Below are 123,937 nucleotides of genomic sequence, written 5' to 3'. Positions count from 1 at the left end.
GAGGAGAGGAGAGGAGAGGAGAGGAGAGGAGAGGAGAGGAGAGGAGAGGAGAGGTGAAGGGAGGGGAGGTGAAGGGAGGAGAGGGGAGGGAAGAGGAACAGAATAGTTCTATTAGAAGGAAGCTACAAAGATCAACTGCTGGAGCCCAACTGCTGACCACTTCAGAGATAACCAGAAGTTGAAGCACATTCACGAGTTCATTGTCCAAATGTCTCTTGAACACTGTACGCATGGGAAATCAACCAGCCCTCTAGGAAGCCTATTCCAGTGTCTGATCACACTCATGGTACAGAAATGTTTCCCAGGGCCCAGCCTGATCCTCCCCTGGTGTAGCCATGTGCTACTCCCATCTTGCCATTGGTGCCCAGGAGCAGAGCCTGGCATTTCTCTCTGCTTCCCCTCCTCAGGAATCTGTAGAAGCAGTAGTTTCCCTTGTTTGCACTGTTGTTACTATTGTTCATACATATGAAATAAAGACGGTGTAAGTCAATTGAAACAACTGTAGGAGCTACCTGCCCACCTGGAAGAAACAGAGACTTACCTAGATTGGGTTTGTGAAGTCCCAAGCATTTCAGAAGTGAATGTGTGCAACAGGTGGAGCAATGAGGTCTCCATACTTCTGTTGCTTCTGAGCAGGAGCACCATACCTGCATGGCCATGCCTGAGAAATGTGTTGGTACCTACTGGGCTCATTCTTGGGGAACACAAGGCTGGGCCAGGAGCTGGGAGAGCAGCAGTACACCATGGTGAGGAGGATACGTTCCTGGAGCTGTGCTTGTTTTGACATGTAGGTCTGTTTCTGATGTTTCAATGAGGAGAACAGTGAGGTGATGTGGCAAGAAGAGGTGCTGTATATGGTGCTGTGTATGCTACGTGTCCTTTTAGAGTGCTTTAGATGAGGAGATGAAAGGCTGGTATAATCAAAATATGTAAATTAATAATATATGAGCAAGAAGAAAGATCACATTAGAGAGTGTGCAGAATGAAAACAAATAGCCAGCTCAGGCTCAGTACAAGCACAAAACAACAGCAGAAGATGGTATTGGATAGGAAAAACAAATATTGAAAGCTTTCATGCAGGTACTGGGGGCTGGGATTTAATGGATACAGACAGTGATGGGAGAATGTTACTTCAGTGACAGAGCTGGGCACACCATGGCGAGCACTCACTGAAGGCAACAAATGGAAGAGATAAGCCAAGACAAGACATGGAGTAGCCTAGAGGGCACAGATAAACTGGAATTCGACAAGGAGAGGAAGGAGGACTTGGGAGTAGCTGAGGAGAGAAGCACAATAAATAATGCACGGCTCTCCTTGTCTTTTTTAGCTTCCACATCACGTAAACATGCCTTTGTATGTATGCTAATAATTTGATTGACAGGCTTAGCTGCCAGGGAAAATTTCTAAGAAAAACCGTTTTTAAGAACTTGTGTCTGCACTTTTGCTTTTTAGTTAAAAACGGTTCACAGATATTTTTATTCTGGTTAAATCTGATTTAGTAATTCATAGGAGAATTCTTGGGCTGAATTTTCAGCTGCATGAAAAGATGCACTTTCTCAACAGGACCACTATAAAATCACTCTCTGACCTGTCGTCTACTGCAGCGTTCATGTAGTAAAATTAGGCAGAGCTGAGAAATGTTTAGGTACAGCTCCAAGTTTGTGTGTATGGATTTTCACGCTCGTAAGACAGTCTGCTCTTTTACAAGCGTTAGTGCCAAGAAGGAAACATGAGACTCCCACCCTCTGCAGAGGATGTTACTATTTCGCACCAAGAAGACTCCAGGGCCCACTCCACACATGCACAAAACCCAAGGCTGGAGGTATTTGCATGCTTAGTGTTCCTCACGTCTCAGGGCTAAGTGACACCGTTCCCTCACTTTCCCCTTCATGCACACACGCACAGAGAAAAGCTTGGCCACTACCCAGTGCTTTTTGCCTTTATGACAGGTCCGCTACCTACCCCCACACGGAGCCATGCTGTCTTTCCAATCTCTTAAGAAGTGCTTAGGGCAAATAGAGAAAGAAAAACCCTTGGTCTTTAAGCTGAAGTGATTGCTCTTCCCTGTTCTTAAACAACTGTGAGACCTCAGGGCTATGCGTTGTAGTCAGCAGGAATAGCATGCACTGAGAGAACTTAGTGAAGTGAGGTGCTCTTCGTACCTCTTCAGTGCTCCCTCCTGTCCTGGTGCCCCTTCAGAAAGCAGCACAGCAGTAAGTGCCACAGCCTGACTAGGAGTCCAGGTTTTGAGTCTGCCCTGAGAGCTGTTCCTGTGGGTCTGAGTTTTGGGTCTGCTCCGAAGCCCTTCCTGACAGCAGGTCCTTGCTGGTGCATCAATACGTATGGTAGTAAGAAGTCAGGAGATGTGGGTCATTTAGTGAAGAGTCAAAAGGTGTTTCACAAAGCAGATTTCTCATGTTTCCTAGGATGCTCCTGCATCCCAAAGAAGTGGAGGTGAGCAACAATTTCATAAACCAAGACTTCCTGCTACGAGGTTAGCCACAGCATTCCACTCACATCTACTCAGTTTTCAGGTTCCATTTCTCTCCTCTGCCTGTGCAGAGATAGGGTCTAGTGACCAGTGTACCAGAAATCCAAATGAGCACAGTTCTACTTCCAAACAAAAAGCAGGCTGAACGCCTCCTGTAGCGCCTCCCACAAGCCCCCACACAAGGTCCCCCAACACCACGAGGATCACAAAACAGGGGTTTTTAGAGCTACGTAAATAATTAAGTGTCCAATTAAGAATCGTCTGTGACGGGGCAGGAACGGCTGCAATCCCAGCAGTGTGATAGTGCTCCCTGAGGCCAGTGCATGCAGTGCTCACTGCTGGTTTTGGCTGAGCCCTCGCAGCAGAGCTGTCTCTGTGGGTAGCAGCCCCCTGGATGGATGCACTGCTCCAAGTTGGGAGGAGAGCCCTCACGTGGTGTTTACACACAAGGCCACACGGTACTGGGTTTAGCAGAGGGCTGACTGCTTTCAGGACTCTTGCCCAGACACATCTGATATGAGTTAAATCAAAAGTGGAAGGCACTAAATAAAACCAGGAACAGGATACAGCCTTTCACACCAAAAAGCTTTTCAAACTTTGCGTGTATGGAATCACTCCACTCAGTACTAAGAGACAGCTGTCTGCAAGGAACGTGGCATCCAGCAAGCAGCTTAAGCCAATATAGAACATTGCTCAAGCCATAGCAATCTACCCATTTTTGTTTGCTGGCTATTTACAGTCAGAGCTGTCTGACTGACAGAGATCATCAGCCAGAATAATTCCCTGCTGCAATTCATACTGTGAAATCATTTGCAGCATCACACCGACCTGAAAAACTGCCATTATTTCATATTATTTCAACTGTACTTAACTTGAGAAAACACTGAAAGGACCCACAAACACTGACATTTCACTGCTTCATTGCAAGGATGCTCATCCTCTTCTACACGAGGAGGCTGCACTGTATTTTGACTTCCTTTGTTGCACTTTTCTTTAGCCTTTTCTAAAGACTATTTATTTATTATTTATAAATTATTATATATTATTTATTTTGTTATGCAGTTCAGTCTCTTGGAGAAGTGCTGCTTGTTTTCATGGACAGCTCTAGAAAGCAGATCACTGCAGGATTCAGTTATGTGGTACCTGTATAGATGTCCTGTAAGGTCAGTATTTCTTATTGAGAACACTATCACAGATGATGGCATTGCATTCTGAATGGAAAAGCAGTAATAACAGTACTAACTGGAGAAGATTCTCCTGTTTTCTCACCCTTCCTTTTACTGCCGTTACTTACAAACTAGCCAGTTCTTTGTATAGCACCTGAGCACTAAAATCTTCTCTGATTTTACTGTTAGCAAACCTAAACATCCTGCACTAGAAAGTAATTTTAACCACAACATCTGAATTAATGAGTCTTCTTTCGTTAATGTGCTTTGGAAGAATCTCAGTCTGCAGTTGGTGGCAACTGAGAATAAATCTTAGTTCTAGCCTCAGAAATTCAATACTGCAGCAGTAATCAGTATCTTCACAGGTCAGCTAAGGAGAGAAAATGTGTATTTGGGAATGAAATAGCTCACACACTTCACACTTCAGCGTTTCTCTTCCCTTGCACAGTTAACTGCCTGAATCTCTAACTCTGCAGTTCTCAAAGTTTTTTCACTGTTTTCATGCAGAGAAAAGGAAAAACAAGATGGAAAGATGCCCTGTGTTTGACAGAAGCAAACAAACAGTTGTTGCAGACTTCCATGATACAGCAAAGGGAACCAAAATCTACAAAATGAATTTTTATTAAATGAAAGAAAATCTGTTTTGTGGGTCAAATATGAAATAGAATATACAAAAACTTTACATCAGATCTCTTTTCAAAGAAATTAAATCCTATCTAGACTGAAGTAGCACTCGTTCTTCCCAAGAACAACACAAATGGATGAATATGCTTCTTACGGCAGGACAGGATCACACAGTTTGCTGTGCTAAATTTCTGCTTACAGAGAAGAAAAGTTAAAAATCTAAACGGTGTCCCTAAAGAATCCAACTACTCCACAAAGCAACTTAAAAACATGACCTCTGATCATCATCTCAGAAGCAAATGACAAGTGAGTCAAGTGCAGAGTTCACAAAGCTTGCATATGATGTTCTCTGTTTCTATACAAATATAGACTGTTTTTTTTTTTTTTTAATTTTAAATTTTAAAAATCCTTTTATATTTGATAGCATTTGTTTGTGGAAAAGGATGATCAGTTCATCAGGTTCCTGCTGTACCACTCAAGCAATTCCATTTAGTTTACCTCATCCTGCTTTTTAGGATCGTTACCAATAAACCCCAGACTGCAGCGTTTTGAAAAGTTGCTGTATGCTGAAACACAGACCTTTGTATCACCGTCCTGCATACGGAGGTTCTGCAGAGCTCATAACATGTCTTTGGCATAGCACACCAAGTCCCATTTAATACTTTTTTTTTGCTTAAAAAAGTATATTTTCCTTTAGTAAAACACCTTAAAAACATCTATTTCTGATTTTGTAAAATAATGTGTCACCTCTTGTGTTGCTTTGCAAAATATACACACACGTTTTGGAAAAACATTGAGCACTGACATAAGGGACTCATCTGAAGTCTGATCTGCTTATGAGAAGTAAAATAATAAGAAATTCCATCTTCTGCATGAATGTCACATGAAGTCATTCAGTTCAGCTTCAAGTGCTGCTGCCATTTCGTCTGCTTCAGAACTGCTTCCTTCCTCATCTTCATTGCTGGATTCTTTACTGGATTCACTGGCAGCATCGTCTTCATCCAGTTTGCGCTTGTGGCCCCTGGAAGACACAGAGACAAAGCCCACGAATCAAGAACCAAGGCATCTGACTGCTTGTAACACAGACCACCGTTCTTGGTCAAAAAGAAAAGAACTAGGCCTAAGGACTCACGTTTTTTCAGCTCCAGACAAAAAAGAAAAGCACTTACTTTCACGTGGACAAACTACTGCCCCCACCGTTAATAACTGTTGTTGTTTCGTTCCAGCTGTGGGTGCAAAGTGCTGTTAATTTCATTTCTCCCATTCCTCTGAACAAGGAATGAAAACAAAGTTTAAAACAGTAAAAAAAAAACCAAAAAACAATTAATTTAACTTCTTCTCACATAACAAAAGAAAATGAAAGTCTGCCATGAGAATGAGAAACTAGCAGAATTCACTGTATTTTACCATATGATTATGAAATATCTAAGTACCTCCTAAGTTTGTGAAGATTAACTTAACTGCTCAACCACTCTCTCTGCACAGCTGCTCAACTTGCATGCTTCATTCTTCCTTGCTATGTCTCTCTGAAGCAGCACTGCAGGTCTGAACACCTTTCTGCATGTCTCCAGAGAATGAGCCACACTGCACAGGGAGGCTGTGGATTCTCCTTCTCTGGAGATGTTCAAGACCTGCCTGGATGCCGACCTGTGCGACCTGCTGTAGGGAACCTGCTTTGGCAGGGGTTGGACTCGATGATCTCTGGAGGTCCCTTCCAGCCCCTACAATTCTGTGATGCTGTGAAGCTGATGTGCACCATGCTCTGCCAGAAGAATCACATTCCTGGTTGTGAAAGATCTCCAAGGAAAATCTAACACCTCAACTGGGACAAAGCCATAAGCAGAAGAATTTGGATCTGTGGAACCCTAAAATCTCTTCTTCTCTTTGCCAAAACAGAATTTTATATCAGACATATACTTCTGGCAAAAATAAAGTTGAGATCTTGTACAGAATTCAAAATGAGCTGTAGAAATACCTCCAAAAATTACTCCTTGATCATTTGATCAAATTTCAGACAAATTTGCTCAAAGTGGGTCTCTCTTAAATATCCCTTCCAACATTAGGTAAGGTTTCATTAGGAGGAGAATGCATCCACTTGCTAGAATGAAAAATCAACAAAGTATCTTCAGCAAAAAAAGAGTAATGATTTAGCAAGGGCCGCTTTGTTTCTAAGAGTACAGACAAGAGTACATACAAGAGTATACAAGAGTATAGCAAGAAAGATCTTTGATAATTCTGACTTGAAATACGTATACCTAAAATAGACTGATAAAAAGATTAAAAGTCAAACTCATGAGCTTCCAAGCAAAACTGAAATACAAAGCAACTTCTACGCACACACAGACGTTCTTCTTGTCATTCTTCCAGAGCCATTAGCTCTCAGACCAGACTACTTGCTACCTGTAGGCCGGCTCAGTGACACCTGACCTTCCTCGTTTCACCTGATGGATCAGGGTGTGATGTCAGCAGCGGGTCTGAATCAAAATGCAGGAGAACAGCACTGTGTTCTCTGCCTTTCCATTGGGTTCCACTGGGCCCAAAAGATATGTTGCTGCTGCTGCTTACTGCTTACTTCCTCACAGTGATGTTAGATTTATTTTTCCTCCCGTACAGGGAAGGAAACAGGAACAAGTTTGCAGATGACACAAAACTTGAGGGGCAGCTGAGATACCAGAGTCACGATACCAGCCAGGGGGACTCAGGCTGAAGAACCGGGCTGACAGGAAGCTCCTGGAGTTACAAGAAAAGGTGCAGAACCCTACACGTGGGGAGGGACAGCCCAGGCATCAGACGTGCTGGGAGAGGGGCAGCTGGAAAGCAGCTTGGCAGGAAAGCACCTGGAGGGGCTGGTGGCACTGGCACAGAGCACTGCCCTCCTTACAGACTCTCAGAAGCTGTCTGGACATGATGCTGGGCAGCTTGCTGTAGGTGGTCCTGCTTGGAGCATGGAGTTGGACCAGATGACTTCCAGAGAGCCCTTCCGACTTCATTCAGTCTGTAATTCTGTGCTTTTGTGAGTGATAACCCTGCGAGGTGAGGCTGAAGCCCTGGTTTTCAATCTGGTGTCTGAATTCTTAAGGAAAAATGGGTTGAGGTGAAAGCACTTCCTGTGTATTTTGCTGTCTAAACTAAAACGTGCCAAGGGAGTTATGGGGCACTGAGTGCAGCTTAATACACAGGGAAAAGCAGCCTCTCAGGCATTGTAGTTGTTTCTATGGATCCTACATTAGAACCCTGCATTAGTGCACAGCTCAGATTAAGAAGCAGCCAGAGTAAAGACGCTCAGTTGGAAGAAATCTTAGTGCATTTCCATTAAATGTTATGCAAACGTATGGGGTTTGTGTTTTACCTGTTACATCATGATGATTTCAGCCTTGAGAGATACCACACAGTTCAGTTTTAGTCATTAATTACACTACTAGCTGGAGAAAAGCTAACTGCTGAATAAAGAAAGCAGAGCCTTACTCTGCAAAATCAGAAAATATTACTGTTGAACACGTAGTGAATTAGAAATACATGCTTGGTGCTGAGAGAGCAGTAAGATAAATAAAAACCCAGGAGGAATCTATAGAACAACGTTTGCAGTAGAAAACAATCACATTTATAACATTTCAGCTATGGAAACTGATTGAACCGGCTGAAAAATAGAATTCACTCTGACAGCACATACTGCAAGTCTGCAGGTATCCAACCCAATACCAAAGGAGCTGCAGGAAAACATCCAGTAACTCACTGCTAGTTCATTGCTCCTAAAAGAGAGGAGCTGTTTACTGAATAACCAAGTCAGAAGCCAGCAGGAAATGCAGCAACACCCCTTCCACTTAAATGTACTCCAGAGCAAATACATTTCAGGGAGGACAATCAACAAAAGGCAGCGGCCTGAAGTGCTCAGGGTGACTTGGCAATTCAAGAACGGGGTGCCCATCTACAAAAAGTCCTTCCAGAAAACCTTAAGGGAAAGTCCTGACCTGTTCCCCCCTCTCACCCAGCTGTATTGAGCAGCGCCTTCTGAAATACAAAAAAAACAAATGCCATCTGTTTTGTCACTTCTTGTTCTTTTGAAACAGAACAGCAGCTCTATTCTGCCCTAGACTTCCCCACTTAACAGAAAAAAATGTTAAAAAAACCAAAGAACACACAGGTACATGTTAATCCTCTGCTATAAAAAAGGAACAGTCTGAATGCTGCTTTTATTAAGATACAAAAACCTTTTGCTGTTTGTGTACTGTAAACTGCATCCTTGTGCATCCTAAGGATTTATATGCATGTACAGTGAAAACACATGCAGAGCTAACTTGGATAGAAATGTGCAAGGAGGACATCAATGGAACAATGCTGCGTTTTTTACTTGGGACTTCAGAAGACTGGTAGCAGATTAATCATTACTGTCTTAAGAGAAAAGCAGTATTTTCCCATATTTGTTAACAGAACAAACAATTTCAAACACGCATTCAAATTTTATGCCCACTCCTTGGCATTTCTAGTTTCTGTGACATGCTGCATAACAATTCTGAGTGGAAAAGTGATGCACATAAAGAATCCCTTCTCCATGTTTAGGGAGAACGATCCAGCAGCACGTTACAGGCTTCCATCAGCCTCATTTGCATTTTTAAAAGAAATTTTGATTGCCTGATATTAAACAGCAAGCAGAAGAACTGAGTGTCATTAACTTCATCGACAGACAAACTGTCCGTAAGACTTACAGCTGTAAATACCTGACAGCTCTGTGACTAATTTGTACCATTTACATTTCCAATGCATTACACATTTATCTGTTCTAACAGCCAGTCCTAAGAACCCCATCAGCTCTGTCATCCTAGCCTACAGCTTTCCTTCTCACAGCCAAGTTCGTCTCAAAGTCTTTGAAGCCATAATTCTAAAGCCTCTTCACTTTTTAAACCATATCAAAAGAAGCCTTTTTTTTTTTTTCATCTGAGACTTTTTATCTTTTTCATATCTGGGATGGGGAAATCATTTTAAAAAAAGAAAAAGAACTGCATTGTAGAAAAGCATTTAAATGAATTATCAACATACTGAAGTAAAATTTGGATGTAATTTGTGATGATATTAAAACAAGAAGCAGATGCAGTTGTACATACATAGAAGTTACCTACAGAAAAAATCTACAGAATGCTGGTGAGAAATTTACTTGGTGATATTGCAAATGCAGAGACAGGAACAGAAGACAAAACTAAGTTGTAATAGGGCATGGTACGTGTGTGTGAAAAATCCACCAGGAAAAAGTCTTCAAAATAAACACTTGTTCACTCCATCTATGAAAATGATCACTAAAATATGATTCCAAAATACAACTACAGGTCAAACAAAAATTCCTCTTTCATCATTTAATTATCAAATTTAGTTGTCTGAAAGAGCCATTGAGAACAAAGCAGTGAAAAGTAGTCCAGTGTCAGTTGCTTCTTCCCCTCCATGTCTGTTGTTTGTAATTTGTAGCTGAAAAAGAATAATAATGCTGGACTTTTTTCTTTATTAATGAAAAGCAGATTTTATCAGGCCTGTTTTGCATCTCAGTGGCATCCTTTTAAGAAATACAATGCAATATAAAAATAGAAACATCTAACAAGCAACACGAATGGAAGGGTAATGAAACCCTCATTTTCAATAAAACCAAAGAGAATCTTTTTTCTGTACCTTGTTTCAAACAACTGTAAAAGAGGTCATACCATAGAACCACAGAATGACTTGGGTTGGAAGGGACCAACCACAAATCCACGCTAGTATTTAAATAAGTCATCACTTGCACTCTTAAACTCCAAATGCCCACATCTTCCACTCCTACTTTGCTAAGCAGTGAACTTCTCAATCACTGACATGCAATTACAGCCCAGGCAGTATTGCTGTAAGACTATGCTGCCCAGGCATGCTTCTGAAATCCAGCATGAAAGGTCTGTGCTGGTTTCTGCACACACACGGTCCAGTGTTCTGCAAATTCCTGTAACACCAAGAAGGTGATGCCAAGTCCTGGAAAGAGACGGGAGTCTGACTGCCGCTCTGACTTCCACTCGGAGAAATGTACTGAGGTACCATGAACTGGAACTCATCTCAGCAAAACTGCTCTTTAACCAATTTTGAGGATGCCAGTCCAGTGCCTGGCTAACAAGATGAGAGGATGTGAGAGCTGAGAACATGTTAATTGAAAATCAATGCTGTGGGCATTAATATATTACATAGGGCAGGCGAGATGATTACGCTTTCATTCAGATGTTCCAAGCTGTGCTTGAAATAGCTTTTTCTTGACATGAGACACATCGTGTTTTATGCATGGTTGTAGTAGTAAGCAATTGCCTACAGCAGACCTATAAAACATAAGGCTCAGGTACAACCTGAGGCAATTTATCTCGTGCACCTGTGCAAGCATACTGAACTGTCCTGGCACAGCAGGCTGCCAAGCACATGGCTGAGCACAGCGAGCAGCGTCAGCTCCATTTTCACAGACTGGAGCCTATGTCTGTACCTCACCCTAATGCTATCACAGCAAAGACAACGCTTAGCAACACAGGAAAAACATTTCATGAACTCTTCCAGCATTCTCTGCAGCACTACATGATGAACCAGCAACCTGACACAGAGAAAAAAGCACAGGAGACGTTTATTGCATAGCACCGGGATGCAAGGAGGAATCGTGGAGTCGGATCTCACCCAACACCACTCTGTCAGTGCTGCTCACAAAGATGTCAGAGGAAGCCCACCAATTCCAACCAACAGCTGGATGACTTTGAACTTACCAACAGTGCACTGTGATCCAATTCACTGCTGTTGTAGCAATCCCAGAGGTAAAAAAAAAACTATTCTGAAAACTTCTAAAACTGTTTTAACAGCAGCTTTCCAGATCTGTGAAATACACGTGCTAATGTATGCCTGAAACGAAGTTTTTAAAGACAGAAAATCATAGAGAGTATAAAAGAATTTCAGGAATTATAATGATACATCAGTCGGAAGGCTTTGTAAATGTCACTAATATGGTCCATTGGCATGGCAGTGTTTTCCTGATGGTTGGGCCAATCTAGGAAAATCTCGTAACTCCCCCTCCACTGAAAATTGTTATTTCTTCACAATTTAATGTTTGTTCAGGTTATCTAACACACCGAACTAATAATAATAATTACACTGAATAAAGCAGAACTGGAAAGCTGGATCTACAGTTTTGCTCACCCTGTGAAATCACAGATGAGTAAACTATACCTATTCTCCATTATTTCATCAACTCCAAATTACTTGAAAATGATTCACGCAGTTGTTATAAGGAAATGATATAAAACTCACAACGTGGATTATTTCTTCCAAAGACAAACGAAAGCTTTCTATCACGTAACTGGCCCGTGTCATTACTTTGCAGAAGACAACAGAAAATTAAATACCCTGCTAAGTATGTGGAAAGCAGACTGCTACGTGACACTGCTGAGATGGAAAATGCTCGGATGCATTCTGGCGTGTAATCTCTCAATCTTATTCTAAAGTAACAGAAGCAGAATGATCTGCTCACTTTTCCTGAACAACCTCTTTCTAGACTGACTGCATTTGAAATGAAACCTCCCAACGTGGGAATCAGCCAATATTCAGGAAAAAAAAAGCACATCAGTCAAAATATGAGTACTTTAAAAAACTGAAGCAGACCTTTGTTATTTGATCCAAGTTCTCTCCCCAGCTTTATCTAGTTTGCAAACATTACTGTTTTGACAACAAATGTAATCAACTTGTGCTGCTAAACCAGTACTGGAAGTAGTCTGTATGCATGCACAAATATATAAAGCCCAGAGTCTTGTGCCACTCCAAGTTTCGTCACAGGAAACACTGAAGGAGGCAGGCAGTGAGGTCTCACAGCGTGATGAAGGATAGCCCTGCATGTTTATCTCTAATGATTAGAGATCTAAATGTGAGCGACTGCTTTTAAAAAAGGTAGCATAGAATAAAGCAAACAATTGGAAAAAAGTGTGAGATGTTTGAGCAAATGAGAATGTCCAGAAGCGTACACTGAAATACAAATTTTTATATGAAAAAGCACCTGATTCCTCTGGGGAAATAAAATGTCCTTCATTTTTTGTTTTCAAAGCAACACACTGAATATGAGGTGGAATACTTGCATCAAAGTAACAGAGAACACCTTAAGTTTAAAGATCAAATAATGCAAAGTCATGGTTAGAATTCTCCTTTCCTGTGATCTCACTTGGGTTTGTTCTGCCACCCAGACACTGAGGAGGAAACAAATTAGGTACCACTTGGCATCTTAATAACTGAACTCCTAACAGCTTATGACTCAGCAACTCGCAATAACCAGGGCCACTGCAAGTAGGATTTGGTGCCATTGGCTTAAATAATCATTTTGTGGATTTCATAAAAACTGAATAATGGTGTAGAGTTTTGTTAATTGAGGTTATATTGTAAATGTCAATTGAGGTTAATTAAACCTTAAGTTATATCTCAAGCTGCTGATTTTTTTTCCTGTACTTTGTAAAAAGTTCAATTATTACTGCTGTATCTCTATGGAGAGATAGGAACAACTTTGGGACGCAAAGATATTTTGAAGGAAGCATGGGAAATGCCTCTCTGTGAAAGAAATCTCTGCACAGAAGAAAAACGTGAAAAAGAGGAAGAAAACACTCTTCAAATGCACATGAAGTGATTGTTTACTCCTGTAAGAAGAATCACAACATTTTCCTTTGTACCTGACACGTTAAGTTCTATTTGAAAAACAGAGATGGACAAGCAGAAAATAAATGGCAGCTTACCTGCTTGACTGAACTGAATTTTTGTTGCTTGCAATTGCTAAATCTAAGTTTGTATTCCTTTTCTCACTGATTCAGCAGCTTTTTAAATTAGATATTCACAGATTACTTTAACATGTATGTTACTATGCATATGTTATGGGCGAAACTAGTTTACAGAGAATGCTAAGATGATTTTGTCAAAGTTTTTAACTCTAACTTTTACTTTCACTTTGTTTGTCATTGTTTTAAACAAATTACTGAGTTTAAATTGCAAATAGCTGAACATTGCATTATTTTAGAATGTTCATTCAATAAATAATGGCTGAAGGGCATCAACTAAAGATAACACAAAACACATTACCCACTCTGTATGGATAACAGAGCCATCTCAATGGGTGCACAGAAAAGACTTAAAATGTTGCTCTCGGTCCAAGGCAGGAACACGTGCATGCTCCCACCATGTAAGTATTCTGCTTCATGAAATGAAGATCCATTTCTACTAGCTTGCTCCTGACGAGAAAGGGAATCCTTCATCCTCCACATAACTGATGCTGGGCAGTCCCCGAATTTATTGTGTCTGCTGCCTGCCTAGCAGTGTGGTGAACCAGTTAATTTCTCCAACAGCAACAGAGCACAAGTTACCCACTCTTGCTATGTCAGAGTTAGCAGTTAGTTTTCAATGAGTAGGCCAGCTTAAGTACTTACTTATGTAGATGCTGCACCATGAGAGCTGTTACAAGTTGATGTTAGGGATGTGAGAGTGATGGTCCCTGGCAATGAGCTGCTAGACTTGTTCTTTGCTATCATCCTACTGGAATGCTTGTTCAACTAGTAGCTCTGTTTCTTTATCAGAAAAAATCTATCGCCCCCAAGGGCAAGGTATGCTACAGACGACTCAACACTTTCCTTCCCTCCATCTCTTCCTCACTCAAATTTACCTGCGCTGCCACATAATTTTTGCTTTATTTATTGACAGAAGTTTCACACAATAAATCTTTTCTCCCTGTAATAAAATTCATTTGGGAAGATTTTGTTTTGGACATAAAACAGCTGTGAAATACAAAGCTACAAAACATGGATCCTAGAAAATAATTTATCCCCATAAAAAGTTATATTTAAAGTTAACATATTACTTCAGACATTCCTTCAAGATGTTTTAGAAAAGCCAGTAAATTACAAGATGAAAGGCAGAAAGTCAATATACAGTGGAAAAAAATTTAAACATAAATTTGTTAAAAACTTGGGCTAGAAATTGTTGGCTTTCCATTGGAAAAAAAAAAAAAAAAGAGGGAAGCAGTGCCAAAGCTTGTTTTACAAATATAAATAAATTGAATTCAATTTGTAGAAGAGCTGCATCACTTTTCCATCATTTTTTAAAGACCTGTGTAAATGATATACACAGCCATCCATCAGTTAGATGAACAGCCATTGTCAGTTTGCTGATGGTACAAAGCTGGAATGAGTGGCTGGCATACCAGAAGGCTGAACTGCCATGCAGTGAGATTTAGGCAGGCAGAATTGGTACAGAGGAACTTTCTGAGGTTCAGCAAGGACAAATGCAGAGTCCTACACCTGTGGAGGAAGAACTGCATGCATCAGTACAGGACAGGGAATGATCTGCTGGCCTCTACTCTGTCCTGGTGAGATCAATTCCTGAAAAAAGACAGGGATCTTCCAGAGAGTCCAGTGGAGGACCAGAAAGAGGCACGGAGCATCTCCAGTACGAGGAGAAGCTGAGAGACCTGGGACTCTTGAGTCTGGAGAAAAGAAAGCTGAGAGGGGACCTCATCAGTGTTCATAAATATCTTAAGTGAGAGTCAGATGGACAGGGTCAGGTTCTTTTCAGTGACAGGACAAGGGGCGATGGGCAAAAACTGGAACACAGGAAGTTCCATACAAATGAGCTGCCCAGGAAGATCATGGAGTCTCTTTTTCTAGAGATATTCATATTTCCACTGGTTGCTTTCCTGTGCAACCTACAGAAGGAATGTGCTTTAGCAAGGAAGGTTGGGATGATGATCTCCAGAGGTCCCTTCCAGCCCCTAAGATTCTCTGTGATTCTGTGATATGCTACACCTTTTAGCCATTTTGTTATCCATCTTTAACTGTGCAGTAATAAGAAACTTTACATGTATTAAATCTGTATCTCTACACTACGGGGTCACTGACCATCAAAAATTCAATGTGGTTCAAAACACATATGCTAGCCTATCTGCCAAATCCAATCACACAGAGCATTCACTGTATCAGTTGTTTTTACACTAGCTGCCACATGACAAACTACCCAGTAAGCAGATCACAGCTCTGCAGACTAACAATACTTCATCCCATATATAGTCTACAACTTTCTTCTGTCAATATTTCTACAATTCTTATTATTAAGTATACTCAATATGTACCTTCTGTTGTGCAACTGCAATTTTTTATTGTGCTGTCCAGAAACTCAGATCCACTGTACTGTTCATCTGCAGCCTGCCCACGATTCTAGAGAAGATGTCAGCAGTAGAAAATGCTTCGTATTTATGTAGGTCACTCTGAAAGTAATGCCTCCTATCTACTTCCATGGAAGCTACAACAGATACAAAGAGCACAATAACACTATTTGTGAGAGCAATTTCTCAGCTATAAAACGCTGGTTTTCAACAGTCACCACCATTAGTGATGCATTTTTGCAGCCATAAACACGAGCCTGCATGCCATGCTTGTAAAATTCTGCACAGCAGAGGCGACCCACTGTCACTGTTGCCACAGTTGAAATGCAGCACCCACTGCCTCGCTATGCTCACATGCATTGTTTGGTCTCCATAAATGTTCAGTAAGCACACATGAATATCAATGGATGCCATTTCTTCCACATGGAAGAATTCAATAACATACTTTTGTTTCATCTGCATTTCCACGTCGGAAGCCATTTTGTCAGAATGCCACTCTGCTGCCATCGGTCACAAGACAAAAGCATGTAATGGAATATTGATGGGAAGCTTCAACCTCTACTGCCATACCACTAACAGATGCCTCTGACATCATGGGCCAACATAATAAAATAGGAGGCATTATTTTCAGAGCAGCCCTTGTATTATCAATCCAGAGCAAGAAGTTTCTGCTGAGCTTTGCCTTATGAATGCAGTGGTGCCAGCCACAGCTGCACAGGAATATGATTAGCAAGTTACATGGATATACAGATACACGCAAGAGAAATATGCGAAAAGTTATTTCTCTGCACCCCAAGCCCTACTAATTCTACTGAGAGAGCCTAGTACTTAAAGAACAAGTTAACAAAAGTTAGAACTGCAACAAATTGTCCTCTCTCTAGTGCTCCCCTAGAACAAGACAATAGCACTGGAACAGACTAGAGAAAGGTCTGACATGCTAACCAAACAGGGCTTGACTGGAGGGGAGACTGGATATTTGCCTCTATGTGACTACAGAAATAAAGTAGCTTTGCAGACCCTCTCTAAATGGTGAGCAGTATACAGCTGAACCGTCTGAAGCAAGGGCTCAGTACTTTGTGCAACTGCTCATCTCTTGTAGTCACTCTACCTGCCCAGCAATGGCAGAGGTAGAGGAGCCTGGCCACACAGTAAGGTTTTGCGAGCAGTTCTGGTTCCTTCAGCTCAGTTTTTCCTCTCTTGGTTAACACCTGGAGCCCTAAAAGTCTTCTTATCAGACTTTCAGATGTTATCATTTCAAGGCAAAGACACAGATGCCTGATGTGAACTACAGTATCAGTAGATACATCTGTCTTCCAATTTCTGTTGACTACATATGCAGGCTCTACAGCTTGTGTGCCTAACACAAACACAAACGTGTTTTCAGGAGATCTGGTTTATCTGATGGGTTATTTAAAACTGTCGTCTATTAAATTCTCTTTCTATACAGATATTCCCCAGGATAGCTAAAGGCACACTCAAGCCACACCAGCAAGTCTGAGAAGTGGCAAAATAAGTCTCTGAAAGGGAGATGTGAAATTCTGACTCTGAAAGCAAAGAGGAAATCCTTCTGTACAGTGTGGTGGCAATATGCACATGACACATGGCAAAAGATACTTTTTCCACTGGGACATCTTCTGTGAAATGGGTACTTACAACATCCATACTGTGCTTTTCACATGCTGAGCTGATAAAAATGCACAGGCACTTTCCCACGGTCAGCTTGACACAATGTACTTATCAAATACACTCACATTTTACACAAAATTTGATCTTTTCCAAATGGAAAAACCTACCAGGAGTTCAGATGATGGATGAAGAGCTCACAAGTGGAGTGACCTAACCATCTGTATTTGTTTTGTATCCCTTGCATTAAGAAGCAGCACTGCCCTTCCTCCATCAGTGTTCTCAGCACAGGCTTCAAGCAACCCTTTTAACTGTTGATATACAGTGCTGATTTGCAGCCATCACAGACTTGCAGAAGTCAAGATTTATGTGCATTAGTTGTGTGAAGTACACCTTTTTTTTTCTTCTTAATAGCAGTTTACAATGAAAGATTTAAAATCTTTCCTAATAGTTGTTAATGTACTTCTTGGTTTCCTTATTCTCAAGAGATATTTAAATATCCATATATTTTACTAAGGGAAAACTTCAATTGTTTAACAGCTTATGAACTGTACTGAAGATTCACTGATGGGAAAGACTCTGATTAAATTACTGCATGGCATATACTGGGCAATCCATCAGAGACTTCTGACTTTCTCACTGGTACATAAACTGAAGCAGCACGTTACCAGCTTTCCTCACCCTGAACTTCTACTTCTTTCTCCCTCACCATTCCTTTCAAGTCACAGTTGCAAAAGAGTACTAATATCTATAGATGGCTGAAATGGGGGTGGTGGTAATAAGAAGTGCTTAAATATTCACCAGTACTGGGGGAGCTGTTTCACTGATGAGAATGGGAACAGGGTATTAGGGCTGATTGCTCCTGTGGAGAAGCAGAAGCAACTCCAACTCCAAAACAATTCGATACCTAGAGCTTTTTACTTGAATTAAATCCTGCCAAAGAAAGGAATTGGAACCGCTCCCTGCTTGTAGCACAAGTGCTCTGAATTATAAGATAGAGTGAAATGGTTTTCCTACTGTTCCCCTCATGGGGAACACTAAGAACACAGGATGGGTTTTAAGGACTGGTCAGAAAAAACCACTTTGCTTCAGAAAAGGTGACATTTCTTGAGCATATAGCAGATCTTCACTGCCCTTGTCCTCCTGCCCAGCATGCCTCATCAGCTGCCTTTTTTCAAGTTTTTTTCAAGTTGTTCCAGCAAAGCTGAGTTGGAGCTGCAAATAATACAAGGTGGCAGAACAGTACACATCCTTAAAGCACATCCTTAAGCAGCTAAAGCTGGGAATTCTTCACTCATTTCTTAGTTACTTGCAGCCCTAATTTCTGCAAATATAATTTGTGCTTTTGGAACTTTTTTGATCCACATATGATATCAGAAGCACATCTCTCAGCTGGGCTACAGAGCCAGTGATCCCATGGGATACTCTAAACAAAGCAACAGACAAGAATCTGAAGAAGCAGCATTACGTATCAAGAACTCCCCCATCTGGGAGCTCAGACTGTGTCAGCATCCAGCTCCTGTTTCCCTGGGTTGGGGCTACGCTGGGATCTCATCAGCACAGGCCTGACTCCTCTTTCTTTCACCTCTTTTACAGGTTTTAAAGACTTACCCTGGGCTCTTCTGCCTCCCAGGTACCAACACTCCTTTCTTTCAACTCTGACCTCAGCAATGCTCATTTTACAGTCGACTTAACAGTGATATGCTACGAGGCAAACAAACATTTGCTCCTGATTCTGAGACAAACTCATCTTTACCCTGGAAGCACAAGAAAAACAGAGCTAGATAAAAAGTTCATTTAATTTTTTCCCCCTCTCATTAGTCTAGAACGCATCTTAAGCTCAATCTTGAGGTCCTGGGATCAATCCTCCCACTGCAGAAACACTGCTTTCAGTGCTTTGCACTTTCTTCTTCAGCTGGTCGCACAATCAGAAAGAATCCTCTGCTAAAAGGCCCATCTTTCTACTCTGTCCTTTCTCTCTGATTCTGTGAATCTCTCTCACTTTTCAGGCCTCATTGTTTCCAAAAGGACAGTAACAAATACTTGATTTCTGTAGTTGGCTTCTAAGAATCCCAGCTGTTGCAGCCTAGTGTTCTTGCAGATGTAAAATTATTTCTCCTCAGGTTCTAGATACTCCATCGTCCCAGGGTGAAAGCTATTAGTTAATGGCCCTTAGTGATGGAAGGCAATGACTGCAGAAAGATTTCTGCTTCAAATGCAGTGAAGCATTAAGGACAAATCAATTTAATTACTTCACACACAACTCCTAAGTTATACTGATGTACACCAAACCATTACAGATGGTAAGTCAGAAAAAGGAATGTTTAAGAATGAGATTCCTATATACACTTTAGTATTCATTAGGATGTTTGACAAGTAAAACAAGGTAAATGCTCTTATGCTTGATGGCCTACATTACAGTTCCAAACTTCTGCTGCTGCAGACTAGAGAAAAAGGGCTATGTTAGATTTCAGTGCATTTTGCAAACACCAGCACACTTCTTATAGAATGTATAAGTGAAGCCTATTTAGTGTTAAAGCAGTCAAGAAAATAAAGATCTTTTGTGACAACACTTCCCTAATTTTAGCAATATGTAGAAGACTTCTAATCATCTGTGCAGGCATTACAACAGAGAGTAAAAGAAGTCAAAGCACATGGTCATTTCAATCTGTATTTCAAAGCGTTTTGGAAATTCCCACCTGACGTAGCCCAACACACAAAGCAGTGATTTCAAATACCTGTATGAAAAGTACTGCTGTGTGGTTTACAAGTCCTTTAGCAATTCACAGTGATTTGAACTCTTTGCATTGAGGACAGAAATGTGAAGATACCGCAGAATCACGTCAAAATACCTCACGCAAGTTCAAATCACTACTCTTCAGCTTTTTTACTGAATAGTTTAAAAATGTTTAGAGAACTGTAATAACTTACATTGGTCCTAATGTAAGATTAAGTAGATTTGGAATTTAGGTCATCGTTAAGTGGGGAAAACCTTGCTTATTATATCACCAAATGCTAGAGAAACTTGGCAAAAGTAACATCATATCCATATGGAGAGAGAACTACTTTGAAAAAAAAAAATCCCAGAAAAATAAGAAAAGCTTTAAGAAAAATCCTACTGCTGTTTAAATTGGATAGGTTTGATTTGGAAAAAAAAACAAACCAACCAACCGAAAAAACCAACTATTTTAATATTATGTTACTTATTATGTTATTTACATTATAATGTCAATGAGGAACAATGTAAATTCAATTGCTTAGGAATACTATGTACAAATAGTAGTTGAGATGCTCTCTCCAAGAAGAACCACCCTGGGAGAAGCTACCAAAACTGAGTGACATACAGCCAGTCTCCTTAAACTTCAGCTATGGTACAGCCATATAAGATTTCTGGGGGGGAAAAAAAAGTACTAGTGATAATACTGAACTTTATAACATCATCACTGACCGCAGAATAATAATTAACAGCACATTCCCATGGTAACTACATTCTCCGGTCACAATTATTATTAGGCTACAAGCACCTGTGAAGGCCTAGGAAGCATTAATGCTGTGTGCTAAGCAGCACAGCCAGCTGTCACAGGTCAGGTGCTGTGCATGTAATGTGTAAATCACATCCACAAGTCACTTTTACACATGTAACTGCACCATTGTGCAGCTTCTGGAATTGCCCATCTACACTTTTCAAACGCTCTGCTTTTACACAACCAAAGCTGTAGGGCAGTTCCACAGTATAATCAAACTACTTGTTCTGTGCATTAATTCTGCACTAAGGTTTGCTTGGAAGAACCAGAGAACTTTCAGATCGTACAGCTGGTTTTCTAAGGGCCTTAAGGAGAATGAACATCTCTATTTTAGTGGTGAAAAAAACCTCTACGGAAACTCAGCAGCCTGACACTTCTTGCAAACATGCATAAGCTGTGCATTTAGGAAATAGAGAAGTAGGAGACCTGTTTCAGTCTCTTGATCTAAATGTGAAGCAGCACCTCGGTTAATTTTAGCTCGAGTTAATAGTCTAAATGTAATAGTATAAATGTGTGGAAAGTTTACACTCTTACTGTTCTGAAACTTTTTCTTACCCAGTTAATGATCTGATGCTTTCCAAAATGCATGTTCCTCTTTAATTAACAGATATTGTGCTGGGCTTTTGAAATAACTCATCAGTTAGCAGCTCAGAGTATTTCAGAATCTGTAAGCAGCACGTCCTTCTGTGATTTCCCAAGGCAGACTTTCTATCTCTTGAGCTACTTATCAGCAAAGTATGCTTGCAGTCTTGGAACAAAGACTTTTAGCTTAAACAGTTGAATAAGTACACGTTTGTTTCTCTACTGCCTGTGCCTCTCAGCATGTAACTAGGTGCATCTACATTTCTCAATAATCTTCCAGTATTATCTTTAATCTGAGAATCAGTAATTTCTACATGGAACTACTTCATGAAGGAAATAAATCAGGCTAAGAAAAGAAAAAAGAAAGAGACTTGTAGAATGTTAGCAAAAAATGCAGTTAGGAGATACACACACACATGTAAAATGTTTCTCCATTTTGACATGGTTAGTAACAAGTGCAATAACTGAAAACTAGAATTTCTGAAATTGCTGAGTTATTTCTTATTTGTAGCTTATATATAGCTTATATATATATTTATAGCTTATATATAAGCTTTACTCATATGCAATGACTTTTTTGTGACACAGAATTATCATTCAAATGCATTTTTGTTGAATGTTAAGATTCAAAAAAGTTGAGTGCCACGTCATAGAAGCATCACAGCACAGACAGTGACATTTCAGAGGGCTAATCATACATATACATGATTTGCATTGTTCTGATGCTATCTTACTTCCTAAGTAAGTATCTACATTTAAAGATTCGCCTGCTTTCCACACAATTAGTAGTATGCTTTGTGCAAAGGAGAAAAGAAATATATGAGTATGAGCAGCATTTACCTCTGGATAAGTTGTAGCTTGCCATCTCCTTTTAAAAGCATTGTATTTCTCCCTTGAAAACTGGTTGGAGAAACCTGATATAATTAAGAGGAATTAAAACTAGATGATGAAAAAGGGGCTTGGTGGACAGCAAGCTGAACATGAGTCACCACTGTACCCTTGCAGCAAAGACAGCTGCAAGGGTATCCTGGGCTGTGTTAAGCAAAATGTTTACCAGCAGATTGAGGGAAGTGATCCTTCCCCTTTGCTCAGCAATGGTAAAGGCACAGCAGTACTGTGTCCAGCTTTAGGGCCCCCGGTTCAACAGACATGCAGACATACTGGAGAGTCCAACAGTGGGCCACACAGCCAACAAAAGCACGGCAGTATCTCTCTACAGTATGCTGAAAGGTGGCGACAGCTGCATCTACAAGGCGTCTTGGGGATGATTTTATGTAGTATGTACATCTCTGAAAGGAGGGTGCAGCGAGGATGGAGCCAGGCTCTTCTCAGTGGTGACCAATAACAAGAGAAAAGGGAATCAAAACAAACTAGAACACAGGAGGCTTCATCTGAACACCACAAAGCACTTCTGTATGGTGTGAGCGACTGAGTACTGACACACAGGCTGCCCACAGAGGTGGCAGAGTCTCCCATACTTGGAGAAACCCTAAGCTATCTGGAGATGGTCATGGATAGCTTGCTGTAGGCAGCCCTGCTTGGGCAGGGGGTAACGGACTACAAGGGCTCTGGAGTAGTTTCAGAAGTCTGTCCTCAACTGGAATTTGGGAAGTCAAGCAGAAGCAGGGCTACCTGCAAAATTCTGGAAGTGAGAAAGTTTTTTCAGAGGCTCATGAAAGCTTCTGGAACAAAGTCCTACAGAAATTATGGAATACAAACTTCCACCAGGTTTCTTTCCAAGTGAAACATCCCCTTTGCTCGCCTGGGCTTCTTTAAGATCTCTCTAGTTTCATACCTACATTTCTGTATGTAGATACAACAGATTTTCAAACAGGAACATACAGTACTACATCACTGAAAATACCAAGCAGAACTACAACAACGCAGTGACAGAACTGAATAAATTGATCAATACATTTTCATCTTTCTGATTTTTTCAGTACTGCAGCATTTAAAAAATTACTCACGGATCTAAAACTGAAGATAATATGAATTGCCTTGCCCTTGGTCCTTGCTCTTGTCTTTCATGAAATCTTAAGCCACTGTGAGAGTCACCAGAGAGGCATACAGTCAGAAAAAAACCAACAAACCTCACTGTAAATGTCACAAGCAAGAAGTATTGTCTGTCTAAAACCCAAACCTAACTTTTTAGTAAAGATCCAAATTCTAGATCCCATCTGATTTGGGGCTAGAAATTGAATGCACCTTTGACAAAGTCAGATAGGTTTTTAAGATTACATAATACTAAAGCCTAATACGTATGAAATAATGAAGACAACATTTTACTCAAACAGTATCTCAGGATAAGTGAATGTTTATGCAGATTACAAATAGCTTGTCTAAAAGTGTAATTGAAAATAAAACCATGTTTTGTGCATCAAACTTCACATCAAAACTTCTGCTAGGCTGCTTGTTTTCCCAGGTAAACAAGGACTTACCTAAAAGTGAATTCTCTATAAAACATGGCAGCTTTTCTGAAAAGTTGGGGACTGGGTCACCTTTAAGTCTTTTTGAAGACTGCAAACGTGGTTCAGATAGACAGCAAATTTTCTAATGTCAATGTAATTTATTCTATGTAACTGGATGCTTTATGGCTAATAATTCTATCATTTTCTGAATACAGAGCATATTTTATTTATGCTACAACTATTATTTTATCTATGTGAAATCAAAATTAAGAAAAATAAACAGAAATAACATGCTTACATGCTTGAAAAACATTTCATTTAGAAAAATACTGTGTGCCTCTCCATCTAAATATTTTACAGTTTGTACTTTTCATTGCTTTAGGATCCCATAAAGAAAATATAGTAGGCAAGCTTCATTTCAGAACTGCAAAGCACTTAACTTCAGTCAGCTACAAGGTTAAAGAGGGTAATGCTATGGCATATTTTCAAGTACAAAGATTTGGGGTATATTTGATGTTGATGTTTTTCATACAACAAATTCTTACAAACAAAATATTGCAGGGGTAAAGCCAATTGTAATATCACAGAAAACAAAGCTATGAGGCCAGCTGTAACCCCTTCTAACCTCAACTTACTATTCAGATTCACTTCTTCAACTCTCTCTCACTATTTTCTTAACATCCAAATGCACACTGTTCCAACGTGATTAGCGAGCAGATGGAAACACAAGTGTAATGTAATGTGCAACATAACTAAATTTGTAGTAGATAGATTTTTAATAACAGCTTGAAAATTTAGGTCATTAAATTCATTAACAAGCTTGAAGATACGAATGTCTCATCTACTTAATTGAGTGCTCATGTAAAAAACTAACTGATGCATACATTTCACTATGCAGCTGATCTTACCATTCACCAGTGACACTCTTACAATTTAAGTAATTTCCCACATGAAATTTTAAAATAGAGCGGTGTACTGCAATGTGTCAACATTTAAATGACCAAAAAGAAATACAACGCCACGGTCTTTGATATAAGAGACTACCAGAAATGATAAAATTGGGTAAAACACTGAACACACAGCAAAGCTTAAGTGGAATATCTGCGTTGATTTACTTACAGTTGCCCTGTTGACACTGTATGTACTGAAGAAATTCATTCAGCATTGATGCAAACGAGCCTTATGACTGATTAAAGGCAGAAATAGCATTTTATTCTGGACTAGCTCTAATCTCATAGTGTGGCTTGAACATTCATTAGCAGCTTGAACAGAGCATGGAAGTTCTTGCAGCTGAATCCCAGCCTACATTCACGTAAAAGAACTGATTCATGTACTATATGGCCTCCCTGGGATGTGCACCAAACCATGGCAAGCACTGACAATCTCAAGAGTAGCTCCAAAGACACACTACTTCTGATCTGAGCTTAACAGCAACACAGACAGAACCTTTAAGTGCCAGAGCGCACTGCTGCCTGCTCCTCCTAAGGGCTGTGTGCCACATACACAGACATGGCTGCTTCCATTTTCACTTCTTTCAAACATTTACCATCACGTGTGCTAGTTTCCTCTGCAGGATGTTTCTGAAGAAATTTGAAAGAAATCATGTCTCTACACAACTCCAGTACTACTGGTTTACTCCATGACAGTTCTGTACACTGTCCTTGTTAACCCTTGTTGTGACTTACACCACTTTGGAAGAGGTTTGAGGTCATCCAAGCATAAAATGAAAGATGGCTAAGAGCTCCACAGAGAAAAGAACCTGCATTTCATTCAGTCCCTCACAAGAAGGTGGCTATTTTACGTAGGTTGCTTCTATTTATTTCCATGGAAACGACAACAAAGAGCACAGTAACATTACTTGATAGAGCAAATTCTCAGCTACAAAACATGATTTTTTCCGTGTAGTCATCACCATTAACTGTGCACTGCAACCAGCGAAGAACAAAAGCCTGCATGCAATGCTTGTAAAAATCTGCACCAGTGCAGGCAACTCACTATTTCCCAGTTGCTGTGACAGTGTCATTGCTGGGAAAGTGTTGCCCACACAGCAGACATTACTTTCAGAACAGTCCTCATAATTTTCTGAAGAAAACAATGTTTTTATATTATACTTGATTATAATACATGTTGGCAATGATCCTAGGACACTTGGAATATGGATTATTACACTGATGAAATCACAGCTGAACACGTGATGTGGTAGCATACAAAATGTCCAAATTCTGCACAGTAGAAGTGAAAGCAGATGAAGGAGCAGCAACAAAACTTTTCCTTTTTGGAGATGGATGACAGTTGGAGCATTTTAAACTATGAATTACTGATTTCTAGACTTGTCCAGGAGAGTTTTTCTATATGAGGTCATAAAATTTAATTACTTTAAATGAGGAATAGAATAGAAAAATTCTTTACCATAGCAGCAGAGAAAAAAATTAACCATAAAAGCTAAAACTGGAGGATGCACAGATCTGCTCTGAAGGTTCAAGATATTAATAGAAAGATAACTTCTCTCTAAAAACCAAACAGATTCAGATAGCTCGTATCTCAGAAATCCCCCTGTGGAACAGTTTGCTCAATTAGATAGCATGTAATAGCAAATAAAGAGGAAAAATATTTTTCACTGAGAACTTTGAGGTTTTTTTTTTTTTTAAAACTGGTGTTATCCACTCGGACTTACTGGAAAGAAATGCTTGGTTTCAACATCCTTTTACAAAACTACTGTCTTTTTTATGGCAAGTCACACACTGACTTCTATTTGTTGAGATTAATTATTTCAATTTTTTTATTTTTGTTTTAAAACACAAATTAATGCTCCTTCAGCAATCAGTTTAGTCAGGCATGCCTGACTTTTTATTGACAAAAAGCTTTAATTTCAAATAAAACAACACACGAAAAATATCACCACACATTTATGCACCTTACACCTTGTCTACTTCTCTGCTTTCAGCATCTTGTCATCCACCTGCAGGTTTATGAAGGTGTTGAAAACCCCTCCTCTGTACCTTTACTTATTACTGGCAAAAACCAATGCTCCAACCCCGCTACCCTCCCCTCCCCCCAAAAAATAGTATTACATACCTATTTCTCAAACCAGCATTTTCAGAAGATCTAGATAACCCCTTAGATGTGACATACCATAGGTATACTTCCTAGCTTTTTTTTGGTGAATGGAAAAAGGAAAACATTACTCCCATTTTAAAGAAAGGTAGGAAGGAAGACCCAGGAAACTCCAGGCTGGTGAGCTTCACCTCTGTGCTTGGGAAGATCATGGAACACATTCCTCCTGGATGTTATGTTAAGGCACATGTGACGGAAGGAGTTGATGTGAGAGAGCTAGCATGGCTTCACCAAGGGCAGGTTGTGCCTGACCAATCTAGTAGCCTTCTAAGATGGAGTGACAGCATCAGTGGACAAAGGAAAAACAACTGATGTTGTCTACCCTAGTTTCTGTAAAGCCTCTGATGTGGTCCCATACCACGTTCTTATTTCTAAATTGCAGAGGTATGGATTTAAAGAGTTGATAACTCACAGGAATTGGCTGGATGGTTGCAGCCAGAGGGTTACAGTCAATGGATCTGTGTCCAGGTGGAGATCAGTAATGAATGGTGTTCGCCAGGAATCTGTCTTGGGATCAGAGCTCTTCAATATGTTCACCAATGACACAGACAATGGGATTTAGTGCACTCTCAGCAAGCGTGCTGTTAATGCTGAGTGGTGCAGCTGATTAAACAGAAGGAATAATAGAGTTTTTTGAATTAGAAGGGGCCTTTAAAGGTCATCTAGAATCCAACTCTCCTGCAATGAACAGGGACATCTACAGCTAGATCAGGTTGCTCAGAGCCTGGTCCAGCCTGACCTTGAATGCCTCCAACACCTCTGTGGGCAACCTGTTCCAGTGCCTCACCATCCCTACTATAAAAAACACTTCTTCCTTATGTGCAATGTTAATCTCCCCTCTTTTAGCTGGAAATTGCTTCCCACTGTCCTATTACCAAAGACCCTGCTAAAGAGTGTGTCTTCTTTCTTATAGCCCCCCTACAGATACTGAAAGGCCGCTATCAGGATGCCATGGAGCTTCTCCAGGCTGAACAGCCCCAGCTCTTTCAACCTGTCCTTGCAGGGGAGGTGTGTTCCATTCTTTGGACCATTTCTGTGGCTCTCCTCTGGACATGTTCTAATAGCTCCACGTCCAGGTGAGGTTACACCAGTACAGACTAGAGGGGCAGGATCACCTCCCTCGACCTGCGGGCCACACTTTTTCTGATGCAGTCCAGGATATGATTCGTTCTCTGGACTGTGAGGGCACACTGCTGCCTCATGTCCAGCTTGCCATTCACCAGTACCCCCAAGTCCTTTTCTGCAGAACTGTACTCCATCCTTAGATCCCCCAGCTTGCACTAATAGGTAGGGTTGTCACAACCCAGATGCAAGACCTCGCACACGGATTTACTGAACCTCATGAGGTTTACCTGATCCCTCTGCACAAGCCTGTCTAGGTCTCTCTGAATGACATCCAATGTCTTGGGTATTTCAACCATACCACAAACTAGCTGAGAGTGCACTTGATCCCAGTGTCAGCATCACTCACGAAGATGTCTAAGAGCACAAAGAAGGGAAGGTCAGGCTTGAAAAGTGGGCCCTTGAGAACCTAATGAGATTCAACAAGGCCAAGTGCAGGATGTTGCTTTTGGATTGGGGCAATCCCACATATATGTACAAACTGAGAGAAGAACTCATTGCGAGCAGCCCTGTGGAGAAGGATTTGAGGGTTCTGGTGAATGAAAAACTTGGCATGAGCCAAGAACACGCCTTCAGCCTGGAAGACCAGATCCTGGGCTGCACCAAAAGAGGGGTGGCCAGCAGCGTGAGAGAGGTGATTGTCCTCCGCTCTGTCTTCACGAAGCCCCATCTGAAGTGCTGTGTCTACACCTGGGGCCCCCCGCACAAGAAAGGTACAGAGCTGTTGGAGCAGGACCAGAGGATGGCCACAAAGATGATCAGAGGGCTGGAACACCTCTCCTACAAAGAAGGGTTGTGGGAACTGGGCTTGTTCAGCCTGGAGAAAACAAGGCTCTGGGGAATTCTCAATGTGGCCCTTCCAGTACATGGAAGGAACTCATAAGCAAGACAGAGACTGACTTTCTACGTGTTTTGACAGTGATAGAACAAGAGAAAATGGTTTTCAATTAAAAGAGGGGAGAATTAGGTTAGATGTTAGGAAGAAGTTCTTTACTCAGAGGTTGGTGAGGCACTGGAACAGGCTGCCCAGGGAAGTTGTGAATGCCCCAACCTTGGAGGTGTCCAAAGCCAGGCTGGATGGGGTCCTGGACAGCTTGATCTAGTGGATGGTAACTCTGCCCATGGCAGGGGTGCTTGAAACTAAATCATCTTTGAAGTCTTCTCCAACCAAAGTGATTCTGTGACTTCTTGAAGAGAAAAACTCCTCTACTTTTACAAGGCACTCATTATAGCAGATTGGAAATCTACTTTAATATTGAAAAAAAAAGCAGGAAAAACTAATATTTGTCAAAAGAAGACTTCCAGAGAATACTGCCTTTCTGTTACCAAAAGTTTGTAGGAAGATTATGAACAACACAGCACAGCTAATTTGGTATAATCTTTTCTCATAAATCAGTTTTGAATCCTTTGTAAAGAGATTTATGAAGCATTACAAATCCTTTTGTGTGTCTAACAAAGAAAGGAGAAACGAATGAGGTAAGTATAAGACATAGTCCAGGCATGACTACCAAGCAGAATATTGTTACTATTTTACAAATATTGTTATTGCAAATATGAGTGTGTAAAAGAGCTACATGATTCAATCTCGAAGGACAAAGAGATTTTTTAATTATTTTTTCATAGGACTTACAATCAGTGTAGTAGCTTTGAAATAGCAGAGTATTAAAACCTTTAACAAAAGCCTTTAACAAGCCTTTTTAAAGCCTTTAACAAAGACTGTTTTCAAACTAATTTCTGTATGCATTTATTTTGGATAATTTGAAAATTTGAAAGCGTACCCAGTTTGGGCAAACTGCCTCAGCACATACATTTTAGAAAGAGAAATTAAAGGGAATATTAAGTAGCAAGATCATTCATCGTTTCCATGGTGTGTGTGTATGGGGGAATTCTATAAATTGGGCATGGAAATACGCACTTAACTCACTAAGCCACCTGAAATTTCAATCTGAAGACAGAATACGTCACTGACTTTCACCAAATTTGTGTTCTTCATACTCCTTAAAAAACAAAACACACACCAAAACAAACCTAGAAACCTAGAAACAAACGAGAAAAAGCAAAACAGTTTTTCTGCCCAGATAAGGAAAGAAGGTGCAGAACAAAACCATACTTTAAACAGAAGTGCACAGAGCTCTAAAAACAGCCAGAGGCTGATTACTGCCTGAGTAGGTGGCAGGGATAGCACAGGGATGCAGTGAGTCAGGGGGATCTTTATGCCATCAACTCCCGCCATTGAGCCCAACAAACCTATTCAGAGTGAAAATTTTAGATAACTCTGCTCAAGATCTTTTTTAGATGACAGATATTTCCTAGTAGAAGAATGGAGGAATATTAGGCTGGCAAAGAAATTCCTGTAATCTGCTCCCAGAGGATGCACTCCTTTGCCTTCCTTAACTAAATTACTTGCCCTTACTAAGGCTTTCCTAGAACACAACGTATATTTTCTGTTATGAGACTACAAGAGCAGTGAGTGGTCAAGATATAACTTGTCTTCCCAGCCAGGTGTAATAAAAAATCCTTACATTTCTTCTTGTTGCTACAGAAGCAATGAGTAGTTTTGCTCTGACAGTATAATCTAACACCATGGTGAAAAATACACCCAAGGGTTGTTTTGAGTTCACTTCTGTCCCAGCCTTCTCCTCTGAGAAATACCCAGATTCACGCACTGCCTGCAGCTGACACTCTTCAGGGTAAAATTCACACTAGGATCTCCCATTTTTCTCCAGTAATCAGAAGGGACAGATTAAAAAACCTTAAATCACAGAATCCTGGAATCACAGAATGGCCTGGGTTGCAAAGGAGCTCCATGCTCACCCAGTTCCAACCCCTGCTGTGTGCAGGTCACCAACCAGCAGCCCAGGCTGCCCAGAGCCACATCCAGCCTGGCCTTGAGTGCCTGCAGGGATGGGGCATCCACAGCCTCCTTGGGCAACCTGTGCCAGTGCCTCACCACCCTCTGATGAAAAACTTCCTCCTAATATCCAAACCAAACCTCCCCTGTCTCAGTTTAAACCATTCCCCTTGTCCTATCACTGTGCACCCTTGTAAATGGCCATCCTCCCTCCTGTTTCTACACTCCCTTCAAGTACTGGAAGGCCACATGAGGTCTCCCCACAACGAGTTTTGGCATAACAGCATTTTGTAAGAAAAGACAGAAGTGCTTTACCTCATTACTGAGGAGACAAAACTCCTCAATCATTCTTGTTACACTGCTGTGGTACTAAAGAATTAAGCATACACAGAAAGATCAGATGTAAGAAACCACTGACATGTAAAACCAAGGAAAAGCTTTAAATGAGTTAAATCCAGAGAACAATCCTTCAAACTGATCTGGATTAGCAAACTGCAACACTGCTTACAGTTGCAATTGAAACATGAACAATTCTATACGGTTGCTAGTAAGAACACAGAATAAGTTTTCCTAAGTATATTTGTGGTTAAATGGCATCCTTAAAAGAAAGAAAAAAGTACCTAGTTTGGAGAGAGTGAGTGGGGTAGAGAACAGAAGTATGCTGCTAGGAGGAAATTTTAAGACTAGAATTTGCAGCTCGATTCTTTCTTCCATTTAAAAAAGAATTCTGCACTCACAATCATAAAATGAATCCAGTATAACTGATTTTGACAGTGATCTTCTAGACATTTTTAATTACTTTCCAAAACTGTTGAAACCCTCCTGCTAAAAAAAGAAAATAATTTTCAAATAAATGAGTAAATACACACCAATAAAGCAACCCACCAGTATATACTGGAGTTTTATCATAAAGATCTCTAATTAAAATCACTTAAAGGTTTGGACAGTGTTTCACTCCAATCAATTCTACTTTCCACAGAATAGAAGGACTAAAAAACACACATCTTTGATTCACAGGCCATGGCCACCCATTACCTGAGATCTAGTACCCTAAAATGAAGGGTAACCAAATAATTCTTTTCAAATAATGATACCCCATCATCTGATCCACTTCCCCCTCCTTTTTTCTTAACAGAATGTTTTCCCCCTAGCTTAAGTGGGGAAACCATTCTTACTGAACTAGCCCAGAAGCAAAGAAGTGTGAGGTGTGGAGCAAATCTGAAGTGTTTCAGCTCGAGCAGTTTGTCTGTCAAAGACACAAGCCACTGGAGTGGAGTTATGTAAGAAAGAATCATTGGGCAATTCAGTGTCACTGATTCTAACTGAAAATGTATACCTGAAGACCACTTCTGAAAAGAAAAATGTCTTCAATCAAAGTCCGAAGTCTCCCTTCTGTCCACTTAGCTTTTTAAATCTTTTAAGGTAGGTCTGGAAGGACCAGAAATCTAACGTGCTAGTAGGTATGACTGTATCATGACCTCTAGTTGATGCAACTGCAAAAAGTTTGGACAGGTATTTCAGGTCTTTGTATCAAATGAAAAAAATACTGTAACAGGCTGAAGTTAAATAATTATGCAGCAATCCTCCACTATCTACCTCCTCACATTACTCGAATTCATCATAACAAGACACAATTGCATGCAGACCAGGAAATATTTTGACAGTTTTATAGCTGTAGTATTTTACTACAAGCCTAATTAAGGATAATTAAGATTATTATTCCGAGAACAGTAGTCAAAAATAGTGTGAATAGCTGGGGTGAGGACAGTGATACCGTGCTCACCCTAGAAAACACTTATTACCCACAGCATTGATTTTGTCATGTAGAAATTTTGAACAACGTAAGAGCTTTCAAGTAAAAATATTCCCAAATGGAAGCAATGTTTACAGTGCATATTCATTCAATACTGAACACTAAGTATAGAAACAAATCATGTTTTGCATGCCCAGAGAGGCCTCTTCCTTCTTAGTCTTCACAATCACTTCCAAACAGAAGTGACCTTAAAACTCTGCAGAACATCCTGCTTGTGTGAAAAGAATAAGATACACTGCCAGTGAGAGACTTGTTTTAGAAGCTGATCCTGGATTTCAGTCTGGAATGTTTCATTGCATTTTCTAGAAAAAAGACTACATGAAGCTGCAGTAACTTTTAATTGCCTGTATCCACTATATACAAAGAACGTTTACTTCATAACTGTTACAAATGCAAAGGCATTCATTCCTGTAAATGTCCTCTTCGCATACCTGAATGATGAGAACTACTGTTATATTAATTTGTGCCACAAGGAAGCACGCATTATCTTCCAGGTGGGCACACACACAGTGCAATACACACCTGTGTCGAAGAAGAAGGTGGTAGAAGTTTCAATTCTTGATAACTGAGAATATCCTTTTGAATTTCTACTCTTAACAGAAGCACTCCACTGACTCAAAACACACTAGTTCACATGTTGCATTACCAGCATCAGTTAAGTGTGAAGCCAGAAAAGTACCTGTGATAAGCCTGAGAAACTTTTGAGCAATGTTTTCATTACATAAACAGTATTAACTGTTTTCTCATTACCTGAAACATGCTTTCTTCTTCTAGTTTTTGAAGTCTTCAGAAAATCAGACTGATCATGCTAGCAACTACATACACAAACCTGGCTGTTCTGTGTAAAATGAAAAGCTTTCCCAACAACTTTAAACTTTAGAAATACAACTACCTATAAAATTGGAGCCTTAGCATATAGAAGCACATGCTTCCTCTACTTGCCCTACCTTACGAATAGGAATTTCTAGGAAAATACATCCAAAATGACAAGTGCTAACAATGTAAATTTTCCAAATGAATCAACACTCCTGACAATGAGGAGAGGAGGTGGTTGCTTATCAGGGATCTTCAATTCTGTACAGCTTAGGACTGCATTTGTTTTTGTTTTTTGTTTTGTTTTTTTCTTTCCCTACTCAGTGACTACACCTTGCTTTCAGTGGTGGGTTTGGTGAGGAATCTTCTTAAAATGGATTAATGATCAGTGTGCCTTGTAGCACAATGCCGTACGGAAACGGCATTTCTTTACCAAACCATAGCAAGGAACAGTAGCAATGAATATTTTGCTTGATTGTGGATGCATGATCTCACTGGCAGTATCAACAAATGGGCTATATTTGCTTCCTGAAGCTTTCCAGCTCCCTTAATTCCATGCAGAGAATTCAAGGCATTGAAATAAGCTTCAAAATTCAGACTAATTCACAAGCATCTAACTGAAATGTTGTTTCTGCAATGCAAAGACAGATGTAACAGGGTGGTGGGAACACATTTTTTAAGCTGAAGCATTTTCCTCCATAATCCCACAGCCATTGCCATGAAAGGCCAACAGCCAAAAAAAGTGTAGTCTTAAAAATTCACTGATTGACCCAACTCCAATATTTAATTGCACTTCTCAAAGTGGGAAATCTGAACGCAAAACTTACAAAAGGGCTTACCTATTAGGTGTGACCTAACTCAATTCTGCAAGAAAAAGCTGTTGTTCAGAACAACCACACACCAAAAAGATTCAGGTTAGATGTCTGAAGGAATATATATAAATGAGAGCAAAACAACATTGAATTTTTCTTTCAACAATATGTTCCTATTACCTACAGTGGGGAATAATTGCTTACTTTATGCTTAATTCTAGAGAGAGAGAATCCTAATGTTTTCTTGAATGTTCAAGAGTTGACAGATGACAGGAGTACTGATTTTCATTTTGCAGTTACTTGCCCCTTTAAATAAAAAGCTAGGGCAAAGAAGCAATTAAAGATCATTCTTAAAAGTTAATATTATCCTTTTGTGTATCTCAGCAGGCAGGTTCTTTATCAAACTGCCTGATGATTAAGTGAGCTACGCTGATGCAGCAAATGATACAGGAGGCAAGAAAAGATGAACTGAAGGCACAAATATTTAAAAATTCATATCTTTTCCATATCATAAAGATTAAACCAACACTATATGCATCATTCAGAGAAGGATTCTGGAAGACTATACAGTGTAGTAACACTAAGACTTCACTTAATTCAGTGAGTTACACAGATGATAAAAACACAAGACTCACATTCCTTGGCAAAATGTTTAAAATCCCACAATTCATCAACTACATTTGAGACGTGCTGTTGAAAATACCTTAATTCTCAACAAGATTTACACCATATACTAATAACAGTTAGTCCTATAAAGCATTTTGAATACAAATAGAGCATTAAAAGAAAATAAATCAGAGAAGTATGAATTACTAACATAAGGATTACTGTCTGAGAAGCACTGATATGTGGAAGCTTAAGACCAAAGACTGTAAAAGTAGAATGTCTCCAGAATGGGAGCTGAAAGAAAGTTATAGGAACAGCAGCAAATACACTGGCTCAATTAGCATGAGATGTGTCAAACAAGACTTTTTAGAAGAGTTTGCAGGAAATTTTTTTTGGCAGCAAGAAAGAAAGCAAGCAAGAAAGTGTCATTTCCATCTTCTAGCACAGTGGCTATTAAAAGAAACTGCTTTTATAGTTGGAAAAAGAAATCATATAAAAGAAGCAAAGACATTCTGAAGGAAGTGTAAAAAAACCCTTTCCTTTTAGAAATCTAGACTCTCTTGGAAATACTTCAGATGACTACCATGCTAGCTAGCAAGTAACTTAAAATACGTATGTCACTCCAGAAGTAACGCTTCCTATTTATTGTCATGGAAACTACAGCAGATACAAAAGAGTACAATCATGCTATTTGAGAGCAAATTTCTATTTGAGAGCTATTTGAGCAAATTCTAAGCTAGAGAACATTTTTTCAGCATGGTCACCATCATTAGCTGTGCAATTTTGCCATTCTTGAACAACGGTATGCATGCTGCATTGTACAATTCTGCACCAGCAGAGGTGACCCACAGTTGCTGCCAGCACTGCAGAAACACACCACCCACCAGCTCCCTGTGCTCACATCCATCGTTTGGTCTCCATAAATGTTCAGCAAGTACTGATGAATGCCAATTGGTGCCATTTTTTCTGCATGGAGGAATTCAGGGACATGCCTTTGCTTCTTACATGCCAGATGCCATGTTGTCAGACTGTCCCTCTGCTGCCACCTGCTGCATTGCCACAGATTGTAACAGAATACTTATAGAAAGGTTCAACCTGTGGTGCCACGCTGCTAACGCTCACCTCTGATCTCACGGGTCAAAATAGTAACATAGGAGATTACTTTCAAGACAGCCCTTGCACTTTTTTCCTGAATTGTAACATAAGCACAGAAACTCATAATCTATATGCAAAATAGAAGAAAGCATTTCAGAAAATAAACTACTCTCAAAGCATAAAAAGTACTTGATTCTTAGATACTTGATTCTTAGAAGCATGTTTTCACTATCAGTCAGGAATATCAGCTACTCTGGACTGATGCAAAAATTACCAGCAAGAAATTTTGCTAAAGGAAACATTTCACTGATGTATGCTTCTATAAAGGAAGCTTAATTTTTGCAAGAAAGCAATTTTGCTAATGAATCAGATATTATTTCTGGTTATTAGAGTTCTTCTGTTTAGTTATCATACTTCCCTCTTAAGAAAAAAAAAAAAAGCATGTTCCAAACGCACAAAGTAGTGAATCTTCTATTCCAAAACCGAGTCAGCAGAACAATTAGACTTCACAGATGTTTTACAGAAGCTGAAATTACTTGAAGGAAACACTGTGGAAACACAGGCCTTGGTACTGTGATTTGACAACAACCAGAAGTTTTAAAAAAGACACGGCACAAAGCTCCTGCTAATGAACTGAGAAATCACAGGACCAACCTAGGTTTGAAGAGACCTTCAGATTATCAAGGCCAAGCATTAACCTGATCTCCTGAGTCTCATCACTGAACCACAGCTCTTGTACCACCTCAGTGAGTGTATTACAAAAGGTCTGATGCACGCTGAGTCTAAATAAAATCAGCTGCTTCATTGAAGCTTTTCATTAACTATTTCCAAAATTTAGTAGCACTAGTAGGAAGGCAAGCACATGGCAACAATTGTATTTGCTGTTCAGGGCATCACTTCCCATTGCAGATTTCCAGAATCTAGAAACTAAACCAGGCAAAAATCTCGCCATACACATTTCACTTGGCAAGTTTTCTTGACAAGACTGTTTCACACTCCTGTCCATTCTACCAAATATATTCTTCTGACATTGCTTGCTGAAGTCAGGCATCTGTCTGCTTCAACAAACAGTGGATCAAAGCTCTAAAAGCAGTTCCTCTATTACAGAATACCTTCTACAAGCAACAGCTCAGAATAACACAAACTACATAAAGATCAAGAAGATTTAAGAATAAAAACTCATTTAACTCACTTTGATTTTCTAAATAAAAGTAACTTGAAGATGTGTTTTATTGCTATGCAGTTCATAATTGCAAGAGGCAGATCAAACATGATTGATATGAGCTATGTTATTTTTAAATCAGACAACACGACTTCTTGGTCTATGCAGTATCCCTTTAACATGACCTTTGTGAGATAAATGCAAGCATTTCATGGACTTATATGAGAAGCAGGGACTAAAAGAAAACAAAAATCACCCCATTTGCCATCAATATGAGAACTTTCGATGTGTCATATGAGTGAGGGAAACTGTAATGATATTCTGTAGATTTCCAGACCAAAGCCTACCTAATGCCAGTCTAACAACAATAATAGAAGGGCTAGATTTCTATACTAAAATGCTACAGTCTCCATGTCAGTAACTACTGACAAGGTATAAGTGGAGCATTACTTACAAGAGATCTACAGTCTCTGCAGGCTGCATCTCTTGTAGGAACAAGATGAGCTACAATATGGAAGTATTGGATCATGGAAAATATTTTTCTTCATTTACAAATATAATTTTTATTTTATATATTCTGGAGACATTAATAGCTAAAATATGAACACAAGAGTGATCATGGGAGATGTGAAATAAAAGGCCAGTTCAAGGCCTTTAAATAATTGGGAATAGTTGGTACTGGCCCCTACAACATGAACCCTTCGTTTACTTAACATGGCAAGAGGTAACGATGCTCATAGCAACAAATAAGTTGCAACTCCAGGCTATGTAACTGAGCAGAAAAAAATGAAAATTACAGCCTCGCCCCCCAAGGACACCAGTTTTCAGAACAGAAGTTTTAAGCTTGCCAGAACTTGCATAGTGCTTCATTTTCAGCCAGGAGGTAGTATTTCTGTGCAGTGGACTAAGCTCTTGGGGGTTTTAATCCTACTCTATAACAACTGTTTTTACATTATCCCTCTTGCACAGTATATCATCAGCACCTACAACACCAATTGACCATGAAGACATCAATGTAAAACTTAAAACTAAAAATGTAACTAGGATGACAGAATCATGCAGTATTTCCTGACTTGTAGACACTGAGTCAGCATCTGAACTTGCACTTTGTGCATATGTTTGCTAGCACTCCATTCAGGTTCAATCTTGGATGCAACTTAACAAAATGACAGTGGTCTTCTTAAAAAGCAGAAAGGTCAAAAATAGAAAACCTACATAGGAAGCCTCTCAAAGACTTTATTCTAGCAGCAACACTACTAGATACACACATGGCTTTGCAAAGTTTTGAGTGCAGAAACGCTTCTTATCCATGCTCACTTACAAGCTGTCCTAAGTACAGCAGAAGTTAATTACAAATGTACTTGCTCTTTGTAAAGCAAACATGAGGAAAAGTATTAGAAAATAATCCTTAGCATGTTCTTTTTTTGCTTTTCAGATAAGTTAACAGAGATATGCCACCAAGTCTTGCTACTTCAAACAGAGTTCTAACAATATTCGTCGTTGGGTTGTCTTTCTTCTTCCAAACTCCACTCAGGAGGCAATTTTTTACAATTCCAATTTAACTATATGAAATGGACTGAACTTTTATACCTTTCTTATGCCCAACAGACTTTTTTTTTTTTTTAAACAATGTTCATTATTAGCAGTATCAATGATGAACTAAATGGTTTGTGCAAATTTCCCCACGTAGCTCATTTTCCGAGAACCCCTGACACTGTGCAACCAAAACTTCCTGATGAGTACTGCTGTAACAAATTATGTGGTATTTTTCTGTTTCTCTCACATATCATTTGTGTGGTAGAACATAACTGAAACTCATGACTAGCTCTTATTGTGTGGAATCCAATAACTTTTACTTGGATTGTGATGCTTGCTTTGATCTGTAAGCCAATGCCTCCGATTTATCACTGGATCACAAAAGTCAAAATAATATAAATCACTTAAGTCCTAACCTGAAAAGTTTTTAAAAGGTTTAATAAAAATGGACAAAGTGAATTCCTACTTGATGGATCCATAAATGATTGCTTGCTTGAAACCTATGGAATTTATTCTTAAGCCAAAGAAATCTACCCACAGACAATAGTGAGCAAAGTCTCTTTACCCACCAGTAAGGAAAGCTATCAGTTTATGTCAGGTATTCAGTTTCAATAAACAACTAGAAACAACTGTAAGTGAGCAGAAAAACTCCAGTGCACGTCTAAGTCATGTTTGCATTTTTAGTGCTTGGTGGTACAGGATGACAACCCTGCAGTTCTAAATTAAAACTAGTATGACCTTCCATCTTATATTGTCCTCTCTGCATTGTTTTTCTCTGTGTTCTTAGGCTTAAAAACTTGAGAGAGTGCAGACTGAGAACCATTAAACAATATAGTTAAAATAGACACTTAATTATCAAGTTTCGGATCACCTGCAAATTGGCTGACAGTCATTAGTCAACAATCCATAGTGGGACATACAAATCATTCTTGCAAAAGAGACTAGTATGTTTACTTTAGTTTTTAAGGGACTAAAGCATAAAACCATCTTAGCCTCATTTTTATCTATTTCCCATTGAAAAACTCTCCATAAGGCAGAACTAAAAAAATAGTTTCTCAAAACTGTTGGGAAAAAAAACCCTCACTCAAAGTAACACTGCAGATTACACTGTCTAACATCTGATTCGAGATTATGACTACTTAAAAATTGGCACAGTTTAGCGATCTTCAGTTCTTTCAAAACAGATGAGACTCTGGTTTTCAACAGTTATTACGACCATTTGTTTTAACCAATCCCAAAACACTGCAGGAACAAGCATGGCAATTTCACATACTTACAAAAAAAAGTTAGCTGCAAACTAGGGTTGACAACAAAGACTACGAGGTCAAGAAACATGCTGAATAATGCTGGAACACAATGAAACATCATTAACACTTCTCTTTATGTCTGACGAACTCATACCTGGGTACACTGCCTGTTAAGCTTTTTTCACTTGATGATGATGATAATGATGACGACGATGACCGAGGTCTCGGATCCGTTTTCACTCCTGTAGCCTCTGTTGCACTAATCTGAGGTTTTTCACCTTTCTCTTCTGGCTTTTTTTTTTCACTATCACTTTCATCACTGCCTTCTCCTAAGATGTCATCAACCTGCCAAAGAGCAAAGAGTCAGTGTGTCCTCTAACAGGCTTTAATACAGTCAATATTACATAATTATTAGACAGTTAAGTAAACATTAAGAGCATGCTTCCAGTTGTCTTGACTTTCTCCATGAAAATTCAAATTAAACACAAGCACACAAGTACCTTAAAGGCAACTTCTGAAACAGCTCCAGTAGCATTCTATTCAAATCAAATATATTTAGTCTGTTTAACTTGACAGATACATCTATATTCACATGCAGGATTCAGACACATACCCTTAATTATAGTAACACTGAAGCTGTAAATAAGCAGCATAATATGGAAAAAACGTTGTCTTTTATCCACAAAATGGACAGTATTTTGTAGTCACAGCATGTATTTATATGCCTAACACAAGTGCTTCTTTAAGACTCTGGCTAACGACTACGCACATACTTATCTATTTAGGAATATCTGGAAGTAACTTCAAAAAAGTGCATTTCTAAATATCTCACTATGAATGGAATTAAATGCAAAGAATCCTGCTGTAACCTATTTGTCTGCTCATGCTAATTAATAAAGGCAAGTCTATGAAAACATTTAGCCACTTCGTTAAGCAGTTGTTTCCTTTTCTGAAAACTCAGCACAAGATTTCAGACTCTCTCCAAATCACATCAATTAGCTCCATCATGTCCAGAACTAGTGAAATTAACATTAAAAGCAAATCATGCTCATGATCTGATCACAAGATGCCGAGCTTCTCTTTTAGTCAGCGTGAACACTGACTTCAGAAAAAGATGAAAACGTGAGAAAATGTGTGTGGATCCCATAGGAGAACATGGAAAGAAGCTGAGTGTACTTATCTATGGATATTGTTATTTTCCAGAAAGCAGTTTCTCCCTCAGCCTAAGTTGAAATATCTCTCTCAGTTCTCACTAATGCCATACCTGCTTTATCAAGACAAAAAACTCCATATATGAACATGCTCAGAAAGAGTTTACATTGGTTTGTAATAGATAATTCTAAAAGGCAAATAAAGGCTGAGAAATAAGAAGGCAAAAGAAAAAGAAAAAAAAAGCGAACTCTTGCAAATGCTCTACTGCAAATATTGCAGAACTAAATGAAATAATTTTTCATGGAAAAATCTCAAGAGACATCTTGCAAGCAAGGAGGGAGAGAAAACAGGAAATACAGAATTTTGTTAATAGCCAAAAGAAAATGCCGTTTCTTTTTCCAGCATTCAGAGCCAGGCAATATGCAGGACCCAGTAACAGTGAAGATGCTCAATAGCATCAAATGCAACTTCAACAAACACATAGGTGACTCTCAGGGAGCTCTTCCTGATGACTTCAGAAAGATAGAATATGTAGCAATAATCTTCAGGCCCCTGTCAAACAGATGGATTTGGGGGTTTATCATCTTTCCACAAGGTGTAGTCACAACTGCTCCTACCTGACTGTTGTAATGCTGCTCGAGTTGACAACAAACTGGTTTTGAAAGTCTATGCTATGCTTGGATAAAGTGAGTTTCAAACAAAGTAATCGGTTAGATTCTCAGATCAACAGTTGGTTTTCCATTGGTATTACAGTTTCTGGGATGAGATCAGAGACCTTTACTAAGAAGGCAACCAGTGTACTAACATCCAGCAACTGACAATGAGAGGACAGCAGAGATGTACAGCTCTGAACAAACTACTTTCCAGCAAGACCAGTATTTAAAACTGCAGAGCTTCATTCCTAAAGCAGTGTTTTTCCAGAAAGATGTTTGTCACAGATGTTTCACAAACTGACACTGTATATTTATTTAAAATACTTTGTACAAATGATTTAGCCAAACTAGCACTCCAGCTATTGCTATGTCTTTTTTATTTCACACTTCACAAGGATGACATTTCTTGCAAGTCAAGAACATCACTTAATCTGTAGAACCAGTAAGTTCCACTAACTTTCATGTCGTATTTCACTGAAAAGCATTTAAAAATGCACGTGTGAGCTACATAAATACAGCCAATTTTGAAAAATGACTGCTTATGAAAATAATCAATAAGGGATGATCCTTAGAAGCCGCTTAAATTAGGATGGCATCCAAACTGCACACTTAAGTAATGTAACGAAACAGCCAACTGTGCTAAAAAATATCAGGACAATCATTTTCATCTTGCAGAATTCCTATTCTGAAAAGAGATTGAAGCCCTTCATTCAAAGAAATTGATAGGGTAAAAAAAGCCCAAACATTAATATTTAAGCGACACGTACCTAGCTTCTGCTGCACTGCATTTATTTTTCTGCTCTTCCAATGAACTGAATAACAGAGTCCCAATGTTTCTGGTCAGGCTAGTATGCCTACAATTCAAACATGACCTGAAATGATTTCTTGTAGAGTATCTTGAACTGTACAATGAGTAATTGAGATATGATAGGACAGAAGTGTTAAAAAGAAGTTATAAAATGTACATGATGTCTTTTATTATTAGTTTTTGAATATCTTGAGTCATATTGCTAGCATTCTGCAACTCCAGTGTACTCAGAAGTATCCCTAAGAATCAAACCAATTCAGTGTTCAGGGCTGCTTTGGCTTTTTTTTTTATTTTTATTTTTTTTTAAATACAAAACATGTTTTGGGATTGGTATCTCCTTCACATCTGAGTGATCCGTATGAAGATGAATTATTTGTTACAAAATGGAAAGAATTAGCTGTTTGCACTTACACGTTATTTCTGAACTACAGGACACAAACTGCACAGTGCAGTAAGTACACTGTATGTGGTTTGTAAATTTTCAAGCAAATCTGTGTAACAGAAAATGCAGAAGATGGTGGCTTTTAATTCTATCATCATTTATTTCTAAAGCATCTGAAGCCACATTTGCAACACAGCTAGCCCTGAGACACACGCATCTTCAAAATGCTGCTGATCATCCTAGTTTTGCCAGAATGAGCACTTCTATTAGCACTTGTATTTTTCTTCAGAGCACAGAGGCAATGCTGCCAAAAGACGTTCTTCCCCTGGAGAAACAGTGAATTACGTGGAACAGTTTGGCCTGCTCTGTGGAATATGAGAAGTCTCCCTAGAGGACAGATGGCTTGTTTTCATACGCCTTCATAATTCTTCATTTGATCCCATTATCTTTCCAACCCTTCCTTTACTTCCAAGATCCCATTCTGCTTTATCCCAAACTATGTTCTTTTAGCAGGGCAGTGAAGTTTTAATACCTATTTCACATTAAACGCAATAGAAATCAGGAGCCTATTAGGAACTTTAACGCAGTAGTAGAAATGAGAAGCAACAGAAATGAGACGGGGGAAAAGTGACATCAAATAACTGCGAATTCCAAGCAGTACTTCTGCGCCTACAAGATCAATGGTAAATGATAGCAGTGGGCTGTAAATCAAACCAGGCAGAACAACAGTTCCATCTTCTAGCAGCTGGGAGTTGAACTTCTTACTGTGGTAGCACAGAGCTATGAAAACAAAACTTCTAAATACTAATACTTAAAACTTGAGCAAAATCAGGTGTTGGTTAAATAACTTCTTTCAGAATAAATTGTCTATGATGACTCCCTATTTTAATGTTGAGATGCCTTCTACTAGAATTCAGTATTAATCTAATTTTTACATACACTTTTAAACACACTTTTTACATACACATGTTTGTTGCATTTCACACTTGATAAAAAAGGCTGAGTTCTACAATCTCTCTTTCAATGTATCTTTTTAATTTCTAGCGAAGAGAGTAGCAAAATAGAAGCATAACAACACTGAAGGGTCAAGGAAATGAGAAGGAAGCATAAGGACAGAATTCTACTAAAATTCCAAAGGCAAAGAAAGCTCTTACAGAAAAAGAAATAATATCAGAAGCTAGCTGCAAGTTATTTTTATGGCTATAGGCAAACACTTCTACTCACACAGCAAAAAAATCTGCAGCAGAATCCTTAGGGTATTTATGATAAGCTTTCAGAGCAACCAATTAGTTATGAAGTAAGAAAACCACAGCGAGGCAGAGCTCTTTTATCTCTGCCCTCAATACAGTCATATTCTAGGAAGATCCAAACCCAGCAGGATGGGTAGTTTCAAAAATCCACACATCAGAGCTATCAGAAAGACTGGTTTTGTAGGTAACTGTGGAAGCTGCAAATAGCAGGACAGTTAATCACAAGCTTTGAATGGTCTATCGCTTCCTTGCAATACTGCATCTCCATAAAACTCAGCAAAAATAAAGGAAAACAAAACCTGAGAAGACAACAAATGTGCCTGGGTGACTCAGTAACTACTCAGTAAAATTCTTTGACAATCAAAGCAGAACTCTACAATCAAGTTAGAATTAGATGAGTAGCAAAAGAATGTAAGTTTGTTCAGTAAAATAATAATAATAATAATAATACTTTCTACCACAGTTTAACTGGTCATGGAGTTAAGGCAGTAGTTTCAGAACCAATCTGCAAGGTGATTCACAGCAAGAAGTGGATCAGTTGTGAAAGACCAAACAGAACAGCACCTAAAGTGTAAATATCAAATTACAGGGGAAAATTGGGGAAAAAAAAGGACTAGTTCATCAGAAAATAGGAGAGAAATTTGAAGAAAAAGAAGTTACAATTTCTGCAGGCAAGTAAAAGGACGAGATGCAGAGGAAAATAATGAGAAGAAATGACTGACTGCCCTCACTACAATTTCTACAGGATAAAAGCTGTACCTTCTGAAGAAGGAACTGGAAAAGTACTGCAATAGTAGAGATAAAAATGTATAAAGTTCTCTACAAGTTTATAAATACATGAATATACATTATAATCCACATATATTCCCATATATAACATCTACATATACTACATAGATGCATATACAGAGATAATAAAAATATTCTGTATATAAATACCTCCATAAAATATTTGTATAATTTTATGTAGCACATAACTTATGATGTCTTTCGCAGGGAGCTGGGGGGAAGGTGGAATTTCACTGCTTAGAGTTTGGATGAATGACAGTACAAGTAAAAAAAAAATAATGTGGTAAACACAAAAACCAGAAAAAAGGTTTATTTATAATTTTATCATAATAAATTGAGCACTGGAACAAACAATACCTCATATGAAATAATCACTTTATCAATGAAGGGATTAGGAGAGGGAAGAAAAAAATAGTGATGACAGGCTTTGGGTGCTAAAACTAAGATTAGTGTTCCAGACAGAAAACAGCACCAACCAGAAATTGCCTACCAGAAATAACAGCATAAAGGACTGGAACAAAAAGAAAGGAAAAGTGTATAAAGCAGAATTCTTGACAATAAGCATACAAGGACAGTACAAGAGAATCTAAAAAAACACCAGCTCAAAAACTGTTGATTTTCAAACTGAATAGCTATAAAAAAAATATATCAGCGTTGACAGTCTGGCTTTCTACACAAAGGTATTTTAAAAATGGAACTGTATTTTATTTATATTGTTTTCTTGATATAAATTATAATTACTATAAGAACCAAGAGTAGGAATAACATATAAAACAATAGTTTTATTTCTTTCAATTATTCATTCGGTCACCTTTGTAAGCTGAGATTCAGACGTTACACTTGTCTGCAAAACAAATGAAGCCCACAACATAAAACAAAACCAGCTTCTTCACTAGCAAATGAGAATAAAACATTTCACTGTGCCTTTCTAATACAACAGCATTAACAATAACCAAGACTCCACCCATTACTGCTTTGTTCTTCCGCAGCAGAAGTACTTGAAAAGCAATCATCTTTCTCAAAATGTGTTCTGTAAAATGTATCTTATCTCTTCTAAATATCCTGTGGCACATTTGGAAAGCAGTTGCACTCAGGGATCCTCATGGGTCCCTTCCAGCTTCAGACACTGCGTGACTCCATGATATTTCTGTGAGGGAGGTGTTCCCTTTTTTCTCTATCCACAGACATCTCTTCTGGTTTAGGGAGCAACCAGATTTCTGACTTGCATAAAACATCAGACCTTTACACTAGAACAGAAGTGTATCTGTAATGAGTGCTTCCTGCTCACTGTGATGTGGAATTCTGCTTATCCACCATTACTGATCTGCAAACACAACAATTAGCAGCCTCTAATAAAGTCTACCAGTTACAGTATGAAAAAAGCAATTGTGAGGAAAAAAGCTTTAAGCCTTGGCTCTTCACTGAGAACAGCTGCTATGATTGAGTCTCCTGAAAAGAATCATTCCTCACTTAGAACACTGAAGGAACTTCCTCCTTATTAGTAAACAGCTTTTCAGTTCCATAAGGTTGCTCTCCACTGTACAGCTTACTTTTGCAACATCACATTCATTTTTCATCCAGTATCACTTTATCCTGTCACTAAACAAAATACAAATGTAGTAAGATATGGTCAACTAAGATCCCTCCCTCCTCTGCAAGTTTACATGGAAGGCCACATAAAACTTCCTAGAAGAGATGGAGACGTCATGACTGAGCTACTTTGACATACTCTACAGCACTTTATGATTTAGCAGCAAGATGTTAAACACAAAAAAGATTAGCATCACAAATTTTATTCCAAATATGTTAGCTAACATTAGTTATCTTTTTTTTTTTTGTTTATAAAAAACTTCTTGTTTTGTAATTTTTGTCTCACCTAATGGAATAGCTTCTTATGTATATTCTTATCAACACTTATTTGCCATTTATGATCAATTACTTGAGAATCAGGACATTACCTTCCATACCTTTAAGAACATCTAGTAAGACTTCTAAGATGCTGTGAGAAAAGATATTATGACATGATGCATGTGCATAATTACACTTTCCTACAACACAATGAAAGTGTGTACTAGGAGATCTGGACTTGCACTTTGAAAGAAAATATTTTGTTCTGCAAAAACATCACTATGTCACTCCTCAGTACGTAAGATTTAAGGGATAACATGCCCTCATTTCTTCTGGGCAATCACAGAAAATATAAGAAACATCAGCAAGTTCTTCTTTCATTAGCATCACAGTGTTTTCTCATTCCAAATTTCTGACTCGACTTCTAGTCCCATACTACACACACACATGGGTTCAATGCTCCTTGGTCTCTTTGTGTACAGATTTTCTCCTCTGTGACAATTAACATAGGCTCATTCAGAAGGTGGTGAATCAGTAAAATAACAAGCAACAAAAAAGCAGTTGTGCTTACTGATACCATATGTGATTTGATGTTTCTATTTAAATCTTCCCCACATAACAAAAATTTTAGTATTAACCTGTTTTTAATAAAGTATGTTGGAATGCTTCATGTTTGAATATCATACCTGGCAGCTCTATTATAATCAACAAGGGCAGCTCCAAAAGTAACCTATTTTATTATGCTGGTGTATAACAGCAGAGGCAGATGTTGGTGGCATAGCAGTAGAAGTTGAATCTTCCCACCAATGTTCCATAACATTTTGTTTCTGTGTTGCCTCCTCCTTGGAGACTTCAATGGTGAGGCTGGATCAGACCCCAAGCAACCTGACCAAGCTGTGGATGCCCCTGTTCATTTCAGGGGAGTTGCACCAGATGACCTTTTAAGGTCCCTTCCAACTGTAAGGACTCTGATTTTATGATGGATGGTAGCAGAAGGGCAGTCTGCCAAAACTGCATATAGCTTGGAAGTGTGTATGAAACAAAGGTGTGCCACTGAATTCATCCATGCAGGAAAAACACACCCACTGACATTCATTAATGCTTGCAGAACATTTATTGAGACGAGCGAATGCTGCCACAGTGAGGCAGTGGGCAATGCATTTCAGCAGTGGTGACAGGGACACAAAGGACAGGCCCCTTCCTGGACAGCCATGCACATTTTTATGAGCACTCTCTTGTTCACTGCTGGTGAAAATGGTGGTGACTGCTGAAAAACTGCTTTGTAGCTGAAAATGTGCTCTATCACGTAATGCTATTGTGCTCTATCAGTTGTAATTTATACACCTTCGCTTCAGAGACACTTGTCAAGAAGTTTAGGTGGTCTTAAATTCATGTTCCTCGTTCTTTCAGGTTAATATGCTTTTTATTTAATGCTTACCAGCCGTCGTCTATTGTATAACACAAAAGTACCAAATAATCTTGCATTCAAATTTCTAATATTTGTCTTGCAAAGCTACAGATACTTTAAAAGACAGACCAGTGGTCTGCAAAGTAAAAAACCACACAATCAGAAAAGTTTTATTTTGTTTTAAGCATAAATGGTTTATGTGAAAAAACTAAAAACTGAGTTTTCTTTGACTATCACCCAGAATTCTCATTATTAATAAAATCAGTATTGTTAAGACACTCCACCAGTGTACAAGTGACATTTAAATGCTATTAAGTGCAAGCACCAGGAAGCTTTTGCCTTGAACAACACAGTCTGACAGATGGAACAAAAATAAGTGGCAAGAGACACTAATTAAATCTCCAAAAACCATTTCCTTCTGTAGACATCATAGTATTCTCACAGAAATTAGATTAACTGGGCAGCAATACAAACTATCTATAGAACTCATATAAGCATACTGCTTTCTGTTGAACTGCAGGATACTTAAGTCCTTTACTTTGAAACACACTCTAAATCTTCCCCCTGCTCCACAAAGAAAAGGTTTTTTCTTCTCTTAGTACAATTTATAAAGGATGCAAACTCTCTGTACATCTGGTTGTGACAGGAGAAAGACCTCAAGCCCACGCTCCATCGTCCAGTTGTCATACATAGTTACTTCTTACAGCATTTCACTTACATAAAATAAGTTGCTATTCTGCTTCTCTAAGTTTGCAGATATTTTTTGTCTAATTGCATCCAAAGCAAGTGTTTACGCTGACAATTTAAAACAATCTGAAGATTCCTCAAACTACCACAGAACTTGAGAATATCATCCTTCCTCCTATTACAAATATGATTTAACTCCTATTCAAACAACTTTGAATAGATTGCTTCTAGTGTTTTCTTTTTTAAAGCTCCAGATATGCTTTAAGAACAGACAGATAGGCTGTTGTTTAAGAAAGGTAGTACAGGCACAGAGACGAAGTGATCAGAATTCCCTTTCTAAGTATAGATACTGAAGCCTCTTGCAGCACTTGGAACAGATCCCACTGCAACTGAACAGAGCTGAATGGCTGGGTAGCAGCTCTACTGAAAAGGCCCTGGGTGACAGCAAACTAAACTAGGGTCAGCAGTACCTTGGCAGCAAGGAAGTATAACAGCCACCTCTGTTCTTGAGCCTAGGACTTACATACAAAACAATAAAAATGGTAACTGACACCATGGCATTCTTAGCTATGAAAAACTTAAAGCAGTTATTCCCTGAATTACTAACATATGACCATACTTCAAAATGCAGCCTTCTCTTTTACCTATCTACACTTTTCTCTCCATTCCCTCCCAGTATATGTAGGCCTATTTAAGATGTGGGCAGAAACTAGCTGCTGAATAGTTATGTAGAAAAACAAGGAGTGGTCCTGTCACAGACCACATTTCTTCCCATTTTAACTGTAAAACTCAAGAGACAGAACGAACATAACTGGTTCATGCTCTAACAGCCTAGAACTCTTTGCCAAAACGAATTTTCTGGTATTCTAGCATTCTGTACGCCCAGTTCCCACTACTTCTCTCATAACATTGCCTTATAATTTAATAGAAATCACCATCAGTTCTCTTTTTTCAGTCCAAACGTTTTTCTTTCTTAAGACACTACCCCTATTTGTACCATCTTTGTATTTCCTTTCCTCCAAATGTTTTCACCAAGAAAAAGGAGAAACAGTTTCTCTCATAATGGATTTTCTGAACTGCTACTACACTGGAATCAGTGCACAAGAAGAAGGAGCTAAATTGGAGAAAATACTTTAGCTTTTGCTTTAGCACATATTCTCAGAGGGTTTACAGAAAATGAAAGCATTTCAAAAGTAATGATCAGAACTTGAAGTATTTATACCACAAATGCAATTTTCAGCATTTGATGTCATATGTGAGCTGTTTTCAAACTCTCAGATAGAAAGCAAAAGACTACTGCATTAGCTTCCCAAAAGGGAAACATTTAAAGTCCTCTAACATTTTACTGATGACTCTCCAAGCACACTTAAGAAGTCTGATAGGAGTTCAGTTTGCTCATAGGCTTAGGGACATAAAACTTTCTAAAACACTGTTCCAGTAAAAGTTCCCTTGATAATTCTCACAAGGAACATACCAAACTTAGACCACACATTCACATGATCTATTCAGAATAAACACCTGTTCTCAGTATAAGATTTTTTTTTTTTTTTTTTAAACAATCTTAATTCCAGCTTTATTTTATTCTATAAAGCAAAGTTCTTCTCCCCTTTATCTTACTTTTTAAATATCACCAAAGGTCATTCTAGAACTATTTAAATGATTTTTTTCTTTTACTGAGACTGTGTATTTTTCTGTAAAAACTCTAGTTTGAATCTTCATTGGCTCTACGCCTTGCTTTAATACTGCAAGCTTTCTTCTACTAGCACAGTATCAAACATTAAACTTCATAAAACTTTCACTCCTGATCTGACGCTTGAATGTCATTTCAAATAAAGTTATCAAGATCATGAATTTACACCATTTTTAGAGGGAAGCAGGGCACTGAAATTTCACTTCACCTTCACAATTTCAGAAGTCGTATTTGCTTTTTCTTAGAAAGCCAAATAAAAACACAAATTACCGGATGAAAACTGGTCACTGAAAAGGAGGTTTCCTTTATCCCAAGATTCTTCTGCTCCCATCGATAACATCACTGAGGATCAAGCTGAAACTACACATTTAACAAGTAGGTATAAAGTTTAAATCTAGGTACAGATGTCCTGGCCTTGCAAGAAGACCTTCAGAAGCAAGCATGGCAATCAATTTCAGCATCCTGCAGCTAGACTGGAATATCTGGTTCTCTGGTGAACAGGTAACCTCAGTGATATTAACAGCTCATTTATTTACCTTTGAGTATCTTTTTAAGGTGGGTTACTGCCTAGCTACACCAGTTCCCTGTCCCTTTTCGCTTTATGTCTACAGAGGCACCCATGCCAGACCAGTTTTGAGACGAGACACAGAATGTAGATAAGGATCTCTATTAAATGTACAGCCACAACTTGAACAGTGGAAACCTGCAGATCAACGACTTGGAAACCTATGGTTAGGAGTGTTATCATATGCTTGTGACCAATTTAATTTAACTGATGGATCAAACCATCTGCTTTTATTGTATCTTACTGGTATTATCAGTAGATTACATTAAACATAGTTCAATTTGTGTCCCTGAGTAACCTTCCAATTTTTTCCACAATTGTTAGTCTTAAAACAAAAATCCTGCAGTGGAACAAAAGAACCATGCTTTAGTAACCTTCCTGACTTAAACCTTAGGCAAACCTTGGAGGAAAGAGTTGGTGAGGAAACCCACAAGTAATACAGTCCTTAGCAAAAATTCCACATTTTCTTTGTGTATAAAGAAGCATTATCTAAATAAGAACAGATGAGAAAATCTAGAGAAATACCTGTTGATGCCAGAAGGGTAGGAAATGGAGCAACACCAATATACTCTTATCCCAGGCAACAGAAAGAACTGGTAAAATCCAGAACTGACTACAACTGTTAAAAGTAGCAGAAGTGGATACTTCAGGAATCTGAGCCTGCTGCAAACAGGCACTAGAAGAGCACCCATCTCATAAACCTTTATAAGTAACTGGGGAAAAAAGTCATACCACATCTGCACGTAATCTGCCAATATGCAACAAAAAAAGCTTCATTTTACAGTTCCACAAGTCTCTTCCATCCCTCAAGCTATTAGCTAGGGCGTAGTTCTGCCAGAAGTCATAATACCTCTCTTATTCCTAAGTACTTACCGAGAGACATGCAAAACTAGACTAGTGATCATGACTTTGTTAATAAAAATGATCTAATTTACTAACAAAAGAATACTTGTGAAAGGATTTTAAATATGATTAAAAAATGACATGAAGTTAGAAATCTTACCGTATTATTAAAACAATACCTTGCAATTTGAGAGGGCACACTGCCTAAACCCTGAGTTGTTTCTTTTGATGTATCTCAATGCCAAAGGAGGCAGCCAGCAGCAAGATGCTAATGAAGTGCTGAGGGCAGCACAGTAATGATTATCAATGAATCATCCCTGGTACTGGTGGATGGTAAGCTAGGTATGAGCCAGAAATGTGCCCTCGCAGCCCAGAAAGCCAACTGTATCATGGGATAAATCAAGAGAAGTGTGGCCAGCTGGCCAAGGGAGGTGATCCTGTCTATCTCTATGCTGGTGAGGCCTCACCTGAAGTACTGCATCCAGATGTGGAGACCTCAGTGCAGAAAAGAATATGGACCTGCTGGAGGGCATCCAGAGGTGGGCCACAAAAATGATTCAAGAGATGGAACACCACCCTGCAGGACAGGTTGAAAGAGCTGCGGCTGGTCAGCCTAGAGAAGAGAATGCTCCATGGCATCCTGATAGCAGCCTTTCAGTATCTGAAGGGAGGCTGTAAGAAAGGAGGGGACAGAGCCTTTAACAGGGTTTTTGGTAATAGGACAGTGGGAAGCAATTTCCAGCTAAAAGAGGGAAGATCAACATTGCACATAAGGAAGAAGTTTTTTTACAAAAAGGATGGTGAGGCACTGGAACAGGTTGCCTAGGGACGTGTTAGGTGCCACATCCCTGGGACATTCACACTCAGTCAGACTGGATCAGGCTCTGAGCAACCTGATCTAGCTGCAGACGTCCTGTCATTGCAGGGGAGTTGGACTAGACCACCTTTAAAGTCCCCTCCAACTCTAAGGATTCTATGATTCTATACTGCTTCTGAGCTCCAATCTTGGTTTTATTGTGTTACAAAAAAGAATGGACATCTGTGAATAAATGTAAAGTGTTAAAAAAAAAAAAAAAGTGTAAAACCACCATTCTGCCCACTCTTGCTTCCACCATTTGCTTGCTCAAAGCAAGCTTTCTCTGCACCAAGAAACACAAACAAACAAAAAATCCACAGACAATTATCTCATCTCTCTCACAGAATTTATACCCTCACGCATTCTGTAGAGGACAGTGCCCAAACTTAACAAGCAATGGGTTTCCTAGATAACAAAGACTAAGATTAAGTGCAATCTCTCCAGCAGATATCATGTTGCTTGACATAATGTCAATAATTTTAACCTAAGTTTAGCATAAGCATTACCAGACATCAGCTGGTAGTAACAAACATTTGGGAAAACTATTTCTGAACTGGCTTTACTGGAAACTTAGAGAAGATGGCAAAGCCAAGACAGTTTTGAAATGGTTTCTGTTAAACTAGGCAACGTGACTGCAAACAGATTAAAGTGCGTATCTTAATCTGCATGACTAAAGCGTGAGGCTTTTAAACAAAGTAGTAAGCAACACAAGCACTGTACAAGTGCCCTGCATAGCCAGACCACTCATTCCATGAGTAATTTTGGAGATTAATAACAAAAATAAATTACTTAAAAACAACAACAACAACACAAAGCACAACAAAAGATAATCCCAGGCACTAAAACGTGGTTGGTTTTACAAGAGGCCAGCTCCATATGAAGCCAATGATTATCAGGTGGGGTTTGAGATTATAGCTGTGTTGCAGTAGGCCAGCTGTATCCAGCCTTCAATACTTCTGTGATGAAGCAAGTTTGATGCTGGAGCACTAAAATATCTGAGACAGGCAGCTGTCTGTGCTCATCACAGACAGCAGTATCATCATGCTTTCTATGAGGAGTGAGAGATAATATTGCCTACAGCTCAAACCCTGGCAAAGAAATAGTATGTAAGCTCACATACAAAGAAACCAGAACTACGGAGATTAACAATTACATTCTATCAAAATAAAAATTTAATACTGCTGTAGTAGACAGTTTTAGCAGCATGGCTATTCTGGTCATTATTCCTTTTGCGAGTGTATCGCAGCAGGGATTTTTTTGCTGCCATCAGTTGGGGGGCTCCAGTTCATCAGCTTTTCATAATTATGTTGAAGTTATACTCAGAGTAAAAATATTCCTGGTAGTGCTGACCCAGTGGCTCCCTACTTGCAGGTGCTACACCATCATAGACAGAGCTGAGTGGCTGTTCTCACTGCTTGCTGAAGATGGCAGCAGACAAGAGTTTAGACTCTACCAAAGTGAAAGAAAGCTATTTTGCCTCAAAGATTTACTAGAAATGAGTACTTACAACTTAAATTATGCATATTTTCAATTTAAAAGTAGGTCATCTTATGACAATCTATTGAGAACTGCGGACTAAACACTAATGGTACAAACTGTTGCTTAATGCAGATAACAGTATCTAGAAATAACCCAGTCTTTATGTCACCAAAGTGGACCTGCATTTTTATAACCCTAGAATTCCAAACTAATTACAGCTCTAGATAATTACAGCAGACCAGCACTGTGCATGTTCTAAAGATTCTTCAAAGCACTTAGCATATATGCTGCTATACTGCTTTTTTTTTTTTTTTTTCTTTCTGTTGAAATACAAATATTAGAGTACCTTGATAAAACAAAAACGGGTAGGAAAAGTAGTTCAGAATTAGACTAAGACTTGTGCGGGCAAGTTTAAATATCATTCACAGAGAACAGTGGCTAGAATTCAAGTGTAAAAACATGCTAAGATGTGTGATGAGGCTGTAAGGCTGTATACACAGAAAGCTCAGAATTATGTTACGGACAGCTTGAAAATTGTTTTACATGGCTCAGTCAACTCGTTTTTAACTATGTCAAATTAGTGTTGACAGCCTAGATGTGTTTGATTTAGAACATGGAGGTAGATGCATATGTCAAAATGAGGTTATTGAGCTGCATTTAGAAACATTTTGCCCCATTTTCAGTGAACAAGCAGAGCTGAAGGCGGCTTATGGTTTTCTTCATTAGGGCTAAACACAGAAAGTTGCAGATATCTCACATACTATCAGTGTTGCTCAGAAAAAAAATCAACATATAGAAATGCTTTCTTCTTTATACAACATTCAAATACATTCTAGAGGCGGAGAATTTATAGATCTAGTTTCTAGTTCAGCTGAATTAACATTAGAATAAAGCATTTACTGTACAACAGGCATATTTTAGAAGTCAGCAAGAGAAGTTATATATGCAAAAAACACAAAGAGGTTGGATTTGATCTTATTTACAAGATAATTTTTAGCAGAAGTGCTAGAATGGTATCACATAAAAGAAAAACGAAACATTTCTCAGTACATCATGAGAAAATCCTCTAAAATCCCAACATTACTTGCAAAAATAATAATGAGAACAGTTGTAGAAGAAAGGAATCTGAACAAACCGTTGATTACATCAGAAGTATGAAGACGACAGATGTAACACCTTTATTGGGAAATAATTACCTTGAGTACTGTGTTCAGTTTCGGGCCCCTTGCTACAAGAAGGACACTGAGACCCTGGAGAGTGTGCAGAGAAGGGCAACAAAACTGGTGAGGGGTCTGGAGCACAAACCTTGAGGAGCGGCTGAGGGAGCTGGGATTGTTCAGTCTGGAGAAGAGGAGGCTCAGGGGAGACCTCATTGCACTGTACAACCTCCTGAAGGGAGGCTGTGGTGAAGAGGGGTTTGGCCTCTTCTCCCAGGTAACAAACAGGACCCGAGGAAACGGCCGCAAGTTGTACCAGAGGAGGTTTAGGTTAGACATGAGGAAGAACTTTTTCTCTCAGAGAGTGGTCAGGCACTGGAATGGCTGCCCAGGGAGGTGGGGGGTCACTGTACCCAGCAGTGCTCAAGAGGAGTCTGGATGAGGAGCTACGAGATCTGGTTTAGTGCTTGTGGTAGTAATGGTGATAGGAGGATGGTTGAGCTAGGTGATCTTGTAGGTCCTTTCCAACCTTGTGATTCTATGATTTTATAAATCCAATTAATCACCGACTGATTGTCAATGGAATAAACAGGGAAATCCAGACACAACCCTTACTACTCTGTTTTATCTGATTCCTGAAAGAAGGCTAACTCTGAAGTAGGCATAGATGCTTCTCTAGTTGATGTCCATTTAGTACAGCCCATAAGTAATCGCTGCTGTAGCATATATTTTAATTATCTAAGTTACCTGCTATCTGAATATAACAGAAGTGCATCAGCCTCAGTCATAATTTATCTACATTTTCTCCTAACAATGGCTCAATCAGTGAAGAATCTGAGTAATCCTATTCATTTCACGCAAGACTGCGTAACAGTCAACTTCTTCTTAAGTATCATCTAGCTTTTCCTCACATATAGGTAGTTACAATTTTTTAGCTACAAAACAAATGTCATAAATTGTCATCTGAATGTGACAACAGGTTCAAGTATTTGTTTTTTCCCCCCCCCCACGGTAAATAAAAAATCAAAATGAAAATAAGATGTGAAAGTACACAAGAAACAATGAAACTGAGCTTGAATAATGTTTTTCTAGGCAACCTGAGTAGAGAAGCAGATGAGGTAAGAAGAAAAAGTAGTTATCTACTTGAGGCAGTAATGAAACAGGTAATAACTTATCACCAAAATGGGAAGGAGGATTAAGTAAAACACAACATCAAAAGACAAAAAAAAAAAATAATCCATCCACTTACTTGAAGCTGCCACATTTAGGGCAAATTTGTGCCACTATGTTCTCTTAATGAACACAAAGGCTATCAGACAACTGGTTTAATGCAAGCAGTGGGAAAACAAAGGCTCTGCAGACAAATGCTTCACACGCTGATACTCAATTTAAATTTCACTAGCTTTTTCTACACTGCCTTTTCAGTGTTATTTTAGTTACCTGACAGTCAGTCTCAATGCTTCTGATCAGGATGATGTACCTCCTACCTGACCATGACCAATACTGATTTTTTAAGAATAAATATGACATCTTCTGCAATTGAAGAAAAAAAAAAAATCATGATCTTATTGGAACTGCTTCCACTTTCAGTGAAAATAAGTTACTTAAAGCAAAATAAAATGTAGAAACAAATTCTGATATACAGCTTCCTTTAAATGTTCCACTTTCTCGTCCAGCACAGTAAACTCTTTCAACTCCACACTTAGGATTCTTGCTGCTGAGCTGTTAAAAGTAGCACCGGGCAACTTTAATCAGTTTTTGCTGCTAATCAGGTAAAACTCAGCTGAATAAATTGCTTAAATGTTATTTACCTTTAACATTAGAAACAAGTGAATATCAAAACCTCATGCAGGGAAAAGTAAGAATACCCTCCATATTTTACAACAGCTTTAAGCTACATTCATTACAGTACAAATTACTGTTTCTTGGTGCATCTGTCAGCCACCTCTCAACAGCAAGCGCTCGTGAACATAAACAGTAGCAGGTCACAGATTCCTAGCATCACAGCCTTACTATTTCTCTACAGAGAACTAACCACAGAGCAAAGAAAATTACATTACAGGTTAAGTCTCACTGGTCTAAGCCAACTGTAATTAAAGTGCTTCACACTGAAAATGAGAAGTTGATTGGATGGGAAAACTAGAGATTGTCCAGCTTCCATGCTACTTTGCATGAGAAGCTGTTCAGAGCACCACAGCTGGGATGGATGAGAGCAAAGGACACAAAGGAAAGGTGACAACAGCTGCAAACAAAGAAAGCAAAGGACTAGGAAATAACAAGGCCTATGAAGGTTGTATACCAGAATCATCTTACTACCTTACCTCTGCTTATTGCTCAAAATACTTTGGTAATTGCTTCCCTGCTGGCTGCTACTGCCTTGTAAATTTTTGATAAAGAATAGCATATTTATCTTTGATACTTTTTCATATGTATATTTTCACCTATAGCTTTTCTTTTTTATAGTTTTACTTTTTTCCTCCCTGAAGTGCAAGTAGTCCACATCTTTTGAAGCATACCTTAAATAAAGGGCCAAGAAACTAACTGTGGAAATTCAAGGAAGTGTTAATGTACAATGCAGTGCCCAAGCCAGCCACATGCAGCTTCTACTTTGCACCAGGGAACACATCCATTGTATCAAATTAGTATTTTTAAACTAATCAAGAGGCTACCACTTACACAGATAATAACTATCACTAAACAGAGCAAGAAAAACACTGCCTCTTAATGCACTGCATAACGTAGTCACTCAGAATACAAAACTGATATTCAGGAATACAACTGTAATTACAACAGCACTCAAAGTAGAGCAGGTTCTACCAACTCCTACCCTTTCAAATGCACCTCAAATCAACAGAATGATACTGAGGCAAAAGAAGTTTGGTAAATCTCACTAAGAAAAATCAACTGCCTACTTAGATCCACTGATTCACAGAACATACCTTTGCAATGTGGTCATTTTGCAGCTGCTAAATACATATCCTGACAGATGGTAGGAATCAGTACAGCTCTAAGTGAGAGATGAGAAAGCTGGAGGTCTGACTGGTATCAAATTGATTTCCTCTCTTCCCTTCTCCCAAGTCCCAGAGAGGGTTTTAAACCAGCAAAATATTTTACATTACAAAGGCAGATGGTGACACTTGACAAGACACAGATGCTGCTTTCAAACACTGACAAAAGAGGGTAATAAATATAAAAGCATAATGAACATACAACCAATAGATACATGTACGCAGAAGTTCCAGGACATTAGTAATCCCAGGCCATGTTGGATGAAAAGTCCCTGCAAGATGCAATTAGAAATGTTTCTACCATGAAGCTTTCCTTACTCAGCTTTCCACCGGTGACATCCATTTTGGATATCTACCTAAGATGCTCCCCTTCTGACCTGCAAGTGCTGACAGTGACAGATTAAACATTCACAGCTGGCTGCTTTTTGCTGTCATCTCCGGTCTACCACAGATTTGTTGTCGGCAGGCAGGAGCATTGCAGCAACTTACAGAGAGTGACTGCAAGTGACAGCGTATTGCAAGGACAGTGACTGTAAGTCAGAAACTTTCACCTACCCTAGAAGAGAGATTACAACTCCACAATCACACCAAATAGATACAAGGAACAGTTCTGTACCTCCATGACAGGACAGATACATCTTTATTCTTTGGCAGAAAAGAGGTCTGCAAAAATCACTTAAACTGAATCATAGGACACAAGAAGTAGTCTCACTTGCACCAGAGAAGGTTTAGATTTGAACACCAGCAATTTTCTTCACTGAGTGGGCAGCTGAGCACAGGAACAGTTGTCTGCAACATTTACTTTTCAATAGTCAATGAAAGGAATAGTGGATATCTCTATTGGAAATGGCAACGTTAGTTTTACGGAAAAAAAGCAACACACAGGAGCAGGTATTACAGGCAAGAGATACTTCTAGCTATTTGCTATAGACTGCAGTTAATCATTTGTAAGCCTCTTCAAACACAGTCTTGAATTCTTGCCCTTCAGTGAAACTGCAGTGTATCAGCATACCAAGTACAGACCAATATCAGTACCATTTTTTACAAAGCATTGTTTGCAAATTACATATCACATAGCTACTTACTTAGAAATAAAACTTTCTCCCAACTTATTTATTATTATTTAACTTAATTATGAGGCCTGCTGTGAAAGTAACGCCCCCTATTTTATTACGTTGCTCCATGACATCAGAGGTGGATGTTGGTGGGATGGCAGTAGAGGCTGAACCTCCTCGCCGATATTCCATTACATTTTGTTGCTGTGATGGCAACAGAGGGGCTGAATTCCTCCATGTGGGAGAAAAATTGCACTCACTGATATTTTTCAACATTTGCAGAACATCTGTGGAGACCAAACAGTGGATGGGAGCACAGTGAGGCAGTAGTTGGTGCACTTCAGCAGTGCTGACAGCAGGTCACCTGCACTGGTGCAGATGTTTGAGTACAGCAGGCAGGCTTTTGTTCATTGCTGGCAGCAATGCATAGTTAATGGTGATACCTACGCTGAAAAACAGTGTTTTGTGTGAGAATTTACTCTATCAAATAGTGTTATTTCACTCTTTGTATCTGCTGTAGTTTCCATGGAAATAAATAGGAGACATTACTTTTTGAACAACTTACGTATAAATAAACTAAATTATTCCCTAGCAAAGAGGGAACAGCAGTGAGACAAAGCATTTGTGCATAGCTAGCACAAGATAAGAAAGAGGGAAATTTTTTTCCAATGGATGTATCAGCATTAACATGCTTTTTATTTCTCAAGTGTGGACACTCTCAGTATGCACCATGATTGGACAATATCCCTTTGCATAGCAATCCTGGCACATTTAACTCTCCTGTTCTTGCACTTCTCTAATACTCAAGCAGCCTCCCACGCAGTGGCAAAAGAAGCTACTGCTGGATACAGCCTTCCAGATCTTTGACACCAACAAAGGTGCAAAAGACTGAGTGATTCCAAAACTGGTGTCCAACAGCTGGAATGCTACTTATTCCCTTTGACTTATTTGATATCCAGAGTACAGCCTGCACAAAACACTAAAAGAACAAAAAAACCCACAAAGCCAAATGTTTGTAATAGATGTCTACCTGAAGAAATTCTTCCTTCTGGAATACTGTTCCAATAGGTTAAGGATAGAAAGTGATTTAATTTAGAAATAATTATAATTAAACCCCATTTATTGGCTTCCATCTTGAAATACCTGAACAAATATTTCTTGTGTGACTACGTGCAAATTCTGTATTGCTTGAACCTGTGTGGCTTTTTCAGAGATTTTTTCAAACTAAAAAGCAAGATTTTTTTTGGTAAGAAATCAAACTCAAAGCAGTTATGTTACATGGCTTTTTACATCCACAGCGACAGCATAAACCCCTGCATTCCCTACCTCATTTTATTGAAAATAAACCCTAGTGACTACATTTAAAAGACATTTTTTGACCTAGTAAAAATCCTTATCTAATTTTGCCAGGGAATTCAGGAGAAAAAAAACCTGAGGATGCAGTTACAAATACAGAGCAAGCTCTGAAGTTGTGGCCTCACGGCTCATTCCCAGTTTTTCCTATTCACAGCCTGCAGCTGGTATTAGTGCTCATGCTGCTGCAATGGCAAGTTATCTCAGGAAGCTGACAATGACAAAGATTAACCTTGAAAGTCATCTCTTCAGACCAGACCAGCTCCCAGAACTGGCTTACAGTATGGTCCTGTAATCAGCGGTGGCTCAGGGGCAGGAACACAGCAACTGAAATTTGGCTTACACTACAGCAAAGCCACACAGGAAGGATCTGTTTTAATCCTTCCTAGACCACTTATGATCCTCAACATACCATTTCTTAGCCCTAGCCTTGCTGTTTTAAAGCAAGCTATCAATGCTGTCACAGAAACGTACTCCCCTACTCCCCCATGGTGGTTTGGCAAGCAGCTGATGGCACAGCCATTACATCACTGCAACAGCCAAAAATGGTCCAAATGCATCTTTATGGCAGGGAGCAGAAATATCACACTTCAGTGACCTTATTGCCAAAAAAAAATCTTATTTTTTTTTTTAACAAATTTTGATAAAGATTGGAGTCGACAGAGCCATTTGTGGAAGACAGTTACAGCATTATCAGAGTGAACTGAACACTAATAGGAAATTCTTGTTAAGCTTATTTTCACTTCAGTTGATGATGTTCTTGAATCCCTTGGTTTGTTCCACTACATTTCTGGATTTTATAGACTATGCACATACTTTTGCATAAGGGGTACTCCTGTGACACCACAGAAATACATCTTATTACTTAAATTACACTTCTTCCTCATGATTACATTATCTTCAGCAGGATGAAGGTAATGATCTCAAGGCCACATTAGTCTCCCCTGACCTCTCTAGTCAGCTTTCAGGAGATAACCTGCATACACTACCATGTTCAATTTAACCTTGTCATGATCTGTGCCCTCCTTCCATGTCAGTGCTGATATTTGATTCCTGGTCAAAACACACAGGGGAGCCAACACAACAGGAGCACATCCTCCCCATCAAACAAAGCCAAGACGTATACTCCTGCCAAAGCCGAATGAAAAGTTTCTTCTGATTCAGCTCCTTGAGGATCAGAGAACTGTAAATGTTTCAATAAAGACAGAGTGGGAACATAAACTGGTGGAAGAGAAATCTTTTGGCAGCATCTGTAATCTCAAATCATGTTTCTGAACCAAAGCTAAGTCAGCTATGAAAACAATCTACTGAAAATGAGGCTTCTTTTTTCTGAATTTCATCCAGTCTAGTTTTCCAAATATGCAGTTCAAGTAAAAGCATAATTCAAAGAAATAAATCATCATAATTTAAGATGCAGAATACTTAGAAAAAACATTAATTTATTTGGCAATTCCTTTATGTAGCAACAGAAGCATAATCAATCATAAAACAGCGCCAGAATATTCTACCAAGATCCCTGAGAAGTATCTTTTAAAGCAAAATACTTATTGAACTAATTATGAGAAACATGTACATTTCCTTTTGGATCAGTTAACACACTGCATACAACAGCAGTTCACAAGCCCCTTCCAAAAGCCACACCACACTATTCAAAGACTACCCAGAAACAACAAATTGCTGTAAGTATCACTGAAAACATAGAAGAAAACAATAGATAGGTTTAGAGACTGGGTACCATGACAAAGCAATATACTGTTTCTTGTGAAAGCCTTATGTCTAATGGGCAACATACTTCAGAACAAAAGCCATGAGAAGTGAGAAGCTGTTAACTTCGAGAGTTACTACATAGAGTTAAAAGCTTGCATTGATATGAAACTCAGAGCAGATCAGAGTGGAAGAAAGTCACTGGACATGAGCTTGAACTTCAGCTTGAACCTAGAATCTAAGAACAGCACATCTCAAGGTTATGATAAGCAGTAAATAAACCTTTTTTTTTCCTTGACAAAATGCGCAGTTTCCTTCTCATACTTCCATTTTCTGAAAGTAACACTCAAAACCTACTATGGCTGGAATCTCATACACAACTTACTGCCAGAAGTTGGTAAGTTACACACGCTTGCATCCACACCTTGTGACTGAGTTGGGCTCAGAGAGGAACATTCAAGATTAGATTTACTATGAAACTACGCACAGTGTAATGAATTCATGAAAACGTAGCATGCTACCATACCGTTCCCCCCTGCTCTGCATCATTTAGTATTAGAAGAAAGTGGCTCATTTGAAATAAGTTGCAAAGATAACTGCAAAATAAGCAGCTAGGAGACGTCTACAATGAATTGCAAACAATGTATTTTGGCTTGAAAGAAGTACAGTTATTTCTTTAACAGAAAGCTCCCATCATCCCCAGAATGACAAAAGCTTTTTAGCAGTGTTGAAATTACACGTCTATGGATGAATGATGCCCCATCCTCTCCCTTGGTGCTCTGACATTCTCTACAGCCTGTACTCTTTATAGCCACAGACCTGTATTCTTCCATCCAGCCCTAATTCGGTCCAAATTATTTGAAGATGTACTTTAAAGTGACACCTAACAAAGCTTAACACACAGCAAATACAAAGCTGCACTAAAATAAAGATCCGCTTTCATGCTTGAGAAGTCATTCCCTGAACTGGATTTTGCCTTGCAGAACGTAATTCCTATTTTAAACTCAGTATCTCAGTTTGCTACAGATTTTATTTCAGGTTACTGTAGAGGCATACAAGGTCAGTTCACGTACATGCATAATTTAATGGAAATTAAGAAGTATAACTAATAGTCATTGTTAGAAACACGTCACAGTTAGTTCAGCTCACCTCTTTATCCATACTCTCTAAATCCTCTTTACATAGGGTGTACAGGGGCATTGTCTCAGACATACTTGGCTGGCGTTTTCGCTTAGATGGACCAGGTTGCTCTTCATTTTCAGTCACTGGTAGGTCTTCTTCAAAGATCTGCTGCTGGTGTGGTTGAACAACTCTGAAAAATTTCAGGGGTCTCACATAAGACTTACTGGATTTATAACTTGTCTAGAATAAAATCCTATATACAGTTTATGACTGAATATGTATGACTTCATTTAAAAGGCTTTGACGTTCATCAACTCAATAGAAAGAAAGATCAAATCTTTCAGAATACCGCCGCTTTTATTTTCAGCCCTATAGCTTAAGGTCTTATTTTGACACGAAATTTACTCTGGTTTTCCCACTGTTTTTGTAAACACCAAACCTTTCCTGTAATTTAGAGCTTTATTAGCTGGAGATGTGTTGCCCTCAAAAGTTCAAGGTTGGTATTCAAAATGTGTCCTTTGTTTGACATGTTTATCATTTACGAAACAATTCTTACATTCCTTTCTTATATTTCACCTGATCCTACTTTATGTTTGTATTCTTTAGTCTTAAATTACACTTTTCTTGTCTGAGAGGTTGAGAACTAGAAATCTGCAGGTAGAAACCTCATTTCCGTGGCCTCAATCTTCAAATACTTCCCAGATGCTAAAACTATATAAGATGCAAAACAGACCGTGTTCTGTTTGGGTTTGTGTATTTAGACAAATCAGTACTTTCAACTTGAATAATATTATCTCCTTAGTTACTGTATTTAACCATATATACAGGTAGAAAAGTGACAGAATGCAGAAAAGAGTAACTTCATGGGAATTGCTATATGATGGTAATAAAATGCTTGACAATAATTAGAACAGCAGCAGACATCCATCTTTCTGAGCTAACTTTTCTCCTCCATTACTACCTAGCTAATTAAGACTTGCAGAAGCTACAACTGCTATGCAGAACTTTTATGGGCAGATATCGAGTTTATCACCACGCTAACCTCCAGAAACACATCACAGCAGCTCAGCACACCCCAGGGTCACATTTAAAAGATCTCACAGTCAGAAAGAGCTTCTGTGTCACAAATTCTTTACGCAAGCTAAAAGATCATATGTGAGGAGAGCAATTAGCAAAGTTTAAAAGCAGCTGTATATCTGAAATCTCAAGCTGTTTGGAGCTGTAGCCACCAGGTGTGACACCAGTATCAAGCTGTGCATGATAGAGATGGCAATTCAGGAAGGATATAGCACAGTACCTGCTGGCAGGTTTCAGTGCAGCACAGCTGCTCATTATCAAGCTTGTGTTTCCATGCTGTAGAGCTGTTTCTTGAACAACAGCTCTATGCAATAAACAAAAATTCCACCCCACAACCAAATATGCCTTAAAATTATGTAAATTCAGATACATGAGGTTCTAGAAAAACCATTTATCCTATCATGAATTTAACAGCTTCACGAGAACGCCATATAAACATGAAGATTTCTTTCTACATCAGTATTCCATGAAGCCTGAAGCTGTTGATAGAACTCCTTTAGAGGATTTGTATTTCCTAAATAATATGCCTCCTTCCTGCCAATGCCCACCGACAGGTACAGGATATATGAATTCATATTTTAAACTGGGGGGGGAGGACAACACGATGACTTAAGGCAATTGCTTTTTTGCCATGAGCTGCATTGCGTGCTACAGAAGATGCACAACTCAACACTACTCAGCACCACAGCAAAAGTTGGTGTCCTTGCATTTTGTTTTTTGAACGTACTAGAATTTCCTATGAGGAAAAAAACTGACTTAGATGTTATGTAAATAAGTGAACCAAACTTTTTCTCCTGTTAAATACAATTTAACAGCTTTATCTCTCCCCCTCAACTAAAACTTTCCATTTAAGACTACATACATTTTTGGTATTAGGTTCCTCTGCCTGGGCAATCATTTTCATTCTTAAGAGGAAAAGAAGTAAAATAAAAATAGTATACCACTGTATTTCCCAAGAGGGTCTTTAACAATATGCTTCCTGTACCTTTTTAATAGTTACCCTAGCCAAGAGAAAGGTAGTGATGCTCTTCACATTGCTTGTAAAGCAGTGAACCGAAAAATGGAAGATACGAGCCTCTTACCCAACTGCATTAACATGGCAAGTTTGACTATGTCAAGCATTATATACTTGGATTATATGCTGCAGGCAGGCAGCCAAGTAGATTTTTTTTTAGATTAGAAAAAAACTGATCTATTTAAGAACACAGAATCGTACCGATGACAGAACTCCTTCTGCAGTGTCTGCATCATTGTATTCTTGTTTATGTATCTTGAATATTTTGGAGAACATCGCCCTCACCTCAAATGTTGGTAAAAGCAGGTACTATTTAGCATCTTTACTGAATGAAATCTGTACTGACAGTTTAATTCAGGAGATACTAGATTTCAAGATCTATGCAAAGCAGTAACATGCAGCAATAATACAAGTCCCAGATTAGTCTTGGAAGACTCTGCCACTGGTTAAAACAATCAAGAATTGTACACACATGGATTAGCTGTAAATAATGGTTATTAGCAGCTTCTAAATAATTGTCAGATTTTTCCATTATTTTCCAACAGCTACTAGGTAAGAAATACTACATGAAGTACTTCAAAAGGCAATACAAAACAATGACCTCTTTGAGGTTTGTGACAAGCATTTAGATTTTGTCAAACACATTTATCAAGATTTGCTTTTCCATTTGTTATGTAGATTGTAATTAAAGAACATACAAATACAGGAATTTACATTTCTTACCAGATTAGATTTATGAGCACTTTTTCAGAAGTAAATATGCATGTCTTTAAGCCTATATCGGTTAGCTGGTACTTGCTCATCTTACAGGTAGAGCTACATACATGTGTATGAGAAGTCTACGAGAAGGCTGAGTTCAACACTTGTGGAAATGATCAGCATCTCAGTATTCCCACTGATAGAGCACTGAGGCCAAGAATTGTTGTGAAAAGGTTAAAAAAAAAATATTGACATCCCATTCACTCAATTTGGTACTTCGTGTTTTTGTTGTCAAGATTGATACCATTAGTTAAGAAAAACTGTAATACTGAGCATGTAAGTTAGACATGAAATGTTGTAACTTGAAATTTTTTCACTTCAATCTAGTCCAAGAAGCCACCTGCATATCTCTCATGGATAAAACTAAATTACACACCTCACCAGTTGTCACCATTTCAGTACTTTCCATACTTCTGACAGAATATTCTTCATATTATTAAAGTGCAAATTGAGACATATGTGTTCATAAAGCTCTTACACTAGTTATTAGAAAAACAAAAAAAAGCACCCTTGCTGCTCTCCAACAGGAAAAAGAGATCAATTGATTGTTCCTATCAGGAACAATCAAGAAGCATCCCACTAATTCCCAGTACAGCCACAAATTCTTTGCTGTCCTTCTACTTTGACTGCCACAGCCATGACAAAAAGCAGGTATTTACATCTCACAGAACCGAGCAGTGCACAAGTCTACATCTAGCACACAAAATGCCAAATAAGTTACAAGAATCACGTGCAGTTCACTGGTGTTGATTTCACTATAAAGTCTGTAGATATTTCAACCAGTCATATCCCATTTTAAATTAATTTCTTTGTGGAATTCAAGTTGAATAAGAATGTGGAATCCAAAATTATAAAACAAGAACTGGCACAGTTAGGAAATTCTATTCAGATAATTCAGAGCACTTCTTAGTTAGCAGTCTTGCAACTAATTATTTCCAAAACTATTCTTAGAGTAAAAGACAAAAATATTACTGTTATGTGTGACTACTATTTATTTCTACAATAGTTTCACTGCATGCCAGAAGGACTGTTGTTGCCTGTTGTCTGACATTGAGAATCCATTGAAATTTTTAGAAGTTAACAGAGAACATTACTGCAGGCTTTAACTGCACACCTATGACAGAAGCAGCTGAAAGTATTAATTCAGAAAACAGCACAAAGTCTGTGAGGACACAAGATGCATTACCCTCTGTGTAAAGGTAACAGCTCTAACGTCACCTCTGTGAAATATTACACTAAGCTTTTACTTTTTTTTAAAGCTCCATAAGCCTTTTAAGCTATCATTCATACTTCAGAAAGAAAGGACATGATGGCAGTATTTATGCTTTAGCTTTGCTCAGAAGAGAGCAAAACTGTTCATACTCAGCTTTTTGTTACTTGTTTACAGCCTTGGTGTTCTGTCTGTATCACGCGTTCTATCCATTAACTTTAAATTAAACTCCATTACTTTAAACAGTATTTGGTATCTGATCTCCACAACTTTTATCAGGCTATTCCTTATAACTATAGATAGATGAGTTGTCTGACAAATACGGACATATCCCAATTCAGGCATCACTGCTGGCAACTGAGAAATTTTACCACTGGAACCAAATTACCAGGAAATTACAATGAAAATACTGATTATTCGCCAGCAAAAGAAGGCCATGAAGATGATCAGAGGGCTAAAGCACCTCCAATATGGGCACAGGCTGAAAGAGTTGGGGCTCTTCAGCCTGGACAAGAGAAGTCTCCAGGAGGAACCTTCTAGCAGCTTGCCAGTACCTGAAGTGGTCCTACAGGACCCTTCCCTATCTTCCCTGTCTGGGAAAGAACTTTTTATGAGGACACGTAGTGACAGGACAAGGGGAAATGGCTTTAACCTGGAAGAGGGTAGATTTAGACTAGATATTAGGAGGAAATTCTTTACTGTGAGGGTGAGGAGACACTGGAACAGGTTGCCCAGCGAGGTTGTGGATGATGCCCCCTCGTTTTCAAGGCCAGACTGGAAGGGGCTTTGAGCAACCTAATATAGACAGAGGCGTCCCTCCTATAGCAGGGGGCTGGAACTAGATGATCCTAAAGGTTCCTCCCAACCCAAGTCCTTCTATGATTCCACAGTTCACTTTCTTAAAGTGAACCATCTCAGCCCTGTGCACTGACACTAAAAACTGCTGAAATGAAATAAAACAAGGGAGTGGGAAGGAGATGCTATCTCACTGCATCCTCAAAGTATTCAGGGTTCTGAGAAACTGAACTAAGATAACAGATGATTTTTAAGGTTCTTTCAAACTCAAGATATCTCAGAATTCTGTTCTTCTCTTCTCCCATTAAAGGATTAAATGAAAAACCTCCGTGTTAATGAGAAAAGGAATATGCGTGGACATAACTTTTCTTTAAGTTGTTGACAAACATAGAATGAGCACCAAGACCTTTACTTTATAAAGAGATTATTAATATTGGTGTAAACCATCTTAGAAGCATCATGACAACTATAAACACATACAGCCTTATTGACAGTATTTCTACACAACCTCCTTTCCACAAGAACTGGCAAACAAAAGCCAGAAGCTTTCCTGGATACATACTCAGCATGCCTACATACGTGATGTCCTTTGCAGATGACACAAAACTGGCAAGAAGTGCTGATCTGCCCAGGGAAAGGAAGGCCCTACAGAGGGATCTGGACAGGTTAGACTGTTGGGCTGAGCCCAATGGGGTGAAGTTCAACAAGACCAAGTGCCTTTTGTCCTGTGATGCAGACACAACAACCCCATGCAATGCTACAAGCTTGGGGCAGAGCGGCTGTTAGACTGTAGAGGAAATGGACCTGAGAGCATTGGTCAGTGCTTTGCTGAACATGATCCAGCAGTGTGCCCAGGTGGTCAAGAACCCCAACGTCATCCTGGCTTCTACCAAAACAGTGTAGCCAGCAGGAACATGAAAACAATCATCCCTCTGTACTCTGCTCATTGCTGCACATTGTGTACTGTGCTCAGTTTTGGGCCCCTCGCTACAAGAAAGGCTCTGAGACCCTGAAGCATGTCCAGGGGAAGGCAGCAAAGCTGGTGAGGGGTCTGGAGCACAAATCTGATGAAGAGTGGCTGAGGGAGCTGGGATTGTTCAGTCTGGATAAGAGGAGGCTCAGGGAAGACATTATTGCTCTCTACAACTTCCTGAAGGGAGGCTGTGGTGAGGAGGGAGTTGGGCTCTCTTCCTACATAACTGGTAACAGAACTAGAGGGAATGGCCTTAAGTTGCACAAAGGGAGATTCGGGTTGGATGTTAGGAATAACTCCTCCAAAAGAGTGGTCAGGTGCAGGAACAGACTGCCCAGGGAGGTGGTGGAGTCACCAACCCTGGTGACATTCAAGAGATGCTTATATGTTGTATTGAGGAACATGGTTTAGTGGGAAGTACTGGTGATAGTTGGGTGGCCAGACTGGATCATCTATAGGAGGTCTTTTCTAATCTTAGTGATTCTATGATTCTTTACTTTTCTTCCTGTTCATTTAACATACCTTAGTGAAATAAAATATAGACTTCAAAGACAGTTGGAAAAGAGCTGAAAACATGATGTATCTGCACAAACTACAGACTGAAAAAGCCCCTTGTGTTCCCAGAAACAATATAAAAATGTCTATAAAAACATGGAAAAAAAAACAAAAAACACCAAATAGGCCAAAATAATTTAGCTACAGGTACTGAAAGAAAAACAATAAGCTATTCTACTGCACAAAATCTGTAGAAATGATACACCTCAAAAGGCATGGGGTAGAGAACTTTGATTGTATTTTTGTAGTTGATTAACTGAATTGCTTTCTAGCAACTGTTTTACTCTGATCACACCGTGAAAAGGAATTTTCATCACATTTTACAAAGATAAGTGCTTGGCCTACAGCCAGATACTTCTTTACCACTGGTGTCAAGAAGAAATACTGAACTGTTAGCATTCCAGAAAATAAGGCGTCTTACACAGGTACTCAGGAATACATTTTGAATATTTTATGCATCCATAAGAAAGAAATGTTTTTGTTGCTTAACCAAACCCACACGTTTTGATGAAGTCTAGAAGCTAGCCTTACACTTCAGGCCTCCTCCTGCTTCCAGGGTCTTGATTTAGTGCTGCTAGGATTACTAACTAGTACTTAGTCTACGGCTATACTAAATAATACTCAATTAACCACAATCTTCTACCATTTACATTCTTGAGAACAGACATCTATGACATCTACAAGAATTATTAGACAAGAATTTTTTTTTTTTTTTTAACCAACAAAAGCCAAATCCCATGAGATATATTTCACAGAGGAAAAAAAAAACGTCCTCCCCCCAGTCCTCCCCCAAACACACAGCACACAAGCTACACACTGCATTTATTTCTTACAGTTTCTACGTACCTGTATGAAGCACAAAACGCACCTGCAATTCTAGGATCCTGATTTTGCTTCAGTTGACTACTCTTTCTTTCATTTCCTTCAGCTAATTGCTTAAATTGCACCCTTTTTAGAAAGCAGAAAACTGAAGCAAAGATAACCATGTGATCAAAAGCAAAGATAATCAAATTTCCTACGACATCTGAAAATACAGTTGAAGTGACTCATAGCTATGCTTTATATACCTGAAGGATGAGTGTTCACCATGGACAGGTAAGGTGATGGGAGGAGCTGGAGACTGGATGTACATAGACTGGCCAGATGTTTGAGAGCCTCCTTTCCTGATTAGCTTTCCAGTGTTAGGATCATAAAGTCGAACTTCAGGACCAGGTTGAGACTTGGGATGGATGGGCGTTGGGTGAAACAGAGCTGTCTGAAATGTGCTGTGTGTATCAGGAAATGTGGCAGGGCTATTTTCTCTGTTGGATGAAATATAAAAAAAAAAATTGCTTTAAATTTAAATGGACTACCTAAGGAAAATGTAAGAAGTGTGCATTCTTTCTTTCCTGTGGGAGGGAAAAAAACAACCAATGCCTTGGAAAACATCTGAGGAAACATTCCCTTCCCCACCTCCCCCCCAATTAAAGTCTCACTGAATAAACAAAAAAGCAAGACAATTTCATACTTATGTTATTAAAAATATAAACTGAAATGTTGTCTTAAAGTTACTGAAATCGCTTCCATGTGGAAACAACTACACTATCAGAATAACAATCTGCACATATGTAACAAAGAAAAAAAGCATACTGTGTCATATCTTAGCATTGGCACTTGAACACGGCTCTGAGACAAAATAAACACGCAGCATTAATTTGCAAATTCCCCAAATTCATTTGTTAAAATATTACACCACATCTGATCGCTCTGCTGCATTTTATAACATTTTAGAAGGATTAACAGAAATATGCAGATAAGTCTGCAGGAATAACTTACAGCAAACTATCCAAGTAAGATTAAGTACCCCAAGAAAAGGAAGCAAATCGACTCATTAAGAATAAACAACATCAGATAAAATAGCATGCAGAGCACTAGGAAACTAATGCTACAAAAAAACAAAACAATTACACCATTTCTAAAGAAGTTGCAGAAGTGTGGCTAATAAAGTATTTTCATTTAGCAATTTCATTTAGATAAATGTGCAACTCACTGAAGTTTTAGGGGAAAACATACAAAGTTAAGATATATTTTACTTGAAACAAAGTGGGAAAATTATCATCATGTGTCCATGAAATGGAAAAATAAAATCAGAAAAGTCATAGAGTGGCTTAGTTAGGATATATTAATGATCATCCAGTTCCAACCCCCCTGGCAGGGGGGTTGGCAGGTTTGCCAACCATTAGGTCAGGCTTCCCAGAATCCCATCCAACCCTGCCTTGAATGCCTCCTGCAATGGGGCATCCACAACCTTCTCTGGGCAACCTGTTCCTGTAACTCATTACCTTCTGAGTAAAAATAAAGAAATAATAAATAAAAGAAAGTTACCTAACATCTAACCTAAATCTGTCCTCTTTCAGCTTACGACCATTCCTCCTTGTCCTTTCTGTATCAAACTGCATAAAAAGTCAGCCCCCCTCCTGTTTGTAAGCTCCGTTCAAGAACTGGAAGGCCACAGTGAGATCTCCCCAGAGTCTTCTTTTCTCCAACCTAAACAAGCCCAGCTCCCTCAACCTTTCTTCATACAAAAAGCACTCCAGCTCTTTGATACCTTTGTGGCCCTCCTTCTGACCCACTCTAGCAGCTCTTTTTCCTCTACTCAGCTCCCCAGGCTTGGCCACATGACTCCAGACAGCGCTTACAAGGACAAGGCAAACGGGGATTGTCATCTCTCCCTGCTGGCCGCTCCTTTTTTGATGCAGCCCAGGATGCTGTTGGCTAAAATGAGTAGAGAGTCTTACATTGTCCTACCTAGACATAAAAAAAACTACGCAAGCAAGTTGCTATCCAGATTACTGGCAGTTACTACTAGTTTTCTAGTAGAAATAATCTCTGAATTTGATTAAATAAGTTAATAGCACTTTTTAAAAACAAATGTTCTAGTCAAGCACACATTTGCAGTTAATCTCCCATCTGATAAGTGACCTTACGCTCAGTGTTTCTGCTTTTGCTGTCTTTGGTATATACGAGGTGATTACACAGGCACACTTTACCCTCATAAAGGAAATCTCTCACTTGCTCAAGTCATTCAATCACACTTAAAGGGAAGGTCCTTCGATAGGCTTGCAAGCTGCTATTAGTGCAAGTTTATCTAAACAGACCAAACGGAGAAGCTGAAGCCAGCTCTACAGTACTTGCTGCAACTTATTTTAGCCCTGTCACTGTCCTCACTAGGTCTGCCCTTTGCCTTCCTCTGCATTAGTATAGCTTTTCACTGTTCCTTCTATTTGGTGGCATTCAAGTGCACGCATAAATTTTAACCCCTTCTCCTTCAACATACCACATTATCTCCAAACTTCTTGTTGTCTAACTACTACCTTTTTCCAGTTTCAGCTATCTTCACATATTCCCCCTTTACGTTTTTCTCCCCCCATCCTCACCTTGTCTCTCTCGTTTTCTTCTTTACTAAGCGTCAGGAAAAAAATGCAATACTTTACCAATTTCTCATGTTATGGGATTGTACAATAGATGTTATTTCTTGATTTGTCAGCATGAACGCTCCCAAACCTTGGTGGCATTCCCTATGTTACATGAGCGAGCTAACAAGGTCAACTGCTCCAGCTGAAGTAGCCAACAAAAACTACTGAAGAAACTAAGAGCACAACTAATTTCTCCTGCTAGTCACTGGACTGTCTCTCATTAGTAATTTTCAGTTTAAGCATCATAGAAATAGACAAAAACAGTTTTCATAAACTTGTAAGCATTATACAGTATACTGGGCTTGTCAGAAACTGGTCTGCATAATGTTTTCATACTCTGCTCCTTCAAATTTGCATTTACCTGTGTGTTTTGATGTAGTCATCCTTCAAGGGAAACAGCTGCTCCTCAACCTTGTCCCAGCGCTCCAAGCAGCTCCACAACCAGTCAGGGTTTACAACATGGAGGTCTTTGCAGTCCTGAGCTTGTCGTACTTTTTCTGTGCCTATTATGAAGTTAAATGTAACATTACCATATTCCTGGATATATACACAAGACAGTTTTAAGTACAAACTGGTTTATGAAAAACATTTCTTGCCACCAATAATAAGTAAATAAAAAACAAAATCTCTAAGAAAACAGTTCTAACTAGTACAAGTGAGCCTCTGCACCACATATGACACAGTCCAACTCAGTCTGCATGGGAAACTGGCACAATGGAAGTACTCCAAAATTAATTTGTAGAGAAAGTTTCTACACTTCTACGTTAACTAAATAACAACCTAAAGTTTTGCATTACATTTCCTTCACTTGTATTTGTCAGATCCAAGCAGCAAGGGCTCTTCAACACTGTTAAAGACTAGGAATAACTTACCACACTTTCTTATGCAAAGTCCCCCTACACCTACCTTTGTATGGTACAACACACTGCCATTTAACAGCCATCCACCTACCCCATCTATTTTACAGAAGCATGGTCAAAGCAGACAAGTAGATTATTTAGTGCCAGAGAGGAACAACAAACATGAAGTTTGTTGGCTAGCAGAAAGTCCATACGAAACTATTTGCAGTGCAGCACGTAAGCAACAACCAATCACAAATTCCATCCTCCAGACAAGCCACCATAAAAGAAACTCTATAATGTTGCAACACATCTTTGCCAAGAAGCTTCAGAACCAGTGAGTAAAAACAAGCCAATAAAATAAAAGGTGAAATTGACCCTGAAGTCTGGCTGTCCAAACATATCAAGAATGCATTTCTTCCTTACATGTGACTAGGTAAAAGACAGACAAATAAATAAATGAATGAACAGCAGTATTTGTTTCGTATTTATGAGATGTCTACAGTAGGCCTTAATATCTGGAGATGAATTTATAAAACTTGCTCAGAAGTTGTTAAATATAAGCTATATAGAAAAAAACAACCATGATTCTGACCTGCTGTGTGCCTCAATTGTAGCACCTTTACACTACAGAAGGTATTACAGTTGAGAATCTTAGGATTTCAGAGACCTATATAAGACGAACAAAGATGCAAGACAAGAGCTATTACACAAATTGTACTGAAATCAGGTTCATAAACATAAAAATTTCAAGAAAAACAACAAAACCAAGACACTTATTCCAAGTTTAGGTGTTTGTGCCTGGTTTCAATACTGAATCAAATATTAGACATGACTAGCCATGCTGTTCTTCATATAACAACTCTGGAGCTGACAGAACACGGTGTACATAGGTTACTCCAAAAGTAATGCTTGTTATTTATTTCCAGAGAAACTACAACAGATAAAAAAGTGGGATAACACTACCTGAGCGAGCAAATTCTCAGCTATGAAACACTATTATTCAACATAGTGACCACCAATAGCTATGCATTTTCATCAGCCACGAGCAAGAACCTGCATGCCATCTCACAGAACTCCACACGGCTGTCCTGAACCATTACTTGTCTTTCGTGTCACTGTCACCATTGTTGAAACACAACACACCACCCACTGCCTCACTGTGCTCACATCCACTTGTTTGGTCTCCAAAACATTCGGCAAACATCCATGATTTTTTTCTGTGTGGAGGAATTAAATTGCACACCTCTGCTTCATATGCACTTCCATCTCAGATGCCACTTTGTCAGACTGCTCCTCAGCTGCCATCTGTCACACGGCCACAAAACACAACGGTGAAAAGATCCAACCTCTACTGCCCTACTACCAACATCCACTTCTGATGCTGTAAGGACAGGCTGTAGCAGACATAGCTGCTTTAAATCAGTTTCTGATCACCCAAGAAAGGTAGAGGTCACAATCTGGTAATAAAGAAGGAATTCTTACCCCTTTCCAAGAATCAGGGCTTGCCTAACACACCAAAGAAGGCAATCTCTGAATAGAGATGCTTCTCTTGTGCATGCCAGCCCTTTAATGAGGTTAGGGAGGCATAGGCCCAAGGACCATCCCTTCCAGTCACAGAGGTGTTGCTTCCACCTGCGCTCCCAGGGCCAGCTATACCCCTTCATGAGGTACCCAATCACTGGTTCAGGCTATGACCTAACAGTTTCCATTGGACACAATAAATAGGAGGCATTATCTTCAGAGCAACCCTTGCAGAATAGCAACAAGTGCAATTTCTGTAATAAGCATACAGAATAGTTAAGCAGAGCTGTAGTGAACATGGATCATGCTTGGAACATCTGAATAAAAGCTTTTCTGCTTCTGTTGCACATCTACTTCTCCAACTCAAGATACTGCTGCTGCTTTTGAACTGCATCAGAAGGAACCAAAATATAACCACGAAACACTTAACAGATAAAATGAGGTGAAGGTGTATATGAGAAGACATCTTCCTCAAGATATCCCTAAAGCTGAACTTTCTGTATTGCCAGCCATTTCATCTTTTTGCCCTTTGCATCCATGTATACATTTCACATTTGTGCATATCGGATCATTTCATATTGGACATAGCTACTGAGGTTCTGCATCAATTTGTCTTCTAGTCAATAGGATTGTAATGAAACAAACCATTTTCCAGTGCTGGGTTAAGGTGCACTTGGTGATGTGAATAGCACTGTGTAACCACACCAACTCCCTACACCCAGAAGTCTTACCTTTCTCAGCACTGTAACCTGCAGTTCTTCTGCTTCCTCCCTATTTTTGAAGGGCAGCTGCCTATTGCAGCATACTGGAAATAGCATCAAGTAATACGACTGTCATCTCACAGGCTGTCTTCTATTTCTAGATGACATCTTGAGAAATCAAGATTTCATAGATACAAGGCTCTTTGAGCAAGATTTGATGGAACACCAAATTTAACTGATAGAAGAAATAGTACTGCAATATTTAATATCCTTGCCCTGTCTTCCCCTCTCTCACCAGTGTAACTTTCTGTTTTGGAAGCTTATCAAGGAGACACAATTAGTCCAGAAAAAGGATTTTACTGTAAATAATAGTAATTCTGATGCATCTATAATATCTGAATCATCCAGCTGGCTAAAAATCATCAGAGAATTTTTGTTTCCTGGACAACCTTTTGCATTATTTTCCTTTATTCCTCTTTCTTTATGTCAAATTCCAAACTAAAATTGTTCCAAAAAAATGTCAAGAAGGACTTTCCACACAAAGCAGCTAGGGTTTAAATTTATCACATCTACCCCCTATGGATACAGCTGGAAGCACTTAATATTAGTAAAAGACTTTCAATCCTGGAGAAGGAACTAACCAATGCTACTACTGAACTTGCAAACAAAAGGTTAAAAATCAAACACAAAAAAGCCACAATGAAGCAACAATGAAAGAACACGAAATCCCCACCAAAAAACCCCATCAACCAGCTCCTACTAAATTTATTATTAATTGATCAACACCCACAACGCTGCAATGAACTTCTACAGACATTCTTCAAAAGACAGTTTTATTATAGCACTTTACTTGGGCTTATCCAAAGTATGAAGGCACTTAAGCACAGAAGACAAATGAGACTTTGGCTGCATGTTTATGAAGCCTAAGAAATGTTATACGGCGTACTTGGCCACGTCCTCATTACCAAACAGCACAGCAGAGCAGAACAGAAGCTGGAGGAAAGATGTGCACCTCATCAGCTTTCATGGACCTTTGCTTTGGCTTACCTCTGCTTTGTCCCAGAGACCAAATACCTTTGACTGTTCATTCATTTGCACTTTCCAATTCAATTTCATCCTAAAGTAATCGAGCGTGCAAGCTTGAGACTGCTCCAGGGTTAGCCAAAGTACACTTAAGAATTCACTCTCAGAAGACCCCTCAAATTGTAACATTAGGAAGTCAGTGTACCCTGAGGGCAGCTTATATAACCAGGTGATCAGTTGGCAGCTTTCTCTGTTCTCTCAGCATCTCCAAGCTAGTCTCAGCCATAAGCATTAAGAAGATAGATGAGGACGAATAAAAGGAGATACGGTCATATGGCAAATGACATTTTAAACAACCTTAACATATACTAAGCCACCAAGAATAATGAACTGATTCCCAAATAGCTTTCAAAAACATGGGAAGAGGCAGAAAATGAAATGTAATTTAAAAAAAAAGAAAAGTTAAGGGCCCAGACTGAAGTATACCCATTTCTATGTAACAGAGGTATTTTCAAATGACCTGAATAGCTTTTACCTTCTTCAACAACAAAAACTTAGCTTAAAAATCAACTACAGTATCTTCCGTTTGTTCAGGAAGCAACATACATAGGTCACTCTGAAAGTAATGCCTCTTATCTTCTTCCATGGAAACTACAAAAGATACAAAGACTGGAATAACACTAGAGCAAATTCTCACACACAAAACACTATTTTTTCAGCAGTCACCACCACAGCTATTTGCTTTTGCCAGCAATGAAGAACAGCCTGCATGCTGTGTTCAGAAAACTCTGCACCGGAGCAGGTGACCTGCTGTTGCCACTGCTGACACGCATTAACTACTGCCTCGCTGTGCTCACATCCACTGATTGATCCCCATAAACGTTCCACAAGTGTTGATGAATGCCACTGGGTGCTATTTTTCCCCCACACTGAGGAATTCGGGGACACACCTTTGCTTCATGCACACTTCCATGCCTGATGCCATTTTGTCAGAGTGCCCCTCCGCTGCCATCTGTCACGCAGCAACGAAATATGCAATGGAATACTGTCAGGAAGGTTCAACCCCTACTGCCATCCCACCAACATCTGCCTCTGATGTTGTAGGCCAACATAATAAACAGGAGGCATTACTTTCGGAGCAGCCTTCATAACAAGATTTATGAAACATTACAGCAAATGTTTAGCCATGTGTGTGTGGCTATACCTAATTATGCAGTGCTGTTCACTGTTGCTTAGATCAAAGAACAGATGTTTTACAAAAATGAAATAAGATTTATGTGGCATATAAATAGAGTGGGAAGAATTACATGGTAGCCTTTTCTCAGTCACTCAGATTTAGGAAACCTGATTAGATGGCCAGTAATCCAGGCAGATAGTATTTTCCTCCCTCTCTAAGAAAAAATTAAGACTCTGTTTTCTAGTTAAGAACAAGGATTTATTCATTTTTTAGAATCTGAAGTATCTGTACTGGAAAGAAACAAACTGCCTGTTTGCAGAAAAACAATCGCACACATACTCAAACAAATTTAAACTATTCACTGCAGCAGGCTGCAAGGACACTGTAAATACAACCCCAAATAGCAACTATTTGCTATGCAGATGGAGCAATTAATTGTGCTATGTTCACAGGTGGGGAAACCTTCCCTCAACCTTCCCAGTCTTGGGGGTGCACCGTTTCACACTGATTTCCCCTTCCTATTTTGTTCGGTAAGTCCTTCCTCTGTTCATCACTCTCAAGCTAGCACTGCTTACCCCCATAAGTGCTGAACATGCCATCTTACACGCTCAACTAAAGAGCAGTCACCACGTAGCTTAACTTTCTTGGTCTGAGTGCTAAGTCTGCCATTCTTAGTGGCATCATGCAGAAACACCACGCTGACAGCTATGCTTCAACATCACCTTCCATGGCCAGGTGCAGGGTGGTGCTGGTGGAGAACAACTCTCTAGTTTCAGCACTGAAGACACAGGCTTGCAAGTAACACTACAGAAGGAATGTGCTCCCCTCCACCATTTCACAAGCAATTAGATAGGAAGCAGAGTTTCAGACGTTTCCATTCGCGTGGCTTACCTGCAGCAAATAAAGACTTGCCTGATTTGCCTTCTAACCACACAAGAATCAGTATGAAAATTATGTTGACAGCTGAATTATCACAACTCCAACTCAGAGGACACAATTTATATCCTTAAAATCTGATTAAATTTCAGAGATTCCCTCATGAAATTAGGATACAGAAAAAAAAAACCCACAAACCCTCCAATCTAAACGAATGTGAGGGGGTCTTCAGTTGAAAAACAGGAATGAACTTCTCCCACACAACAGCAAAGCTACACACAGTGAAAATCTTACATGAAAAAGAAATTGGAGAATATAGTTCTGTCACTCTAAATATCCCTATCTCACTGCCATTGTTACAGCAATAATTAGAGTGCTGATGAGAGATGACGATAGCCTTGCCTGTCAGGCAGAAAAGACCTCCAAGTTATACTTGCTTTGAATGGATGCAATTACTTTTCCTTAGTAAAGATGCAGGTCAGCTTCCAAATACTGACAATAAATGTTTTTCAGCCCAACAATTCGCGAGTGGCATTATTCCTGCTATTTCTAGCTTTAATTCACTTGCAATATTTGAATGTATTTTTCTGTTTTAAATATCAAGAGCAACAATAACAACACAAGAACATCCTATAAGAGAGTCCGGGTCTTGGCATAAAGTCAGAAAATATGAACTGCTCAGTGAAAAATAATAATAGCTTTGATTCAAGTACTCTAAAAATAATACACTGAAAATCTAGAGATAAAATAGTTTATACTAAGATCTACATCAGTGGACGATCACTAAGAATGTGCAGGCAGCAAAGAATTTGCTTAAGCCCCCTCTCCCCAAAACAGAACACAAATGTCTCTCTCTATATGTAATACTGCTCCCTAGCCCCAACCTGCTGGATGCCTCAAAGACAAAAACCATTTTCAACTACTTCTCATTTTCTCTTGCTGTGCAACTTAACCTAATTTCAAGTAACAGCTTTTCCTCCAGAGATGTGGGGAACAGGGGATGGTGTTGGATTCATGCACATTTATCCTAACAGTCTGACACATCACATAATAATTGCATGCAATGTACAACCATATTCAGGAACCACCTGGTGCAGATCACACAGATGTCTCTTCCTGCTGCAGTTTTGCTAAACAAAGATTTGATAAAGCCTTCCTAAATAAAAAACATTTTGTCACAAGAGCTCCATATGGAGATAACCAATATGAAGTAGGTTTACACTAACCTTGCAAAGACACTTTGTTGTTTAGAATAATGTATCAAAAACAGCTTATTAGCATATTGCATTATACTGATGATCATCTGTGCAGTTCTACTTTTAGATCCCATATTTTTGATCGCTAGATACTCAGATCCCATGCAACTTCTAAGGTGAACAGTAAGGGATACTTTTGTGTCCTCCAGTGAAAGGACACAAAAATTTAGACTGGAAGCAAGTCATGGCCTTAGTTCCTCCAGTGAAGCTCACCAATGGCACTTCCTTATCTATTAGAACAACGTAAAAATAGCTGGCTTCGTAAAATAATTAACAATGCAGAAATATTAACACAAAGCTCTCATATCTGTTAATGACAAAAACATGCAGATTACAGGACTGACAGGATATCATCAGATTCCAGCCTCTTCAGATAACTTTTATTCTATACTAAATGAAACATAACCAATTTCAGGTTAAATCTGAGAAATAGAGAAGGAAGTCATCACTACAGCATTAGAGCAAGATCACTAATATTTGTAACAGAGAAAAGTTCATAAAGCTTTTACTCAACATACATTAGGGTCAAAAACCTGGTATCATCAGCTCTTACCCAAGACGACATGAAATGCTACATAAGAGGTAATTTAGAGGGTTTCCCTTTCAACAAATCACAATTGAAAAGCAGTAAAAAAAAAGATGTTAAAGAATGTCTCACCCAACTCATAATTTAACATCAATTCTTTCATTTAAATCCTAATCCCTGTTGCATTAAAGTCTGTAGCTTATACAAAAACAGCCCACAGAAATGAATGAGTTGTCACAGAGAAAAAAAACTTGACTTTTTTTTTTTAAACCTACCTGTCCTTGCTGCAATGAGATGTGTTGCTTTGTCAGGATCATCAGCACTCAGTACCAGGTTCTTAACAATTTTAGCTCCAAGTGCTGTAGCATGATAGTGTTCCCGTGTTTTTTCAATGGGGAAGTTTGTTGGGTAGAGTCCACTGAAGATAATGGTTACATCTGCCAACACTTTACTTTTCAGTTCTGGTACAATTTTTCTGATGTCTGGAATTTCCTCTATCTCCTTTTTCAAGTATTTATCATACTTGGTGTAATAATCAGTGTGAACCCGCACAAGGATCTCTTCGAGATGCATTAAATGGTCATCATCATCTGTATCATCCTCCTCCTCCTCTTCCTCCATACTCTGGTCTAAGGACTCACCCATTGTAATTCCAGACTGTTCGCTATTCTGAGACTCAGTTTCAGCTTCTTTCTTGTCTGCACACCCATTTCCCAAATCACAAACGCTCTCCTGTTCACTTTCTTCTTGAGCATCAGTATCAGTTTTGTCAAGAATATTTTCACTCGGTAGAGATTGCGTCCCCTCAGAATGATTCACCTGACCATCTTTTTTCTCACTCACATCAGTGCAACTCCCTTGATGTGGATTTTCGTCCTGCAGAGGTTGTTTGGATTTCTTCCAGCTTCTCTTTTCCTCATTCTCACTGTCTGATACAGAAGTAGATGACTTTCTGGTATCCAATCCACCTTCGCTCTCACTGTCACTAGACAGTTCAAAGTCCAAATCACTCGTTTTCTCTTGAGTTTGCTGTTTCTCTAACACCGTCCTATCAACTTGTTCAGAAGAAATCTGAGATTCTTTAGTACTTGACAAATTGTTAGTGACCTCACTGTCTGTTTTGTCATCAGTGCTGTCACTTAGAGAGTCCTGAGTATTAACTTTACCATGAGAGCTCAAATCACATGCAGGTGTTTCACTGCTTACAGAAGTGTTTCCATTTGCAGGGCACACGTCCTTTGTGGCTTTCTTGAGACCGTTGTTTTGTTCTTCTATACAGGTAGCATTCTTCACTTCATCGGCATCCTTTGCTAATGTCACTGCTGAATCCTGTGCCTCTGCCTTAGCAGAGTGGTTTACTAAGACACACAAAAGAAAGAAACAACATATACATGTTTTCTCAGTACAGAGAACTAAACTTTTCAAGGCTGCAAAGATATTTCAGGAGTCAACTGCTACTAGAATTAACACACTTGACCTTTCTAAAGAAGCTGTGTAAGATTATTATGACTTATGATCAGTACAGTTAAAAAGTAATTCATCAAATTTGCAAGCACAAAAAGGACGTATGTTGTAGCATGACTTTCATACTACATCTCAGAAGAAATTAAGCTACTGAAGAAGAAAACCCACTACACTTCACAAGGCCCTAACCCAGAACCTCAACAAGAATTCCCTCTATAAATCACAAGTGTAATGAACTCAGAACAGAAAAAGCTTTAGGATATGTCTTCATAAGATATCTGTAAACAAAGGGAGATAAAGAAACTGTAGGTGTTCAAACAGCTGCACTCAGATATTGATCAGGAATGAATAGGAATGAGTGACTAGGATGAAATCATAAATCATCCTAATTTGTCCCACTTTTGAGTGCACGTCCCTGCTGCCCTGTACCTAGAGATACCAGTCAAAAAAAAGACTCCACGTCCTATTTCAGCTTGAATAACATTATAACTGTTTCCATGTTGGATATTTCAAGCTCAATAAGGGGGAAAAATGTATCATATTAAACAATAATAATACACACACAAAAAAAACAAAACAAAAAACCCCTTGGCTGAACTAGAAAAAAGCAACACCATTTCTTATTGTATTGCCTTTCAAATACTTTCCCCCCCCCAAAGAATAACAGCAGCTCTTCAGCTGTATCAACCCAAACGCTACCACTAAAGCTCCGCTCCTGTTCAATGTCTCACCAAAAGGGAACTATTAAGAAACAGTCCAGTTTTACAGAGCTACTTCCATACTGCTTCAAGGGCACTGTGCCAACTGCAATAGCCTAAGGTCACTCACCTGAGTGCCACAGTGATAGCACTGAAATCAACACAATCAATCGCATTTGAAAAATAAAACAAAAGAATGATGAATAATTACTTTTCTTCTTCATTTGAATTTCTCTTGATCCAGGAGGTGCATTAATATCACCTATCCCCTGAAAGTATACGTATTTCTTCACGGTTATCAAGTTGGGTGCAAACTTCCAGACATCCTCCCTGTCATCAATGATACAAACCATGGAATCCCCACATGGGAAGAGATCTCTAAGAAACATAAGAGTTGAAATAGTTAAAATGAATTCAGTTTAGAAATTGACACTATTGCTGAACTTTTTGTTTATTACAGGTATGTCTACAAGATGTGGACGAACTCAAAAAAAAAAAAAAAAAAAAAAAAAGACAGCTATATTAAAATTACAAAATTTAGAATACAATATTTAAACTGAAGTTAATTAAAAAGGGAAGGCCTGTTCTGAAATCCTTATCCCATAGGCCAGAAGCAAGAACTACCAAGTTTCAGCAAGAACAAAACATCACAAAGTTTGTCTGGTTTTCACATTTTACACTGGCTAAAAAAACACCACCACCACCACCAGCTGCCTGGATTATAAGTAAAAGACATAAATACACTTTTAAAGAAAGTAGACTTATTCATGGCAAGACAAAGCAAGCAGTATTAGTATTTATATCAACCAGTCAGTGCAGTAATCAAGACACATGCATATGAAAACACCAAGAAAAGAGAAAAGCTTCTCATCTGCTATGCTCTGATGAGGAGCACACAGTTATTTTTAATATAGCTTTATGAAAAACCAAAAATCCATTCTCTGTTCTCTGGAAAAAAAAAAAAAAAAAAAAAATTCCTTATAAAAAAAAAAAAAAAATAAGGTAAAAATTTGGGTTTGGATAAGTTTTTTAATTAAAAAAAATTTAATTTTAAAAAAAAAAAAAAAAAAAAAAAAGAAGAAATAACCCTCCATCATTGCACAACAGAAGCTTCCAACATCGACAGCACTTCTGAAAGCCTGAATATTAAGTGTACATAACTGAACTAAGAATACTGAGGTATTCTACTATTCTTCAATGCAAGTCATTACAGAAGGTCACAATAAAAAAAAACTGAGATAAAGGTACTGCAAGAATAAAAACTGTGAGAGAAAAATAACATCATTGGTTCACATCCTTGCTTTTCCATCACCACAGACCACAAACAGATGAAATGCTGCGATATCTAACATCTCAGTCTTACTGAGGCAGAGTTGATATTTAAGGGGCAGGTAAGGATTAGGAACGTGTTGACTACAGAGGAAGTACATTTTATCAAACTGACAGCATTGCCTCTTTGTCCTGTTTTGTTTAATGCAGAAGACTCACATACATACCTAAGATTCCCAGTTTTAGAAAATGGATCAATACATTCATCCCTTGATAATATTCGATGGGAAAAAAGCTTCTTTTCAGGATCCAAAAATCCTTTTGAAAGAAGAGAGCAGAAGATTAACACTTGAGACATGTGGTCCTTTTAGATGTTCCATATAATTCAGCTATTTTAATCTGTGCAACAGCAGTTTAACAAAGAGACAATTTTGAGATAAGAGACACTATAGGAGTTAAGGCTACGTATAGCAAATCAGATTTGTAAGGAATGCAGTGGAATTCATTTAAAAAAAAAAATTCAACTCGCTTTCCTTCAACACAGCAACAAATCTGATATCAGAACAACTAGATTTGTGACATCCAAACAGATCAGGCTGAAAAATACAGTGGTGATAGATGCACGTTCTTGCAACTTACATTTATATCTCTACAGGTGATTCTTTAACGCTAAATGCTTTCCTCAGCTCATTATGCCTAGGGACTGCACAGAAGTCTCACAAGAGTCGGCAACGTGCTGCAATACTTTAGCACAGCAGGCAGCTGATGGGACCATTCCAGCCGGAGCTCTTGCATTTGTAGGTTTTAAGTTTTACCTCTAACACTACTTCAGTACTTTCACACAGAACAAGTGGGTCCTATGATTCACTGAAATATTTATGCTCAGTTGCAGTTACAAGTCTGACTGCACTCTTATAGGGGGAAAAACAAAAAGAAAAGGGAAAAAAGGAATAGGAGAAGCTGTGCTAGCTGACTTTAAAGCAAGACAAAATACCATTATTTAGGAAAATAGTGACTTTGGTGTACAAACACACATGCACATGCTTCTGAACCTATCCTCAGTAATGAAGTTGGTCTTCATGAACAGATGTCACAGCTACATAATTGCATGCTAACCTGAATCTGCCATCTCATCAAATTTGCTCAACTTCTCACTATTTGTACGAATAATACAAAGTACTAAATACTTAGTGGTTTTGTTTTTTATTAAGACTTTATTCTAGTTAAGTTGTGGCCATCTTCTAGACAGAAGAAGAGTTCAAAATGGCTACTGACTCTGAAGACCCACACTAATTTTCTTTCAAGGAGCTCAGATTTTTACAGAAGGAATGTTCTTTTTTTTGTTTTTAACCATGGGGATAAAAAAATCCAGCTCCCAGGCATATGTTTAGTTGGGTCTTCTAAAACAGAGGGTACAAATAAAAAAAATAATAAAAACATCAGTAGTCACTTCTACAGTGTTGATGTGTATGTATTACTGTGGAATTGGAATAACTTAAAACCCATAAAAGCAAGAAAATTCCGAGTTAAGGACAGAGGTTCAACCTTAACTCACCCGGCTATGCTTAAGAATTGCTGCAAATCGTAGCATCATCCCCTGTAGTGAGACCCTTGCAGTACCTAGGCATAATGAATTGAGAGAATTAGCTACAGAGATTTATTGCTGTACAACAGATACTTTGACAAACTACATAAGCTGTCACACAAGTTGCTCTTTTTCCAAACCAGCATCTCTTCTACTAATGACCCGAACACAGAGGGACTCTGCAGTGCATTGGACTGTACTGCTTATATGGCAAAACCCAAATCAGGCATTTAGTTGCACTGCTGTCCAGCTAGAACTGTTCAGAAAAGAGTAAGTTAAATTGAAACAGCCCAAACACATTAGTCCTGACTGTTAGGGATTACCCATGAAGTGGTGTTCCAGAGCTATTCCAGGGACCTTTAATGAAAATTCTACAATTCCTTTTTTTTTCTTCCCTCTCCTAATAATTCACTGACAATACAGAAAATATTGTTAACCAGTGATGCTCCAGAGTTGGGCCTTCCAGAACGAATGTATCTGAATAGCAGTAAGATGAAACAGTACTGGCCTTGTAAAGAACTTTTTTATATGATTCATTATTTGCTTGATGTCGCTTACCAAATAAATTCAAAGTAATAAACACAATCTCAATTTTGTTAGGTTTCAGGGAAAAATCACAAATTCATACATCATTTGAGATTGGAAAAGCTAATCTAAATCTAGCCCAATCATCCACCTACCACCAATGCTGCCCACTGAACCACGTTCCTCAGCAGCACATTAACATGTTCCTTGAAAACCTCTAGGGATGGTGACTCCTCCACCACCCAGGGCAGCTCGTTCCAGTGCCTTTTTCACAGAAGTTTTTCCTAATATCCAACCCAATCTTCCCTGGTGCAACTTGAGGCCATTCCCTCTAGTCCTATCACGAGTTACATGGCAGAAGAGCCTGAACCCCTCCCTGGCTTGCCACAACCTCCCCCTCATACAGATCAACACTAGAGATACTAAAGAAGACAGGCACCAATACCAACCCCTGGGAAACACCATCTGTGACTGACTGCCAGCTGGATATAACTCCATTCATTAGGTACCAACTGGTCAAAATAATAATGAAGAAAAATACAAAATCTTTTAGATTAGAAACCCCAAAACTATTTCATTAGCATACAAGAAACCCCTGTGCGAGTGTGACAAATTAAGAAATAAATGACTTGAGCAGGTAGAAACCATATCTGCAAATATCAGCTAAGTCCACCCAGCAGGTAACAGTCATCTACTTTCCAACTGAGGGAAAAGCACTCCAGGATGTGGAAGCAGCAGCTCAAAGTCCGCGGATTTCATACAAAGAAAATAATATAGGATGGATATGGAGAAGCTGAGAAAGCATAGAGGAATCTCACAAAAAGATTCCTGGCATTTTATTAGAAGCCGTTTCCTTATGTAACGTGGGATAGCGGTTAAAAACAAACACGCACCACATCCAGTGCTTCCTGTGAGAAATGCCTTAGCCGATACTGCCCCCAGGTGGTCTGTGTGTGCAATAACACATCGCCACAGCACCTTGCTCACAAGAGGGCAGCACGGGCTTAAGGTTGTACCAACACTGTTCTACTTCTCTCCATACCAACGTGTTTCAGCAGAAACTACCATCATCATTGAAAAATCCTCTCCTGTTTTGAATGATTTGATGAGATTAGACAGACGCAGGTAACATACAGAAGCCTGGAAATGTCTGAAAGCAGCAATACATGAATTTGCTCATTTTGTGGCTAACTTCTCTATGGAACAGATGGAACAGCTCAAGTATGACAACCAGAGAGATGTTTGCCACACTGTAAGCATCAGTCTGTGACAGCATGGGGACTTGCAGGGTGATCCAAATTTTACTCAGAGATGAAAATAAGCATAAACAGAACCACGTTCAGATAAGAGCAATCACTATATTAGCTACCTCTACAGCTCCTCCTTCTCCCTTGCTCAGAAGGGTATTTGCTGTATAACTTCTGATTTTATTTGGTATTCATCTTCAGAGCTTAGGCCAAGGAAAAGTTTTGGCATAAAATCCAACTCAAGAAGGTAGGCCACCCACTTCCCTTATGTCAGGTATCCAGATGCAGTATGTAAGTACTCAGTATACAAGAAGTTCTGTTTTGCCAAAGGAAATAACCACACTCTAAGGAAGAGAGCGGGGTAAAATAAAAAAAGCACTGCACATTAGCAGTACAGAGCATGTATTCCAATAGTGAGACTGACAAAACCTCAGGAAGAACTTCAAACAGTTCTGTCAATATTGAATAATGTGGACATTTGGACAGGTCTCTCCTGGAATTTATTCTGAGGGGATGACAAATAGCTGTCACTTTTCAATAACAGAAATATCTTGTCATTACAAGTATTTCCTATGGCACATTAAACACACATACAGCCCTCAGTTTATACAATTCCTTATGAGAACTACGACAGATAACTAGAATAGTTCTGCTTTGAAATCTTCCTTTCTTGATAAGAAATAGTTGCTTTTCATTGATACCATTTATCAAGGCAATCACAGCAACATGACAAAAAAGTGAAGGACAACGAGGGTGAGTAGGGTAAGCTAGGTAACATGGAAGAGCAGCAAACACAGTTTGACACGTGGAGACACGGCCTAAACATCCTTAATGACATTGTATTACACTTACAGGCTATTAATAGAGGGAAATCTGAGGTAAAAATGCTGAATGCTGTTCTGTCAAGGAATGCTCAGGAATGGAGTAAAAGGTTTTTTTTTCCCCAATTAAAAAAAAATAGTTTAAAATGATCGCACCCCTACCATTCATTACCTTAACTTGTGATGGAATCAGGTGGGTTAACTTTTAAGCATGTAGGAGCAATACACGTTTCACACAATGACCCACACCACAGCCTACTACTGCTAAAAGCTTTAGAATTTCAATGCTGATTTTACAGTTACAAGGAGAAAACATTTACAAGTTTTTGAGAATAATGCATTAAAATACTGTCAGATCTGTGCTTTTCTCTCTAGAAAGTAGATATCAGTACACAACACAGAACACAGAATTGATTTTAATTTATATAGCAGACCAACTTCCTCAGGTGAAGGCAAACAGTAAATTTCCTCCACAGGAGATCCACACTGTGGATTTTCATAGATAAAGATCTAAAGCAGCAGTTCCATCTAGAGCTATCTGTCTACCTACCTATTTCTCTAGATCTTCTAGATGTTGGAGATCACTGTTAGAGCTCATCTGTGTGATTTCTTAATTAAATAGGAAGGCAATAGTTGCCATGCCACAATCTGATCCCTTAACTTTTCAAGCAAGCAAAAAAAAAAAACAAAAAACCACAAAAAACAATACCACCACCATGCATCAGATATGAGAAAAAAGGGACTGCTGCTAAAATTACAGGCCGTACACACGCAGCACCTAAATTCTAAGATGAGAATTCTGCTTACAGGAGCACACATGAGTTATTTTGTGCAAAACTAAAGAACAAATAGTTGAAAACAATCACCAAAAGAAAATAAGTCATGTGAGTATGAAGTCAGATTACTGAGCCATTGCTAAACATAATACACTACTCACCTGCAATTGTATGTGCATAAAGTCTGCTGCCAAATGTGAAAACATGCAGCTCATACAGCTTGGCAATTTTTTCCAGGAATTCCTTACAGTGAGGACGCAAACGAGTGTGCAGCATAGGCTCACCTCGACCTAACTGAAAATGAAATATGCCCTGGAAGAAAAAGCATGTTTTATGTTACCAAACTGCCAAACAGTAGTGCCAGCATTCAAAAAGTACCCTCTCCCATCACTTCCACTATTTTAATTCATACAAGTAGGCTAAAACAAGTTTTTTTGCCACAAAGATTATGTGGAGGAAAAAGAACCTCTCCTAACCATGTATTCAGTCTGTGAGCTGTAGAGGAAGAAAGGCTCACATTAAAAATAACTACCTGAATATTTTTTTGCTCAAAGTAACTGGAACATAAAACTGAAAAGAAACACAAATGAGGAAAAGCTATCACTTTAAACAGAGATGGGAGAAAAAGGAGTATTTCACAGAACATGTTCCTCACGTTTTTTTATTATTCTTCAGTTAGTTTTATCTATTTAACCACACAGTGTTTGTATTATTATTGCTCTTGTTATTTCTTATTTTGTTTTAGAAGAGCCATCATTTAAATATTCTCAGAAATATTTCTGTCATGACTCTGGTTTGGAAGTTAACACCAAATACATACCTTGTTAGACATCTGCTGGCAGTGCTGTTCTGTAGTATGGATCAGTGTCTGGTCCAAATCTACCATAAGCACTAGTTTCCGATTTCTGTGTAGTCGTTGTTGATCTTCTCTTCCCAGCTGTTCAGCTTGCTGTAACAAAGCATTCATAGAGTAAGCTTAGCTTACAATAAATGAACTAGGGTTATTGGCCTCTGTATATTGTGAACCTGAGAAGAAATGCTGCCATAAACCAGCTGCAAAGGCATTAACACGTAGTAACACCGACCAGATGGCAGCCATGTCAGCAACTTTTCCTATAGAAAAGAAATATATATCCCTAATGTCTATGCTGATCTATGTGACAGGAGCAACTTAGAATCTGTGAACTCAGAACAACATTCATCTACATACGTAACAAACATCCACCTAATCATTTGAAGACCAGAACTGAGTTCTGAGGTACACAAATAAGAAGTTCATCAGTACTTCTGAAAATCTGACTACTACGTTCAGCAATTTCGTATCAATTAAATATAAAACAGTTGACAACATTGTTGAATATTAAATTAAAGCTGCTAATGACAGAAGCCATCATAACTCTCGATGTAGCCTAAAGAACAAATCATCAGACACGTTTGGATTATTTAGCTCTATGCAGCTCTATTATGAACCCTATGCAAAAACCTTCTCGTTCCTGTAATTTGAGCTGAGGTTTGCTTCTTTTCTGTGCATTTGTAACCATTCAAAGCATTGTGCTCACGTTAGCCACTTGTAATGGTAAGCTGCAGTACCACCAGACAGTAACCTAGAAGTAGAATATTCTGAAGAGGCAGGGGTCAAACACAAACTGCCCTTTGAAACACTGGTTTCTAGCTGCTTTCTACTCCACATTTCTTCTCACTGGCATGTTTTGAGGAGTTACAAAAAAAAAAAACAAAAAACAAAGAGAGCAAGCATCAACAAAGTAAAGAAATAAAAGTAAACCATGAATTTGCTAGGAAAGATTAATAGGATATTTATTTTTAAAATAATCATGCCTTTTTCTCTAAATAATCTAAATGTTGAACAAGCACATTTTGATAATTCATCTAAGTGGAACCTTTGAAAAGGTAAGGAAGTAAATTTAAGATGGAGGTAAGATGTAAAGAACGTGTCTTGACTACATCTCTTAGGCCCAATTTCAGGGCTCCTGACTGACCATGGTGAAGCTAGGTTTCACAGACACTGCAAACTGCAAACACACAATAGTAACAACTGAACTTTTGACAAACTGTCAGTTTTGTGACACACAAACACTTAAGTAATGTATTTCCTATGTACTATCACACAAGCATCATATTCTCAGCACGCAGGCCCAAAAGAAATACTATAAAAGCTGATACAATCAATCTGCATAAGCATAAACACAAAAACCTCTAGGCTACTGATGCTCATCATCAAACGTCCCCTTACACTTTATGTAAGAATGTTGAAGAAAATAATTAATTATATATTTAATAAGCTATAATTCAACTTTTCAGCTGTTAACCTAAAATGAAGGTTATGAACATGGAAAGAAGAATTATACTTACCTCAGAGCTCACTTTCAGTTCTGGGACACTATGAACCATAGACACAGTTGCTGTGGATAATGGTAGATTCTGTTTTCCATTCTTGCTTCGAATCCTAACCACAAAGAGAAAAGAGGCATTAGAAGAGAGCAAAAGTGAAGTGAATTAAAAGTTAAGCAGTAAAGCCTGCAGTACTGAAGCAGTCACGTTCAGAACACTGAATGATTAAGAGTAATCAGTAATTTCAGGTTATTGGTAATGCAAGTTACTGAAGAAAATGTATAAATGTATCAAAAGAAGCTCTCCATGTAAACCTTGCAGAAGAATTCAATGTAATTAGTTGTTCTGTACAGCCATATATAAAGACTCCAAGGTGAAGAAAGCGTCTACACATTGATCAATGTGATGAGTTATAAGTTGTTAGCTACCAAACCATTCACCCTTAGAACTTATTTTCCCTTTTTGCAAATGCTTAGCACACAATTACTTACTCCTGCAAGCTGGACTATGAAATCAATCTATGCAAACCATATACAAAGTTACTCTGTGCGTGGCAGAGCAACTTACACAGACTGCTGCTTCAAAAGAAGTAGCCAAAAAACCCATCCAACATACATACGTTTCCCTTTGGCACTGGAGGGGGTACTACAGAGCCACAGACCACCCTGAGTTGGAGCCTCTATTTATGTATGCACATTCTATACACATGCACTCAAAATCATGTAAGTAAGAGTATACGTGTGATGAGTACATCTACACACAAGCATGTACAAGTATGAAGTTCCTTAAAACACACCAACCAACCCCACACTGTTTCAGCATTCCTAGCTTGCAGCAAACAAATCTGTTGTGAACAACCATTTTTTAAGACTATTTCTGACTCATCAACATTGGAAAAATCACTGTACAAATTCAGTGCTGCGTGACACACGCATCTTTTGATTCTTTTATGTACCTCTCTCCAATCAAGGACAAAATTTTCTATCTACAGCCAAAGTTAAACTTCGTTCAGTTTTCATTTCATGAGAACGCAGCACCAAGTAATTTACACAAGTTCCCAAGAAAAAAGAGTATTCTTTATCTGTGCTGGGGCCTTTACGCAGTGACAAAGAAACAGTCACATACAGACAGTTTCTACAGTACTGCAGCATTTGGAAGCACTACCTGAATCCAGGGAAGAGAGAGAGATCACTTGGTCCACTCAAACAAGCAAAGAAATTGTGTAATGGAAAGGATGCACTGCTGGTTAACACCTAGCAGGCTGCTGGTGAACTGTCTGTACTGGCTTCTCTTCAAGCAAAAAAAAGCATTGATGCTTTTAAACTGCCTTGTGATGTAGGCTCAGATCTAATGCCTCATTCCAAAGGTGTAAGAAATACTGTGTAACATAAAGATGCTCTCTGATGCAGACTATATTGAGAAAACTGAATACACCAAAAAACCCAAATTTGTACAGATTTTCATGAAATAATAGCAACATTTGGACATTACTATATTTCAGCCTTAATTCAAGTATTCCTTCAGGGCAGGAAAAGTCTTATTTGCTATTATCCTAACTTCATGTTAGGTTTGCTTTGTGCCAAGTACTTGTCTATAAAATATCAACAATCAAGCTTTCATTTAAAGTTACATCCTACCACTATCTGGGCTACGAAATCTCTAAGACTTCCAATACTCAGTGTGTTTATTCTGGTTTATGGTATACTGCTCAAAAATAATCCCTAATGGTGACACTGAATTAAAAAGAAACCCCAGTATTTCCTTCCAAAGGGAATGAGCACTCAGTGTTCATTTATAAAATCCGGTCTACCATTCAGTTCATTTTTGAAAACAGATGCTGAATCAGTAATTTGCATAAGAAACATTCTCTTTACCAACTGTACAAGCAATGAGAGAACAAAGGAGAAGAAAAATCAAATTTTGAACTTGCTTTTTTGGCCTAAGGCTTAAATTCCCTTAGTTCCACAGCAGAGTATTTCATAAAAAATTGAAAACAATTCTAAAGCCTTAAATTAAAAGCACTAAAGATAAGCTAGCTCCCATTCAGACACACTGCAAATGAAGAAAGGTGACATGAATTATACTGATCCTTTCCCACAGTTATTTACACCTGCACAGATGAAATTCTCATGTTTATGCCATGGTCAACACAACTTCTGCCTCTCAGCTCCCCTGTTACAGACATACAAAAAGAAAAGCACACACAACAAGGACAATTTACACCTTTACATTTACACTCTTAACATTTTCTCCCTAAGATAGTAAGCTTCCCTACATTCATCTTCACCAAAAGAGAGAAAATATGCAGTTGACAGAGTTGTAGATGTGCACCACAGCTGTACCTCAAGTACCACGTGGCCTCTTATTGGCTTGCATTCCAAGTTATGAATCTGTATAATAGTTACAAGTCAATATAGTTCCAAACAATGCATCTGTGACCACAGCAACTTAGAAATAGGTCACATATTTGAAAATCTGCTTCAGGTTAACAAAACAAGTGCCTTGTGTAAACAGTGAATTATAGCAGCCTGCAACAATGGCACAGCCCTTGCCAATTTCTTTGAACACTGACTTTATCCATGAGAAACACCAATTTTTGCCTATGAATGCCAATTTCTCACTTAAGAAATACACTTCTTAATATAATGACACTACTAATGATGTGACTGGGAAACAACATGTTCAGGTCACTCAATTTAAAGCAAGAATCTCACTACATAGTCAAAACTTTTTTTTTTTTCCTTTTTAAAAAGAGTGCTTTCTGCTGAAATCTGAAAATTAAGTTGCTCTGACTATGCTAGGCAGAGTGAATACTGTCCTCTCTCCCTACTAGTTACTACTCCAACTTCACAGGTGTACTTACAGATATGATTCACAACTACTAAGGATCAGAACATAGAAGCAAAGCAAATGACAGAAGGAAGAATGTGAATTCCTAATCACAAGCAAGGATAAGCTCAAAAGAAAGCGAGCTGTAATACTTACTGAGTCAAGTCCTGGCCACATTCTGCACACAAACCTTTCATAACCACCGGATGGCTACATCCTTCCAGTCTCACCAAGACACCCCTGGAAAAGAGATACAAGCATCCAATTTATTGCACGTTGATTTCAGATACCTAGATTACTGATTGAAAACTGAAAGCCAGATACATGCTTTTGGCCTCAGCGGAGGAAACAAGAGACAGAAGCCTTCTTTGTACAGAAACAGGTTATACTCAGCTAGATATAACTGCCCATTTATGTACTACTGAAAATCAAATACATAAATGTTTCTATACTGATTTCATCCTGGTTTGTGATTTTCTTGAGCCATGGAAGAACATGAATTATTTCAGTCTTTTCACAGAAGTGTTTTGCTGTGCTTCTTTTACTCTCGCAAGTACTTGAACAGTCACTACAAGACACTCCTCCCATTTCCTTCAACAGAGTTTAAAAGAAGTCCTAAGGATTAAGCATAACAGTCACATTTAGTTCAGATACCACAAAGCTTCTCCAACTGCATGACCACTGCTGTTGCATCCCTCTAATTTTTCAAAAACACAGAACAAGGAAAAAAAAAACAACCCAGTTCTATAACCAACTTCTGAGTGAAAGGGTCTTCTCTTCGGTTTCAAATGTGCATTGCAGCAAGACAGCAGCACCATGAAAGAAACCTTCATCTTTGTTCACATCTCTCACTCATAAATTTAAGTACTGTGCATTTGAAAGTTCCAACAATTCTCCTTTCCAACAACACATGCAATGGCTTGCTTCCACTGTGCTGCAAGTCTCCTAGTGACCAGGACTGACAATTGCTAACAAAACTGCAGTTGTTGCACATGCTGGGTCTTTTCCCCCATCTGTGGAAACTAGATTCAGATCAGGTGTACTTAAATAAAAGCTTTCATATGCCATCCTGCTGCTAGTGTTCTCATTTACAAAAGGGCAGATCAGATCCTTCCACACGGGGCCCATCATCTGCTTGGCAATTATATCTTGTCTTCCTCTGCAACCATTTAGGACCTCTGTTTTTCAAATAGTGTATATATTTCATAGAACACAAGCAGTCAGTGGGTCTTCACAAGAAGGCAAAAGAGTGATCCTTCACTATAGGCAACTTTTTTTTATTGCTTACTCAGCTCTCCTCTCATCTCCCCAAATACACGCTCCATCATTTGACTCACCCTCCCTTCTCACTTTTACAAACAGGTTTGTACCTCTCCTTTACCTTGGTTCATCTCTGAACTTCCTTCTTCATCTGCCTTACTCAGGCTCCCGGCTCACACTAAGGAGCAAGCCAGAGCTGCTCAACTTTATCTACACTGTATTCAGTGCACGAACCTGAGGTTACACAGACACTGGAACAGTCCAAGAAAAAACTTCAAAATCAACTAAAGACTCAGAAACGTGCATGAAAGTTTACAATGACCAACTATACTGTAACTGAGTGCCCATTTAATTGTTTTCAATAGCCTGGTGGTCACTTCATGCAACCTTGGAAAGCAGAAGCATCTTCAGGCATTCTCTACCTTGCATCTGACCTAACATCATCCTCCAGACATGCAGCCAAGGGGCTGGTATGATCCTGAGCTAAGGCGTGATGTAAATTAGGACATGCAAAAGTTTCTGTTCATGTTAAACTCATGATCTCAGAGGAGGGATTCTTTTCTTTTTTTTTAAAAAAAATAAAAAAATAAAAAAATTGGGACTTGTAAATTACTCACAGATACTTTTTCCTAAGCATCACCTCCCTAACTTGTCACATACTCAACGACACCACTAATAACCAGTTTTGTTCTTGCACATTTAAACACAACCAGAACATCTAATTTTCTGATGCTCACTGGAGTTCAAAAGCACCTGACAGCAATCTAAGCCAAAGGACAGAGAAAGAACCCTGGAGCACCAGTGAACTTGTCAGCACTGTACAACTGAGCTGAGCAAACTTCCAAGCACAGCTGCCAGGATCTGAAGCAGACTTCTCCCAGAGGAAAACAAACGCAAACCAACAACATATACTAACTGCTGAAAGAAGGCCTGAACTCTACTCAAGCACACTGAAACACTTCACCCACTTACGTTTTAGCACGTATTGTAAATGTACATTAAAAAGTAGATTTGCTACAAGCATACTGTGGAACAAAAAGTGGCTTTTGTGAATCTCAGATCCAGAAACATTCCCTTTACTGTTTAGCTACTGATTCTCAAAATATAAGAGCCAAGATCCAAGTCGATTATCAGATGTAAGCACTCTGAACAGAAGTCTGCATATCTGTCTTCAATGGCTGCACACACCAAAGAGCTTTGGGTTTCTGCTTCTTTTATCGTCCAGCTCATGTCAGAAACCTGCTAAAAGAAAAGAGCTGCTCCCTACTCCACTTCTGCAGGAGAAATTAATCCCCTCTACATTCAAATACATTCTATTGCTGGCAGTATTAACAGCACCTTACTTTTTCTCAGAGAACTTCTTCAGGAACCACTTGGTGATAAGCAGAATCCACGAGCTCATTAAGCAATAATACTCGAAGGAAAACTGTCAGAGAAAAATACAGTCCCCTTCCAAAAAGCCTTTTTCCAGATCTGCAGAGCTGAGACAGCGAGCAAACCAGGCACTGGGGAGAGCAACTGGGCTGTGAATGGCACATGTTTTATGTGTGATAGGGTGAGAGGGGCTAGGTCACTCCAATAGCAGCCAGATACCTGAAGGATTGCAACAAGGCACCAATATGGACTGTGCACACTATTACATATATGTACACACACACATCTATACAATGACTGAAGTGATTCTGTGAAATAAGGAAACTCACTCGAGGATCTTATTCACATTCTTCCCAGGTGTGTTTGTAAATCAGAAACAGACACTGAATGTGCAACAGCAACAAAATGTTATTTGTGTTGCAATAATCATGGTCAGGGACAAACATTTACTAATGGCATCAGAATGCAAAGGACAGCCCTGAGGCCATCACTGCTCTCACAGCACTCCCAAACTTACACATCTTGTCTATTTCTAAAATAAGCCTTTTAAAAGTACCTGTTTTCTCACGCTGCTGATTGAAAAAGCGTGGTGGAAGGAAAGCTTTCATGAAATTCGATATCAGCATTTTGCTCTCATTAACAGAGGAAGTCAATGCCAGTACTAATCCTAAGGCCTGGTCATTAGTGTTAACTCAAAAACATGCCAAGTCCGTAATGAATGCAACCATGGCTATACTTCTAGGTAGGTTAATTTCAACGGGAAAGTCAGAATAGAAGGTTGTCTCATCTGTGATCCAATTTGCCACGTTTCAGTTGCAACAGTTCACTGAAGCAAGGCGACTACAAACAAAAAACACCCTCCTAAAGTCTTTTTGTATCAGCCTTTCCAGCATAATCACACATTTCCAGCAATGAAAAACAAAGGCAGCAAGGCCACTGAGGGGAAAAGATGACAGTGTTGCAAGCATTTATAGAAAATGGCTAATAGCCATGGAGGATGGAGGCAGCATCAGCAACTCACCCCACAGAACAGCCTCCTTACAGTAGAGAGGTCACTGCCATTAGCGTTTATCTTGCCTTTTTGTTCAGTGCTAGCTGAACACCTCCATGCCAGGGAAGTCAAGTCATGGCTCTGTCTTGATAGTCCTTTTAATTGTCTTAATAGTCTTTTCAAAGAAACCAAGCAATACCATAGTACTTACAGTGTGATTTGTCAGATGTACAAATGGAAAAACTGACTGCTCATATGCCATAAAGTTACTGCCTCCTGCTTGCATGTCACTTACATAAATGGAAAGCCCAAAAAATTGTGCATTCCTTAGATCAGTTTGGGATAAAGAAATACCACAACAGTCATAAACAACCCCCAAGTTGTCACAGTTGTCACTTAAAGCTGCTGACCTCAACTTGACACCGTATGACTTAACAGTGAACAGCACAAGATGCAAAGTTGCACTACTACAGCAAAATAAGGTTCCTACAAACTAAAAGCCTCTGCCCCTACCAGTTTTGCAGCATGCTCAAGAGATCATCATCAAGTAATTGTCAATAGGTAAAAATGAAAACATGCTAGGTTCGTGATTATTAACACCCAGCACAATTGAATCATCCAACCAATCTCCACCACATAGTTGTGCACAGTATTTTAGCTGTCATTTGACAAGATTGGCAGACAAGCAAAATCTCATTCAACTCGAAGCCTGCTTCTGCAGGTTAATTTACCCACAATTTTTGCAAAAGTGATGTTTTTAACTTACACCAGAGCACCACTTTGTGGTGTGCGGCTGCAGCATTTAGAACCACCTCAAAGGGCCCTACAGCCCAATTTACTGTAACAACCAACCACAGCTTCTGTTATACGGGACTCTAGTTTCATAGCACCAATTTTTCAAAGCCCTAATCACCTTGAAGGTGAAGGATCGCCATGAAGGATTAATTCCTTAGATATTTAACCATGAAATTAAAAAAACCCACAAAACTCCCAAAAATATCTGCCAGGAAGCAGGCAGAGTCCTTGAATACCTCAAGAAAAATACTATGGATGAGAAGTACAGTTTTCTTGAACCACAGACTGACAGACTTTCACATCAGTTACCCAGCAACATCAAGTCACAGATGAACTGCTGCAAAGCCAAGCAGTAAGGGCTCAGGCTTACCCATCTCTGATCCCTTCAGACTCTTTTGAGGCACATTCCTTCTCAAGCTCTCCACTCCTCTAGGTAAAGGCACACTGGGCAGCCTGGTCAGGTGGTTGATGACACTGCACATAGCAGGGGCTTGAAACTAGATGATCAGAGTGGTTCAACTCAGGCCATTCTGTGACTCTATGATATCACACCAACACAACAGATTTCTTACAATCCCTCTAACTCTGCATTTGTTAATAAAGACTGTTACATTATCTTCCAACTTCTGGCCACTTTCTCCATTCAGAGATCACATTTAAGCTATGTTCCCTCCATCCACTAGAAGTAACCTACACAGCATACTGCAGAGTTTTATGCTGTATCATATGAAGTGGAAAAATCCCTTCTGGATGTAGGCAACTCCAGTGGATGACATCTTGTACTAATCAACCAGCATCAGCCCAGACACCCTAAATCTGTTCTTTCAGCACCATCAGATGACTAAAGTAAAAGTCTCATCCCATTGTGCTGGAACATATCCACAATGACAGCACAAAACAGCCCCATGAGCTATCTCACTGCTGGCCCACGGGATTCCACATGTGCTGACAAAATCCTTGAGCTCAAGTAAGATAACCAGCTTACAGCAAAAGCTCTGACAACGGGAAATACACCAGTTTGGGAGAAATTCAGTAAGCATAAAAGCAATTCATCACTAAAGACAATTACACAATATGTAGTAAGGGAGATATGCAACCTCACTACTGTTATTTCTTGATTTCACCTTATAATTTAATCCCTACAACATCTACAATCACTTTGATCTGACCAAAATGCCAGCTACTGCTGAAATTACATGCTCCCTTTCCCACACTGCCTTCCTATTGAGGCAACCAGGCCAGATGAAGGTATTGGTCAGTCCGGATTATTTAGCAGAAGGTTGGGTGGGAAGGATGAAAAGCAGGAGATCAGGCCAGCTTCAGCTACACGGCTTCCAGCACCCAGATAGGTGGAAGCTGGAGGCATATTCCTTCCAGCCAGCTCTCCTGTAAGTTGGAAGCAATCACAAAACCCAGATGCAGGGAAGCCTTGCTGAAGAGAAAGACACACACAAGGCTTCTACAGCCACACTACACTGCCTCGCCTCTCTATCGGTGACTTCTAAACTTGATGTCTGATTCCAACCAAACCCTGCTGAGCAGGCTGATTCATTCCCCCGACAAAGAAAATCCTGGAAGTTTGGGGAAAACAAATGGTCACATAAAGAACAGAGAACTCAATCCTCTCACAGGGTACTCAACCCTTCCACACGGCTACCTGTAACAGGTGCTTTTAGGTGCCAGAGAACTAGGAAGAGAAGAAGAAAGCAATGAAGGAATGAAAACCAGTTGGAGCTTGAACCCTTTTCAATATCAAATTCACCCGACAGACACATTAAAAGCAGCTTTCTTAGCATCAGCACTCAGAATATGAAGGGGAAAAAACAAGCACAGGAAACAGGCTGGAAAGATGGATACCATCACTTATAAAAACAGAATGCATCCAAATATAAAAAGGAAGTAGGTAAGAGATACAGTAAACAGGGATTTCTAGGTATTATTCAACATTCCTCAGTATTTGGCAACTTCTGCAGACTCTAAGAAGCTCATTAAATATTCAACAGGACACTGTGAAAACATCTGTGTTTAAGTGAAACAGCAAGTTGTTTTTTCAGTATTTTACTACAACAGTCACCACTTCAAAACCTGCAACTGATCAGTGCTTCATTCCTCTCCAAGACTCCAAGATGAAAGGTACTGAGGTCCAGCTTAAACGTTTGCCTCATCTTGGGTGGTAAATGAACCCTGAGGCTTTGTGACAATAGATAAACAAACGGTGATATTGTAGATAAAAACCAACCAAGTAACAACACAATCTACAGTGTTAGAGAACTCACGCCCATCTCTTAGAAAATAAGCTCTGACTGGAATCCAGACACATTAAGACTTTGATTACAACTCTCAGCTATTTTACGCTCTGTAAAAGAATTCAAGTTTTAGCCACTACAGCTATTTAAGACAGAAAGGTATTTAACCTAAACGTACAGGGAATAAATCTTTTGGAAGATTCTGCGTGAACACTGCAAGAGAATTTCAGCAGTTGATCCCATCATTAGGACCCTGAAGAGGACAACTTAATCCTAGAAACACTTAATGTAAATATTCACATAAAACAAAATATTGTCCCAGTCCAGAATCCTAACACACCAGTCACAGCTTCGAAACAATTAACTCTGATGACTAACTAGCATTAATTATACACAGAGCAGCGCGGCAGTTCATGAAGTTTTATTTGTTGCTTCTGCCACCCATGAAAATTTTGCTTTGTTAACATCAAAGACCTTCCATTACCTGCTTGCTGTCATCCCTGCTATTTACAGTCCTAGCAGGTCATACTCAGTCAGCCCTGGCTCGGTATTTGATTGCCCACGTACGCCAGCATAAGCAACATCCACCTCCTGTTTGCCCCAGGCTGCAATCTTCACTCCAGCCACCCCCTCCCTGCAGCCCTCTGCACACCAATCCAGCAGGCTGGAGCAAGGGATGGGTACTGCTGAAGAATCAAGAAGCAGCTTCCTCCTGTAGCATCCAGGTGAGTCATGTCAGCAGCTTCTGCCAGTGCAATACACACCAAGGCCTTCAGCGAAGGCCATACAGAATGAAGGGGAGGATTGCTAAAGCCACTGCCTATACCAAGAAGTAGGAAATGAAGCTACAAGAAAACTGAGTGCTGCACGTGGCATGTTATTTTCATACCCTGGAAGATTTTTATCTGAGCCCATATGTGATTAAAACAAAAAAATACAACCAATCACGAGCAGGCATTAGAAACACATCTTAACAGAAAACATTATTGTAATAAAGTTAGCCAAAATGACAATGTAGAAATTTACAGCAAGTCACATTATTTATCCTCAAAAAGATTTAAGCAATTTACATTCTCATGTTCTAATTAAAGTAAAAAGATTTGAACTAGAACTAGTATGCCTACAGTGTTTATGTGACTGGCAAATATTTGCACATATCTTCAGTTTACAAAGAATTAGGGGTTAAACTGACCAAGCCCACTTTTCTCAAAGCAGCAAATGGCACCTAGGATCCTGGATAGCTTGGATTGGGAATGGGAAAAGCGACAAGCGAACCCTCTGGAGACAACGAAAAAGTTTCAGCTGTGTTACCCCATTACCTACAGCAGCTATTACTATATTTTAGTCAACTACTATTACGTGCATCTACTATACATAGCCAACAACTTTCATGTGCAAATATTGCTGATAGATGGAAATGTTTTTACTTCCATTCCACAAAATGGGAAGCTACAGGCAAGAGCTAAAATGCTTGCTAACATATCTTATACGTTACCGAACACACGCAGTTATGTCTGCAAATGCTGACCAGCCCTACTGCCTTCACGTCATGCTTTTTCTACCTCTTCATTTGAATTTTTCTTCTACATTTACCCAAACACATTACAGTGTGTAAGAAACCATGCTGAAAATTCAGAACTCCAGAACAGTTCAGCAAAGGTCAGTACTAACAACTAACTGCTGTCAGTTTAAGACAAGTATTTTCAGAAGCTAGGGACAACAGTAATAAAAAACAGTATTCATTTTCTGTTTCAAAGCAAGCGCTTATTATAATCAAGTGAATCAAAATTAAACAAATCAACACAAGAACGGCCTAAGAATTGGTGCATTCCAGTCCAAAGTTCTTACAACATAAAGCTGAACCTGAAACGCTGCTATACCACAGCCAGAATATTTTTAATTCACACTGGGTTTCATTTTTTCCCCTCAAGTTCTTAGTTAAAAATACAATGCAACACAGAACTTCACCTCTCAGTCCACACAGTGCTATCAAGACGAATTTCATCTCACATACACTACTTTAAAATTTTAGCGTGCTATTTTTACACACATTTTTATTCTATTTTACTCCTAGCATTTGTGGCACGTTGCTCTGAACCAGACACCAGGAGATCGTTCACCTTACACCAGATGTAGCAGCTGAATGCTGATGTAGCATAACAGAATGACACAATCTTATCTCAGAAAGAATAATGCTTTCTGTAGCAGGAAAAATACAGCTTCATCTCCTCTGCACTATCTTCTACCACCAATAAAATTATTGTTTTTTTCCCGAATCTTTGAGAGCATCTCTTTACACAGATGTTGCCTACGTGCTGGTGATTTTTCAATCACGAAAGTTTAGGCCCAGCTGCACCCACCCAGCAACCAAGAGAGCTGCAATAAAAGAAAATAACTTGTTGTCCTAAAACAGAGGAAGTAGAGGGTTTCGATGGTTTCCTGTCAAGAAAAAAGAAACTGCTTGAAGTTTAGGGTAGCAAGCTCTTAGCCCAGTTCAACCTAGAAATCTGAGAGGCCGTATCTAGCTGCTGGCATTTAGGAAATTAAAAGTTGGCCAATACGCAATCTTACAAAGACAGAGCCATAGTTAAACTAGAAAGCCTCTCTCGTTTAACCCCCTGCCCTTCTTAAAGTTTGAATTACAGCATTTGATTGATGCTTGTGAAGCTTTACACACTGAGACACACGTAAGGTTAACAGCATTTAGGCTCCTGATGGTATCTGCACCGTGCCCAGCAACTCCAACAGTTCGCTGCAGCACTTTGCTAGTCACATCTTTCTCATCAAGCAGTAACTCGTCCCGGTGGTATCAGAGTTTTATGCTGCCTTACGGCCGAGCCGCCAAACTCAAGCACGCTATTTCTGGGTAGGTTTGAAGCTCAGAGCCGCTTTCACGGCACCCCGCAGCGAAGACGTGCGGCTCTCGCGCGCGGAGTCGGCACAGAACGGCTGCCTTTGGAACACCGGGTTCGAAACAACGCGGCGCGTCCCGAGCTCCCACAGGTGCCTCAACACAGGACTCCGAGAGCCCGCCAGCACCGGGCGGAAGAAGCCCCGCTTTACGCCGCGGACGAGGCGGCACAGCTCCCGACAAACACCTGCAGCCCGCGGCTCCCGCCGGCACCGCCCCGCTCCGAGGCGCCGCGCACTCACCCGGGCGCGATGACCTGTCCGGGCCGCGCGCACAGCTCCCGCACGACGCCGGGCCGTTCCGCCTTCAGCTTGCGCTCGGTGCCGGAGCGCTGGGGCCGGGGGCCGGCGCCGGAACCCTGTGAGGCCGCGGCGGGACGCGGGGCGGGCGGCAGCGGGGCGCAGAGCGCCAGCACCGACCCGATCTGCACCGCAGCCCCCACCGACACCTTCCACTCCAGCAACCGCAGCGGCCGCGGGCCCGGCGCCCGGATCTCCGCGATCGGCCCCGCGGAGCCCTCCGCCGCACTCCCGCCGCCCCTCTCGGCCGGTCCCTCCATCCCGCCGGGGCGGGTCGCTATGGCGACACCCGCGCCGCCGCCGGCCTGGCAGTGGGCCGCGGCCTGCCGCTGCGGGGCACGGGGCGCCACAACAGCCGCCGCCGCCGGTGCCGACCCTACTGCGCAGGCGCGACACGCCGCGCGCCCGGCCGGGCTTAAAGGCACAGCCGCGCGGCTCCGCGGGAGCGAGAACGGGGGAAGAGGAGGGGGCGGGGAGAGCCCGCGCCACGCCCCATCCCCGCTTCAAAGACGTTTCCGGGTCGGCGAGCGCCCTCTCGCGGTCTGGCTGCCTCTCCGCGCCACCGCCGCCGCTGAGGGGCGGGCTGCGCGAGCGAGGCGGGCTGGGAGTTGCGGTTCTACTTTCGGGTCGGACGCTGCTGTGAACATGACAAGACGGCTGCGCTGTGAGGATAATACTGTCAGTAGTGACCAGATAGACGGAAGTTCTGGAATTAAAGTTCCCGTGCGTCTTTTATCAGCTCCTCACCCGCACGCATAACAACACACTGTGTGATAACGTGTTTTCTACACTTCTCTCGTGCAGGAGAGCTGACAGGAGCAGCTTTTTGGGATGCTTTGAGGTAACAGAATCAGAGAATCACCAAGGTTGGAAAAGACCTACAAAATCATTCAGTCCAACTGACCGCCTATCACCAATAGTTCTCACTAAACCACGTCCCTCAACTCGATACCTAAATGTTCCTTGAACGCATGTGATGTGATGGAAGAGGCTGCTGACTGTATCGTCCTCCACTCATTTGTTACAGAGGTTGGAAGTTCTTTATAAATGAGATGAGATAATTTTTAATGTTGACGTGCGTGCTGTAAAGTTGTGTCATTAGAGGTGAGCTGTTTTCCTTCTGCCTTACTGTTCCTTCCTTTACAACACTAGACAATTCTTACTATAGGATGACTGGTAGCGTCCCTCTATAATCAATGTTGTTACTTCCTAATATAAAACAAAAATTATCAGCACTGAAGAAATATATCCACATCATATATGTGTACATGTCATACATAAAAACTGAATTTTACATCACCAGTGGATGGCAGTGAGGCCAGTAGACTTGATGTAGCTCACCCAGTAGCTCCACCAGCAAGTTCTGGCTTGCAGCATTTCCTCTCAATTCTTGTCTGGCCAAGGCTTTTAGCTCGAATCCAAGCTTCTTCCTTTTGGGGTGGATTATTAACGTTCTGCTCCAGGGTGAGCAGGCCAAGGACAGCCTGACGGCAGCGCTCCCATTAAGGAGTGCAAAGAAAAGGAGAGATCCTCGAAGAGCAGGAGAATTGATGAGGAACTTCCCTTTTGCTAAAACCTTTGTAGACCTCTTAGTCTAGAAAATCCTCATAATGCCGAGTGTGTTAATCATGATGGTGAGGAGGACTGAAACAGTAGTTGAGGTGGGAAAGGGTCTTTGGAGATCATTAATCCTGCTCCTCTAGCTCAAAGCAGGAAGACTGGCAGGTTGCTCAGGGGCACGTCCAGATGGATTTTGAGAATCTCCGAGGATGGAGACTCCACAGCCAGTCTGGGATACTTTTTTCAATGTTCAATCACCCTCGCAGTGAAAAAAGCTATACATCTGTCTGTGTTCATTGCCTCTTGTCTTGGCAGAGGGCACCACTGACATGAATCTGCCTCTGTTTACCAATCTCTCTCTTCACCCATAAACACAACCTCGATGAATCTTCTGCACGTTGAGCAGTCTCAGCTCTCTCAACCTCTTCTGATGTGACAGATGCTCCAAACCTTTTAACAAATACTGTTTATGGCCTTTGCAGCAGGTGCTCCAGCATGTCTATGTCTGTAGACATACTCTTGTACATATTCTTGTACCAGCACACTGTGCCTGATGGGGCATAAGAGGATGTTTACCTCCCTCAATCTGTTGGCAGTGGTCTTCCTAATGCAGCCCAAGATGCTGTTGCCTCTTTTGGTGCAAAAGCACATTTGCTGGTACACGGTCAGCTTGGCGTCTACCAGGTCACCAGTGCCTTTACTGCAGAACTGCTTTAAAGAACTTTACAGAGCTGCCTGGCCCAGTTCTGGCCTTGGGTCAGGACTTGGCATTTCCTTTTCTTGAACTTCCTTATCTTGAATGTAATGAAGTTCCTGCCTGCTGATTTTTTCAGTTTGTCAAAATCCCATGGACTGCCATGCAGTATTCAACTATCTGGCCTCCCACCCACTCCTCCCAGCGTTCTATCATCTGCAAAACTGCTGAATCATCACCAAGATCAGTAGTATTTGCCACAGTATTGGCCCCTGAGCAAATTACCAGTGAATGGGTAACTACTGACAGGACCCTCATAGCATAATAGGAAGCAGAAGGGACTAGATTCATATTCATGCAATGCTTTTTTCCTGCCATAAGAAATAACCTGTGTAAGGAAACCAGAAAGTACTGTAAATTATCTCCAGACTCCCTGAGCACAATCTTGCCCTGTATTTCACAATGACCTCTGTTAAACAAACTATGTTTACTGGTACTGAATGACCTCTTACTGTATGTGGATATGAGAATCTTAGCAGTGGAACAGAACCAAAGCATAAAAATGATATGGCTTTGTTTGTTCTGCAAATATTTCAGTCCTTTGATTACTTTGCTTTCCTTTTGCTGGCTAATCTCCCACACCTAATACATGTTTAAGGTCACGCAGCTTTCTGAATACCTGTCATTTTTTGAAAGCTGGCCTACCACACACAGCTTTATTATATTTTGACATAATATTTATCCAATCCATCCTCCTTGGATGGACAAGGATAGAAAATATTTGATCCTTCACTGACAGGCTTGATGCATGTAAGAATTTAGAGACTTCTAAGTCTTACAATGCACGGCTACACAGGGCTACAGTGGTGGCATTATAGGCAAGGAGCGAAGTAAGAAGAACTTACCTCATCTTGCCAGCTCTGATACTGCTAACTCTCACCTTTGAACAAAGTGTGTGTGTGTCCTGCATCTTATACGTTAGTGCCAGTCTCAGAAAGCCTTTGCAGTCTCTTGTTTCATGGAAACCATTTTGTTATTTTCTTTGCACCTGTAATTGTGCAGGAAGAAATCTCAGCTGGGAGAATAACAAATGAAATCTACATAATAATTATTGTTCCTGCTTACTTTCAATGCATGGAGACAGAACTTTACAGAATAAGTGCACTCATCAATCCTAGATAGGTGCAAGTTAAAGTCTGGGATGATGGGTAATGAGAACATTAAGGGAAGAACTTGCAGTTCTTTTAAGTAAGTATCATGCTAAGGAATACGCTATGTTAAAATGCTTGACTTCATGTCTGGTAATACCAGATGGCTTCCATCAAGAAGCAAATGTTTTTCCCAGCCTTCTCTTCAAAAAGGTCATCAGAATTTAACCAGTAATGTTAAGTAAAGTAAATGCTGTGGATATCAACTTCATATAACTGCTTGAGTGAAAGCACCAGGGTGCTAAATATAGTTCTGTGGGGAAGCGTTTCTTAGAAGTGGTAGATGAAGAATTTTGAAAATATGTGCCTAACTTCTAGGAAGGTAGAGGAGAAATGCTGCAGTTCGTTTACTTAAGTTAGAAATACGCTTAGGTAAAGATCTCTTAAAATATGTTACCCCACCGTGAGTGTTGCAACTTTAATGAATATTCAGAATGCTTCTTAAAGATGACTTGGCTGAGTATTTTCGTACTCAGACTGATGATTTTAATGCTGTAAGCCTGTCTCAGCGTATTTAAACAATGTTAGTATCTGTTCCACAGTAATTCTAGGGAGCTATAGAATGTAAGGTAGACAAAGTCCTGAAGTCTTCAAGCAGCTTGCTGAAGTCTGCAAATGGAAAAGAGCCACAGAACAGGCAGCATATATCTCAGTGCTGCCACGAAAGCTGTGGGATGGTTGGTGGCAGCATGTGGCAGCAGCTCACTGGGGATACAGCAACCTCCCTCCTGTCCAAAGGTTGGGTGTGCAGCTGTGATGCAGGTTGTCTGAGCAAAGTCACTCACTCTCACTAATCCCCTCCAGCTGGGGATTTGCAGCAGCAAGCTGCCCTGGTGCTAGACAACCCCATTGCCAATTACATGATGTAATCTTACAGTGAGAGCTGCATTTGGACTACTCAGGAGCTGCACAGAAGTTGTTACAGATGAGCCGGTCCCTATAGCAGGGGTTTTATAGTAATGTACATGTCGTTTCTAGGTGTGAGAAGTCTGTGAGATGGTATTACCTTTAGATATTTCAAAAAAAATTTGGAGACATTTAAAAGCTTTTGCAGCTCTTCTGTGTTGTACACGCTCAGGTACCTCATTGCAGCCATTGTGATAACCAGTCAGATGGAAAAGTGAAATAACCTTATCTTATTTTTGAGGTTTTCCAGTAGGAAGTGAAGCTTTAACCTCCTCAGAAGCCTGTAAGACTAAGCATCACAAGCCAGAGCATTTTTTGCTATGTGTAAGCACCCCGTCTAGTAGAGGTTTGGGTAGTTTCCATTGTGGCAATCCTTTCCTGTTTCTAGATTCTTGAATGCTCAGCCAAGGACCTTCTGCCAGGTTTTCTGCTGGCTTTTGCAGATGCAACTAAGGGAATGAATTTAACACAGAGAATACAATAAAATACACATCTGGTGCTTGATCTCAATCTCAGCAAACAATTACAAATATTGTTAACTGCCTTCAAAAGGAGACAATTCAAATTCTTAGCATCACAACAATCAATTAGCAGGCAGCTTAAATGTGTACTTTCACCAACTTTTACATCACCTGGTTCTTTGCATTGGAAAATGCAATCTTCACTCTCTGATATTCCTGGCAAATATCTTTGGCAAAGCTCTATGCTCTTCAATGGAAATATAGCAGAGACTAATTTAGCTTCTCAATTTTTGTTTTTCTTGGGCAAACTGAAAGAAAAGGATATAAAAAAGAAATAGTCTGTGAAAGTTACTTTTTCCTCACTGCTCCTTCTCTACAAGAGGAGTTAGTTTTGCACTGATGGATGTTCAGATTTACGTTTTCAGAAGTGTATATATTTTTGCATGGGTTTTTTTATGTGTCAGTGTACAAACAGGACAAACAGGATCAAAACAGCTCATCCATATAAGAGATTGACGCATAAGCACCTACGTGAGTGTGGCTACTCATGAAGCCCCAGCATAGATGCATCCTTTGGGTCATATTCTTGAAATCCCTTCAGGTAGTTGTCTATACTCATAAAGTAAATCATTATTTACTTTGTTGGGCCTGCTCCCATGGTTCACTGGCAGTCAGGTTTCACATCTTGAAGCTCACAGATTTTTGAAATGTACGACTTTGAAGTGTGAACCAGCACTTCTCCCTGTCCTGACTGGGGATACGTACAGCTGCACATCCCTTCTCTCCTTTGCAGAAGGAAAATAAGCCTAGGCATTTTCTCATTGATTCATTTGGGAGAAAAATGAACAGTAGTTAATAGCAGGGATTCCTGTGCCATTGCAACAGAAGTTAATTCAAGCTCTTCAACCAGAAAGGCCAGACAATTTGTCAGAAAGCTGAAGCTCTGTGTGACTACACAGCCTCAGAACAAGTATGTCCAGCCTGTGCCTGTAGGCTCCCAGGACCCAGCGGGCTATTAGAAAAGGCACTTTGCTGCCCAGTAATCTATAGGTGTGAAAATTCAGAGATGTTAAGCAGTGAGCAATTGAAAAGATCTGCCATGAAGAAAAGAAGCTCTGCCCTTCTTCACAGGGGAGTCAACTCTTTGAAAGAGTAGCTAACAGCAGGACAAGGGGAAATGGCTTTAAGCTGAGGGAGAGAAGATTGAGGTTGGATGTCAGGGGGAAGTTCTTTACTATGATAGTGGTGAGGTGCTGGAATGGGCTGCCCAGACAGGTTATGGATGCCCCGTCCATCCCTGGAGGTGTTCAGGGCCAGATGGGGCCGTGAGCAGCCTGGGCTGCTATTGAACGTGGAGGTTGGTGGCCCTGCATGTGGCAGGGGTTGGGGATTCATGATCCTTGAGGTCCCTTCCAAGCTGGGCCATTCTGTGATTCTGTGATTTTGTGATGCTGTGAAATGTTTGTGTGGCTTTTTACCCTTCTGTTCCCTTTCAAACCACTGCCACGCGTCTTCAGCCGAACGAAAAACCTGTGTCAGACACCCTTGTAGACAGGCAGGTGGCAGCAGTGCGACCGATAGGGTCAGCGCTGAGCTCCGTCCCCGCGAGATGGCACGGCAGGGCTGTTGTTAGGGTCGCTATTGCATCGTCTCATCTGTAGGTGCCTTCGAGCCAAGTGATGTGGTGCTCCTTAAGAGAGTTGGACATACTAAGAATAATGTCTCTTGGTTATTACAGAGGGTGGGAGGGTGGGGAAAGCAACCCTGCTTACAGCAACAGGGAAGGAAATTAGAAGTATACTGTTTCATCACAAGGAATAGGTAAAATTTAACAGGTAAAATCAAAATCAGTTCAAAAGAGAAGCGAAGGTAATATGTTTGTGCTCACGGTGGATCAAGCAAAGTTCAGGAAAAGTGAAAACAAAGGGCAAAGAGGAAGAAGCTGTGTGCAGTGATCTTTAATCAAAAAGAAAAATCATAGCACTGCAAAACAGATGAACCAATCAAAAGCGATCAAGAGAGCACTATCAGAGCTGCTGATAGAAGTGATACCAAAAATCATTTGGTTTGGATCCTGCTGAGAAAGGATGTGCCTGGTGGCAGAACAGCCTCAGGCAGGTGAGAATGAGGTGAGGAAAACACCATTTCTTTTCAAAGCAGAGATGAAGCACATCCAAAAGAGAAGGGGGAAGATGGTGCAGCCATCAAAGAGGACATGCCACATACTGTGTTAGTGTGGTAGCTTTGTAAGTTGATCATACAAACCATACATTAGGGCAGTAATACTAGGTGTAGGTATCTGAGCTGGTGAAAGTGGAGTTCCGTGCACATTACAAAGAAATCCAGAAACAACTTGGGTGCCCGCACAAAATGAGGATTAAGTCCTTCTTCCAGCTTTACTTTATCTGAAAACCTACGTGGTGCTGAGATTTTCCTTTTTCATTATTTCACAAATATCTTACAGGGAAAAGATTTTTATATTCTGTTCTCTTAATGAGAAATGTCCTGAAGAAAGTCTCCTGACAACGAAGAAGCCACAGTATCCTGGGCTATTCTGTCACTTAGTTTTTGGACAGATGTGTGTATTATATGCATTTCAGTCCGACAAAAAGACCTCTGTCTTAGAGATGCAAATGAATAGGATATGTCTGCTGCAGAGCGAAGATGACGTTCAGTATACTAAATTTGCATTGCTTATAGTATCAAAATCACGACTGATTAGAAAAACAAGCCTGAAATGTGAATGCACATGCCAGAACCATCCTCACATAGAGTTCAATTACAATTGAGATTCTGGTAAACATTTTAGTTTTCAGCTGCATATTTTGCACGCTATTTGCATGAAGTGTTTCCCTCGTTGGCTGACTTCATGCCCTTTTGGCTTGTCCTTTTTTTTGTCTTTTTAAGCATGTGGTGATTCACTGGAAAAAAATCCATTTAGCCAGCGAGCAGGAATTTATGACCTATTTACAAGTGAACTTCACCATACTATTAGTAGGCCCAGACCAGCCTCAGGAGCAGTCCCCAGACTACCTTTCAGCTGACTGTCAGTTCCCAGTGGTTCCCAAGGGCTCAGCTCCAGGTCACTTACCTTGCCTGGCCTGCCATGCCACAGGTGGTATTATTCACCTATACGATTTTCTCTTTCTTTGGCCAAAGAACCCATATTCTCAGGGTTGGACAGCATGTCTTCTGAAAGGTCTCAAGGAGACACTGCACGCAAAAGAGCTGAACGCTGGGACACCACCAAACTCTGCCTGGCTTAGCAGCAAGCAGAAGGAGCCCTTAGAGGGCTGCAGTATCCAGAAGCTGCTCACAGCAATCTCTCTTAGCTCAGGAAGGCTGTAATTACAGCAAAGGTGGCAAGGCCCATGAGGCGCTGCTTGTGAGCAACACATACAACAGGCGAAGTATGCCATCTTGCCAGCATTTCCCCTGCCTCTTCTAGAGAGTGAGGTGCTGAGTGCCGTCACTGCAGAGCTGCTATTCTGAGCTGCTGCCAGCTGTGCCACACAGCCTCCAGATTTCTCAGAGAACAACCTGCCATCCGCCAGCAGGACAAACTCATACTCTCCCGACTTTCTCCACAGGATGGCAGTGCGAGATTTTGGTTTTTAGCATCTGCTGACGGCGTGTACGTGCATGCCTTGTGCGTGTGACAGCACAGTTAGGCTGAAAATTAAAAACAGTAGTGCTTTTTTCCATTTTGAAAACAAAGATGCAGTAGCTTCCTTTGAAATAGAACTGAATTATGAAAACAAAGAGCCAATAAGAAAGCAATGCTACTGCTGAGCTAAGGTGTTGCCACAAACACATTTCAGAAAGGCACCGCAGCTTTGTTTCTATGCTGACGTATATATGTGTATGTATATATGTAGAGGGAGAGATATACATACACCTACTTTTCAGTATAAAATTCATATTGAAAAGATGATGTATTCCAAATGGCCTCTGAATTCAGGGAGCTAGTGTTCCAGAATGGTCTCTTTAGCCTGCTGTGCTAGTGCGCACTCACTGCCGGGGCAGTCCCAAAGCTGCAAGAACTTGCCAGATCTGTCCAGCCCTCCTCCTCTGACCCTAGCGATACACCTCCATTTTCCTTTTGCAAGGCAAACCAGGGCCTTCGATTGATTTGAAAACACAGCTGAAAAAAACAAACAGCATTTAATGGGAGTTGGTGCCCCGAGTTGTGGCATGGGCACTGGGAGGCAGCGGTGGCCCAGGCCCATCTGCTTCAGCCACACCTGGTTTGTGACAGCAGGGCTGGAAGGAACTCTGGGGCACAGCCTTGCTGCTGGGCTGGTAATTAAACCCACCTGCCAGCGCAGGTGCTGTTTGCTGGTGTGGCAATCACAGCAAAATGTTGATGGCATAACGTTCCCTGTGACACTTCTGTCAGGATGCAGTGCCGTAAAATATCACTGGGACTACATGAATGCCAAGGGCAACGAAGGTTTTAAGCAAAGTATTCTGCTTTGAACTACTGCCAAAGCACACCCACATACTCAGCTTTTTAGTGATAAATAAATGGTGAATTGCACCAACTGCACAGATAAATCTGTACAAAAAGATTATGCAGATGAGCTCCAAGAGTTTGAATGCCACACACTGACATCTTCCATAATTTCTCAGATTTTATAAGATGTATGTCGCCAAAAATATTTCATAGCTTAACAGAAGTGTTGAGAACATGAACTCACTGGCTTAAAAAACATGAAGACACAGTTAATTTTTAAATCCATCATCTTTAGGGCAAAGCGTTGAATGCTGAGTATCCAACTAAAGACTGTCCACCCTGTGTTTTTGTCCTTGGTCCACCATCCTGGTGGCTGAGGGACGAGGTGTGTTTGGATCTCAGTTTGAAGGCAGGCAGGTGAAGGCATTTTCAGCTCGGGATTCTGTTGAGCAATATCTCCAGAAGGGACTACCGGTGGTGTGGGCAATGCTATCTTATTTGCTCAGACTGTTGTTGGAGGAATATAGTTTGAGATTTTGTTTTGATGTTAAAGGACTCTTCAAATGGCAGCTATCTGTCAGTGCTGCTGCTTTTTTAAAGCTTCTGTACATGTGTTAAGTGGTCCCAGTAGCCCACTGAGGGATAAACAAAGCACACAGTTCAGCAGTGCTGTTTGAGGTGCAATAATAGCTCCACATAAATGCAGCAGGGTAGCACTTACTTCTGATTTTTCCCCTTCCCTATAATGGGCAGCTTTATGTTTCAAACAGCTTCTTGGATGACTGATATAATCTTGCTGTCTCTGCTACCAGCCTGTCGTAGTGGGAGTGTACACTGGAGGACTTAATGGAGGAAAAATTCATTCTCCATAGCTAGTAATACCTAGCAGGTTTACCTATATCTGAGAGATGTGCTTTTAACACTGTCAGTCTTGCCCTTTACCTCATGGGTGTCCAACCTTTCGGCTCTAGTGGACCACGTTAAGTGAAGAGGAATTGTCTTGGGCTGCATATAAAATACATAGTAAAGGTAGTGTAGTTAAGCAAAAAAAGGGTTTTTTTCTTTTTTCTTTTCCTTTCTTTTTTTTCCCACATGACATTCCTTACTCTCTATCTCTTCTAATGGCGTAGTGGTAACTGAAAGAAATCTTTGGTGGGACAGCTGATACTCTCATATGTTTCAAGCTGCCGTTTTTCAAAACAGAGACACTGCAGTCTCACAACCAGATAGACCCCAAATGTCACACAGCCTGGAAAGATCTAAATTTTGTGAAAAATTTGTGGCACATGGAAATGGTGATGTTTTATATTTCCAGTAGCAAACGGCAGGGCTGGCTGCAGGCAGCGAATGAGCAAAGATACAAGGAGCATTGCTTCCTGCAATGTGTGACCCACGGCACCACTACTGCGGGATGGTGAAGATTTGTGGGGTGCTGAATGGGAGAGTGGAGGGCAGGAGAGGATGGGGCAGCCTCCTTGTAAATCACCGTTAGGATGGAGATCCCACCAGGCTTCGTGTCCTGCAAGCACATAATGCAAGCGGTTATTCTTCCTCTGCACAGTTTTCAATGAAACAGAGTGCAGATTGGTGGTGCAGGTTTGGGGCTGCAGCACAGCTACTAGCAGCACAGGACAGATGACAGCATTGGAACCCCAGGTCAGAAGGGTGCAGGCAGTGAGAGAGAAGGCAAACAATGCAACTAGAGGGATGTCTGACTTTGATTTTGTGAAACCAATGCATCAGGCTAGTTTGATAGAAGTGGTTGCCATTCTCAGTGAGTTCTCAAGGTGTGTGTCAGAGATTTTTGGTGAAACTTTACTCTTCCTGTACTTCATCCTTGAAAGCTGTTGATCACAGTTGTGCATGCTGCCAAAAAGTGACAACATGAATAAGGCATGATTCTGAAGCAAAATATATTTTTCTCTGGTAAGACAGATCTTATACAAGTCTGGTAAAGAGACATGGTCAGAGTTATTGATTTTGAGTTGAATATTTGACTTCAACTGCATACACATCATTTGAAAATTTGCAGGTAGTGTATTTATGTCAACTGAAAATGGAGTAGCAAATATACAAAAAAAAAAAAAAAGAATTTTTTCAGCAGTCTTGAAACATATTCTCAAATTCCTTTATCAAAAGGGAAAGCACAGCTGTATGGTTTTTTGTTTTTCACATGACTGTTTAGCTGATATATCAAAATACATGAAATTATCTGTTGTATGTTGAGTTAGCACTGCAGTGTACCCTTCCCTCATCCTCTTTTCAGCTGAGAAGGGTTGGACATGCCTGCTCTAATGCTTTAATGACTTGAGCTGAAGCTGAGCTGTCCCTCTTGGAAGGGGAGGGTGCTACAGCAGGCATGATTTTGCCTTTTCATCCACGTGGATGCATTTCACAGTGCATTTCTCCCAGTGCTTTCCTTTGGCAGTGGCAACTAGGGGCTGAGGAGGTGAGGGGAAGTGGAACTGAAAATGAGCAAAGGGAAAAGGAAAACGGAAAGGAGGAAGAAAGAGAAAGGTGGAGGGCAGAAAACCTTGAGGAAATGGAGAATTGAGATACTGACTGAAGACCTACAGCAGTGCAGAGGGTTCTCAAAAAGAGACAATCATCAAAGAGCAACAGATCAAGTGGTATTGCTTGTGCCCAGGCACATGCTCACACATGTCAGAAGGGACAGAAAATGGATGTAAGAAGGGGGGAGGCTATCACACACAGAAAGGGGCAGGGTTGAGCCTTCTGTGGCCATCTTGGTTACAAGAAGACCCCGGTGCCTCTCTTCAGCATCCAGGGAAGATGATGGTTTAGCACCAGGGCTCTGGAGGCCTCTGTCCTGGAGCTCCCATCCGCTGCAGCACCAGTGTGGAGAGTCAGGAGGGCTGAGCTGTGTATCTGTGGAAGCCAGGCAGGGCCAAGAATAAAACCCAGTTTTTCTGTGCCTCAGCTCTATCCATACAGCCATTGCTTCCCCACGCAATAATCTGACATTACAGAATGTATGGTGATGCAAAGCCACAAAGAAACTAAATTCAGAGAGTAGTGGGTGTATGACTTGCATGCAATGTTTCCCTTTCACTGCAAATTTCTCATTTGCTGTTATTTTTGCATGGGGCTATGTGACTGAATTCCCATAAAGTGGTCTCCCACACCTCAGGCAGTTATTAGAGAAAGAGGCAGTCACCAGAGTGATCTGCGCCTGGAAATTAGAGAGAGACGGACACAGAGCAGGCATTTGAGAAAGAGACTGCAGCATGGGAAGGGATATATGAACCACTCCGACACAATTCAGTTGTTAGGCAAATGATTAAAGCTAAAAAGGAGAAAAAATGAACTGCTTCCCCGGTTGTATACATAAGCTGGACATCTGTGGAGAGCGAGTGAGTGGAGTGGTTATCAACAATAAAGGAGTAATAAAAAGATAAGATCTTTGCATTCCAATTAAAAGAAAAATCGTTGCCACAGAATCAGATGTTTTCCCTGGCAAAGAGGCAAAGAATTTCTCTAAAGGCAAGAGACAAATACCTACCTCTTCTGTTTTATCAAGTATTAACCCAAAGGCCTCTGATAGTAGAGGGCAGAGAAGCAACATAGGAATTTCTATTGCAGATGAGAAAACATTCTTTTTTTCTGAGTACAAATCTGAAGAAAGATTGAACCAATGAATCAGTGGGCTGAAAGGAAGGAAACCAACTTATTAGGAGATTAACACTGGGTAAACTTAAGAGCAAGATAGCTTTTCTGAGCAGCAGTGTTAGAAATTAAGGAAGCAAATATCAGCCTTGCTTCCCCTTCCTGCCACCCCCACATTAGCCACATTTTTGCAAAACATACCATGATGCATGTGCTAATTCAATGGTGAGGCTTACTTCTGTGATAATAGTTTTTCTTACTGAGACTTGCAAAGCTTCAAACCAATGAAAAACAAGTATCAGGATAAATGATCCAATGGCAAGTTGGCAATATTAAGCATCTAGTGGACATATATACAAGTGCTTCAGTTAATGAAACAAAAGCAGGTTTGTATTTTCTTTGCCATTTTTTTCAAAACTGCTCTAAAGAAATTAGTGATGCTGAGGGTTTAGCACACAATGTCTTAAGAATTTGAAAAGACACACTCAGGTTGTGCTCTCTCTCTCACTGTCAGGTAGAAAGATCATCAGAGAGAAAGTTGGTTTCACTGACTAACCTTAAGGAGTCGTTACGAAGATTGCTGCTTTGTAGAAAGTTAAGAAGTGTCACTGATTCAGCTCCTAACGATATCACTAAAATTTCAGACATTATTTGGAAGAGAGAAGTGCTTCATGCAACCAAATATAATTTTTAGATCTGATTGTTGGTTGATATTTTTCAAGTCTGTTTTCAATAGAAAGTTGAGCTTCCCAGTTCTCTTCCACGAGCGAGTTTCCCATCCAGGCTTCAGCCCCCACTGTGCTTTGCTCATTGCATGACACCCATCCAGTAAATGGGAGGAGTGGTCTGACAGGGACACTTGCTCAGGCAGGTGGTGATTCTGACCTTTAATGAGATACTGCAGTCACGTTTATAGATCTCAGATTTGGAGTCACCATTCCTCTGATTAAAGATGGCAGTTTTTCTGTGGGAAATTCCTTTTCCAAATTTTCTGGCCAGAACTTATGTTTGTCAGTCTCCTGATTCCAAAGCCTCATCTCCAGCACTTCCTTTCCGTTGACAATCCAGTAATAGCTTCATTCCCTTCCCTATCATTGGCTCATCTTTCTTCTTATGTGCAAGTGTAGATCAACTGAAACATGTATATCTTGCCTCCTTCCAATAGCAATCTGATTCTTTACATTAACCTTAAATTTCAAACATACTGAGGAAAAAGATAAGAGGTTTTTGTAGCTATCATTTGTTTCAGTACTAGAATTCAACTGAAGTTCATTACATCCCCCACTTTTACATTATAAAATAAATATTTTAACAGCATTTGGAAAAAACAGAGATTAGCAAGTGAACAGACTTTCCTAATAAATATTCACAGGCTCTAATCTGTAAGCATATGTTAAGTACAGTGTCTTAGAAGTGCTTCAGCAGGTGTTTATTCTGTAATAAATGTAAAAAGGTATATATACTTGTTTGTGTGTGTGTATATATAAATATATATACATATACAAATCCAGCTGTTTTTCCAGACAAAGATTTCTCATGTAGGTACCCAAATGGTGTCTTTCACTCATTGCTTGTGGTCAGCCAGAATGATGAATACATCCCTAGTAGCAAGATGACAGTAACATCCTCATGCCAGGGGAATGCCCAGAACTGCATTAATAGATGTCAGTTGCATATTGATGTTGCATGTGTTTCACGAGGAACGTGTTTTTAAAAGCAGGTTTCCAGTACTGCATGAAGTATTTGACCAAGTAACTTTTTACTCGGTTGTTAAGGATCTTGTAAAACACCAAGGCTCACCTTAAAATAGGCTGAAAGGAAAACTTGCCACGGGTGTCTGCTAACCTAGGTAATTCTAGTTTAGTCCTAACTTGGAGCCCTCACAGCCTGACTCAGCCTCCTGGATCTGGGACTTGCAGTCAGTTGAATGCGAACCATCTCAACCACACAGTTTCAGATGTTTGATTGCAGTAGGGTGTTGAATAGGTCTTGCAGTCTAGGTGGCTGCCTGGATGAGTAGGCTACTTGCTAATATGGGATAAATCTTTCATCCTCTCCTGTGAGGTGTGTTCTACTTAATAATCAAGTACTTATTTGAGAAGGTATTTGAACTCTGACCTCGACTATATTTCCTAACTAGTGTCTGGAGAGTTAGGACATCTTCTCTCTCCTTGCTCTCTTCCCTTTACTTTCATTTCTGGTTCAGTGGTAGTTAATAATTTATATGAAATGGAACATTTCCAACAGCAAATATGGAAAGAAACCAACCCCCTGGTACTGATATCACCCACGAGTTATGCCACTAATTAAAGATTTGAGAGAAAGAGTTTGAATGCAAGAGCTATCTTTAGGTGGACCAGAGCTGGTATCAACAACTTTTGCTTGAGTTCAACTTAATACTTTTGGGTCCGTCCTCCTCTGCCAGCTCCCTCACTCTACCCAAACTCTGTTCTACATACTGAATAGTGGGGAAAATGAGAGAGACTGAGCTATAATAAAATCTATTAGAACAAAATTATCCCAAAAAGGAATGTTCACATACATACTGCAACTGAGTTGACTTTCCATAATCCTTGAAAAAAAAATTAATCTGCATTCTTCAGTTCATTTTAAATGTTATGCTTCCCTGGTTATTTTCATTAACCTAATTTTGATTTTAAAATAGTGCTTTTGAATATTAAATGTTCATGGTTTCCCTTCTCTTCTTCCATCCCCCTACCATTTTTTGTTCAGCATAAATTCTAGCAGAACAAAATGCACACTCAGACTTTACTCATCCATGTGCTGTAAATATTCTGTACTATGTTAAGTACAAAACCAGTCAGCTACCTGGTACTCTGGAAACATGGCTTCAGCCAACAGAAATGTGATGCACCAACAATCAGCAAGAACTCTGTCCTGATGAGTAACGGGACAGATTTGTCATTGTCTTCTCCCAGGGAAGTATTTACAGATGTACTCCACTTTGAGAAACAATTATGCATCATATGTTTTTGCACACAGGCACATTTTCCTGAACAATATGGGAAAGATAAACTTTTGAATGAAAAAAAAAAAAAAGAGAAGTTCAGATTAATCACGCTTATTTTCAGCTTGCTTTAAATGTGCTGTTTCCTTTTTATCTTTTAATAGTTTTCTATGTGGTTGCTGAAACAACTTTGTGAGAGAAGCAACAATATTCACACGAGGAAAGTCCCTGGTGTTTTTTAAACACCTTTTTATTAAGGGTTGTTTCTTTTTTAGTTAAAGAAAGAAAGGTCCAACGAGCTCATCACTCATAGACAACTCTTATCACCACGATGACAGTTTAAGTTTTAAGAAGAGTATCTGAAATGACTGTCTTTAGTTAGTCTATGGAAGTGCTGAAAGTGGTTTGAGAAGGTGCATTCTGAAAGAAGCGTTATTATAGGCAGATGAGATAGGTCAGAAATTGCATTCATCAGACAAGGAGATCATCTGTGCAAATCACAGATGATTCTACGATTCATAGAATGGTTTGGGTTGGAACGGACCTTTAAGCTCACCTAGTTCCAACCCCAAGGTTGTCCAAGGTAGGGACACTTTCTTTTTCAAGGAGATGCATTCACAACATTGCAGTAAGGCCACTGTAATTACTGAAATGTTAGTCATGGTAGACAAATGTCCCAACAGTGCAGACATGCACATTAAAGATCACAGTTAGGAACTTTTACAAAGTGTCTGCAACGTTCAGAGAATATTTTGGAAATTTAAAATCTATCAAACCTTGCTTCCTTCAGAGAGGACACAGTATCAGATTATTTAAAGTATGCCTTTTTTTTTTTTTTTTTAGCTATAGAAATCATAGCCAGGTTTGCAGGTACTATTTCTTTCATTTGCAATAAAGTGCCAGAAGGTATATAATTTGAGAAGTAACTGAAATAGAGATTTTGTCATCGTTTTTGTGGGCTTTGTTTTCAGACCAAGGTGTAGCACAGAAGAGCTGATCATTGGGATAACTCTGACAGACAATTTTTGACTGAGTTAACAGCAGATGTTTTAGGTGCCTTGTGATGCCACTCTGAGATATTGATAACTGGATTGCATCAGTTAGCCAGGCTGGAGTGCAGCCATTTCTCTCTTTACCTTTCTGGAAGATCAAGCAGCTGAATTCAACCAGACAAATCTGGGAAATGGATTAAAGACAAGAAAGTCTAATGTCATCTATATGATGGCTTCATTCCTTTCATAAGTGTTTTGACTCAAGGAGATTTCCAGCATTTGAGACAGCATTTTTCGTCTCATTTGATCTATCTACCAACTAAATACGGTAAGAAATTTCACATATAGTCAGATAGTACTTTTTTCAACTTAAGCATTTTGGAAGATATGCCTCAATTCCGGATTTATATCACATGGATTCAAATCTAGTAGTGCTGTGAAGTCGTGATTGCCGTAATGCACTGTGTGCTGAGCTGCCTTTGCAGACCACGGCAGCGTGGCTGGATGGCAGCGTGCAGCACCTCTGGCTGTGAATCAGCAATGTGGCACAGCTCAGAAAGCTATGCTAACTAGCTGCCACTCTGATTGTTGCTAGCCAACGCAGTTCATGACCACTTCGGCGTGAAAAACTGAAAATAATACTGGGCAAATGTGTGGCATTGCCTGTTGACCTATGTCTTGCTGCGGTGATTAAGATCTGCTCAGTTGAAAGGCAATCCAGCCCTGGTACCCTGAGAAGGCACAGTCTGAAGCCACCCAGATGACTTCCAATGATATTTAACTGTGTTTTTAACACATACATATACAAGCAGACAGATTCCTTTCTCCTTCCCTATGGAGCATTTGTAACTAGAAGTGTAGAGCTGTTGTTTTAAGCATCCTCTGGAAAGAGTTTGTCTACCTGGAAGTATAGAAAAAATACGTGATCATTCTGCTTAGTGAACTAGGTTGTTTTTTTCCTTTAAATTTTTGTTTTAAATTATGTTTAGCTATGCATTCGGAGGCCTTTGCTCCTGAATCTTTTATTTCCTTGCAGAGATAATTAGCCCTGATTGGTCCCTTTTGTTTCTATTATGAGTAAGAAGCACCAAGGCTCAGAGCATGGAGTGTTACGTGATGATTACGCAGTGTCTTTGCAACACGGGAGAAAAAGCACAGACTCCTAATGGGACAGCTGAGCCCAAGACACAGTGCTATGTGGGGCAGAGGAGCACAGTGCTAACTCAAGTGACAGCAAATAACTGTATGCATTTTGATACTTTGGCTAAACACAGGGCTCTGAACAGCGAAGCATACACAGCCATGCTTTCCCTTTTGATAAAGGAATGTGAGAATAGGACGTGAGCACAGTGAGGCAGTGGGTGGTGAGTTTCAGCAGTGGTGACAGTAGATCATCACCACTGGTGCGGATGTTTATGAGCACCACGTGCAGGCTCTTGTTCATGGCTGGAGAAAATGCACAGCTAATGGTGGTGACTGTGTTGAAAAATAGTGTTCTGTAGGTGAGACTTTTTCTCTATCAAACAGTGCTATTGTGCTCTTTGTTGTAGTTTCCATGGAAATAAATAGGAGGTATTACTTTCAAAGCATCTTCTGTATATGCAGCCCAAGACAACTCTACTCACAGTGGCCCAGGCAAGCCAAAAGGTTGGACACCCATGTCGTAGCATTTTGTTTTCTTGATTTTCCCTCAGGCCATAATCTATGGCCACTTTCCGTGGGCCTGACTCTTGTGGTTCAGCCTCTCTTCAGCATGGCTGTAGTTAGCAGTAGGCTGAACACCCAGTACTACCACTTTGTTTCATAGCTTTCCCACCAGCGAATGACAGTTACAAATCAGTTTTGTTAGTTTTATTCTTTTCCCCAGGTGCCTGCCTGACACTGGAAACCTTTGAATCAGTAAGGTTTTTATCTATATTTTTAAAATCAGCATTCCTAAAAATAATAAACCATCACAAAACAGCATTTCTGAGCATGACTGTCCCAGCTGCCATGCTCTGGCCAAGGAGATTGGGCATAAGCAACAGACTGAGCTGAGTACTCATAATGTGGCAGCAATGGGAGATGCACGTTACTTCATGTGCATGGCAAATCAATCTCCTAGAGCATTTCTAGCAACTGAAAAATTTTACAGCTCATAGATCTTTGAAGTGTAAATGGAACAATCATCATCTCATCTCAGATTTCTCCTGCTTTGTGTTGCATTTATTCAACTTATGTTGAAGTTGAATATTCATTTATTGTTAGGGCGTTATGTCCAATCTCTAGTGTGCAGAGATCTCCATGCACCAGTGCTCCTTGCCAGCTGT

The 123,937-nt window shown here is 39.8% G+C and overlaps 1 protein-coding gene across 1 annotated transcript; it reads right to left on the bottom strand.

The window, feature by feature from the left end:
* Positions 1 to 4,260: 4,260 nt before the first annotated feature.
* Positions 4,261 to 104,794, bottom strand: CTDP1 (CTD phosphatase subunit 1). The gene is made up of 13 exons (XM_042839943.1): positions 104,700 to 104,794; positions 95,037 to 95,120; positions 92,073 to 92,166; positions 90,523 to 90,651; positions 89,864 to 90,014; positions 84,976 to 85,066; positions 83,691 to 83,857; positions 81,593 to 82,675; positions 73,757 to 73,898; positions 71,008 to 71,241; positions 63,584 to 63,746; positions 39,902 to 40,092; positions 4,261 to 5,302 (listed from the first exon to the last, which is right to left on the bottom strand). The coding sequence occupies exons 2-13, from the start codon at positions 95,075 to 95,077 to the stop codon at positions 5,161 to 5,163; spliced, it is 2,628 nt and encodes an 875-aa protein (XP_042695877.1). The 5' UTR covers positions 95,078 to 95,120; positions 104,700 to 104,794; the 3' UTR covers positions 4,261 to 5,160.
* Positions 104,795 to 123,937: the final 19,143 nt, after the last annotated feature.

This window comes from Centrocercus urophasianus, unplaced genomic scaffold (genome assembly GCF_019232065.1).
Source record: "Centrocercus urophasianus isolate 14NV4802_14NV808 unplaced genomic scaffold, USGS_Curo_1.0 seq_11, whole genome shotgun sequence".
In the NCBI taxonomy this organism is placed as follows: Eukaryota; Metazoa; Chordata; class Aves; order Galliformes; family Phasianidae; genus Centrocercus; species Centrocercus urophasianus.
Note: the sequence above shows the minus strand (reverse complement) of the source record. Positions and strands in the feature narration are given on the sequence as shown.

What these genes read in the sequence shown, in the direction of transcription:
- CTDP1 (XM_042839943.1), bottom strand. Translation starts at nt 95,077, where the DNA reads ATGAAAGGTTTGTGTGCAGAATGTGGCCAGGACTTGACTCA. An exon ending in AATTCAAATGAAGAAGAAAA is followed by an intron (nt 82,676 to 83,690) that starts GTAATTATTCAT and finishes TGTGTGTCTTAG; the next exon opens with TAAACCACTCTGCTAAGGCA. An exon ending in GACTACATCAAAACACACAG is followed by an intron (nt 71,242 to 73,756) that starts GTAAATGCAAAT and finishes TTCATCCAACAG; the next exon opens with AGAAAATAGCCCTGCCACAT.